Source organism: Porites lutea, chromosome 13, assembly GCF_958299795.1.
Source record: "Porites lutea chromosome 13, jaPorLute2.1, whole genome shotgun sequence".
Classification (NCBI taxonomy): Eukaryota; Metazoa; Cnidaria; class Anthozoa; order Scleractinia; family Poritidae; genus Porites; species Porites lutea.
In genome coordinates this window covers 4819955-4962180 of record NC_133213.1, presented here as the reverse complement: position 1 = coordinate 4962180, position 142226 = coordinate 4819955, and the positions used below count along the sequence as shown (strand labels likewise).

At 38.5% G+C, this 142226-nt stretch overlaps 11 protein-coding genes and 1 long non-coding RNA gene across 14 annotated transcripts in view; 3 read left to right on the top strand and 9 right to left on the bottom strand.

Annotated features, from left to right (window-relative positions):
- Positions 1 to 27600, bottom strand: part of LOC140923631 (coadhesin-like) — a 30225-nt gene extending 2625 nt beyond the window's left edge. Inside the window, exons 1-21 of the mRNA XM_073373702.1 lie at positions 27443 to 27600; positions 21928 to 22061; positions 21384 to 21540; positions 20625 to 20801; positions 19083 to 19253; positions 18469 to 18639; positions 16058 to 16084; positions 15688 to 15714; positions 15138 to 15164; positions 13344 to 13370; positions 10594 to 11163; positions 8728 to 9288; positions 7552 to 8103; positions 6864 to 7028; positions 5661 to 5822; positions 4631 to 4773; positions 4203 to 4347; positions 3022 to 3078; positions 1822 to 1912; positions 591 to 763; positions 69 to 357 (exon numbers count right to left, since the gene is read on the bottom strand). Of these exons, the coding sequence (XP_073229803.1) occupies positions 69 to 357; positions 591 to 763; positions 1822 to 1912; positions 3022 to 3078; positions 4203 to 4347; positions 4631 to 4773; positions 5661 to 5822; positions 6864 to 7028; positions 7552 to 8103; positions 8728 to 9288; positions 10594 to 11163; positions 13344 to 13370; positions 15138 to 15164; positions 15688 to 15714; positions 16058 to 16084; positions 18469 to 18639; positions 19083 to 19253; positions 20625 to 20801; positions 21384 to 21540; positions 21928 to 22061; positions 27443 to 27533 (3917 nt within the window). The 5' untranslated portion in view covers positions 27534 to 27600. The remainder of the gene's footprint in view (positions 1 to 68; positions 358 to 590; positions 764 to 1821; positions 1913 to 3021; positions 3079 to 4202; positions 4348 to 4630; positions 4774 to 5660; positions 5823 to 6863; positions 7029 to 7551; positions 8104 to 8727; positions 9289 to 10593; positions 11164 to 13343; positions 13371 to 15137; positions 15165 to 15687; positions 15715 to 16057; positions 16085 to 18468; positions 18640 to 19082; positions 19254 to 20624; positions 20802 to 21383; positions 21541 to 21927; positions 22062 to 27442) is intronic.
- Positions 27601 to 34710: 7110 nt separating this feature from the next.
- Positions 34711 to 42535, bottom strand: LOC140923048 (uncharacterized). Its single transcript, XM_073373108.1, has 8 exons — positions 42228 to 42535; positions 41002 to 41187; positions 40428 to 40588; positions 37769 to 37916; positions 37146 to 37196; positions 36858 to 36939; positions 35471 to 35651; positions 34711 to 35214 (listed from the first exon to the last, which is right to left on the bottom strand). The coding sequence occupies exons 1-8, from the start codon at positions 42325 to 42327 to the stop codon at positions 34948 to 34950; spliced, it is 1176 nt and encodes a 391-aa protein (XP_073229209.1). The 5' UTR covers positions 42328 to 42535; the 3' UTR covers positions 34711 to 34947.
- A 1975-nt stretch (positions 42536 to 44510) lies between these two features.
- On the bottom strand, positions 44511 to 54888 carry LOC140923047 (angiopoietin-1 receptor-like). The gene is made up of 14 exons (XM_073373107.1): positions 54640 to 54888; positions 53751 to 53863; positions 53248 to 53306; positions 51681 to 51853; positions 50748 to 51050; positions 49940 to 50106; positions 49209 to 49428; positions 48726 to 48836; positions 47978 to 48156; positions 47544 to 47666; positions 46876 to 46946; positions 46529 to 46569; positions 46134 to 46230; positions 44511 to 45828 (listed from the first exon to the last, which is right to left on the bottom strand). Exons 2-14 carry the CDS (start codon positions 53844 to 53846, stop codon positions 45729 to 45731), a joined length of 1740 nt encoding a protein of 579 aa, XP_073229208.1. The 5' UTR covers positions 53847 to 53863; positions 54640 to 54888; the 3' UTR covers positions 44511 to 45728.
- A 6349-nt stretch (positions 54889 to 61237) lies between these two features.
- On the bottom strand, positions 61238 to 62230 carry LOC140923049 (uncharacterized). Its single transcript, XR_012164123.1, has 2 exons — positions 62107 to 62230; positions 61238 to 61394 (listed from the first exon to the last, which is right to left on the bottom strand). It is a non-coding gene; the product is annotated as an uncharacterized lncRNA (long non-coding RNA).
- A 1727-nt stretch (positions 62231 to 63957) lies between these two features.
- On the bottom strand, positions 63958 to 68577 carry LOC140923629 (ectin-like). Its single transcript, XM_073373701.1, has 4 exons — positions 68425 to 68577; positions 67723 to 67893; positions 65995 to 66168; positions 63958 to 64025 (listed from the first exon to the last, which is right to left on the bottom strand). Exons 1-4 carry the CDS (start codon positions 68555 to 68557, stop codon positions 63958 to 63960), a joined length of 546 nt encoding a protein of 181 aa, XP_073229802.1. The 5' UTR covers positions 68558 to 68577.
- An 8687-nt stretch (positions 68578 to 77264) lies between these two features.
- Positions 77265 to 113933, top strand: LOC140923425 (transcription factor HES-1-A-like). 2 transcript variants are annotated; one of them, XM_073373520.1, is made up of 5 exons: positions 77265 to 77637; positions 94684 to 94776; positions 112533 to 112628; positions 112796 to 112889; positions 113270 to 113933. In XM_073373520.1, exons 3-5 carry the CDS (start codon positions 112548 to 112550, stop codon positions 113689 to 113691), a joined length of 597 nt encoding a protein of 198 aa, XP_073229621.1. In that variant the 5' UTR covers positions 77265 to 77637; positions 94684 to 94776; positions 112533 to 112547; the 3' UTR covers positions 113692 to 113933. The 2 variants fall into 2 exon arrangements, with proteins under 2 accessions (XP_073229621.1, XP_073229620.1); XM_073373519.1 differs by lacking the exons at positions 77265 to 77637; positions 94684 to 94776 and adding an exon at positions 111044 to 112410.
- On the bottom strand, positions 81493 to 82553 carry LOC140923247 (beta-2 adrenergic receptor-like). The gene has a single exon (XM_073373331.1). The coding sequence runs from the start codon at positions 82414 to 82416 to the stop codon at positions 81541 to 81543; it is 876 nt and encodes a 291-aa protein (XP_073229432.1). The 5' UTR covers positions 82417 to 82553; the 3' UTR covers positions 81493 to 81540.
- Positions 87020 to 90541, bottom strand: LOC140923360 (alpha-1A adrenergic receptor-like). Its single transcript, XM_073373453.1, has one exon. It carries the CDS (start codon positions 89705 to 89707, stop codon positions 88709 to 88711), a length of 999 nt encoding a protein of 332 aa, XP_073229554.1. The 5' UTR covers positions 89708 to 90541; the 3' UTR covers positions 87020 to 88708.
- LOC140923102 (uncharacterized) lies at positions 99326 to 102641 on the bottom strand. The gene is made up of 4 exons (XM_073373166.1): positions 102432 to 102641; positions 101876 to 101971; positions 100748 to 100841; positions 99326 to 99991 (listed from the first exon to the last, which is right to left on the bottom strand). Exons 1-4 carry the CDS (start codon positions 102492 to 102494, stop codon positions 99630 to 99632), a joined length of 615 nt encoding a protein of 204 aa, XP_073229267.1. The 5' UTR covers positions 102495 to 102641; the 3' UTR covers positions 99326 to 99629.
- A 1187-nt stretch (positions 113934 to 115120) lies between the features above and the next one.
- Positions 115121 to 119582, bottom strand: LOC140923426 (uncharacterized). Of its 2 annotated transcripts, XM_073373522.1 has the most exons (4): positions 118700 to 119582; positions 117284 to 117379; positions 115895 to 115961; positions 115121 to 115650 (listed from the first exon to the last, which is right to left on the bottom strand). In XM_073373522.1, exons 1-4 carry the CDS (start codon positions 118733 to 118735, stop codon positions 115265 to 115267), a joined length of 585 nt encoding a protein of 194 aa, XP_073229623.1. In that variant the 5' UTR covers positions 118736 to 119582; the 3' UTR covers positions 115121 to 115264. The 2 variants fall into 2 exon arrangements, with proteins under 2 accessions (XP_073229623.1, XP_073229624.1); XM_073373523.1 differs by lacking the exon at positions 117284 to 117379.
- Positions 119583 to 125209: 5627 nt separating this feature from the next.
- LOC140922952 (transcription factor HES-1-B-like) lies at positions 125210 to 128668 on the top strand. The gene is made up of 4 exons (XM_073373000.1): positions 125210 to 126037; positions 126371 to 126466; positions 126875 to 126980; positions 127942 to 128668. Exons 1-4 carry the CDS (start codon positions 125783 to 125785, stop codon positions 128439 to 128441), a joined length of 957 nt encoding a protein of 318 aa, XP_073229101.1. The 5' UTR covers positions 125210 to 125782; the 3' UTR covers positions 128442 to 128668.
- A 6137-nt stretch (positions 128669 to 134805) lies between these two features.
- LOC140923141 (transcription factor HES-4-B-like) lies at positions 134806 to 137024 on the top strand. Its single transcript, XM_073373214.1, has 4 exons — positions 134806 to 135049; positions 135179 to 135274; positions 135393 to 135480; positions 135912 to 137024. Exons 1-4 carry the CDS (start codon positions 134981 to 134983, stop codon positions 136316 to 136318), a joined length of 660 nt encoding a protein of 219 aa, XP_073229315.1. The 5' UTR covers positions 134806 to 134980; the 3' UTR covers positions 136319 to 137024.
- The last annotated feature ends 5202 nt before the right edge of the window (positions 137025 to 142226 follow it).

Below are 142226 nucleotides of genomic sequence, written 5' to 3'. Positions count from 1 at the left end.
ACGTGGGTATGAAAATAAAAACCGACGGAGATTTATTGACCGCAAGCGCAAGTTGACAGGTTACAAACCTCATATATCCTTGATTAGTAAAATTTGATCCTTGTACATTTTCCTCCTTGTACGACAACTCCGCTCCTCTGGAGCCACCAGCGGAGGCAGCTGAGTCACTCTTGGTTCGCTTTCTCCTCTCCGTTGATGCGTATCCGGCATCGGATGCGCTGCTCATTGTCATCATACTAGCTCCACTCTTTATTGTACCGATTTCTTCCGAATATTTTGGCGTCTCTGATTTTACATCCTCCGCGGTCACGTGTCTTTCTTGTGTCTCGTCGGCTTCAATACCGAACTGGATTACTCCTAAAACAAAGTGGTAAAAATTATTAACTGAAAGTTAGCTAAGGAAATGTAGATGTCATGGTGACAATACCCTTTGCATGTCTTAAACAGCGGCTTGCAGAGCACTTGCCCTTGCTGGGGTGTTCAAAGGGGGGGATTGTATGTGGGATTTGCCAAGTTTAAGACTGGAAAATTGAGGTTAGTTCAATGGCACAGTAGAAAAAAAAAAAGAAGAAGAAGTTCTGTCAGCGTACCAAATGGTTTGTTCTCCTCTTTCATCTCTATGGTTATCTCCTGAACTTCATCTTCCGCAGGTCTTGTGACAATGGCTGTTGGAGGAACCTTCCATCTTTGATCTTGTTCAATAAGATATCCGCCTTCGTCAGAGACCGTTTCTTTAAAGGCAAAACCTCTCCTCTTTTTGCCCCTATGCAGTGAGTAAACATGTAATTCGTCACTATAGGTTGCATCCTAACCTTCGGATGTACACGCAGAATGAGTCTTGGGCCAAATTTCGAACTTTTCATGAGAGGAACCTAACTTAGTGAGTTCAGTTCATGAAAATTCGACGTCTAGCTCAGTTAAGTTCGTCTGAACGAGTCTGGATCGTCCAACACGTTCTATCCGTTCCGTTCTGCTTCAGACGGACGGAACGTCTGAAGATCGTCTACGCGAGAAACGCCAATCTTCACATGTGACGAACTAAAATAATAAGTTAAAAATTTGTATGATCCTCCTTCAGTTGCAAATTTTCGGATCAATCAATTTAGGTTTCTGGGAAACTGCCCACCTACCCTTCCCCTAAGCCATCATTTTGCCCTAAGTGACAAATAAGTGTTAATGTGAGCTTAGGGGAGGGGTAAGTGGGCAGTTTCCCAGAAACCTAGATTGATCTGATAATTTACTACTGATCTGATTCAGTTGATTGGTTGGACTTGTCCTCAGTTCGAAGTCTGACCCAACAGACGATCTTAACTTAATTTAGGTCGACTCAAATTAGAGTTTCGTCTCATGGAAAGTTCGACGTTTGGCCTAGGCCTGAGCGGGTGAAACCCTTTTTGTTGATCTGAGTGGGAAAGATATCGGGGGGGGGGGGGGGGGGGATACTCAACAAAGTTTTCTACAGAGAACTCCGCCCCGAAGTTAAACTTCTTAACACCCCTCCCGGGGGGGGGGGGAGGGGTTGAGAAAACTTGAGAAAATTTTGATTTGACTTTCGCATTTGATGGTGTCACTGGAAGTGGAAATTGAGGGAAATGTTTAATCGGAACCTGTTCGGACAAGGTTTGTGCAAAGAAATTTTCCCCTTCTTTCCTCCACCCATGATACATTTTCTGGATCAGTTGAGGTTTCTGGGAAACTACCCACCTCTCCCCTAAGTCACAATTTCGCCCTAAGTGAGAAGAATTCGTTCATGATGACTTAAGGGAGGGGTAGGTGGTTAGATACCCAGAAACCTCATTTGATCGCATTTTCTTTACATACCTTCCACAGCATACGTGCCAGCAGCAATAATAACAACAGGCCATAAGAAGAAGGAAAGTCAAAATTCCAGCTAATATCCACAGCGCAATTACTGAAAAAGCAAAATAACTGTCATGATTATTATATGGAAAGCAATTCTCAAGGCTGAATGGAGAACTCTGATTGGCTGTTTTATGGTCAGGATTTCAAGGTATGGACCGTAACCACGGAAACGGTCCTTTCGCATATTTTTCTTTCCCTTCACGAACCGTCGAAACGTAAAAACAGAAATTATGATTTTACTTAACAATTATTCCTCAAGCGCGAGTGGGCTCTGAGTCAATAGGCCATGAGGCCGCGGGCCGAATGGGCTATTGACTCAGAGGCCATGAGGGCGAGAGGAATAATTGTTTTAGTAAAATCTAACTAGTTGGTCAAAAATGTCAAACCTTTTAGCTAGTTAAAGCTAGACTTTAATCCTTTTTTGTCGCCAAAAAGCTCGCGCTTTTCGCTATTAGTGGGCTATAACATATAGCCTAGTAGCAGCTCAACCAATCAAAACGCAGCATTGGAAATAGACCACTAGTTGGATTTTAGTAACATAAAGATAGATCCGGGTTTAGAAGATGATAGTTGGGCTCCTGTAGTTTTTCATCAAACGCCTTGGGAGACAAAAAGTGAAGTAAAACACTTTATTTTCACAACCATTTAAGATGGCCGACGATGAAATGACTGCTATGCTCAACTGCTTCATGGGGAGGCAACTTAATCGATTTCAAGTAACAACAAGATGAATTCGAGGCAGCGTGGCCGAGCGGTTAGAGCGCTGGACTTGTAATCCGGAGGTCCCGAGTTCAAGTCCCGCCCTGAGCGCTAGCCGGAATTTTTCTTGGTGGTCCAGTGTTCAAATAATCGCCCACGCTTGTAAATAGCCAACTGGTTCGCCTCCTGCCAATTGGGATTCTTAACCACATTATGTACCACTTGAATGAAATGGTCCATTATCCCTGACAAGTCCCATAAGGGGATAGGATAATTAAGTATTATTTCATTTTTATTTTCATTTTCATTTTTTTATTTTTAACAAGATGTACATCAGAATATGCCGTTAGTTGCTTAACCTATATGCAGCACTCGTTGAAAAATTTATTTTGTTTTCAAATGTGATAATTTGGTTTACTGAAGAAACAAAAAATTGAAATCGCAGCTAATTTTACTTACGCACTCCACGGCCCGCATCACCTCCAACGGCCTCTTGAACTGCTGGTGGTACTATTACTGGAAATAATAGATGGAAAATAATTATTATTGTTATTAATACTATCATCATCATTATCATCATCATCATCATCATCATCATCATCATCATCATCACCATCACCATCATCATCATCATCATCATCATCATCATCACCATCACCATCACCATCACCATCACCATCACCATCACCATCACCATCACCATCACCATCACCATCATCATCATCATCATCATCATCATCATCATCATCATCATCATCATCTTCATCACCATCATCATCATCATCATCATCATCATCATCATCATCATCATCATCATCATCATCATCATCATCATCATCATCATCATCACCATCATCATCATCATTATTACTATTCTTATCTTCTACAAGAATTCACATCTCTTTTAGCATGCTGTCGCCCCTTATCTTGGGTAGCTGTTTGGAAAGAGTAGAACTTCTAGTGCTGTTTTGAGTAATATGATTTATCGGTTAATTTTTTAATTGCCGTTCATCTAGACCAACACTTTAGATAATGGCATAGATTTCCAGAAACGCAAAGTTGCGACACACACCACAGGTGTAAGTATATAACATGACACGCAAGGGAGGTGGGGGTGAGGGATAAGGTATGGCCTGTAAAAGAAGCGAGGGAATGGACTCATACAATGCATTTACGTCCAATACCTCTTTAGCGAGCCAGCGAGCTCTCCGGAGCGCTCTGGCGGCGAGGCGGGAAAAGGGAGAAAAGCTTGCAACTACGTTTCTGAAATTTGAATATCTGCATTCGAAACGCTGATTAGCGAAGATGACATTAGTAATGAGGTTACTTGGTACGTTATTATAACACTGCAGGTCAGCCAAGGATTGGCCTCATGTAAGAAATTTCTGGTCCTTTTCAGGGGAACTTGGATTCGGATTCCATGAGCTGAATTCCGGATTTCAAAGCTCAGGATTCCGGTTTCCATGAGCAAAAACTTCCCGGATTTCCCCTTAATTGGGGCGAAAGTATACTACAGATTTCAGTGCTCCTGTTACTGTTTTTCTTTGAATTCGTTTTTTTACGTATGGGGGCCTTTTACGATGCGCTTGATCATATATGAGCGCCAGAATAAAAAAACAAAATGTATGTTGATTACTCACGTGCGGCGTTACATCCGAATACTGCGGCCTGCATGCAGGGACGTCCTTGAGACGATACCGGAAAGAATCGAACATATTGGACTGGATCTGTCGCGTTGAGGTTGTTAAAGGCAACAGAAGTTGGACCGTTGTTACCAGTTAATAACTGAAAAATGAAAACTGAGCCTCAAAATTAAGAAAAACAAAACAAAACAAGAAAAAATAAGTTTTGAACTCTGTTTCCTAAAAAAGTTAGTTAGCTATAGTCAGATGGTCAATAGGCCTTTTTAAAAGACACCATAAAATTCATTTGTTTTTTCAGTTCACATTGTCATTTACCAGTCGAAATTCTAATACTAATAAAACATTTCCTTTATAACCCAGTACTTTTTTCTTCAGCACAGTAAACAAGTATGTCATAATGCCATTGTGTTGAGTATAACACTTACCCTAGCTCTGTTTTGCCCTTGCGTGTAGTTAGAATAAGATAAACCATCTGAGCTAAACGCCAGGTAGTAGCTAGTGACCCAGTTACGACCTCCTTCTTCCTCTTGACCTTTTGTGGCGACACGATAGACCCTCATCGTTTCCCCTGTCACGTTTAAAAAACAACTTGGGTAAATCAATGTGGCAGAAAACAGCTTAAAAACTTAAACATCGTCTCTACCCCCGAACAAACGATGCAAAGCTTTCATGGTTGTAGATAAGTTAGTTACATGTCGTATTTCTCCTCAATTCTCGAGCCTATAAACAAATGTCAAGTGCCTGGATGGGGCAGGAAAAAGTATTTAAGACGGAATCCATCAGGAAATTGAGTAATTTTAATTGTCAGTGGACAAAAACCTTGTACCTGAATATTTTAGGCCACATCGCATTCTTTTTTACACCGTTGAAGGGCTATAGATGTAATTATTCATCTGTAATAACATCAAAGACAATTTCTTATGGGAGTCCGAGAAAATAAATTTCAAATTTCACAGGAATTGAGAAACCCAGGTAAAATCGTCATGTGTAAGATTCCATTTAGTGAAGCTTGAAGCCTTTGAATTTTTTTTTCCTAGGGCTCCCATAAGAGCTTTTTCTTTGGATTTATTTCATATAACTTATTACATTTATAGCCCTCACAAAGAACGAATGCGTTGTGCTTGAAATTCTGGTACAAGGTTTTTGTCCACTGAAAATTAAAATTACTCAATTTTCTTAATTCCGTCTTAAGCTCTAATTTATCTTACCCTCGTGAAATAGTAACATCCTATGTAAACTGAAAATGTCGTTCATTAAATTTTTGCACGGCAAAGAATGGCCGTCAACTAGAGGACGACGATAGTGCTTATTGGTCATACTCCGCTTAAAACGAGGCTTAGTTTATTAATTGCAACACCTAAGCATAGGTAAGTTCAAGTCCTTGATATAAACATTGGCAATATAATGTGTACTAAACCTGTCATACAACTGTGCGGTAACGTAAATACATTGTACCTAAATTAAGTTCCAGATAACCACCGACATCGTCTTGTCGTAGACACCAGGCTACCCGAGAAGCACCAGGGTTAGAAGTGTCGAGTGCAGCGTTTTGGGCAGGTGCAAAGGCGCTGGAGGTCCGGTAATTGGAATCATTTAGTGGGCCTTTCTCTCCACAGCCTGTAAACAAAACAGAGATGATTTTAGCTGAGCTGCAAATTCCTCCCGCAAACACATTTTTTTGGAAACTGAGAGCAAGATTTTCTAATTTAGACAAGTGCCCTTATTTTTATCATTCCCGTGATACAAAATTGCCATGCTGGAAATTTCAAAGGGAAATTAAGAAAGGAAGCAATAGCGTTTTTATAAGAGTTTAGTCTCGCTTGCTTGGAGATTAGATAAGAAATGAGGAGGCGATTAATTCTGCACGAAACAGGATTTCCTCACTAAAAGTTTTTCAGGTCCTTCTTTATCGACGGTAGAGTATTTTCCAGGTTATTTACTTTTTAATATGATATCGTATTGGACGATTTGTTTCTGAATTGTTCAGTCCGCGCGTATAAATACACCAAAATCAAGGGCCTCGATTCGAGAGAAATTACAGAGCAAAAACGTGATGAATATAGCTTGTCATTTCAGTCATAGCCGGAAATAAACCGCATGACCATCACAAGACTCATTTGCATACAATGAAAGTTTCCAACACCTCACCATCGAAGGTTTGCTCATAAAGATTCTTCTTTTTCTCGACCACTGAACTATTCACTTGTTCCAAAGTAATCAACGCTTTCTAGCGATAAAATTCGTGGACCGACCATTTCCGGAAAACTCGACATCTTTCGCATTAATCTGTCTTAAGGTTTCTTCACAAAACATACGTATGGCACTTTGACACATCGCGATTCTTATTCCCAGTTTCCACGGTCTCCACTAGGAACACACAGGACCATGATTCCCCTTTTGGAGAGCACACACACGCACACACACACGGAAAAAATGCTTGCATTTTAGAGTATCGTTACTAAAGTGAACTCGTCTGACTGACAATTTAAATGCTGCAAGCTCTTTGTTTGTCTTGTCTCAGTGCCTCCCTTGCTCTCCTTCCTATTTGTTTTGTACCACGTGAATGACTAGCAGCAAAGGGCCTATTTCGTTGACCGAAAAAAACGCCGAATGGAACCCAATGACACAGTTAACAAATGATTATATTGTGAAACTTGCCTTCACACTGCCTAATGTTGCATTCTTTCGTTTCACTTTCACGGCCAACACATCCTAATTCTGGAATTCTACAGAATCGCGTGCGTTTTCTTGTTCCATCCACACCAAGATATCGGCATGTTCTTGAGCATGCGCTCCATGAGGTCCATTCCGAGAAACCAGAAGCTAAACAGGAAAATATCTCGTGAGGAGAGATACATGTCCGGGGGAGGGGGGAGGAGGGGTACTTTAGGAATTTCTGGGTGGGGATGTGCCGCTGGGAACCTGGAACCCTTAACCTATACTAGAGCTAGTTCAGCTGAATTTTGCTACCCTATACAAGAGTAAATTCCCCAAATCCCCCCTATCCTTGAGTAGCAGTTTCCCTGGTCTAGATAAAATCTTCAACCAACTGATCAGTTTCCTGAAAAAATGATACCCTATTCTAGACCCAAACGCTCTGATTTATATACCCTATCCTAGAGTAAACTGCTTGAAAACCATACCCTTCACAGCGGCACATACCCATATAGCCCATATATGGCAGTCCCCCCCCCCCCCCCCCCCCCGGGATACATGTATCTCAAAAGATGTAAAAAAAACATCAACGAATGGATAAATTGACGAGTAAATGAATGAATAACGATGAATGAAGGGAATTGGGAAGGGTCAGGAAGGAAGGAGGGAATGAATACGACAAGAAACTTACTTCTTAAAATTATTGCCATGATTTCTTTTGCCAGCTCATCTGGGTTTTTGTCTGTTCCAACTCTGATTACGTTCCTAATCTCTTCAGTGATAATTTCTAACTGCTCTGGGTCAACGGCTGATCCTACTCCGACACCGATTATTAAAACACTCTTGTTAACCAGCACATGTACCGCTTTCTTCAGCTCTTTTTTGTTGCTGGTGGATGCGTTGTCCAGAATCACAACAAGAACCTTTTTGGCGTTTGGTCGTACTTCTTGTAATTCAAACACTTGTTTTGCTTTTTCAAGCGCTTTCACCAGGTCTGGGCTGTCCGTACTCTTTGGCAGTCGAACCACTTTACGGATTAATTCTTGTCGGTCCGGAATAGATGTGGAGAAGTCTATGTGACTTATGGCAACCGATCCAAAGACGATGACACTATAATGGATTCTGTTAACACCGTATTTCTCGACGATACTCTGCACTGTTCGCTTCATCAAAATGTAAGAGCTTTCGGCTGAAACTGAGGTAGCGCTAAGAGCAAAGGTCAGGTCGATCAGGGGAACATTAGCTGCAAAAAATAAGAAACTCTAGATAGTTTAACAACTAAAGGTAATCATTAATTACGGATCCTCGTTCGTCACGACTTACGGAAACAAAATCGAGTCGAAAGGAGTCCAGTTTCCCGGCCGAGATGCCCTGATAAAATTAATAGGGGCGGCTAATTTGCAGTCGCCCGTGATAACTCGAAAATTTCTGTCTTAGTGCCACAGGAACACCAGATTAGGATGCGTTCTGACAAACACGAAAAGGTAAAACTATTTCATAGTTGTTCAATTACTCCCTTCAACGGTAAATAGGGAACAGTAGAGTCCAGCTGTTCGCTCACGCGCTTGTCATGGCCAGTTGCAGCCTTCGTGGTGCCAAGTGGGAGTTCGAAACTTTGGGAGTACTAAGTGGCGTTTTTAACTGATATAATGTGATGTCATATCGTATACATGTATACATATAATGTCATATTATGTCATGCCGTAAATTTTCAATGCATTAGGAGGGGGCTTATATTCGGGGGGGCTTAGTTTGTTATTGTTTACAAGTAGGTGGGCCTATGTAACTCGGGGGTTTATAGTTGGGGGGGGGGGGGTGGTGCCTCATAAGCATCAGTTTACGGTACGTGTTTAAGTAGTAAACATACCTTGCAGTGCCTTAAACATTATGGTCTCAGCTATAGCAACTCTTCTTGCTGCGAAGTACTTAGGCACGCTTATGTAATCATCTGGACTGAAAAGTACCGTATTCATCTGTCCTCCTATTCGATCAGATTGAGTACCAAATCCAACGGACAAAATAAGAACGCCTTCTCTTCTTAATCGAGCTGTTTCGACTAAGAGAGCTCGGTCTCCGTTTCTGGCAACAGCATCGGTAAGTACAACAAACACCTTCTTAGCTCCAGGTCTTGCTTTAGCGTCAAACAGACTTCTAGCTTCCTTCAGGGCTTTTTCAAGGTCAACAGGTCCCCCAACTCGGCGGAGATTTTTCACTGCTTTAATAAGGTCATCCTGGGTGAATTTTAAATTGAACTCGGACAGCCTTGTGGTGGTAACGTTTCCGTAAACTATGACGCTGAATCCCACTTTGTCTACACCATAGCGGTCGATAATTGTGTTTATTACACTTTTCATCAGCATGAAAATCACGTTGGAATCGGCGGAGGTGGCGCTTAAGGCGAATCCAAGGTCGACAATGGGAGTGCTCACTGTAATATAAGAGGGGAATAATGTCATGAATAGTAATTTGGATATGTGTTCAACCGGCACTTCTCACAAATTTTCAGTCATCGTTGGTTTTCCATTCTGGGTGCGTTGTGATTGGATCGGATTTGAATAATGTCAAAGTGGCGTTTGTTACGCTGAAAATTAAAAAGATCTGTTTCAGCCCCAAAGTGTCAATTCAGCCCTGCAGGCCAAAGTCTGATTCAGCCTTTCCTGGAGCCCTTGGAGCACAATTTAGGCCAAAAAGGCTCAATCAAAAGGCTATTCCAGCCCACGGTAGGGCCTATTTCCACCCTAGGACCAAATCAGCCCTAGCTAATTGGACTGTATTGGCCCTTATTTAAGGGAGCCAAATTAGACTCAAAATAGGAGATGGTAGAATTTATCGCCTTGCCGTTCCCGTCCTCAAAAAACTTAAAATTTTGTCATTTCACGTCGTGGTCGTGCAGGGAAGGCCAAGAAATGTACAAAAAAGCGTGCACGTGCAAAGTTGTTGTTTGGCTGATTAAACCTATTACTTTTTGACGTTTCCGTTGCCGTCACCGTCTTGGTTTCGTAAGGTCCCTGATATTTGTTTTGAGGATCCGCGTGACTCGTGGCAAAAAATAAAGAAACAAAACAAACAACAACAAAATCGAACCCAATTGGAAAGTGGAAGCAAACTCAATCCATTTTGATCTACAAAAGGATTAAGGGAATCACAAGTGCAGTAATGCTCACAAGAATTAGACCAATAGGACAGTTCCGCGATGGCGTCATTTTACTAACACTACCAGAATCCTTCGTGTTGTTGTTTTCTTGTGCAAATTGGGGCTATTGTTTTTCAAATCCTCAGAGGGATTGACAAATTTGAACAAGAAAGCGAAAACGAAATGAATTCTGGTAGTTGTAGTCAAATGTCGTCATCGTGAAAGTGGCCAATTTCGATATTTTAAAATTCATACTTGGCTACGAGGTTTGGGGGGATAAAACAGAAGAAGTGTTTTACCCAAGATGATTTCTTTCGTTTTATTCCCCTGAGCCTTGAGTATGAAATTGTTATTCTTGGGAGTTTTATAGGTCTAACGCCACCTCAGAGACGAGGAGGAAACTAGAGCGGAAATGCGAGAAGGAAATTGGGCTGAGATAATAGATGAATTTAGGTTTCTGGGAAACTGCCCACCTACCCCTCCCTAAGTCAACATTAACACTAACTTCTGGGTTAGGGGAGGGGTAGGTGGGCAGTTTCCCAGAAACCTAATTTCATCCGCTATCTCAACCCAATTTCCTGCTCGTGTTTGATATCTTACGTCTTAGAATCCTCTCCATAATACGTTCAGCCAAAATTCCAGCATTTATGCTTGTACCAACGGATAAAACATCCAGAGGATTAGGTGATATAACAAGAAGTTCGCTCCTATTCACAGCTCCTAATGCAACCGAGATCACCAGCACTCCTTTAGGATAAATCTGCTCCTCCAAACGCTTTACAGCCGAGCTCAAAGACTCCTTCTTGTCTTCAGAATTCTTATCTGTTATAACAACCAGAACTTTCAGAGCCTTGGGACGGCCAATTGTTTCATTAAAGATTCTGAACGTTTCGTCCAGTGCGTCTTTTAAAACAGGGCCTCCAGACGGCGATCGTTGACTATTACTTATGGCAGTCTTCAGCTCATTTGCGCTAGGAGGGAAGGTGTGATTAAAATTCACCACCCTTAAGACCTGCCCACCGTAGACGATGATGCTGTAATGTATCGCAGTTGCTCCATATTTATCGATGAACTGTTTCACTGTCTCTTTCATTTTATCGTATGTTTGAAATGAATTTCTTGAAGTCGCGCTTAATGCAAAGACTAGGTCGATCAGTGTTGCGTTGGGATCTGGAGGAAAAAATATAAATCAAAATTACAATCACATAAAATTACTTCAACGAATCTCGGAACAGGTGGAAAGCTGATCACTCGAATAGATCGCTTCGTTTTCTTTCTAACTACACATTGAAGAAGAACCCGGAAAAAGAAAACCAGCACATTAAACCACGAATTACTCGTAAACTGGTTTAATCCGTACAACTGTCGACCGAGACTGCCGCTAGAAAACACATGGTCAATAATAACACTTGATCAATAAAAGGTCTTACATTTCCTTACGATTACAACGCCGAGTGATGCTTCAAGTTGCAATCCGAATTTTTAGGATATTTTGGTACTACATTAACTCTCAAAGACGCAACACCTAATTTGAACAGAATGTTCAAAAAGGTGGAAAAACTTCTTATGAGCCCTAAAATAACTCAACTGGAGTTGAAATCAGTAGGCCCCAACTGCCGAGTTAAGTCCCGCCCTGACTGCCAACTGTAATAGTTCATGGTAGTGCGAGTTCAACCCCTCGACCAAGCTTGTAAAGCCAACTTATTAACTCATTATTATTACCTGGAGTTGGACTCGGCGTGAGCGTGGTGGTATCTGTAAGGAAAGTGAAAACGTACGTAAATATATAAACTGGGCCCAGTTGTTCGAACGCCGGTTAACCCGGGGTTAAAATTTTAACCCGGCTTTCTTTTTCTTGTTATCAAAAGCATTCTCTCGGATAATTTTCTGTATTCTTTTTAGAGTATCCAATCATCAAATTGTAGGCAAAAAGAATTAAACTGAAATTGAATTTTAAGCTCTAATATCTGAGTTCAAAGTCCGCACTAACCCTGGGTTATCTTAACCCAGCTTCGAACAACCCAGCCCTGATGTATAGAGGATATTACACGGTGGCGCGAAGATATGAATTTTATTTTCGAGTGGCAAAACAATATTTTACGAAAGACCGCAGAGAGTGAGTAAAATATTGTTTTTGCCACGAGGAAGTAAAATTCATATCTTCAAGCCGCCGTACATAGACATCGATAAAATAATAGAGGGAAATTACCGAAATTACGTCATCGATAAACTCACGTGTGAGATTATGGAAAATAAACCACTCTGGTCCCGGATGTAGTTTTTATGAATTTTACGAGTGGTATATTTTCCAGTAAAACACTCGTGTCTATATAATAAAAACGGGTATTATATAAAGGCCTCAGGACAGTTACCGCCAACTGTAATAGTTCATGGCAGTGCGAGTTCAACCCCTCGACCAAGCTTGTAAAGCCAAATAATTTGCCTCCACCATTATCACAACTATTATCACTGCTATTATCTCATCATCATCATTATTATTATTACCTGGAGTTGGACTCGGCGTGGTGGCATCTGTAAGGAAAGTGAAATAGTACGTAAATATATAAACTGATGTAAACGGGTATTATATATTCTCGGTTTTCACTCACGTGAGAAAGCAGAAATAAAAATGGAAACCTTTTTGTACAGAAAGTCTAGAATCTGGGAAATGAAAGAAGATAAATACACAAAAAGCCTTGCCAAGAATCAGGTCTATGCAATAGTTCATATGCGAGATATTCGGAAAAACGTTTTACCCAAATTTATAAAGCTTTGTATGGAGACGCCATGTTTGTGTCCCTTTCAGGGGCACAAATATGGCCGCCGGAAACCAACAGAAACATCTGTTTTTTGAGTTTTCTTAGTTATTCGCGAATTCTTCGCTTGAGGAACTCATAAAGATTAAAGTAATGTTCATTCTAAGACAAGGAATGTTTAGATAGCAAAATCTCCAAAACCCCGTAATGTTTTTAACCCACATAAGAGCTTTCCCGGACGCCAGCTAAATGCCGCGTCACGTAAAAGCCTGGAGATTCAAGCGTCCTGTATCGCAAAACAAAGAACCCTTTTGAACCGACATTTTTTATGTATAAAGGTTTTAATGTGCTCTAATATCACATGAAAGTAGAAACTCAGAAGAAGCGATAGTTTCTTAGTTTGAATTTTGGTGACGTCATGTGAAAACCAAGAATAGGTCTCAGGACAGTTACAGCAGCTGTAATAGTTCATGGTAGTGCGAGTTCAACCCCTCGACCAAGCTTGTAAAGCCAACTTATTTGCCTCCACCATTATCACTACTATTATCACTACTATTATCATTACTATTATCTCATCATCATCATTATTATTACCTGGAGTTGGACTCGGCGTGGTGGTATCTGTAAGGAAAGTGAAAAAGTACGTAAATATATAAACTGATGTATAGAGGATATTACACTGTGACGCGAATCGAGTGGCAAAACAATATTTTACAAACGAGCGCAGCGAATGAGTAAAATATTGGTTTGGCCATGAGAAAATAAAATTCGTATCTTCAAGCCGCCGTCTAATGTTCTTTTTATCATATAGACAAAAAGACATCGATAAAATAATAGAGGGAAATTACCGAAATTACGTCATCGATAAACTCACGTGTGAGATTATGGAAAATAAACCACTCAGGTCCCGGATGTAGTTTTTATGAATTTTACGAGTGGTATATTTTCCAGTAAAACAATCGTGTCTATACAATAAAAACGGGTATTATATACAGGTCTCAGGACAGTTACAGCAGCTGTAATAGTTCATGGTAGTGCGAGTTCAACCCCTCGACCAAGCCTGTAAAGCCAACTTATTTGCCTCCACCATTACAGGGACCGCGCAGAGGGAGGGGCTGGGGGGCTTTAGCCCCCCCACTTTTTTGCAAGAATAAAAATAAATTAAACAAAAAATAATTTAACAAAAGTAACGGAGTGAAAAATAGCAAAAAATCGTTAATTCGAAAGTGACCACAGTTACTGGCAAAGACAAACGCGCAGATAAATAGACAGAATGAAGCATAAGTCGTTACAATTGTAAAATATTTTTTCGATTCTAACCTAGCAGAGGTAAACGTCTTTTAAATGGCCTCTTTTTCCTGGAAAAACTGTACAACGATGATGTTAATATTTCAGTGTTAACCGCCCAGATGGAAATTTTGCAAGTGCTGCTGAAGGATGGTGATTATTTTTGTTTTGACGACATCATAGTAAAAATTAACGAGCTGCCCAACCCAGAACGGGAAATGATAAAAGAAGTTATCACGTTATGTAAGCTGATTGTCGTAAATCCAGCAACCAGTGCAGCCGGTGAAAGATCCTTTTCGACTACCCGGAGGCTAAAAACATGGCTCCGTTCAAGAATGAACCAGGAACGATTTAGTAACCTGACAGTTTTAAACATACACAAAGAAAGAACGGACAGGTTTTCCACCACTGACATAGCAAACGAATTTACCGACCGCAACACAAACAGAAAGCGTAATTTTGGCACTTTTCGAGTAAATGATGTACAGTAACTTTAATATCATTAACTAAACTATTTTTAGTTACCGTTTTGTTTCGCCGTGTAAATATTTTGAGTGAATAATTAAACAATTATGGAACTCGGCTTTCGTATGATATGAAGATATACAGATCTCGGAGGGTGTTATCCACCGGGCTCAAGCCTTCGGCTTTGGCGGATAACCCCCTCGATCTGCATAACTCTTCATATCATACTCAGCCTCGTGCAATAATTGCTCAGTAATTATACAGCCTTGAGTTCAAGGCAGCTCAAGCAAAATCGTTGGATTTTTGGCTTATTTATAGTAATTAAAGGTTGATATCAGTAGTATAACATAACAATCTATGATATTTCAATTTAGTGATGGTGAATTTTCAGACCCGATAGCAACATCACTAAAGATGTGGAAAAAAATCAATAGTTTTATCGTTATTCGCATTTTCCGTCACTTTAGAGAAATTGAATAGAAATCCACAAGCATGCCCCCCCCCGCCCCCCCCCCCCCCCAAATTTTTCCTTCACGCATTCTTCTTTAGCCCCCCCACTCGAAAACTTGCTGCGCGGTCCCTGCATTATCACTACTATTATCATTACTATTATCTCATCATCATCATTATTATTACCTGGAGTTGGACTCGGCGTGGTGGTATCTGTAAGGAAAGTGAAATAGTACGTAAATATATAAACTGATGTATAGAGGATATTACACGGTGACGCGAATCGAGTGGCAAAACAATATTTTACGAACGAGTGCAGCGAATGAGTAAAATATTGTTTTGGCCATGAGAAAATAAAATTCATATCTTCAAGCCGCAGTGTAATGTTCTTTTTATCATATAGACAAAAAGACATCGATAACATAATAGAGGGAAATTACCGAAATTACGTCATCGATAAACTCACGTGTGAGATTATGGAAAATAAACCACTCGGGTCCCGGGTGTAGTTTTTATGAATTTTACGAGTGGTATATTTTTTAGTAAAACAATCGTGTCTATATAATAAAAACGAGTATTATATAAAGGTCTCAGGACAGTTACCGCCAGCTGTAATAGTTCATGGTAGTGCGAGTTCAACCCCTCGACCAAGCTTGTAAAGCCGACTTATTTGCCTCCACCATTATCACTACTATTGTCATTACTGTTATCTCCTCCTCGTCATCATTATTATTACCTGGAGTTGGACTCGGCGTGGTGGTATCTGTAAGGAAAGTGAAAAAGTACGTAAATATATAAACTGATGCAAACGGGTATTACATATAGGTCTCAGGAGAAAGACAGTTCGCGTCTTATAGTGAGGAAATGGTGGAAGCTCCTTGCCGTTTTACCAACCGGAGGCAGTGTGGTGGAGCGGATAAAGGACTGGAGTTGAAATCAGAAGGCCCCAACTGCCGAGTTAAGTTCCGCCCTGACTGCCAGCTGTAATAGTTCATGGTAGTACAAGTTCAACCCCTCCACCACGCTTGTAAAGCCAAATAATTTGCCTCCACCATTATCACTACTATTATCACTACTATTATCATCATCATCATTATTATTATTACCTGGAGTTGGACTCGGCGTGGTGGTAGCTGTAAGGAAAGTGAAAAAGTACGTAAATATATAAAATGATGTAAACGGGTATTATATAAAAGTCTCAGGAGAAAGACAGTTCGCGTCTTATAGTGTGAAAATGGTGGAAGGCGCGTTTTTGTGATCCGATAAGCTTAAGACTTGTCAGCAACATTATACATAGACAGGAGCACAAATTAATTTTTAGTGCGTCAACCGAAAAAAAAAAGATCCTTGAAAAGAAAAAAAAACATTCAATAATGTACCTGGTGTACCGGCTGTCGTCGGTGGTAGGGCTGAAGAGGAAATGAAATGAAAAAGGCATTCTTAATATACACTAACATAGCAACTAACATAACATAACATAACAACTTCATTTGAGTGTCGATGTGTTTAGCTCATACAAACTAATTGGGGAAACTAAGGAAATAGAAAAATATCAAAACACTTCGGCACGGGAATTACAACAAATAGATAAAGAAAGAAACAATAAAAAAGGAAGAAATAAATAAAAGAAATTACAAAGTTAATCACGTTAATTGATAGGTACTTTTGCGTTGTAAAATATTCGTGAAATCTAATTTCAAATTTTCATGACGAGCTCGTCTTAAATCCCATGAAATTTCACAAATCGCTCATGATATCGAATCATTAATCAGCAAATGCGATATACTATAAGTTAGTGATTCGCTTTGGTTATTAGTTTCTACAAAACAAAAAAAAATTGATGAATGAAGATGGTGCCCTTGGTGCAATATTTCCAATTACATCACCTTCAATAATGTAAATGTTAAACTTACATCACAGGGGCGGATCCAGGATTTTTTTTAGGAGGGGGTGCAGTCGTCTCTTGCTCTACTTCAACACCAATAAACCACATAGTTTTTTTTTTTTTTTTTGCAGAATACCAGTTGTATTAGAAAACCGCAAGTCATATGGGGGGGGGGGGGGGTGGGGGGTGCGCACCCCCTGCACCCTCCCCCTAGATCCGCCTCTGCATCGTATAACCCTACAGCGCAGTTAGCCTTATGTGGCTCGAGCGGCAAAAGAAACTGTGACTAATATCAGAGTTTGTTTCACATAACATACCGTAAGCTGTCGCTTATTAGCCCTGGGTTTATGCACCTTCGTTTATAAACGGAGGGGCTTATATTCGAGGGGGTTTGTAACTGGAAAGGAAAAAGTTCTTGGAAACAAGCTATAGCAGTGTTTATCACAATACCTTTTGCATTTACTGGTTTTTATGAAGTTTTGAAGCTTAAGACAATTTCCTGACTTTGTACTGCGCATCACCTAGTACGCATAATATTGCAACTTCAAAGGGAGCGGTGATTTTCACCGATCGCCTAAAAAGAGTTAATTATGGCTCCTTTTTTAGTCCTAACGCTTTTTATAGCGATTTTGATAATTCTGCTAAAAAGGTGTTTGTCTTGAAACTCGCTCCAGTTCCCTCGCGCAAAATTATCATTTGAAGTCAAAATCGTCGTTTTACGATAACACGAGAACGTTGGTGACCGTATTAACGGGGTTCCACTGTATTTAGAGCCACAAAGACGTACGAGATAACCTTAAAACCGTCCATTTTTCCACATGTTTTCTAGATCGGGTAATTTGAGGTTACTTGACTGAAAAAATAATGTCCACACAAAAAAACGGGCTTAAGGTTTTACTAAGATTGAGAGTTTTTGCTACAAAGTAAGAATTCTTTTAGAATGTTTAAGTTTGGAACAAAAACGTAACATACTCGGGCAGGGTCCACTGTTGCAGTCCAACGTTTCCCAGGCATCACCTTTACAATCAGCTCCACCTGATGAGGGGGGTGGGTTCGAACATGAACGCGTTCGATTTTGTTTTCCCCGTCCACATGAAACACTGCATTTCTCATAACGCCACGAAGACCAATTTCCATCAACTGTACAAACATATTAAAACTCTGTTAATAAATAGTATTTATTTATTGATTTCAAAATGCTAAATAGCATAACTTAAAAATTGGACAGCAATTTTCCATGGTCTTTACCCTTATCGACCATAGAAATGACGTCAAGATGTTCAAACGCAACTGGAAATACGAGCCGCAGGCGATCGAGTGGTTTTACGGGAAAGTTTTGAACGTTTCGACGTCATTTTTATGGACGATAAGAATACAGACCATAGAAAATTGTTGTCGATTTGCCATGGTGTTCACTCTTATTGACCATAGCTCTCGACCAATCAGCGCGCGAGAAATCGCTCAGTTATTGTAAAATGTGCAATCTTGTTAAATTGCCGCCACTATAGGAAATTCCAAGAACCTCAAAATTTTGGCATGAAATTCGGGGTGCCTTGTTTTAGAATTTGTTTTTTTCTTTCTATCTTTCTCACCATCCCCTCTGTAATAAACTGCACTGGTTGATTCTCCCACCTGGGCATTTTTTATCATTACACTGTCGGGTTTCCCTGTCATCCCCACTACAAGGTTGACCGTTGTGCTGCGGCTTGGGACTGTCACAACGACGGCTTCTGTGTTGTGAACCGCCTCCACAAGAGCGAGAACAGGGAGTCCAATTTGTCCAGGATGACCAATCACCATCAACTGGAGGGAAAGAAAAGATGCATCACATAATTATGTCACATGCCATTCTGTTCTTACGTTCTTTTCACTAGAACTTCATGACAAGGAATTTGAGGCTGCTACAACTTTTTGAAAGTATATGAATGCTCGACTAATATGAGACGAAGAGTTTCGGAAGCGTATTATACAAATGGGGATGAATCGCGACTAGTGCCCTTTGAAAGCGGCTTTTCTTTCCTTGTCTTTTCTACAATTCGCATCATTTGTTGTTAAAAGAAGTGCTATTCATTTATTTACTGTGAAAAAATTCAGTCTTGGATGAGATTATTAACTCATTGGTTAGCTCACTTGGTGGCTGACCGCCGACTAGGCATCGATGTTTTGATAGATGTTTCGACCGAAAGAAGTGCACTTCCAAAATTGAAAATTATTTAAATGCAACCCTTTAAAGCATGGTGACTCACCTGGGCACGGTTGGGTGTTACAATTTTCGTTTTCGTAGCTTGCTCCTGAACAGGGTTGCCCATTATTGGAGGGTGGTGGATTAGTGCAAACGCGATCTCTGACCCGTGTGCCACCCCCGCAGGACTTGCTGCAAGATGTCCAAGGGGTCCAATTCGTGTATCCACCATCAACTAAATGGAAAAAACAAAGGGTAGATTTTCAAATATTACCACGACACAAGGGTCTCAAAAAAAGCTGTCACAAAATCGATCGAAATTCAAACGGTGGAAACTGCCATCAAATTGAGAGGACCTTGAAAACGACCACTCAAAACGTTAACCCATTCACTGCCAGAGTGCTTGATGGAGTTTTGAAAGGTGACTGTAACTTTTGCGTTTGTGGACGAAATCCTACGATGTGACCATTCAAATGAAAGCTCCCTTCCTGTACTTTCACATGGTACTTTTTGTTTTCACAATGTTAAAAAATGAACTTTGGAAATCTGGTCGAAATTTGCCTTTAACTACATTTGGCAGTGAAAGGATTAAAAGAAGGTATAAATAGCCAAGCATATATGAACGAAGGCGCGGATGGACGAACTTGAAGAAGATTAGAACGGATTGCAATTGTGCTTTTTCAAAACCTGTTTGGCTAACAGTTTTTCAAAGTTCATTTATGTTGTTTGTGATGATTGATCTAATGATTGGGAGACATAATTGTTTAACATAAAGCTGTGATTTCGACATTTGCCAGTAATTTCTCTGCTAACGTTACGTTCCATTGCGAATAAGGACGTGTAATAGAGAGGAGAAGTGTGACGTCACGTTACCATGGTAGCACAATTTTTGCATCACAACAACAGGAAACTTAAGCAACGAAGATGGCGACAGCAACGAGAACGGCGAAAAAAAAAGTTTAAATAGCAAAACAACAACTTTGCACGTGCATCACGCTTTTTTGTACATTTCTTGGCCATCGTTGGAGGACTACGAAGTGAAACTTCCTAATTTCATGCGCCCGCTTTATAAAGTAGGTGAACACAACACAAAAATTTTCTTTTTCTTTTTCTTAACTGAAATACGGTCCTTTCGGATTTAATCCCAGAAAATTTCGGCAGCATTCGATAAATTAATTCAAATCGAATAAGATCGAGGGAGTCTGAAACAGTGTAAATTCACTTTTTAAGTGACGTTTTCGGTTTGTTGTCATCCAGAAATTTTGCTACCATGGCAACATGACGAAACGACTTCTCGTCTCTGTTGACAATACAAGACAAAACTGAACTACACAGCAGTGACACAACCCTTTTGACGTAGTAAAGTAACATGTAAATATCAATCCCTGGAATGACCATCAAAGGTGCATTAATAGGTTTCAGTGAGATGTCCATAGTTGCAATAAACTACGTTGTGTGTCCACCTTCTAGCTTTTCTCGCTTTTCTCTAATTTGATGTTCAGTTTGATTTTCCATGCAGAAAATGTTAAATTCAAAACAATATGAAAAAGAAAGAAAAAAAAGAAGAAAAAGAAAAGAAAGAAAACTGAATGATAATTGCACTGACCACTACAATTATTGCGACATTTAACGTCCTCACTGGAGTGACCAAGGCACCGTGTCCCATTAAATGCAGGTGCGGGATTTGTGCAATTTCTTGATCGAGTCTTGAACCCACCGCAAGCTTCAGAGCACCCAGTGTATGGAGTCCACTCTGACCAGTTACCGTGCACTGGATCAGGTTCTGCGAAAGAAAGAGACTTAAGCCTAAGTATCATTCTTCTTTGGTGGTGGTGGTGTGGTGGTGGTGGGGGGCGGGGGGGGGGGGGGGAGGTTGGGTTAGGAGAGAGAAGATTTGAGATTTGAGATTTGAGATTTGAGATTTGCTTTTCCCTCGCTCTCTTCCCTCCCCAAACAACTTCGGCGCTATACACACGCCTTTTACTCACTCAGGCTAACGAGAGTTAAGTTTGTATATAGCTGATTCAATAAAGTTTGCTCTGGGAAGCTATTGGTTGGCGGGTCACTCAACCAAATCATTGCATTGTTCCATATACCCAATGCCCAATTACCAATGATCAATTTATTACCAAAGCAACCTTTTTTGATTTAGCTGTAACCAAAACATACGAAATGGGCGCGGGAATACAGGTCAAAGCCTCATCATGGGATGTGATTTACACTGTGCTCTAATCTTTGAAGCTTAAATTGCGGTTTGCAAGATTCTAGACGTTCGTGTTGCTCGATAGGCATTCCGAGATAACTTAATATGTGCATGTGTAAAGAGCACAAGAGGGCAAGATAGAATAACGTTTTTCTTACGTACCGATTTGGCAGCTTTGTACATCCACCCGCATACAAAGGTGATTATTGTGCTGTATCATGGGCTCGACTGGTATAAATTTCACATAACGAGCTTGCACCGGATTTGAAAGGTCTGTGCTTTCAACTGCATCTCCATCAAACCAAGGTCCCCAGAAGTACTGTAAGAAACAGAGAGGAAGACAAAATGTATCTGATGATCTTCTATCGTTAAATAGAGTGGTTTTCGTTTGAGTGTCGTAAAACCAAAACCAAAGTAATTACTCTGGCCAATCACATAGGACACAGACAATACATTGAACCAATCAAAACTTGAAGTAATTACATGTGGCTGACGCAAAGCGCGGGAAAATGCATGCGAGCGCGTCACAATTGGCTTTGGTCTTACTTCTGATTGGATGAAAAGGTGGCGCGAATCTTTTAAGCCAATCGCATCGTGTAGAAAGTGCAAAACCAATTACTTTTCGACAGTCAAATGAAAACCGCTCTAAATTTTGCTCTAAACAAAAACAAACAACTAAACCACAACGATTAACGAAAACCCTTACCTGCGGACGTCCACCTTCTTGGATAAACTGATAGTTGACACCATTTGTACTTATTTTAATGTGATACTGAGTGACTGATTTCTGAGTATTTGGTTTTCCTTGAACTAGAATGCGGTCCATAGACAAAACAAAACCTAAAAGTGGAAAGGAAGCGTATAAACGAAAAGATGACCGAAGGAAAAAAAAACAACGATTAAAAGATGAGAAAAAAAATATAAAATATGATAAACCGCGCTTGGAGATAGGATTAGACTTATGAGATGAGATAAGCCAGATGAAATGATTACTTGAGATCACATGAAATAAGAAAATATAGAATTAAAATAGAATAAGATAATATGAGGAAGAAGGTGGACGTAGAAATGATAGAAGAAAAAGATACAATTGTTGCTCTGAGAGACGTTGTTAATTATACTCTCGACTGTTATACACCTGCCTCAGTTTTAGTGCTAATTTATTCAAATTTGATTTGTGTTACAAAGAAGGAAATCTGTCTAAAAGCTAGCCTTTCGCCCCCGATAAAAATGGTTTAGACGAGTGCGCGAGGTCAGCTGCAACGCAGGCTACATGTTAGGGAATCCGGGATATTTTTTCTTGTGGAATCCGGGAAATTTTGCTTATAGAATCCGGAAACCCGGGTTTTGGAATCTGGAATACAGCTCAAGGAATCCGGAATCCCACTGCCGATTGGAATCCAGAATCCAAGTTCTACTGACAAATACTGGAATATAGTACCTGGAATCCGGAATACATGGGGTGAAGCCTTAGAACAGGCCTTTTCCGAGATGCCTCAAACCTCTGTTTTAAAAGAGGCTAAGTGGGAAGCCATTGATGAGAAAATGATTCCTTCTTCTCATGCAAATAAAACTCATTTTCCCAAGAAAGGTTTTGTGCCTAACCTCGCTTTGAAAGGGAAACTTTCTGGGGCGGCTCGGAAATGGCCTAATAGCTCTGCGACGAGCAAGCAAATCCACAACCACATCATGGCACCGAGGGGAATTGTTTTTTAGTCCACTACCCCTGCCCCCTTCGGGATATTTCTTACAGTGTACCGTTTGCGCCACAAATGGGTTCTACAAGCTAAAGTGACTTAAAAATTATGGGATATTCGCTTTAAACACTTCTCTGTCACATGACTGACACCACATTTACCTAAATCGACTGTAAGGTATTGGTTGAGATTTATGTCTCGAGAGCACCACACGTCATTTCCACCAACCACAGGGATTCCAGGTCCTTCACTGCTCGATGATGCAGAAAAATCTGAATTGGCATTGATCAGGGAGGAGCAAACGGGTGCAGATGTTGGGGATCCTGTGGAATAGACGCAGAGGTTCAGTGCCAGAAGCAGTGGTAATAGAAAGTACAGTCTTTTTCTTTTATTCTAGCTTACAAGTTGAGGATTTATTGTAAGGTATAAGTATACCTTATGAACTTGATAAACGTGGTTTAATTCAAGAATAGGAGTGATTTATCAAACATACATAACATAAACAGCGCTGAAAACTGGGCCTTGATAGTTTCCACAAGCTAACGCGGTACCAAAAAACTCAACTTTGGTTTTTCAGATGAAAAACACAATCTAGGCATTAATTTCCATTGCATCTTTTATTAGAATCACTATTTATTATCATTAATATTATTAGCATTGTTACTCTTATTATTTATTTATTTTTATCCTCATAACCTATTTTTGAAAACCCTCGAAAACACTTCCGTTCAAGCGTAATTCATTTTGTTCACCTCAGTTTCTAGTGCCCAATAGAAGGTAATTATTGTTAAAGTATATATCCGCGTTGAGACGTGCAACTTCCTAGGCATTTCATATCTTTTTCGTTGGATTTGTGCAAGTATTAAATCTCTGGTTTGCTCGTGTAATTGACTATTCATTCAAAAAGCACTCTAAGTAAATGAGTAAATTTTTGGCGATAAGAAGCATAAATTAACCCACTGGCGTGTCGACACCAGTCGATGTGTTTATCAATGATAAGCTCGTTTGGACTTCTACATGTAGCAGAGGAGTTATTTGTGACCGTGATTGCAGTTAAAATTTTCAGGTATAAATATAGCGCGATTGGCCTTTGCTTACTTTAGAATCGAATATCATGAACATGACCGATCAAACCGTCATGCGATCTTGTTACAAACCTGATAAGACATTATCCAATGCTCGGTGGGAACGAACGGGCGACGCATTCCCCCGGGGGGGGGGGGGCACTTGGGTATTTTTTGGGTGGGTATGTGCCGCCCGAGACTCCAAATTGGCACCCCGTTCTAGAAAAGATTTCCCCTAAAATTGATACCCCTTTCTAAAAATGGGCCAATTTTTTATACCCCTTTCTAGAATTCGCCCTAAAACTGATACCCCTTTCTAGAAATGGGCCAATTTTTATACTCCTTTTTAGGGTGCGGCAAGAGTACAACAGTTTGCTTGTTAACGCATTGAACCGTATTTTTAAAAGCAATCTGTCCTTGAATACTTTCAAATGGCTGCTTACAAAAGTGGAGCTTTCGTGCGTTCGAAATATTATACCCCGTTCTAGAAAACGCCTCTGAAATGGATACCCCGTTCTAAATCAGGAGCTTCAAAATCACGACCCCTTTGGGCGGCACATACCCGTATAGGTTATGTATGGGAGTGCCCCCCCCCCCCCTCGGGCGCATTCCGAACCGAGCGAAGCACCAAGCGCTGTCTGCGTTAAATATGTTGCGTAACAGAAATGCTGACCAGGTTTGTAACAGGATCGAAAGACGGTTTGATCGTTCATTTTAAGTAACAAAGGCGAACTGTGCTTTGAACTGCAATCAACGTTACAAATAACTCCTATGCTCCCTGTGGTTGTACAAGTTGGTTTACGGTTCAATTCACGGGACGTGACGCGACTGCTGGGGCCAATGACGTCATTCCGAATAGCAGCTAGTGTGGATTTTATCAAAACTTGGACTTAAAAAAGCATATAGGTACTGTAATAAAACTTAGGGTTTTCCTTGTCTTTTGTCGTTACGATTTCAAAAAAAAAAAATGCTTTTATTGCTGTTCCCCAGACATTTGTTCCACAAAAGACCTCGTATTTTTGACTTACAAAAGGATGGAACCACACGTTGCTTATGATCTGATGTGGCAAAAATTGCCACCCATTGTCACTTAAGTGCGCCAAAATATATCTGATAAATACAGTAAACCAGTGCTTAAGGGGTGGCCTTTTACATCAGTCATTCGAGGTTTAAAACCTTAACAGTCTAGTAAAGGACGTTAACTCATGAACTTCGCTTGATAGAAGGCGTGCCTTCTACTTACTTTACTTTGTTTTTGTTTTTTTCTTTTTCGCACTGAATTTATTTCTTTGTATCTATGTTACTTTCTAAAGACCCGACTTCAGCTGCAAATACATTGCGACAGTTATTTAAACGGAGTTTAGCCCCTGTTTAACAAAATCGCGTTCCAGCGCATCAGTTTGCCCAAGACTGTTATCTAAACTCCATTTGTCGTGAACAATTTCAATAAAGCCTACAGCGTCGACTGGAAAAGCATTTGTTTTCTTAAAGTTAACCCACTAAGAAAAAGATCTGGAGGTCCAATGATTTCTTAAAACGCGGCCTAAGTTAGACTTCGTTTAAATAACTGACCCTTCTTGTGTTGGCCAAACTTTTACAATAGTGTTAGGTTAAGGGGGCATTTCGGTCGTTTTTGGGGGGGAAATAAGGTTAATTTCAGAAGGAAGTATAGTAAGGTAGAAAAAGCGCACGCGAAAACCAGTCAGTGGCTAATGAGCTCAGAGGCACCTTGTGGTGGTGGTGGTGGTGGACTATCTGTTATTTATCTAGTACTTATTCCATTCATCCCCCAAATGCAATATTAACCCTTTTCCCGTAATTTCTAACACCCCTCCCCCAATTTTTATTCTTTAAAATTGTCCAAAAATTCTCAAATATTTATTGTATTAATGACTACGACCTTATGATACCATTTTTTGACTGAATGAAGTCTTGGCTACATTAGGAAGGAAAGTGGGCAGAAATAAACGAAAAACAGACAAGAATCCCCCTTAACCCTTTCACTGCCAATTGTGGCCAAAGGCAACATTGAACAAAAATTCCCAAACTTCATTTTGTAAAATTTTGAAAAACAAATAGTACCAAGTGAAAGTACAGGTAGAGAGGTTTCATCTGAATGGTCACAACATAGGATTTCGTCCACAGACTCAAAAGTTAAAGCCACCTTACAAAACTCCTCTATTCACTCTGGCAATGAAAGGGTTAAATCAGCTTTTATCGGAGTGCTCTATAGAGAACACTTTAAATCCTTTTTGTATCAACAAACAAAATATTGCTCGTCTCCCAAGTGTAAATAATATGTCAATCAATAAGAAGTTTTAAACTGCACTTCGCGAAAAGAATAATGCTTATAGAAATAATGCTTGAAGAAAAGACCGAAATTTATTGCTAAAAATATACATTTTTTGTTTCGTTTTGTTTTCTTCCTTTTTGCAAATTAAATGATTATATCTTTTCTCTCTTCCTTTTTTATTTGAAAAAAAAAAAAAAGAAATGTGTACTGTAACAAATGGTCTGGGAAGTTAACCTCATAGCTTTGCAATATTGCTAAGTAACTCTTACAGAGGATATTTCTCTATCCCTTTCGTTTTAAAAGCGCTCTCAAGAGAAGCAATATCAATGCAAGAGACCAACACGACGACTGAGGAAAATTGTTGAGGTAAAATCAAGGTTTCCTTTATTTTAAGTTGGCAACATACAGGAAAAGTTCAAGGAAAAAAAACAAATCGAGCAATCAACTACAAACTTTCAAACCTTCAGGCAGTTTCTTCGATCAAAAAACGAGACGAGTATTTTGAGCTACGATAATGATTGCAGTGGTTTAATGGAGTGATAATATCGCGGCAAGAGTGTGATTAAAACGTTTAGGTATTTCTTATGTTCTATTTAATCAAATAATTAATGACTCCTAGAATCAAACTTACAAATTAGCACAGGAAATGTACTCATGGTTTGGAGACTGAATGTAAGTTTCTTTCTCATATCCTTCGAAAGTTCCTTAGGATTCGCGTCGAATGTTTTAGTCTGATGGAATCTAAACGAATAATAGAAACTGTCTGGAGAGCTACTTTCAAGGTTATTTGGATAATTTGCAAAAACTATCATAGAAAACAGTTCCTCAATTTCCAATGTGTTTCATTTCACAAAGAATACGAGATTGATTTGAGCACCTTGAGAATTACTTTGGCAAAAATTCACATCAAACGAAAAGGCGTTACGTTCCTTCAAGAATGATGTGCTCAAATTAACGTCCTTGGGATAAACACTGTTGTAAAAGTTAATTCTTGGAAAAAGCTAATTTCGATACTAGTTTGCATCTTAGATGGTGTAAGTCGTTTTAAAGGAAAATCCGTTTGGTCAATAATTTACTTTACCCTTAAATGAAGTAGGATAGTCAAAAAATTAAAATAAAATGGATATGAAAAAAATAAATTATGGAATAAAAAGCAGATGACTATACCTCCTCCATACGGGTAATACGTCCCTGTTGCCTCCAATGCTAAAATTGAAAACATAAAGACTAACAACCATTCCCTGGTGTTAAGAGACATCTTCAGTGGAATGTAGTTCAATCCAAGATAAAAAGAACGCTCTTCCACAGAGGTCCTCAATCTCTCCTTTTTGATAGTGCTAATACTGGAATCCTTAAATGGACAGTATTAGAACATCCTTTGTTTTGGGGGAAAAAATGTAATGCCCTAAATTGAGTGGAAATTGAGTGACGTTCATAACGTGACGTCATATCCTTTAGGGGGACTTAAATCGATACTTTATTACTTACTTTAAGGCCGAATGGCTAACGAATTTCGTTTTTCCGAAAAACTGCGAAGAAAAAAAAAAAGAGGCAAAGCATATTTTTCAGAAGAAGGAAGCATGCAGAAGCCTTTTTGGATTCAAGTTACGTCTATGTCCTCCAAAGCTAATATGCCCTTAATTGCTTTTAATTCATTGATTGGTGATACCTTTTGTCTATTAAGAATGACCCGTCAACGACAATTAGCCATTAACTTAAACAATGCTTTCTACAAATTCGATGTTTTATTCAAGAAGAATGGCCCTTGATATAGTAAAAACTAACATTAGATGTAGAAATATACGAGCTCCGACGCTTGGAAGCTGATAAAATCTGATAAAGATGTACCCGTTCCGTTTCTAAAACAACAGATCAGATTTCAAACGTCGTGTGCCGTGAGGGTGCATGGACATAAATCGTTGCGTGAAGGTTATGAAATACCGTCCAATATCGTGCATAAGTTTCTCGTGGGAAAGATCTCGAGACGCTTTGTTAAAGTTTTCTAGATTCTACAATTAAAAACGTTTCGTCTTAAGCTTTTTGTTCACAAAAACGTTTTTGCTCAGCTCCATGACGTTTCGTGGGAAAAATCAGACAGAACGTGCTGCGACCAGTGTCGTTATCGTTCACGCAAGATTGATCACGAGTGCTTTGAAAGCTAACGCATGCCTTATATCATTCTAAGCTCTACCAAGAGCCTACTAGGAGCGTCTCATTAGGGTTGTAGCTTTGACGGTTGACGGTTATTTTTTTCCACTTTTGACGGTTAAGGGTTAAATTTTACAGATTTGGACGGCCGACGGTTATTTGGTACTTTTAGTGGAAATTTAGTCCAAGAGTTTAAGTACATATTAACTTCTGTATAAATTAGCATTTACTGTTGTAATAAGATTTTCAGATACATTGTGTATAAGTAAGGTGTATGGTCTTGTAATGTCTGGAGAGATTATGTTTGAGAACTGGGAACAGTTTTTCCAGTTTAGAGATTCTTCAGGAGCCGAAAGTCCGTGAAGATCGGCTGAAATAGGGAAATTTGAAGTGAATTGAGACTTTTCGACCAATAATATTAATCTACATTTTTGACGGTTGACGGTAAAAAATAAACTTTTTTGACGGTTAACGGTTGAATTGTGGGTCGTTTGACGACATGCTGTTAACCACACAACTTTTTTTAGGTCTTTTCCTTCTAATTATGGGTTCAATCACTTCGTTAAAATTCTCAGATATGAGCCAGTTGGCATGACATTTTTTTTTTTTTCTTTTCACGTGAATCCTCGTCAATACAACATGTCTAACTATTAAGTAGATTAAACTACAAGCATTATATCTCTGATAACTATGCATCGTTAGCCCCTTGTTCTCGGCTTTGAGAAAATCTACGTTTTGGTATGTACAATTTTTTTCCTCTTCGTTGTTTTAGAGCACCTAACTGTTACTAACATTTGCTGCTTCGTCATGGACTAAATAGCTGATCTAAAAGCAATATTTCTAAATCTTACAGTGACAAATATATTCTCTTTTAGATTTTTCTCATGTTAATTCTCGTCCTTCATTTTTCACCTGACTACTTTTCCTTTAACTGAAACGCAAAGGTTTTGTTGTTGTTGTTTAAATTTTCAACAGTAACACTAAATAAAACCGTTTAAAGACAAGGCCCACATGAACAGATCATTTTCTTTGTGTGTCCCTATAAAATGGTTAAAAAAAAGACTTATGCAATACTAGTAGAGCTCGAGTACACCAATTTCATTCGCTAATTTTGGTTTAAGGCCCCTCGCGTTAAATTACATTAAGACGGGTGGGGACAGTGGCGGATCCAGGGGAGGGGTTCGCGAGGCCCGGGCCCCCCACCTTAATTTTTCACGAGCCTTTATCTTAGGGCTGGATCCGGCACTGGGGAACAACCATTGGGTTACGAATTTTTCGGAGAGTAACGCTGGATCCCGTGGCTGAAACACAAGGTTTACAATATCTTTTATTCAACATTTACAAATTCTATAATCCAGTCGCATTTACACTTATCTTTCCTGAGTAAGAAACTTGTACTAATGCGAGATATTCTTTCACTGACTAGAGGAACGTGTTTGTGTTTGAGTTCATCAAGAAAACGTATGTCTTATTCTCCAATTTCTTCGACCAGGTCTGTTATTTGGAACGTTTTCCGTGTCAACGGAATGAAGACTTACTTTAATAATCAACTGAATGCAACGTCTGAACAAAAAAAAAAAGTCGTTGGCGTTTCGCTTTAAATTGCTTCGCTTTCCTTTGCAATTATTCTAGCATTTCCTTATCTCGATATCCCCATTGAAATAAATGTTATAAACACTCCTCATATATCGAGGTTCTAAAGTCTGTCTAAACAGTCGCCCAATATTTAATTAATGGTTGAAAACTCTTGCCCTCAAATTATCCTGTGTCTTTTATTTAATAAACGCAGCAAACGAAAGCATTGGAAACTCAAGAGGTCGTTCGTATATGTAGACTCTGCCGGGTTGTATAGACACGGCAAGATACAACTAACTCTGACAAAAACTTTCAAGAAACAACAACGGAAGAAACTCCAATTAGAGTAGCGGGGGTCTTTTAGTTTGCCTGGTTTACACAATTCTTACTTCCTCTCGGCAAGATTTTGGCCGCCGAGATCTCGATCAAAATTTTGTACGGCTGGAAGACAGAGACCTTTAACTCGAAGCTGTGATTTTATCATTTACAAGCCAGTAATTTCTTAAATTTTCTAGCGAATAAAGATGCATCATAACTGGCATTTTAAAAAGCAGTGACACAGTCCCTTTAATTGACCCATATCAAAAGCCATATGTGATCTCTTGACCCATATCCAAATTTTTTGTGCAAATATATTCCTTCTATATCCGTTTGAGTTCTAAAGCCAATGCAATCACGGAAACGCGCTAGGCTATGTACCAGAGATTTTTCGCGGATTTTTATCTTTATTTAATTATTTAATTTTTACTAAACACCTAGATCAGCCAGAATTCATAGTTTTCCACTAGCTATTCAATGATTCTTGAGTTTTAGCCCCTGAGCCAGTTGCACTGGTCCCTAGTTTTGACGCCATAACTAAAGTGGGGTTGGTCATTTAAAGCAAAAATGCTAGTTTTTTTGGTAACTTTGTGCATAAAAACCTTATGAAAACAGAGCAAGGGAAAAATTAATCAAGGTACATTTTAAACCGATATAATAAGCCTAAAAAATAATAAATTTTCGTGGGATATGTGATCGAAACAGAACTTTAAAAAAAGCTGAGATGGCGGCTAATATGGCGTACTGCCATCGCTTTGCAAAAAATAATGACATAGCAGAAACCCAACCCTCCCCCTACCTCAAGACCCTTTAACTTGACTTGATATACATGTACACGCAATCCCCCCCCCCCACCCCCATGAAAGGATCAGCAGGAAATGTGGCAAATATTGCATCTATTTCATATATACATGTATCCCAGCTTAGTGCTGTGATTGTTCAGCGAAACAAACTTTCTTTTCTCGATCTTAAATTAAGCGTTGAAGAAATTTGTACTTCGCGTGTATTTTTGGCAACAATATTCTTCAATCAACTAGAGTGAATTTGTAATAAATACACCCCTTCCGGTGTCTGTTCTGTATGCATAATTAAGGACGTGGAAACCTTCTTTTATCTGGCCAGAAAAGGAAAAAAAATTGTGTCAATTTTATTGCTTCTAAAAAAATATTGGAAGCAAGTGAGCGTGATCAGAGATATCAGATTTTAGTTTCATACCCAGTGGGTGTTTGGTCTAGCTAACAGTTCATTTTGTTTCTCAATAATCTCAATCTCTGATGTCGATGAGATTCATGCAAAACAACTATGACTAACTACAGTAGCAGTATAAACATTATCACTACCTACAATACACATGAAATGTACAATGAGATATGGAGGGGTGGTTGTGGGGAAAATGGTCACTGTCCACAGGTGTGGACAGTGATACATTCATGTGTTGTAAAGACAGAGCACCGTATTATGCATGGGGGCTGGGAGGGTGTGTTAATGAATGCCCTCTGAGATGTTGTGGGATATCTATTGTTATGAAAATATTCGCTTTATTTACAGTACTGAGAATAGTTTCAGAGACGATGTTATGTGATACAGTGTATACTAAGCCACGAAGAACAAAAATTTGACGTCGGAAACCTCATCCCAATCAAAGCTGGTTCCTTTGATTAACTACACTGTATTTGGCCTTATTATCATTGTTACTACTATCTGAGAAGCTATAAGACACAATCTGTGACATCGCAGACACAGATACATTAAACTCAAATTTGGGTCAAAAATGAGCTGAAATTATAACTCAAGCATCCTCATTCACATGTCTCTAAAAGAAGGATTTATTTAATGGCAAACTGGTTGGCTCAGTTGGGAAAGCGCAGGTCTGCTGAGTGGGAGATGACAGGTAACCAGGGCCGGATTAACGCTCAGGGTCTTTAATTTTAAAACTGAAAAGAAAGTGCTCACCACGGTTTGAAAAGAGTGGGGGACGTAGACCCCGGTGGTGTAGCAAACCTTTCCTGGGCTAGGTGGCTTATCAGTAAAGATCGGAGATCTTAATATAGGCCAGGATAACCTCCTTTAGGTGTAGTAATGGTGATATATGTATAGGTGAACTCCTTCTTAAAGAAAGTCAACCATATCAATACCAGGTTTTGAAAAATTATTCCAGAGCACATCAGGTTTACACAAAAAGTCTTTTCTTTTTTCATACTGCAGTCCTGGTTTACACATTGATTTTTCCCATCATATTTGAAGGAAAAAAATTCTCCTGAGGCCATCCTAATTTTTTTTCTCTGTTTAGCGTCATCCATCCAACACATATTTTTGGCATTTTCAAAAGAAAAAAAAAAGAACAACGCAGTTAAACTATTTTTCAATTTAAATAATTCTTTTAATCTGGAAAATGAGCATGGCAACAGTTGCTGAAAAGTGAGGGATGCTGGTATGTCGCAAAGGAGTTTTGGTGGTTGATCCATTTTTCCCACATTGTCTTAATTTTATTAAAATAACATCAATTTCCGCCATATTGATTTTGAGTCCATGTCTAGTTGTTTCTAGGCTCTACAGCAATGAATCTAGGGTACCACGCCTCCTATTTCGAGACTTCTTGTGATTTATTTTAGGGTTTTTTTTTTTTTGATCCGACCGACCGACACACCCAATATCAGGAAATGCATTTGACGCTAAACAAAAAAGGGGATGGCCTAAAAGTAAAAGTGGTGGGAAAAAAAGGGATGGCCTAAAAGTAAAAGTGGTGCCAGTAACAGTACTGACCTTCTGGTCAAGCTGTGCCTATCGATAAATGAATAGGTAATTTTAACAATTAAAAGAATAAATAAAAGAACAACTAATAAAGATCCAAGCATGTGTCTAGTGGCCACTGACAACAGATTAAAACTAAAGAAGAACTATAAAATCAACACCCCAAAATGTTGAGAGGGTCAGTTATGGAAGGTGTTGTTCACAAGACACTTTTACCGTAGGGTTTAAAAACTGGGACAATCTATTGTGGTGTTTTGGGTAGGTGGTCGCTCCACAGCTGTATGTCATATCAATGTCTCTTCCCACAGTGGCAGACATTTGTTTTTCTACTGCTTAGGCCCACGCGATTGACTAATTTAAGTCAGCCAGTGGTTTTCAATTAACTTTGTTCACTAAATGACTTAAAATACACCTGATCACGCTAGATTTACAACTTTAAAACCGGTCCCAGTGTCAAAACTCTATCCACAATGGCAGAAAGCGCACCTTGGAGTTAAGAGGATAGCCGAATTCTAATACCATACCTCTTTAAATTACGTAAATACGAAAGACTAAAGACAGGATATTTCATAGACAAGAATTAAGGTTAGAAATTTGACCTCTATCGAAACTGTCTGTTATTATTTCTCGAATATGCGTACGTATTGTAGCTGTCTTTGTCGTTAGAAGCAACTCTCAAACTGCCTTCTTCCTGCTTCTTAACATGAAGGCTCGTTGAATTTTAAAATCGTTAGGCTTATTTCAACGTGACAATGTCTGCACACTCAAGACTAAATTAAACTTACTTGTTTATTTCGAAGGCACAGCTCCACAAGCGCTTCCATCGCCTCTCTCCGATTTCACCAAACACACATAAGACAGTATGGCTAAAAATCATGAGTGCCGACTTTGAAAAGCCATTTCTCGAGCCAAAATACGGTCCAACCTAGGAAAACTTTTTACCATTTTTGAATCATGGCGGTGCATTTTATACTACGTGCATGCGCAGACGTGATTTTTGTCCCAGATCCCGCGCGTGGTCGTCTGTCTCTGATAAAATACCCGAATAGCTAAAATTGAAGCCGAACTAACCTGAGATCAGGCCCAATTTTAGCGGTTCTCATACATTCTCTCTAACGGCTACCGCTAACCTCGCCCGCCGGAATGTTATTTTCAAAGCGAAACAAAGAGAGAGCCTGATCTCAAGTTAAAGCTGAACCGACCAGTTCGAAAAAAAAAATGTCTACACTCCTTTGAAGTTTGGCTTAGCCTCGAAATATTCTGGAGGTGGGTTTGGGTTTTCTGCAACAGTGTGCGGAGGAGACAGAGTAAAGTATCAAAACTGCTTTCCATTCGAGTCAGGCATGTTTTTAGGCGTGGTTGTGAAATTCAAAATAAGACTTTTTTGAGTTAGTTTTTGATATGTTTCAGCAATGACAAATAATTCATGTATGTGAAGACTATTAATTTCATTTATCTGTTTTATCTAATTTTATTATTTTATACGCGAAGGTCTGGAAGTCTCGACTTGTAAACGGTATTTTAGGAATTTTGGGGTTTTTATGGCCTGTGACCAGAAAAAGATTGGACTCGCTTAAAAATGCGTTTGAGAAGATATTGCCAGGGGCAATTAGTAAAAGGTATTGCTAACATCAAATAAGCCACTTCTGAGTTCCAAAAACCCCCATTTTCGAAATGAGACTAAGTGCACAACCTTTCTTGCGAAACTGAGTTTTATTTGCATAAGAATGAAAAATAATTTCCATATCAAAGGCTGAGAACTTAACCTTGTTTTGGCCTATTATGACCAGTTCTCATTCCTTTAGGTTCACGTACGAAAGAAAGTCGTTTTAAAGGCCCTCAAGTGAAGGCCCGCGGTGAGTGACCAAACGTCTATGTACCTAGTTAACAGTCTCGTATATATGTTGAGACGGTCCCCTGCGAGGTTTTCCCCGCGCACCAACTGAATCTTCTCTGTTAGGCTCGGTCTCGTAGACTCTTATGGGGGCCAGCTGGGGCTGAGAGTTCTCCGGAACTTCCTGACTTTGCCGTTTTCGATCTTTATCCGGCTGGGCCGCAGGAGATTCATCTTCGTCCTCATCTGCCACAGAAAAGTGAGTGACGCCATGTTTGTTGGAGAAACCGTCACCGGTAAAGTGGGCGACGACCTGAAATACGATAGAAAATTGCGCAATTTCGTAAAAATCATGGTGTTCACCTTGTGCAATAGGTAAAAACCTAAATGCAATAACGTTGTTATAGAAAAAATAAAACAAAAAGAAAAGAAGCAAAGACGATTTGCCCAAGAATTTGTTCTGCAAAATCGCGGCCCGGCGAGGAGTGAGAAAAATCCACATCCGGTTGACGTTCGTCGCTCGCTGAAACGTCGTTGCTTAAATTCCCTACCGATAATTCACCACCTACCTCCTGTACTTCGTCTTCAGGTTCTTCATAGTTCCCTTCTGGTACAGCACCGTCCTGTAACTCCTCCAAAGCAATTATAACTTGCCCACTCCGTATCGAGGAGTGTGGTGCGATTGGGTTTGTATAAAACGACGGTCTCTTCTTCTCGCTTTTCCTACTTGGTCTCGGGTGTAAAGATCGCCTACAAAACAGCATAAGGAGCTAGGCTAAGAAAGGAAACCAAATACAGAAAATACGGACATTCGCCTCTTCAGAAATGAGAAGGGAATTGGAGCTAAAATGCGTGCCATAATTGTTTTTGAGATCGTCACTGGGGATGCACTGGTCTGCTATACTATTATCGGTTTTCACATCACGTCACTTAAATTCAAGCTAAGAAAAATTAAACTATCAGCCAAGGAGCCAATGGCCCATGGGCTCCTGAAACTATAGGTTCTTCTGAGTTTCTACCTTCATGAGGTATTACAGCTCTTAATATTTTCCGCTCGGAATTAAAGGCTCTTCGTTTTGCGGTAGAGGACGCTTGAATTTCCGGGCTTTTGCGAGACGTGGCACTTTAGCTGAGAAAGGCCGGGAAACTTCTTAAGTGGGTTAAAAACATTACCGATTTTTTGAGATTTTGCTATCTAAACATTCCTTGTTTCAGAGCAAATGGTACTTTAATCTTCATGAATTCCTTAAGTGATGAATTCACGCATTAGTAGGAAAACTCAACACCAGATGTTTCTGTTGGTTTCCGGTGGCCGGTGCCCCTCAAAGGGACACCAACATGGCGTCTCCAAACAAAGCTTTATAAAATTTGGCAAAACGTTTTTCCGAATATCTCGCATATGAAATATCGCACAGACCTGATTCTTGAAGAGGCGTTTTGTATATTTATCTTCTTCCGAGTGCTAGATTCTGGACTTTCTGTATTGATTGGTTTTGCATTTTTATTTTTGACGGCGTGACAGTGAAAACAAAGAATAGACCGACTTTTTCCCTCTCCACAGTAACAGTTCCAGAAGTCTTTGCAAAAGTTAACTTGGTCCAGCTTCCTTCTCATTCATAAAAGGGGCTAATTGATTATTTACGTTTTTATTTACTTATTTATTTATTTATTCATTTTTTAATGCATTTGTTTTTGTATGTATTTTTGTATTTGGCAAAAGACATGTCTCAGATCGGAAATGCATATCACAAACGGAGACCGTGAGTCGGATATAAATGGGCCATTATTCATGTCATGACATTTGTGATTTTTACACATAAACTGCTTTATTGGCTTAAATAGTAGTGCTTGGGCGATAGAATTAATGTACGTATCTCGAAAATGTCCATAGTTGGAGAATATATACCCCGTTGTTTATTGAAATAAAAAATAGCTACAGAAAGCAACTGATCTTACTTCTTTTTAATTCGAGGATAACAGCAGCAGACCATTATGACAATAATAAGCAGAACGATAATAAGAACCCACATCAGAGGCCCTGCAACAAAAAAACAAACTAATTATTAACCAACAAGAACAACAGCAACAACAGCAACAACAGATTGGGCGGCTGTGTAAGTGGAGAGGGTCTTTCGTATAACGATTAACCAAAGGCATACAATGAATTTTATCCCTGGGGAATTCATACCACTGAAAAAGCTGTGATGACAGTTAATTCAACAGAAAATAAATAAATCTACTTACACCACCAGTAGTGGCGAATAGCTATTTCATCTTCAGTTATTTCGGCATGGGCTATCGGAAAAAAGCAAAAGTAAGATATAAGTATGAGATGATTATATTACAGTGGTTTAAGAGATAAAACGGCGCGTAAATAAATAGATTTTGGTGTTCTGTAAAGTTAATGATATATTGAAATAATAAAAAAAAAGGATGTTTGTCTGTAAGGGCTGATCTGAAAGCATGAAAAGACTTGACTTACTTACTCGAGTTACAATTAAGTAGGAGGAGCATGATCGTTCGGCTGATCATAGTCCTGAATTGGACTGTTTTTGTTGACAGTGACTGACGTTCGATAACCTGTGCGGTAGTCACCTTCACTGGAGTCAAAGTGAGTTGTATCACGTCAGTTCAATGCTCCTCCTACTTACAAAATGACTCCTTGGTCGAAACCTTTCACAATTTTTCCCGAGTTACTTATGTAACTTTGGTCTTTTTGACATATTTTTATCGGTCCATTCATTAGCCTTTTTTGACTGTGATCAAGATCCTTAGTTTTGATCCGAGGTTAAACAGAGTTGATCGAACACTGCACCGTCTTTGGCGGTGATTTTTAGCCTTTTTTTCATATATTGAGATAACCTCACCCGTGACATTCCCAATTCCATATATTCCAACTCTTAAGCAGATGTTGTCTACCCAAGAGATAGGCTTGAATCGTACATATCTAACCACCATTGGGTAAGGGAGTTCGCAGCATGAAATGGAGCCACCATCTTTGTTGCCATCGAATACCTAAGAAAAACGAACAGTGAAGAAAAGGTAATCTTAATTTAAAAAAAGGTTATTACAATTAATGACATGACTGCAGTGATAATAAAGTAAAGTTTGATAATAAACTAGCAAGAGTGTTTTATGAAGTTTCAAACACGAGGAGCAGCCCAGATGTTTTGATCATGACAAACAAGACTGAACTACACTGAGGCTCATCGGCCTAATTCTTTCCTCTAGCTCTTTCATTTTCTTAAAAATCTTTGGGCTTTAGATCACCTCTGTCAAACGACATTGGAGCTGAATACTCAGCATTGGTTTATTAGGTTTTAACAGCACCCTTGACTTTCAACCGCAACGACTTAAGTATTTTATTCACCAGTTATAAAAAAATATGTTAACAAAACATGAGTTAAAATACAACAACAACATAGTAATAGCGGAGCTCTGGCGCGCGAAGCGCGCCTGCGGAGCACCATGGGTAAGTAAATCTACCCATCCCAGAAAATTTGGTAATCACGTGACCGTACACCGCCCTCAGCCCGCCCGTCCGTCCGCACCACAGGGCAACCAATGTTCAATCACACTTTCTAGTTTGGGAGCACAGGAAGACTGATATTGCAGACATATTGCACATCAATCTTGTGATCAATTGACAGCTGTCAAAACAGGGTATCCGCTGACCAGTATCACCTGATCATATCGCGGGCTCAGGTGTCGACCCATCGAGGTCGAGTATCTTTTTAAAGTTATCCGCTGACAAGTTACTAGTTTTCAAATGATTGCAGGCTCAAGTTTAATTTTTCAATTCATATGAATTATGTTGTGTTTTATATGTGCCGCACAATTAAAATTTTGATTTCAAACTGACCTCGGAAGCTAAGAATTAAGCCAGTTTTTATAGGCAGGGAGGACATGCTAGTTGCTTTTGACTTTTCCCACCAAGGTCACGCGTTGGTCACGCTCTACGTCCAATTTTTATACTCTGATTGGTCAAAATTTGACAGGTGAGTTCACGCGGAAAATTTATGCAGCATCTTGAAACTTGTTTACTTTGACAGCTGAAGCTGACAGAGTTTTGTGTCAACTTTGTGATGTTTTTAACTGTCTTTTTCCACTAAATGTACAAAGTGAAATTCAGCTGCTATCAAGAGTCTTCTGTTATTCATGGCTAGTTTGTTTATTGGGTTTTTGGTTGAGAAACACGTCGCTTTGCAAAGTCGGAAATCCGATTCGGATGGCATCGTTTTCGTTTTTCACCTTGCTTGATGCGTAAGACGGTTGAAAAGTCTGAAGCGGTTCTGGCCTTACTTGATAGTTTTCAGTGCATCTCAAAAGGTAAGCCTGAGTAATTATTGTATTTGTTTGTTTTTTATATCTAATTTAATGAAGTCGAACGTAGTTTACGCGGCTATTGGGTTTATGCACGTTTGTAAGATTTGAGACAATGATCTGACCGAGAGTGACCGAGTATCAGGTTTGATTATCAGCTTATGGAACTTTAAAAAGCCTTTAGACATTTTCTCACCGCAAATAGAAAGAAAACGTTCCAAAGAATATTTGGTTACAATTCTGGCTGTAAAAGAAAGCTTTGAGCGATTTTCTTGCCGCGAGTTCGTCTTTGAAAAAAGCAAACACTGGGAAGCCGGCTTAAAACGTAAACAAGGATTTTCAGAAACACTTTACATGTGTAATACTTGTCTTCGTGAATGAAAATTGTTGTCTCTGTATATGTTTCCCCGAATTATTTTCCCTTTCTTTATTGATTGTAAGTAGTCTCTTTTGCAATTTTAATCGCTGTGCCGTTTGTTTTCAGTCGCTCATGAACATTGCTTGCAAGAGTAGTCAAAATGCCGCGCCTATCAAACGCTTTTGAAGATTACAGATCTTTATAATAAATTCTTTATTGTGTTGAAGCGTATAACTATATTAATCTTAATTTAAACAGTCGACTTGTCAAAAGTGAGAACTGGCTAGCCGTATAGGTGATTTTGGAAATTTTTTTGACGATTTCGCTAAAAGCCCACACGTGCTTTGATCGTCCTGAATATTGAATGAGTGCAATTTGTATTGCAAAATTGTGAAACACTGCATTCTGTCCGAGGTCTGTATGATGAAAACGGCGCAGGTGTTTTCCAGGCTTAATCTACTGTGATCAAGAGCCATTATGGCTCTTAAATGTGATCGAAGATGATTGCTATTTTTTGGGTGTACATATAAAGGCTATCAACTCGATGTAAGATGAAGTTCACTCTTATGTGCTCTAAAGTTAACTGATTTGTGGAATACAAGTTTATTGTTTGATTTGAATTATAAATTCGAGTTAATAGGAGCTTCGCTTTTAGCCCTGGCTAAATCTATATATTAATAATAATAATAATAATGATAACAACTTTTATCATTGGAAGGTTTGATTGATTATAAACCATCTAGCCATTCCACCATCCATCTATCCATCATTTGACTTATTAGTTTCCCAACCTGTCCGTCTTGGACAATAGCTCAGTGCCATTTGTGTGTTGAATATTATCTCACCTTTAAGTCCTTATCGAAATAGTATCCATTGTATGTTTTCCCGTCAGAACTATATTCGAGGGAATATTCTTTAACCCAGCTGTTAATGTTGCTTCCATTTACTTCCTTTGGTGGGTCATTCAGACCTTGTGTGGCAACGTGAGTCACTCGCGAGGTATATACTAGGAGATATCGAAAGTGTAATTGAAAATGTTGTTTCTTAGCTCTTGCGGCGAAACATGTTGCATTAAAGATTTTCTAACTCAGAGCGATATATGATTCTCTTATCCTTTAAAATTATAAGAGATAAAAAGCGAGGTCTCATTTATAACTTGAATGTAATCGCGCGTGGAGTTATTTTCTCATGGACGAAATATACGAACTTAAAACTTAGAGTCCTACATTTGATATGGATTTCATCAATTGAAGGAGACGAATTCATTCACTTTCTAGCAGTTTGGTTTCACTGAAAGGTTTGTAAAATAAATCGTTCATTTTCCATGTAATTTCTCATTTTATAACGAATTATGTTCCTGCAGTGCCAGTTTTGCTTTGTGATGGTAAGTGTCAACATTGTGGCGGTGATTGTACTCACTGAGATCTATCTGCAGATACTGAACATTGTCAGTTTCCCCAGCACACCAAGCAGTGCCCTGAGAACCGGTAGGTCCCTGGTTAAGCCTTCCTCGTCCAGCTCCGTGATTATTATCCAATCTTGAAGAAGCTGTCATAGACTGATCAGGAATGTGGCCATCCTCAATCCCAAGCTCATTCAAAGATGCTATAAGAATGACACAAATGCATTGAACAGTTAGTAAATGTGATAAATTCCATTTGTACGTTAGGAGTCACTCCGTAGCCAGTCAACCACATTCTGGGCCTTTGGTATAAGAGATCTTGGATTTGGCTGCGATAGCGAAGTCGTCAAACTCAGCTCGAGCAAGTGATGTCCTCAGAACTCTTGCTTACATTTTAGTTCCTATTGGTCATCAGCAGAAGGTAGATAAGGAATTTATAAAAGACAGTTTAGACAGAGAAATAAACTAAACCATCTTCTTGCTACTTTTTTCTTTAAAAAATCTTCATCGCCAAATCAGTTCTCTGATTAACATCGTGTACCTACAGATAACTTTTTTTGGTAAATAAACTATTGTAATTTTCCGCTTAATCTCAGTCTAATTTACATTAATTTTGCAGTCAGACCAACCACGGAGTCCCACTAATCATTTTCGACTTATCACTCTCAATATAATCTCGGTTGTCCCTTTTATCAATATCTCGAACGTCAATTTCAACATAAACATTTGTGATGTAAAAAAAAAAACATTGATTGAAACGAATGATTCAGTAAACAGAAATTTCCAAAGGTGTTTTGAAACTATCGATTTCACAAACACTCAGAAGTATTCGTGCGCCTACTGGAGCGCGAAAACGATCCAAAAGTTATAATCATTTCAGAATGCAAACTACAGTGTATATTGTTGTCGCCTAGTTAATGCCAGAAGAGTAAAAGCAGCATTCAGTTACCCTTAAAACTTACAGAGCTGCACTGAAACCCTGGGATACAATATGACTCCTCTTCGATCGGAAAAAAACTCTTTTTAATGTTAGTGAAAGTGATCGTCTAATGACAGGATTTACATATCACTCAATCTGTGACCAAAATGAAAAATATATATATACATAATAATATTTTAACGAAGAAAGCAGGTCAAGGAAGTAGAGAGTCTGATTGTGTTTGCACTCAAAATAAATAGCGTAAGATATAACAGCTCGCCATATCGATGTCAACATCGGGATAAAGAATCAGTGTAAACTTACCGACATTGCAACTGCACGACAGAGTAGACTTGTTCCACATACTACAAATCACTATCAAAGCTAACGGCATGGATCTTTTTGTGAATATCCGCCGGGTCATCTTAGGTGAAGCGAGATTACCAGAAACGACTAATAACTCGCAGAGAAAACTAAATTTTTGCTTTTTGACAGAACCATGGAAAGCAACATCGAAGAATGTTTGATATTGAAAGAATGATACTAAACGCTCTTGGTTTCCAATCAAGCTAATATCTAGACAGATCGCTGAATAACAATTAGGCACACGGCAAGTTTTCTTAGTTCATTTCACAGTTCATTTCATACATATGTTTACTTAAAAGGTCATTAGTAAATATAGCGATCAGCGACTCAATAAGTATTCAATTGATTCTCCCTTCAAAATCGCGTGATGCCGTCTCCCAGCTTGATATATTTCACAGATCGGATCACTACTTCTATTACGGCGAATAATGGAGAAGGGTTGATCGACATCTCAAAATCTATATGTGAAGCCAATATGTTAATCTTTTGTTTACAATTTCAAGAGCAATCGTCTGGGCCCAGTTGTTCGAAGGCCGATTAGCGCTTAACCTAGGCTTAAATTTAACCCGTGTTTCTTTTTCTTCTGTTCAAAAGCATTTTCTCGGACAATTTTCTCCGTTATTTTTCTGTCATCAACTTGGTGACAGAAAGAATTAACCTGAATTTAATTTTTAAGCTTTCAAATCTGAATTCAAGTTTGGCACTAACCCTGGGTCACTTCAAACCCAGCTTTGAATAACCCGGCCCTGAATATAACTGAATTCTATAACTGAATGTAAACCGTCCGTCGTGTGAGGATGTTATGAGAATTTATACTTACACTAGTTATTTCAATTCAAATGAATAGTTAACCGTTGAATGAACGGACGATAAAGAAAAGCAATAGCCACACTGTACATGCTAAAGGACGTGGATTCAATACCTGCCTTCCTACCCATTGTATTTCAGTCTCTGTATGGTCTTGCTTTGGAATGTCATCAATTAATTGTAACACGAATAGTCAACACTACAAAGCCGGGGTCTTTGTTGCTTTGGGAAATAAAATATAATTCTTTAGGTGGATCATGGTCCCCCATTTCATGACAAACGAGATCATCAATGGGCCTACAATGTAGGTTCCTGTCAGAGGGTCTCAATAGAGTGGTAGCCTAGACAGTTAATTTTTTTTTTTTTCAATTTTTGACTGCTGCCGGTTATATTTTAGAACTTTTGACGCTTGACGGTTATTAAGTGGAAATTTAGTAAATATTAACTTCTGTCGGATTTAATATTTACTGTTGTGTTTTGGAGGTTGTCTTGGCCTTTCACTTATAAATTTTCAAAATATTTTCAGATATAACTGAACAGGTCAGTAAGGTATTGTGATGTCTAGAAAGTGTGTTTTTGAGAAAACGGGAATTGGTTTTTCCATTTTAGAAATTCTTCAGGAGCCCGAATGCCGTGAAGATCAGCTGGAACACTAGTGAGGTTTAAAAAACCTTGAAACTTCTTCACGGTTAATCTAAACCTATATTTTTGACGGCTGATGGTTAAATAAACGGTTGACGGTTAATTCTTAGGCCATTTGACGGCTGAAGGTAAACCCCATTGAAATCCTCTTATCACGGTCATGTTTTCGTTCGAGAATACCCGTAATGATTCGATTTAGCGCCCTCTTTCCAATAACCGCACCCTTTCCAATAAGCCCCCCTCTTCGAATATGTTTTTGTTAATAAGCACCCGTATTCCATTAAGCGCCCCATTCCAAAAAGCACTCCTATTCTAAAATTATAATATTAGAGTACGGGTACGTATAAACTGAGGTTCATCTTCCTTTAATTGCTCACAAACGAACGGTAATGCCACATTACAAAAACAATGGTTTTCGTCTGAGTTTCTCAACTATTATGTCCATATGAGTTCATAAATTCTTGAAAGGAATGATCGCTTCTTCAAATTTGGTGGCGACTGCTCGGCTAGTAATTGATGAGAGTGACACTCACGCTATCGACGTCGAATAGATGAACTCATTAGTAAATATTAAAGTTTTGTTTTGAACATTCGCTTACTTCTCAAAAAAGAAATTAGCACCTTGTCCCGAATAAGCGCCCTACCTTGAGATGCCAAAAGCAAATGAGCGCCCGGGCGCTAAATCGAATCATTACGGTACCTCTCACACTTACCTGAGGATCAAATGAGTCTAGAGAAAATAAATAAACACAAATAAATAAACATAGATTAAAAAACAAACAAACGAACAAATCCAAAAACATACATTTTTAATGTTCTAAAGTTTTCTGTTGTATACCCTAATTTTCCGGTTAATTACTGAACATCAGTTATGACTGGCTCAGCGTTCTTTTCTTTTAAGACTTCGCTTCCTTTGTTTTCTTTCTTTCTATCCTGTCTCTCTGTCTTGCTGTGTCTTTACCCATTCTCTATAATGCCTACAATGTACTAAAAACCTATCGGCTTACATGGTTTAGTAGCGGTCTTCTTCTTTTTTTTTTAATCGCTCAGCTTTGGACAAAATAACTGAATTTTCCAAATATACACAGTTTAAGGGGTTTAAATAGAATAAATTAGCCATTAAAGGTGAAGCTCAAACCAAAAACCGTAACGAAGGTTTGCATTTCGTAAGCGGGACCCAGTGGCGATGAGACAAACTTTAGTTTTGGCTAAATAAGAAAGAGCTAATAATCATTTGAGATACTATCAAACACTCGAAACCTTGTTTTATGCAGAGTATTTCTTTATGGCGAGGTCTAATAAAAATCGGCGCCTGTGCATCGTTTTTCTTTTCCTTTTTTTTCCAAGCCCACTTCATGTATTCTGGACAACAGATAACGTAACATTATAATACACGTATCAGGTTTTTCTCTCTTGATTGTTCCTCACCTTTGCCGTTTCCTTTTTGAAGGAAATTCATTTTAATTTCTTTTTCGCCAAAGGAAACACTAGTGTCGAAGTTTTTGATGCTTCTCAAACTAAAACTTGAGCGCCGAAAGTTTAAAGCAAACGCTATTTAAATGGTGATCGGTAAATGGGTTTCTAGCTACTTTTTTAGATTTTGTTTTCTCTCTTGTCTTAAAAACAAATTTGCAAGATACTCTTTATATATAGTAAATTTCATGAGATAGGAAAAAAATTCTTAGCAACTTTAAAAACATAAGCCGGTAGCGATGACATGGACAAAGAATCACTTAACCTAAATGTGAACGGATGTGCAAAAGCACCCCAAGAATTATGTCCACTTTTTTAAAAAGCAATATATGTCGTTCCGGAAGTAGCCGTTTCTCACATTCGCGTATAATAAAACAACGGCAGCCACCAGTATCCCTTTTGATCAACACGATACATTAGGAAATGTTATTCGTCTTTCCTAGCCGGGAAATAATCGATCATTACAAATCAGCCTTGCCACTAGAGTTGGATTACAATATGGTCTAAAATCATTTGGTATCTAAACCAAAAATAATATTAGGAAGAGACAGCCATATTCTCAAGTCGGGTCACCAGATCATCAAAAGTCGGTCTTGCTTTAGGATTAGGATTCCAACAGTCTCTCATGATTTGGTATCTAAAACAACAATATTACAAATTTCAATTCAAAACAAGAATATTTTCATACCAATAGATATCCCACAATTCATACCGTTGTATAAATTACCACCATTCTTCGTATTGTGTGCATTTGTCTAAAAATTTCTCAAAGGGCGGTCAGCGACTCAACATCCCAGCCCCCTGGCATGAAACAGTGCACTGCTCCCAATGCATGTAAATGTGCCGCGGTCAAAACTTCTTGTCAGTGACCATTTTCACCCCTCCATATGTCAAACGAATTTAATGAAAAGGAAATTGTACTGAAAAAAATGTGAATCTTACACTGCATCTGAGCATCCATCAGGCTTCTCTAGTCTGTATCCTTTTTTCAGTTGGTCAATCAGTTCTGTGGCACTTAAGCCAGCGTACGGTTTGAGTCCTAGTGAAAGGAAGATTTTGTAATGACTATAATGGTAGCAATGATTATAATAATAATGAAAATAAAATAATCATAATCATCATTATGTCCATTATTATCATTAATAATGATGATAATAATAATAACAACAACAATAATAATAATAATAATAATAATAATAAGAAGAAGAAGAAGAAGAAGAATGATAAATGTAACCGGGTAACTGAACTTAAAAGAATCATACAATCAACGCCTTTCGCCTTTTTGTCTGTAAAAAATATAAACAATTCAACAAACTAACGGGAAAATGCACTTATACCTCCAGACTCCATCTCCCACAAAAGAACTCCGTAAGACCACCTGTGAGATGAAAATATATAACATTCAACACCGTGACAAATTTAAGGCTTCTCCGATTTTTTACTTTTACTTTAAATCATTAACAAGCCAAAAACAACAACAGAAATAATTAGGATGAGGACGATGACAATGTGCTAACGATAACGATGATGATGACGACGATGACGGTGACGATGATGGTGGTGGTGAAGATGATGATGATGATGATGATGATGATGATGATGATGATGATGATGATGATGATGATGAACATGATGAACAGTTCAAAATGACTCGTAAAATTCCAAATACATTTCAGTAACTTACACATCTGACTCTGTCGTAAAAATGTACGTTTCTAATGACTCGATAGCCATCCATTTTACTGGTAGTTTTCCCTGAAAGGTACATTAAATGTGTGTGTTATAACTCTGAAAATTACCGGTAGATAAACCAGCTTACGATCACACATTTCTGAAGAAGCAGTAAGTGTCGTTTTGTTTTATAAAGCCTTTGATTGAGAGTTGATTGACAGTAGTTCTTTCATCTTCAGCTACTTTTTAAGGCGAAACAGATCATAAAAAAAAACTTAAACACAGTAACAGGAATAATTTAAACCTTATTCCAACCTGGTGGAAAATTTTCAATTCACCATGTTTCCAATTTCTCCTGGGTATTACAGTCGTGCCCAGTGAAATCAAAGGCAATGGCTATCAATTTTTCTTTTTTTTTTGGGGGGGGGGGGGGGGGAGGGAGGCAAACGACGTGCATTGTGGTCTCGGTGAAAATGGTAAATGCAGTCATTTCATTATCTTCGTGATAATTGGCCCTCATGCCTCGTTTCAAGGTAAAAGGTCTTTTGAATTCTATAGACGCAATCAGGGTACAAAGCACTTATTTGCATGACATCAGATGAAATATGCAAAACGACACTGCCATTGCTTTGGAATGAGGTGTTAGCTGTCGCATAATCGAAAGAGTGGACGTAAAAATACCTGCGTTTCCTTTTTATACATCAGCTGTTCATATATGTCACGTGCCATTCCATAATCAGCCACTTTAGCGACGTAATTTTTAGCAAGCAAAACGTTCCGTGCCGCAAGATCCCGATGAATCCACTGTGGAAAGGAAACGTACACATTTTAGAAAAGAAAAAAAACCTCCCCAATTTCCTTTCATATTTAAATTTGCAATCACGACGAGATTAAAATAACAAAAGCCCTAATGTACCGAGACTGTTCACAGTCCTCTACTTTTCCGTAACATGGTCGAGATCGAGGGCTTTGCGTTACGGGCAGCCATCTTGGAAAGCATGAGACTGCCTCTGAGTAGTTTTAACACTCATCCAAGATGGCTGCCCGTAACGCAAAGCGCCCTATCTTGGCGATCGTACAGGAAAACGGGGCACTGTGAACAGTCCATATCATACCCTGCCATTTGCCAAATGTGCCATTCCTTTTGCAACGTCAGTAGCAATCCTTAACCTCGTATCAGACGTCAGCACGGTTCCTTGGATATTCCCATAGTTTTGATTAGTTTCTCGCGATTTTATCAAGAGTTCTAACAAGCTGCCATTTTCAGCGATCTCTATGACCACAAGTAAATGACCTGACGGAAGACAAAAAAGAAACATCGCCAGTGAGTAACAGATCTCCATTTAGTTGAAATGGAAAGGAGAGTCATCATAAGTTGCCTTATTTTGAAAACTGAATATGACCAAAGCAGTATAAATCACGTTCAGAAGACTTTTTAAAATCTTTCGCGGATTACAGCGGCTTCTGTCCCTCTCTCCTTAACGTCTTAATGACTCTGTCCTTTGGTTTACAGCTGGTGACGTCACATAACATGGAATTACGTAACAACCCCTCATGACCAATATTTAGAAACCGCTATTTTGGATTTTCTTCATTTTAACCCTTTCACTGCCAGAGTGTTTGATGGGGTTTTGTAAGGTGACTCTAACGTTTGAGTCTGTGGACGAAATCCCATGATGTGACCATTCAAATGAAAGCTCTCTGCATGTACTTTCACATGATGCTATTTGTTTCGCACAAATTTTGCAAATTTGGTGGAAACTTGCCTTTGACCACAATTGGCAGTGAAAGGGTTAAAAAAAAGAGTACAAAGGTAAATTAGGGCAAAAGTAAACGAATTCAATCAAGAGAGATGGTACAAACCGTCTTGTGTACAGGCTCCAAGCAAGTTCACAAGATTTGGGTGGTACCCCACATTTGTCATTATTTCCAGCTCGTTGTACAGATCACGGATTTCCTCTGTTGTAGCAGATTCTGCAGATTAATAAAAAATTAGGTTTACTATAAAACAGCCTGTACCTTGACGGTAAATTCGTTTTTTTATTTTTTTTTATTTTTAAACATAAAATTGATACATAGGTACTTGCTGCTGTAATGTGTGTTAATTATTAACCTATTTATTCATTTTTTTCTGGACATTTTTTTTTTTCGGGGATGGGGGTGGGGCGAAGAGGCGCGTGTCACTGGCCAAAAGTAATTGGTTTCGTGTTTTTGCAGCCAAGAATTGCAATAAACGTTTAGATTTAAAAAATCAAAAAAGTTACATTACCTTCACTTTTATTTTTACAAACGTTACGTCTACTTGGACTGTTGTGTACAATTAAACATTTCCTTATTGTCTCCTACCTTTTAGTGTCTTAACGGCACAAGGCGTGACATTGCCATTATCTTGTTTTAGTTCTCCTTTGTAAACCACTCCAAAAGCTCCCGATCCGAGCTCATTCATCAATGTGATTTTCTCGTATGGAATTTCCTTCCAGTTTGCCTCAGACGGCATAAATGATTTGTTGGCGAAAGAGAATTTGATACCCTTCACATTCCTTGTTTCGTAATTTGGTACCGAAGCCTATCAAGTGAAAAAACGCGATAAAAAGTAAAAGTCATCATCAGAGAATTGACCTCCTGGGCCTTTTAAGGTGATTTTACACCAGACGATTCACAACGACGAATTTAGCGCAACACAGCGTTGTAACATTGTTGCGACATTGTTTCGAATGGTTACAACATTGTTCCAGATTTGCAACGCTGTGTTACGCTAAAAATCGGGCTCCTAAGAGCGAGCGTCTATTAGATCATTTATTAATAACGTATTTTCAAATGAGAATTACGTAGCTCTTCGAGCAGCACCTTTCTCCTCCTGGTCGTTACCAAGTTAGATTTTATGATTATATACAAACAGGAACCCAAAATTTAAAAACGGTTTAATTATTATTAATCCGGTAACAAAGTTAAGTACCATAACGTGCTTTGTTATAATTGTTGGAAATTTCTACTATAGCGCAAAATTGACAAAAATAACGGTATAATTATATTTAACTCATTGTTAAATTCTATTGATGCCATTGGTTTTAACTTACCAAGCGAACGTCGCCGCTAAGTCCACCGAATCTACCGTCTTCTTCCTCTTTTAATTTTTTTCTTTTTTGCTCAGCTCTTCGACGTTTGAAAACAATCAAGCCAACAATTATTCCAATGACAAGAAGAATTCCTAACACGATGAGGACAATGATCCACTCGGCAAACGCTAATTATGATAAAAAAAAGGGGGGAGATTGTCAAAAAAGCAGACTTTTTAGTACCAGTTTTGAATTGAATCATAACTAAACATTATAAAAATGATAATGATAATGATGATGATGATGATGATGATGATGATGATGATTATTATTATGATGACGATGATGATGATGATGATGATAGATGAGTATGTGGTTAAACTCTAGACTGCCGTCGCGTGCATTATTTGATGTCCTTTATAATATGATTTGTTTACCACTAACAATCCCCAATCAAACATGAATGGTTCCCGCTTGCGCTTTCTTTCATGTTAACTAGCCTAAAAGGTCACTTCCACATCTTCAAAATGAGGCCAAGTGTACACCCTTCCTGGTGAAAATGAGTTTTATTAGCATGAGAATGAAAAATCCTTAATTCTGTATCAAAGGCTGAGCACTTAACCTCGTTTTGATACAGAGGCCCGGCCTATTGGTGTAAAGCATCGTTTCAGGTTTAATAAGCAATACATGCTTTTTTTTTCGAGGCGAGTGCTTTTGCATTGAAACGAAAATAATTCACCAAAAAGAGTTAACAAGACATGTTTGGAAAAAAAAATGGTGGCTGTCACGTGTAACGTTTGGATAATGATTAAGTAATCAAGCAGCTTACGGGGGTCGAGTGTTTCATACGCCGTTTCCTCGTTAAAATTGATACCATGTCTGTTTTCAGCACCGACACGTATCATGTACGTGGTTTTCGGCTCCAAGTCTTTAATTAAGTAACTGTAAGTATCCTTCTTTTCTGTTGACGGAACGGACGCGTTTTTGGAAATCTTCTTCAGTAATTCTCTGTATTGCACGTGGTAGGACGCAACTTTGAAGGCGTCTGCATCTTCTGAAGGCTGCCAACGAACACCAAGTTTATCTGACTTCTGGTCGAAGATCTCTATTCCTCTTGGTTCTAAAGGGGGGCCTATAATGAAAAGAAAAGGTGTAAAATCTATATCCTTTGGCTATAGACCTTGAGTTTGTTGTTGCTTTACATCGTCCAATTATCTTGTTTCACTGACTGAAAAACATCACTCTTATCACTCCATGAAAAGGGAATCTAAGTCTGGGTCCCACGCTGTGGATTCCGGGGCCGAGTTGTTCAAAACTAGGTTAAGATAACCCAGGGTTAGTGCGAGATTTGAATTCAGATTTGAAAACCTGAAAAGCATATCAGTTTTAATTCTTTTTGTCTACAAGTTAATGATTGGAAGCTCTAAAAATAACAGAGGAAGTTATCCGAGAAAATACTTTTGAACACAAGAAAAAGAAACCCGGGTTAAGCGCCAATCGGCCTTCGAACAACTGAGCCCAGATTCCAGGTGCTGGTTTCCAGTTTTGGTCAGAAGAACTTAAATTATGGATTCCAATCGTTAGTGGGATTCCAGATTCCTTGAGCTGTATCCCGGATTCCAAAATCCAGGATTTCGGATTCCACAAGCAAAAATTTCACGGATTCCGGAATCCGTATTCCCATAAATGAGGCGAACTCTTAAGTTGAAGTAGAACACAACACCTTACGAGTTTCTGGTTGAAGTTACTAATTGGTACTCACTGAACACTTCCACAACTGGGGAGACCTGGAGTTGCTTAACAAATCCGGTCTTTGCCTCACGAACGACTTGATGAGTAGTTTCAGCCTTAGCATCTGGTATTGCTGATGCATTCTTGGGATCGGTAGCGTTAATAATAATGATAACACGGAAATCCACGTTGACACTACCTTTACTAAAAACAAAAAAAACATACGAAACTAAATAACTGAATAACAAAATAGCATGCTGATATTATTTCTGATGTTCACATGTTTGAATGCCGACAGGCTTTCAGAATCCAAAGTAAAATCAACAGTAGCTGAGAAAAGAGCCGCAATTTCGTGACCCAACCCTTGTTTCTCTGCGAAATGAAATATCTGATTTTAATACCCAGACTCTGGGTATTGACAAGTCAACAGTATAGAATTTCTGCAGTCTAGTCGTATTAATTCACGCGTCATTTCGCGGGGAAAACAGAGTGGCGTATTGTAAGTATTTTAAATCAATTTCCAATTTTTTTTACTTTTATTTTATATTTACCTACTATTTACTTATTATTAATTTATTTGGTCATCTGTAAGCCCAATTCAATTTTCTTTTTTTTTTTTAATTTTATCAATGTATTTATTCCTTAGTTTAGTTTCAAAGGTCTTACAGTGACGGACACCCCCCTTAATAGGACCTAAAATTTTATTGAAATGTAGAAGTATATGTAGATGTAGCGAACTGTCGGCTTTTTTTATTTTATTTATTTATTTAATTTTTTTTTTCATGCTACGGCGCAGTGTCTTATCTATTATTTAAATTATGTATCCATTTATAACTTATCTACTTTTATATGTATAACAGTACTCTAGGGAACGAACAGAAGTCTCCTTTGCTTTCCTTTTTGCTCGCGGGAAGGGAACGTCCGCGCAACGGAATGTAAGGAAAGCACAGACAGTCTGGGATCCTTCCACGCTGTGGATCCAGGTTTCCAGGTAACTGAATTCACATTCCTTGTCAGTGGAACTTGGATTCAAGCATTCCAATCGTTCGCGGGATTCCGGATTCCTTGAGCTGAACTCCGGATTCCACAAGCAAATTTTTTTTCAGATTCCGGAATCAGGATCACCTGACATTGGGCGAACCATACAGATTTGCTTCTAAAACGTCACATGCACAGTCATCTCCCCTGCACCCCATATCAGATGTTCAACACGTGTACCTACAAAATTTCCTTTTCGTCCCACAGAAAAAACTGCAGTTTGCAAGAAATGTAGCTAATAAATGAGGTAGAGAATGGTCGACCAAAAATTTCGTAAGACGTCGAGACAAGTCTTGATTTTGTTCGTGTCAAGAAAAGCGACCTGAATTCGAGAACAATAGGTATTGTTCTGTATTGTTATTTTTGATCGTTTCTTGCCTTGTAAGGACAAAAACGATCACTGTGAAACAATAGCTTTCACGCGCGGTAAATTTCATTAGTTCCGATAACTTCTTGTTTTTTATAGTTTCGTTAGCTCATTAAGCTTTTTTAAATCATAAAAGGCTTACAAAAGAACTCCTGTTCTCCATATCTAAGTCATGAGAGATAAAACAACTTACGTGAAGTTTAGAACCTCTGTTCTCACATAACCAGGCGTGTTCTTATACAACTTGTCCATCTAAAAAATAAACGCGATTTAGTATCACACGAAATTTTAACTCTTGCGCTCATAGATACTGGCAATGTGGTATTAATGGACTTTTTGATGGGCTGGGTCATTTTATTAGGGTCCTATGCACTCGTGTCTGGCTGTATACAGTAGACAAGCCAAAGAAGTAATTTTAAGTCTCGTTTTAAAGTTTAGCGAAATAAGATCATAACTTAACAAGAATGGTAGGACGGTAGATTGAATTAACAAATAAACAACAAAAGATGGACAAAAATAGTAATTGACAGAGAAATAAAAAAAGAATACGATGCAGCAAGGTGACGGTAATTGAAAAGATCATTATCATCGTTATCATCATCATCATCATCATCATCATCATCATCATCACTATCATTGTCACCAAGTAAATAAGGAAGTTGAGGGAAAAACACGTTTATCAGGTCTTTATTTTACCTCAGCTGTAAAATTCTGTTCCGTAGCCTTGTACGCTGGCGATGATTTGTTCTGTAGTTCAGGCGTGTACTCGTAGTTTAGTACCTTAACAATCATTTGCACTTTAACAAAAACTAGAAGAGAAAAGAAAAGAAACAAACGAAACCAAAAAAAGAATTAGTAGCAACAAGAAGGATGGATAGCGGGTAGCGGGTAGCGAGTAGCGGGTAGTGGTATTGGTACTGGTACTGGTAATGAAACTAGTAACGGGTAACGGGTATCAGTAGTGGCAGTGGTAGTAGAAATAGGGACCTTAAGATCCGATCAACGACGGCGGCAACGAGTACGTCAAAAGAGCAACACACTTATTTGTACATTTTGTTGCCGTCATCACACGACCACGACAGGGAAATGCCTGATTTTCATTTTATGGAGGACGTAAATAAGCCACGACGAATTTTTCTTTCTTTGTGAATTTGGACATTGTTCTTAGGAATTCAGCTCCGGGAGAGTTCGCCTGCACGTGACAAAGTAAGAGTTCGAATAATCGCCACGGGAAAAAGCAATAGGTTTTGATTGGTAAAACAACAACTTGGCCCTCGCATCATGCTTTTTTGTACATTTCCTTGCCGTCGCTGCACGACTACAACGTGAAAGTGCCTAATTTCACGATTTATCGAGGACGTGAACACATGAGACAACAACTTTCGTCTTCTTTTCCTGAACTTTGATACAGTCTTTAGAATTCAACTTCAGAAACATTTGCTAACATTCGACGAACTGAATGAGTTGGAATAAGCGTGATAAAGTTTGAGGTAGAGCCAATTCACTTTTTAAGTGACGTTTTTTTAACCGGTCAACGTCGTTGTTGTTTAAGCTCCCTAATATCTTATCTTAGTTTCCCGCCTACCTTCAACTGTAATAACAAATCTATGTGTCACTGTCGGTCCATTTCGACATATATACTCCCCAGCATCTTCTACCGAGGCGTCAGTTATGTTAAGTCTTGTGTCTTCTGTCAGTATCCTTGTAGTAGTTACCGCTGGTTCACCGTCCTTGCGAGACCATTCGTGTTTACCATCAAAGCGATCCTTCGTGCAGTTGAGAACGAGTTCTTTGTTCTCAGCGATAGTTAGATAAGTATAGATATCAATGGCTAACAATACAAAAACAAGAACACAACTTTAGGTATAGAAAAATCACGTTTATCTTTATTCATATTCTCCAAGATTCCCGTTAAGGGATATTAAGCCCAAGTTGTTAGCTTAATGCGGTTAAATAAATGAGAGAAAAGTCATAAGAAAAAAAATATATAAAAAAATAAACAAGCAAACTGAAATAAAGGAGAACTATAAAACGCAATAATAGAGATAACTTGAAAGCCTTTTAATTATATATAGCTAATAGCTTTCAAGAGTTACATATTAAAAGTAAAAATGACTTGAAAGTGCGAAATCTTTCAAGAGCCTCCGTATGTTGAGCTCAATGTATAGCATTGCTTAGAAATAAAAATTATCGTCTTGAAAGTGAATCTTTCAAGAGCTTGGATAAGGCCCGAAGCGGTAACAAAGATCTTAAAAGCACAGAGTCTTTCAAGAGCATACGTAGGGAAACAACAATTACAAACAACACCTACGAATAGTTAAAAAATTGTTTCATTCATGAAATAGTAATTCAACGTTACTAATGTTCTTACCTTCGCGTCTTGGATTAGTTTAAACTGTCTCAAGTCTATAAGGACTTAAAAACCATGTAGATGGAGTAGCAAACAAAGTTATCAACATCACAAAATACAGAAAATAAAAATGATGATACTTATCTGAATTAGGCCTGTATTCATCTTTTTTAAAAAAGCTCGAATTTGCAGAATCTATAAAAGGAGAGAAACGATAATTCAGGACACATCAGCCTGTGCAATGGCGGCAGGCACAAAAAGGAATAGCATAAGGACATTTAAATGGAGGCTATTTGTTTCGAGCCAAATACTCGTCAAGACCCTAAATTAGTCTGGAAAAGCGAGCGCAAGAAAGAAAGGCGAGGACTGGAGACTAGGTTATAGCGCTAAACCGCTATCGTAGCGATCAAGGGATCGAATTCCGCAGTTGACTACAAGCCTGAATTTTTCCAGGCTTTTTTTAGGATTTATGATTTTGATGTATTCGTTAATTCAAGGTAGCGTTAATAGACAAAAAATTGCAAGTCAGAGATCTGAAAGCATGTAGGGTAACAGCATTTCGACAATCTTCTGAAGGCTTGTAACGCATTCCTAGGGAAGAAACTAACTTCACGTTCAAGAAGCCTGAAAAACGCCATGTCTCTCGACGACCTCGACCTCTCTCGACACTTTGGATGAATAATTTATGCTTTGTTACAAAGATGGATAATTTTGGCGTTCAAAAGTCTACGAGTATAACAATTCGTTAAATTTTGGAGACTCCCCCCCTCCCCCCCCCCCTTATCTAAGGGTCTGGATAATTTTGGCGTTCAAAAGTCTGCGAGTATAACAATTCGTTAAATTTTGGAGACCCCCCATCTAAGGGTCTGGATGACCCCCCCCCCCCCCCCTCCACCACCTTACTGTAAGGTCTGGATCCGGCCCTGAATATAAAGGATTAAATTAGCTGCAAAAACCGTGGACGAAGATCCTGCTAGTTGTAAACGTTGGATCTCTAGAAAAGAGATCAAATCAGCCAAAATATAAAGAACCAAGAACGAGAAGTCCAAAGACTACTGCAAAGCTGATTTAAAACAATGTGTATTGTTTTTTATAACAATATTTCGGCTGGCCATATAATGAGTATAAATAAAGCCCTTTTAAAAGCTAGTTCACTCATGTTGCACCATTGCATTTCATTTAATATGTAATTGTTTTTTAAAATTTAAAGTTCTTTCGTTTTGGGTTGAGTTTTAGCAGTCTTAAGGGCGCATTAATCGATTAGACTTCAGAATAACTCTTGCCACCTTTTGCCCGATTTAACCGGAAATCCGGAAACCGAATTTTTGCTTGTGTGTTTTGGAAACCCTTAGTACAGCTCAAGGAATCCGGACTCCTTCCGGAAACCAAGTTCCACTGACAAGGAATCCGGATTCCTGAATTTATTAATACCTGGAATCCGGAATCCACAAGGTTGAATCCAGAATCCAAAACTTTCTTGGATTCCCTCACATGGGGTGACACGTCTTTTCTTAGTGACGTCACAGGTGACCCTTTTTTTTTAATTGAGGCCGAGAACGCCTGGGGACTAGGCTATCATCATCAGGCGTTTTACACACTGAATATTCATGTATGGGCGGTGAATTGATTGTTTTCTTTGAGGTGAATAATAATAACTTTTCATATGCCATTTAGGCCTACAACGTAGATGATGCGATAAGTGACGAAACATTATTAATATGACTTTATACATTTTCTGGTGCAGTCATGATAGATGATAGAACATATCAAATCGATGCGAGTTACTTGTGTTCCATGAATCCACAACATTTCTAGCTGGCTGGCAGTTGCTTGTAGTCAGTTAATTTCCGGGTTGGGCGCCGATTAAGAGATACTGTTTCACGAAAAAGATCGTAAGCCATGGAAGCTACCAAATCCCTCGACAAATTGTAATATTAGTCGTATCTTCACATTATTATTTATTAGTATTTTTAAGTTATAATGTGACGATGAATCTCGTCTGAGACCGCTGTATTATCTTTTTGTTTACTGGAGCTCCTATGAAATATTAAGAGATCGGGAACGAATCTGTGAGGAAGTCAATGGGGCAGTTGGGAAATATTATATTACGTCCGCTTCTGTTAGAAGTTTATTAAGTTCAAGATCTTTCTGGATGCTTCATTTCAACAACAAGTTTTAAAAAACAGTTATTACCGTCTCTTACGCAATGGTTACTGTGTCACAAGCTCACTAAATCGTAATTACATTAATTTCTAATTGCGGAAGAAAACTTTGCATCAATTAGACGTCTGATTCAGAAGATTCCTCCAAGCAATTCCTTGGCCTTTCCAACAGCGCGAAGCAACTTACAAATTTTCAGACATCATAGCTGATACAATATGCAATGCAAAACATGAGAAGCTAAACCATTTCCTCATGGCTTGTTTGTGCTTAACCATGTCAAATAACGCTCCCCAAGACACACGCTCACCGACCTTACTTTGAAGGCAGGCGTCAGATGGAAAAGATGCCCCGTAATCCAATGCACAATGTCTTTTATTTACGAAATAACAACGTAATACTTACCTTTGACTGGTCTTCTTATCCTCGCAGCGAAAGCACAGAGCTGAATAGCTGTTGACCGTGCTTCAGGGCATTCTATACTAATAAAGGTATGTCTGTCATTAACCTGTGCATGTCTGTCATCTGCGTTGTTGACATTTCAGATGTGAGAAAATTCCTTTGGATCAAATGACTCTATTTGACGCCACGCTTTTGTTAATCACATGCTATTCCATTACTGTCATGATAAACTAATTACCTTCCGTAGGGTCTTCCAAAATCTTATGTAAAGTTTTCAAACCTACGTCATAATACCTGCTTGTACTTTTCATCCGATTCTTTTCTTCCTGTTACGTTATTCATGGTCCAAAAGCATATTCTCCCTCTGTAAATATCGGACACCCAGCGGAGACCACTGAACCATGCAATAAAATGCAATACTAAATCAGGCAGGAAGTCGAACTTGAAAATAGTCTGAGTGAGCACATTTCTTGAAAGAAACCTATACATATCTGCAGTTTAACTCAAACTTTTATGATGGGTCGCGTTAACCAGGCATATACTTCACAACCTAGCCTGCGTAGCAAGCGTTTCCGTTTGGTTTCGGAGCACAGAAAGACAGACGAACAGGATTCTCGGTTTTGGCCGCGCGAGAAATGAAACGAGAGCAAAAAAATGAAAGAGGGGGGAGAGGGAGGGAAAGAAGGAAAAAAAGGCCAAACAATTTATTGGTCAATTATCACAGCTGATGACAGTATCAAATGTCGGTGTACAAACTAAGACATGACAGACCCAAGTGGGCGGTTTTCAAAATCTCGAGGTTTGTATGCCAGCGTTTCCTTCCTTTCTTCCCCACCCCCTCCCCGCTGTTTTACTTACACCATTTTTCGCACGGTCTTTGACTCTCGTCCCTCGTTCTTTGCTCCTAAACTGCACGGAAACGCTTGCTACGTAGGCTATTCATGATAACAACCAGTGATTACTCGCAGTCCCAACACTGAGGTAGACATCAACTCTCCACTCCTCCTTTCCACTTCCCCACCCCCCACCCCCCACCCAGCTCGGACTCATCAAGCATGGATAATGCTAGTGGTGATCATATCAGGTGACATATGTTAAAAACATTGAATCATAACTAACTAACTATGATTGAATGCTGTTTTCTTTAATACCGTGTGGCACTATATTGGGGCACGAAATTTTTGCGGGTTCTTATTTATGCGATTTTTCCAGCCATCCGCAAAAATTATTTCCGGCAAAAAATAAAAATATAAAATTACCGCAAACATTCTTCTCCCAAAAATCTACTCCGAGTAAATGACTTAAATTCGCTATACAAAAAAACAGTACTGATCAGAGAACCCGGGGGGGGCACTTTAGGATTTCTGGGTGGGGATGTGCCGCTGGGAGCCTGGAACCCTTAACCTTTACCAGAGCTAGTTCAGCTGAATTTTGCTACCCTATACTAGAGTAAACTCCCCAAATCCCCCTATCCTAGAGTAGCTGTGTACCTAGTCTAGATAAAATCTTCAACCAACTGATCAGTTTCCTGAAAAATGATACCCTATACTAGAGTAAACTCCCCAAATCCCCCTATCCTAGAGTAGCTGTGTACCTAGTCTAGATCAAATCTTCAACCAACTGATCAGTTTCCTGAAAAATGATACCCTATTCTAGAGCCAAACGTTCTGATTTATATACCCTATCCTAGAGTAAACTGCTTGAAAACCATACCCTTCACAGCGGCACATACCTATATAGCCCATAAATGGCAGTACCCCTCCCGGGTCAGAGAAATCGTGTCTGTTCGGGGCGATTGTAGTCAAATGACAGTTTTATTGGTTTCACATAGGTAAGAGGTATTGTTTGAAAATATGTATTTTCATTGCACGTACTCAATAAGAACGGAAATACTGTAAAGGATTTGTCTTTCTTTTCCCAGCACGAAAAAATAATCTGTCCTATTCGCAAGAATTAATTCCCGCAGAACACAAAAAATCGCTAATCCGCAAAAACTTCGTGCCACACGATAGACATTTCTTCACACCCGGGAGAGAGGGGCGCTACCTAACATTAACCCCAGGGGACGTCTCAACAAAGGGGATTTTTTGGCAACCCTGAGTGATACCCGGCAAAAAAAAAAAAAAAAAGTATTGGCTTTCCTTGCCCTGCACGCATTTTATTTACTTTATTTATTTTTTTAATGGTAGTCCTGGCCCCGCAACGCAGGCACAAATAAGTAGCGTTTTAGGAAGCCAACCCCCGCGCGCGACCCTCGTGAAAAAAAAAACCGCTACGCTATTGAGCACAATCTCTTGAGTATTGTGAGCCTCGTGGTTTCCTTAAGTATATATGGCGTCAGGAATCCTGGTTTGTATTGCGCCTGTGAGCCTAATCTTCCTTGTTTTGTCAACCTCGAATTTTCCTTATGTATTACAGGAAAATCCGCAATCCGCTAAAAAAAAATTGCTTCTGGGATCAGGAATCTTGGTCTTTGGAATCAGAAATACAACTCAAAGAATCTTGGGAATCCTACGAAACAATTGGAAACCGGAATCCAAGTTGCACTAACATATATATAGAAACGGAATCCACGGCGGGTAGTCCAAAACTCCAAGACTTCCTTGGATTCCCTAACATGGGGCGATAAAATTCATGCTATATTTTTATGTCTTGTCTATGCAGCAGGTCTTCTTCCCAGTAGTTCTTATTCGAGGGGCTTTCCTGGGAGCGAGTTAACGAAAGCAATGACTTTCATGTAAATTGAGGTGGGGGCTTTAAGATCATTTTACCCCTGACAGACAATCTGGGTGGGAATCAGAGTGAGTTTAGAATCACGTTTACGGTAGAAAGGTAATCTCGAGATTCAACATGAAAATTTCTCAAATTAGCTGCTGACTCCTCCCTGCAATGGACATTTCGTTCCTCTCCTGCTCAAATGACGTCCTTAACGATCGATGGCGACGTTTAGACCGCTTTTTTCTGCTCTCTATCGGGCGATGGTTTTGATAAACAGTGCAGAGAATAAAAGCGACACCCTGGTTACTGGTAATTGGTGCTTTACCAACCTCACTGATGTTTGATTAATTGGTTTCGATCCAACGCATTGTTAGGGTAAGAAACTGTTCCCTTCAGTAAAGGTTATCTCTCCTGATCAGCTGCTTATGTTGTATGACTTATTGCTAATGATTCTAATATGAAACCGGAAAGGATTGTCTGGCTATATTTTAGCATGCACTTGACCAAAATCTCAGCGAAGAAATCTGGCAACTTTTTAATAATAGGTAAAACATAAGGTGAACAAAGTTTTATTATTTTATTTAAACCATCACATGAAAGTGTGCGTTGTTCAAGAATTTAAGTTTCCCTTCTCTGCCTGCAGAATTTGGGGGAGTTGACATCAACGGTCAGCAACGGTATCGTCAACTCATGCTGATACTCATTTGGATCTGAGAAAAAAGCAGAGAAAGAGAGAAAATTTGCACAACTACAGGCTACCTTACAAGCTTTCACAATGAGTATTAAGCTGCGATCAGGGGGTACTTCTTCTCATTTTCTTTGGCATTTTTGTACATTCCAGCAAACGTATGATAAGGTGTCTGCAAAATGTACTGTATCATTAAGTAGAGAGACGCATAAAAACTTTTAATGAGTCAAAAATGTTAAACAACGTTAAAAACCGTCTGTCGACTTAGAATTCCTGATCACCACTTGCCATGCTTGCATTGGCATCCATGTCCTCTCTTCATTTACAAACAGCTTACTGCCAAGAATTTAATTACTCAAAAAACAATGTATACAATGGAGGGAAAAACATTAAAAAAAACACCTGTGACCAGGCTCTCTCGATGAATACCAGAAAGAAAGCCAAAAATCCCCAAGCAGATCACTGGCGGAAGGAGTAGGAGTAGAATCGGAATCTGTTTATTGAGTATAAAAAAATTGAGAGAAAGGTCGTTGCGAGGCTTTTTTAAGAGTCGGTCATTCTTAATTAAAGGAGCAGTCATTTGTTTCCTTCCCTGCATGATGACAACATGCTAAAGGAGATTATCCACCCTCTTTATAGCATTACAACATTATTGAATCCTTTTTTACGCATATAAACTTTGCCACTTAATGACTGACGCCCAAGAAGATTTCTCGCAGCTCTTTCAGACTTACCTTAAATAACGTACTAATTTACAATGAACTTCTAGGGTACAGTTCACTTGTGAAACGTCCAAAAAGAAACAGCAAAAATGACAAACAATGCAAGAGCGACAGCTAATACTACCATTGGAACAACTGCAACAAACATGTAATTGAAAAACGAACCATGATTAATGAATAATGAACAATAATAATAATGGTGATGATGATGTTGATGATAAAAGTAATGATGATGATGATGATGATTGTACATCCTCGAGAGAGTGCTGCTCCCTATTTCAAACTCCTAATAATCCTTAAATTAGATAATATATATAAATTAAAAATATGTTGCTTTATACATAGAATGAGAAATGAGACTGATAGCATTCCAGATATTTTCCTTGATGTCCTGACTCCAGCATCGCGTATACACAACCATAATACAAGATTTGTCAGTAATCTGAACTATTTTAGGCCAAGAGTATCCACCAACTTAGGTAAGACGTCCTTTAAATTCTCCGCTCCAAAAATCTGGGAGACTGTACCGCCTGGTCTCAAGTGTCTGCCATATCGTAAGTTTAAGAAAGAATGGAAGTCCTGTCTTCTAACCAACCAAATCTGACCTTGCTTATATGTTTTATCACTGATATTATTTGAGATTTTATTCCTCTCTTTACTGCTGCCGATTATTTCAACATGACGGTGTCCAACAAGAAAGCTCTTGCTACTTTGGACACCGTACACAAATGAACTTAATATCTTTTAGTTAATTATTATTTGTAGCTACTTTATTTTCCTACCATGTACACTTATGTAAATATCTTGTATAGAGTGGTTTTCGTTTGAGTGTCGTAAAACCAAAACCAAAGTAATTACTCTAGCCAATCACATAGGACACAGACAATACATTGAACCAATCAAAACTCGAACTAATTACATGTGGCTGACGCAAAGCGCGGGAAAATGCATGCGAGCGCGTCACATTTGGCTTTGTTTTTACTTCTGATTGGATGAAAAGGTGGCGCGAATCTTTTAAGCCAATCGCATCGTGTAGAAAGTGCAAAACCAATTACTTTTCGACACTCAAATGAAAACCGCTCTAGTGTGAATAAAGAATTGAATTGAATTGAATTGATAATGATGATGAGGATGATGAATAGAAGTGATTCTAGAGACCTGTTGGATACAAAACACTCTCCACAATTAACTGGTCCCATTTTATTATAACTGTGTCCAGTATCTCGACTCGACTCAGTGAACTCTCTCAGACAGAGGAAGTAGAACTGTATATGTACTTAGGTGAATGTTTGACATTTCCATGGGAAGGAAATAACCGAAAGTGTAATTCTAATTTCTTCTCTCCATAGCTGAGATACTATTATTTTCTTTACAGGTCTTCCGATTTCCTTGTTCCTTATCTTTATCGAAACTTTTGGTTGGATTTCGTGTAGGATCAACATTAAGATTGTATTGTATTAGGCGACCAAATGTGACCCTAGACAGGATTTTGATATGCTAAAAATGAAAGCACGCTCACGACACGCTCGCACAACTACGCTTAGCGTGTGTACGATCACGGATACGCGCATATTAAATTACTAAAATAAAGAAGATCACACTTGGCTTTGTTTAGGTAAACGAAGGCACACCAAATCTTTTGTTTCTTGTAGTGTGCTATATGTCACGATAAACGTGCGTTTTATAGCACTTAGCGAATGTGAGTATTGGACACGCTAAAGGACTGATCATACCGACCCGACACAAATTATGCACCAAGAACAAACATTTAAAAAGATGACCTCCACAGCAGCTTTTCAACCGCCTGGGGGCAAATACAGTATTCCTCGCGGGCAGGTATAAGGTAATTGAGTGAAACGATTACTACTTACAATATTTATTATCAATCTCCTCGTTGTCCGCTTTCGAAGAACCAACGTCGACGCTATTTCCTATAAATTGTTGGTGAATCATACATGCAAATCAATAATTACAAACTAACAAACATTGCACTACACACACTTATTTGCTTTGATGATTCATTTATGATGTATTCACAAGTATCGTCAACAGCCAAAGCACACACACAGAACAAACATCAAAAGTATCGCCCCAAGTAAAGGAATTCGGATTCCGGAATCCGGGAAAATTTGCGTGTGGAATCCTTAATCCTGGGCTTTGGAATCCGAAATATAGCTCAAAGAATCCGGAATTCCACTAACGATTGAAATCCTGGAATTCAAGTCTCACTGACAAAAAAAATATCGGAATCCCCCCACCTGGTTGGCTCAGTTGGGAAAGCGCCGGTCTGCTGAGCGGGAGGTCACGGGTTCGAACCTCGGCCGGATCAACAGTAAGGGTCTTTAAATAACTGAGAAGAAAGTGCTGCCTTTGTAATGACATCTGCAAACGGTTAGACTTTCTAGTCTTCTCGCATAAGGACAAAAAACCGTAGGTGCCGTCTCACAACACTTACACCTATCTGGTTCTTGTGGGACGTAAAGAACCCACACCACTGTTCGAAAAGAGTAGGGGACGTATACCCCGGTGTTGTGGTCAACCTTCACTCATCACATCATTCACATCATGGGCTGGTTGGGTACAGTAAGCTCATAAATAGACTGAGAGCGGCTGCCAGTGGCGCTTTTGTTTGCCGACGTCCGAGCTTACTGTTCACATGTTAAAATATATTGTAAGAGGGCACGTCTGTTGTCCTCTCATCCACGACACTTCATTCACTCATTTCATTCAATCCAGCATCCGAAATCCAAGACTCTCTTGGATTCACTTAAAAGTAACTCCAAAATAGCAGCTTGTGAACTCGTTCGTCATGATGTCGAAGGCTGAACCTAGTATAAAGCCGAGTATCTTCTTGGTTTTCGTACAGGCTTCCAGGACTTAGTAGTTTAATTTCACTTTGGATGTTTTGTGGCTAACCCTAACCCGAAAACCAAAAATCCGTCTGCGCTAGCCTGCCTAGCAGGCGCTTGGAAGTAGTGAGCACAAGAAAAAACGGGCGCGCGAGAAGGAGACACGAGAGGGAAGAGGGAGCTCACACCGTTGCATGTCTCCAACGCGTGCGCCCGTTCTCTCTTTCGCCCTCTACTTCCAAGCGCCTGCTACGTAGGCTAGTCTGGGCTTCATCGTCTTATCTGAACATCGGATATTTTATCGGGGAAGTGAAAAGGGGTTATCATTTTGGTAACTCGAACTGAAGTCAAGTCGTGTCCAGTATTTTCACATTTTATCCATTCGAATAACCTTGACATATATAACCCATACCTTCCTATTTTGTACTTTTCTTCATTTCTTTTCTTCTTTTCCCCGTACTAAAAACCTACAGCTGTAGCTAGCAGGTAACACACTCAACAACAACCAACTGCCTGACCATCAATTACACATGCGCCAAGCTATATCACTGCGCCGGTGGCATCCATGGACAGCTGCTTTGCCCTAATTAGGCTTATCAACATACCTTTGCGGTCAGCTACCTGTACGACCATTTGGGGCGCTAGCAGCAAAGGGTACCTACACACGCCCTTTTTTCATATAGGCGCCAATTAAGTCATGCCATGCTGATGACCATTAATGAGGGAAAAACAGTTGTCCATGGCGCTGAGCCACTTTTCAGTTGATATGGTCGAGCGCAAGGCGTGAGCTGGAGGCCAGGCCGGCTATGTCATAATGATGAGACTTATTGCGGGCAAAACAGATATCCATGGTAACCACTGCCACGTGATATAGATGTGCGCAAGGCAGGAGGTGAAGACCAGGACGGCTATTTCATAATGATGAGACTTAATGAGGGCAAAACAGATATCCATCCGTGTTATATAGCTGTGCGCAAGGCCTGACTTGAAGGCAAGACCTTGGGTTGATTTCTGAGTGTGTCACTAACTGGCTTAAGACAAGTAAGTTTACCTCCGCATGGTTGTAAGGTGCAATTTCGGCCTTCTGCGGAGGAGCGCTCCGCGCATAATTTCCCTCCATGTTCTGGGAGCGGATTTGTACAAGATCGCGTACGTAATTGGAAGCCAGTTCCACAAGTGACGCTACACTTCGTCCAGTTTGACCAATTGGAGAAGCCCCCCTCAACTACAAATAAGATAAAACATACGGCTTATTCGATGATTATTTTATTTTATTTTATTAGCTTCGCCAAAAAACAAACAAACAAACAAACGGAAAGAGCGTTGGTAGGGACACCGCAACAGCTGTGGCCAATTACAGCGGGCCCGGATACTAAAAAAAAAAAATAAAGACAAGAAATATTAAAAAGCACAGCGATACAAGAAAAACTACAGCTACATACAACAAGTTATTAGACGAGACAAGGGACGAGCACTATTACATTTTAAACAAATAGACTTGAACGAACGTGGGTCTTCACAATCGTAGGAAGCAGCTAACGCGGACTTATAATAATTAAAAATAACCAATTTAAAGGAAGCTAAGGTCGACGAGTTTAAATCTAGTTCATCCACTAAACAATTTCAAATTCTACTAGTTCTAAAGAAAGGATTTGTGGTACGTACTTGCTTTACATTTCTTAATTATGTATTTATTAACATTGCTGGTTGAGGATCTAGTGCGTCTAGTGCGTCTAGGAGTTCACGTTAACAAGACTGTGTGTCAGTTTGAAAAAAAAAGGTTACATCTAAAAGTTCATGCCAGTAACAAAAAGTTATTAAGTTTAGAGTTTGTCAACGAGACTTATAACTTATATTAAAAGAATAAGGCAGTTTTAAGATAAACTTAGTCGCGCGTCTTTGGATACGCTCAAGCTTGACAATGAGTTCGATGCACTGTGGGGCCAAATTAAATTGGGGTGACATATCCCAAATGTGGCCTAACTAGGGCTAGGTATGGCGTTCGTCTTACTTCGGTTCTAAGTATGAAACTCGTGTTCCTCTTTATATATCCAAGCATTAGCTCGCGAAGATTAAATAATGCATTTCTGGGATGTCATGAAACGAAAATTTTAAATTTAAATACTTATTCGCCTCCACTTGTGGGGCTTTTCAGGATAAGGAAACAAAAACTTCAAATGGAACATAACATGGTTAAGAATATCAACTGGTTGGAGGCAAAACAATTTGCTATTTTACAAGCGTGACCGAGGATTTGAACTCGCGGGAGTACTGAGAGCAAAGCTAGCTGGCTGTCAGGAGGAAAGGGGGGCGGGGTTGGGTGCTTGAACTTTAGACTCGGGATTAAATTCAGCAGTCTAACCGCTCAGCCACGCTGCTTTCCACTGCCTCCGCGCTGTTAGGCACCCTAAATTCATAAGGCTAGAAATTTCAGATATCTATTCTAGTGTTCGTAAAGTATAGCCCTTGTAAGGAAAGTATACGTATGATAACGAACACTCCTACCATGAACAGGGATGAGGGAGCATACCAGCTATCTCCTATATGCACGCGAGTGGTTTCCACCCCCAACCAGGGGGGAAGGAGTGGCCTCGACAGAGTGACTTTGCGCGTTTTGTCGCAATTAACACCTTCAGAAGCCTATGTAGGGCTACTGATACCTTAACGTTTTCAGTTTTGATAAAGATGGCTGTCAGTCATCGAAACTGTCAGCATCATTAGAGTTTTTCTTCGGGGCTATGCTTTAAAAACATTTGAATAGACGCTGTTAGGCAGTTACCTGGGCAAGACGTTCCCAAACATCTCTCTGTCTGATTCCGGTCACCAGTGCATTCTAACCCACCGTTAGCGGGAGCTGGGTTCGTGCAACTTCTGTAACGAACTTTGGTTCCATCATCGCATGACCTGCTGCAATGACTCCATTCTGACCAGGACGTAAAACCTCCGTCCACTGTCAAAAATTGAATGAAAATATTATGGCATCCTTAATTAACCGCTAACACTGTTCTGTTTTTACTGAACATAATCATTCTGAATTCAATTTCATATTTTGGTTTTACTTGCGACGAAGTCGAAATCGGTGTCGTAAATCGAGTCGTGGTAGGCAGCTATGAATCTAGTCATCTTAAAGTCTAAGTAGTTAGGGATAATTAGCTGGACCGAATCATTGACGCAAGAAACAGAATGTGTTCATCCTTCTTCCGATACCACTTTCGATTTCGTCGCTTAAGGCAGAACAACCAGAAGGAAGACGATGTGGAAGAATTAATAAACCAACGACAATATAAGTCGTTTCGGTACGTCGTTCTTGGTTTTCCTTCAGTTCCTGCTTTTGATTCCTACAATCTTGTTTTTACTGGATCGTAAGTGATGAAGTCGTAAGCAAAATCAGACTCGTCAGGTTCTGATTACGAATCCGCCGAGAGGAAAAAGTGAATCCGTGTCGCTAGTGAAAACCATGAAGCCTTCACCGCAAACATACCTGGAACACAGCCGTATAGTTCTATTCGAATGCAAATGTGTTTATTCCATTGAGAAGGATAAATTAATAACGATTTCATGACGGTGTTGTTTAACGAGAAGTGTATGATTTCATCTCCAGACACAGGCGCCATTTGGAATACCTAACAAAATAGCAAAGACAGCGGTGGGAATATTTCAAATTATTTCAAAACAACAACTAAGTGACACAAATGTATTCTCATTGTTTTGATTTTGTCGTGGTAAAAAACTAAAAAAAATAAAAGTTTATAACGAAAGAAAATGCCACGTTGCGTGAAAAACTCAATTACGCACCGTAAGTTAATTCTGCTGATAGAGCTATCTAGATTGTACTGTACTATAGTGAATTAAGAAGATTTGCGCTTCATCTGCGGGGATTAAGCTTGCTAGCAGTCTATTAAAATAATATAGAACTCAAGTGTTCTAAGGCCTGGATCAATGGCTTAACTGAGGTAAGTGGTTTTTGTTGCCTAACCTGCAAAGAGGATAGAACTGTAACGAGATTTGGTGTAGACAAAGCCTCACAATGCCTTAGTAAGTCACATGATGTATCAGGTGAATACTATCCCTGAAAATTGATAAATGATGGACGAAGGAAGCCGAGATATTACCAGCCAGTCTTATTTTCTACACAGGTTTTTTGACCCAGGCTTTAATGTCAAAAAACAGAACACTTATAGTACATGTAGTCTATATTTCAACAGCTGAGGTCCACGAACCTTGGGGTTGCTATCCGACGGGTAGTACTGGGGAAACTGTTGTGTATCATCAGTCTTGTAAGCAACTTTGAATTGAGTGATAGAATCGTTACTAAAACGTTTCCCTTGAATATCAAGGCCTGTGATGTGAGCTTGTTTACCTGTAAAACATAAAACACGCTACCCTTAATCCTTTATTTAGCGTGTCCTCTCAAATAAGCCCCCTCTCTAATAAGCCCCGCCCCTTTTTCAGGGAAAGAAAGTTAATAAGCACCCCTCTCTTTTAAGCCCCGCCTCCCCTCCCCTAATTATTCTTTACTTATAAATGATAGACTGTATTAATCAATCACGACTGCAAAACTTCGTGTGTACTGATCCGGAATGGTCTATTCACAAACAGGAAGTTTGAATTTGTTTTTGATCTTCGGCTGCATGACCTCCAGCGTCTTGTACTAGAACTTTTCCACTTTGAATTCCAGTTCTTTATGGAGAACTGATACCATCGTCTTTTCTAAATTGAATAAGCCCCCCCCCCCCCCCCGTGAAATAAGGCCCCCGTGGGGCGTAATAGAGGATTTACAGTGTGTCATCCTGCAAGCAGTAGGCGTCCATGGAAACTTGGGGTGAAGAGGGGAGAGACGAGGGATTTTCTTACCTCCCCCTTGTCTCCCAGCCCCCCCCCCCCCTCTCCTAGCTCTTTCTTGACTTCTCTTCATAATATCTGCTGCTAGAGGGCTAATTAGAAAGGGGAGGAGGGATCAGGGGTAGAGGCCTCCCATCTTCGGTACTTTAAATTCCCGGCTTTCCTTTTTTTCTTGGCTTCCTCCTCTTAGCCCCTTTTCGATTGCCAAATATTTAGCATTTTTGGGTAAATTCCCCCTATTTCTCCCTTTTCCCATCATATTAGAACTCCCACCTCCCGCCCTTTCTTTTCCGCCTCCCGTAACCCTATTCTCCCGGGATATCACCTCACTGTTCTCCCCCACTGTTCACAGGCATTACCTTAGGCTAAAGAGGGTAACATAGGCCTTTTTCAAAAATACCTTAAAACACAAGTTTGCATCAGCATGGTTTTCAGTTTCTCTTGGGGTGATTGTTAGTCCCAGGAGAAATTGAAAACAATGCTTATTGCGCAATGCAAATTTTGGAGGGACAAAAAAGACTATTATGGTATTTTTGAAAGAGGCCTATTTTAAAAACGCAAATCAGACGCCTCAGAAAATGTTAAAACAGGCTGGCTGTGCGAGGTTACTCTTACCAATATTGATACGTAGGTATTGAAATGTATCCAGGACACTCGAACACCAAGCACTGGAACTGTTTAGAATGGCGTAGTTTTCATCAACACTGGAGTTAAAGGCCGTTGTAGTTTGAATGGTTCTGTTCACTATGTCTCTGGTAAGAAGGGCTCCACACCCAGGACCTGTTGATAAAAAGCAACGATACTGAATACTGTCAAGAGAGGATAAAGCTCTCTTGATACTGTCTATGTTGGGTCGAATTGCACTATACATGCACTGGACGAAAAAATGGATTTGCACAAATTTGTTCCTTGCAAATATGTCGCGAAAATGTAAACACCGAGGAGTAAATAAGACCAAATAAGGGACAAAGATGGTGAATGCCACATTAATTTTGCACGCATACCAAAAATAAGGGAGTGTAAATATCTAGGCAAATGTGGCATTTACCATCTTTGCAACAGATACCCTCAATTTTTACAATTTTGCTACGTACTTGCCGGGAGCAAATTTGTGCAAGTCCATTTTTTCGTCCAGTGGTACACTTACTGTATATGGAGCTCTTTCGAGACTTAAGAAATTTTATTAACCAAATTTTCTGGGCCACGTCGTAATGGTCAAGGAAAAAGTGAAAGTGAAAGTGAAACTTCGCTGAAACTTAAAGTCGCAGTTGATCGTCAGCCGCATATCAATCTCGTCTTTTAATAACAAGTACATGTACGTGAACAAAATAAAACATCGTAGTCTTTATACTAGAGCCTAAATAAGCTAAGAAATATTTCAAGATAAGACAAGCAAATTTTAAATTCTTCAAGTAAAAGGAAGCTTCACACACAACCTATCTTTTTTTTAATTCAGGTTAACTTAAGGCTATTTTCCCACGCAACATGATTAAAGATTGACTGGCATGCTTCGCCCTTCTTAAAGCTCAAGAAACCGCAAGTTCGCAAAGTCGGTTTTAAAGATGGTTTACAAGTTACTTGAAATTTTTCTTGAATCGTTTCAACTTTCCGACTTAAATGAGATGCAAAGTGAAATAAATTGAGATTTTACTAAGGCTTTCACACACGTATCTTTGGTTAAGTAAGACTTAACAGCTCTTAAGTCTTACTTAACAGCCTAGTGTAAAGACTACCATTGAATTCAACGAATCTAATGGAACGCAGTACCACGACATTGTTGACATTATAATTAGTGTTAACCACAAAACAATACACTATATAAACACGAGATGATTAGCTTGCTTAATCTTATCAGTGTTTATACTAATTATACTTCTTCTACCTTGTTGACATTGAGTATGAGATACCTTTATGTAATACTATGCTTGTGGCGCCAGACCTCTTAACACATTAGAGAGCTTTAGGTTCTAAGACGAGGACGACCACAAGAACGAGATTTTCCCAATACTAAGAAATACACACGAGCGAACCAGACGGGAAAATGTGGTAGCCGTCGTCAGTCTTCTACCAGTTTTAGCGAGGTTGTCGTACTGGCGAAAACAAGTTAACAAATGTTAGAAGTTTTATCATTTAGCGATCGGAAATGCCTTCAACGAAAATGAACGTGCTAACTTTGGTGGTGAAGAAAAAAGGGAGAATGAAGCTTTCCGGGGTGTCTATTTTAAAATTAAAAAATTAAATGCTGTCCTCGTAGTAATCCTCACCCTCGAATCTAAAGCCCTCTATTCTCGAACTCAGGGAATAATTTTCTACCTTTTGAATATGACAAGACTTCACTGCTGATGATCAGGGAAATGACCACAATCTCTGGAATGCCCAACTGTGGCTGCATTACGTTTCTGCGTCTCAGGGTGTTGGGTTTGTTTTACATCCTTAAGACACGAATTATTATTTCACCAACATGCGAAGAATGTGTAGAAAGTTCAAGAGCAAGCGGACGGGAGGAGTAAGGATGTCAAATGACGACGCAAAAAGCTTTTGACACTTGATGTTAGTGGCAGCTGGGATAGATTCTTCCACATTTCCTGTTATTATTAGAAACATTACGACCTAAAAGTGTTTTTATAGCCCAAAAACTCACTGCCTTATTATTTTATATTTGGTCTCTAGAGTCTCACGTGCTATTTCATCAATATGCCGCATTAATTGTAAGGAGGACCGTACTCTTTTCCGTTGCCGTTCGCTTTATGCTCGATCGCTAATGACAAGCAGAAAAGGAACCATCCCTATAGCAAATGCTTCTCGAAAAGAAGACAGTAAAACAAAACACAAAAAAAACACAAAAACAATTACAAAACAACAACAAGAACCACTAAAAATAAGCCTAATGTGTAACAGTTTGGCATTTTAAGCAAAATTTCAATGAGCCAAGAAAGATTGGGTTGTCTAATTTTGAGCTAGTTTTGTCTATATTGCTCATCAATACATTTTATAACCAGGCATGCGACATTCACCGCCAAAATCCCGTCTGAAAATGTATTTCCGCGGTTTGTGATGTTAACTACAGCCGGACTCGCGGTAACTCGAACCCTCTATTACTCGAACCTCCCGCTCATTCGAAGCAATTTTCATTTCCCATCAGATAGTTTTCTACATAATTTTACCCTCGATAACTCGAACTCCCGGCAAATCGAACTTTTTTCTATTTCCCTTAAAGTTTCGAATTATCGAGAGTCGACTGTATATTTATAGAGGAGTGCGATCTCGAACTTTGACCTTGCATGAATGGGGTTAGAAGAACAATGAATTTCCTTCCCTCAATAATGTAGAGATAATCAGGACGGAAGAACAGAAATGGTAGTGTCGTTCGCAACAGTAATAATAATACAAATAATAATAATAATATTAGCGATAATGCGTGATAATGGTAATGATAATGACATTTATAATAGACAAGTATCCAGCAATGACAAATTGAATCTCAGTACATGTGTAAATAGTCAATTGAACACGTAAAAAATTAAGTTCCCACGAAAATGCACAAACTATATTTCCACAGCAAAAATGCATCTCGAAGGCTGTTCTTCAGCCTTGGTGGGATAACATTCTACATTACAGTAGAATTCCCAAAATAAGCCCCTTTTTGAAACGCAAATTTCCCTCCGTAGATAAGCCCCTCTGAATATAAGCCTCTCCAAAAATAAGCCCTTCAAAAAAAGCCTTTGAAAAATATAAGCCCCGGGGTTTATTTTCGGAATTTTACTGTAATTCTTCCTTCATACTCGGCCGCATTAAACAATTGTTATTTATTCTATCACGAGCCTGTTACCCTATTATTAGGCTGAAAGGCTCATGATACAACTTTCTATTCATTTATTTATTTATTCATCTATTAAATTTATAAATTCATTTCTTTAATACAGTGCTATTTGCGATCCTCCGGCTAATGACAGCACACGCCGATAGACACGATCAACAGCTGTGAGAGATGATGAAAGTCAGTATATGATATGTTGTGTTTCTCTTCGCTAAGTGTAATTGCGATGCTTTCTCTTAAAACGAACAAAAGACAAACTTAAAAACAAAACCACCGACTAATAGCGGATCAAATACCCCCACTTTCGTCGATCAAGGTAAACATATGTTCAGGAAACACGAATACTCCAAACTGACGTATAAAATAAATTGTTTTTATCCGAGTGATGTTTTTGTTTTGTTTTTGCTTTCTTCTTTGCTTTGTTTTCTTTATTTACTACAGTGTACATATCCGTTTTGATTGCTCTGATTGGAGTTGCTCACTTAATCTGTGATTTGTTTATATTACACTGAAGAGCACTATTTGTGGCGGTATAATACAATATTCCTTCGATTTACAAAAACAAACCACTTCAGTTTTCACCGTTTTTAAGAATGCAGTGAAAAGAAGTAAAAACAAAAAACACTGCAACACACTTACCTTCCTTATTAGAAAGACTCTGAGCTGACGTTCGCAAAAGTAATATTGAAAACAATCCCCACAACATCCTAACTTACTGTCTTGGGTTCATTCACTACCGGTGAAGACGATTTGGTGGCTTTTAAACGATTACTGCCTTGCTAGTTTCTATCGCATTTCCGAGTGGTGGCAACATTCCGGGTGACGTCACAAAACCGCAAGGAAATTAATTGATGAAAAAGCGCGTGCTAAACGCCATGAGGGTTAATAATAGCCGTTCTCAAATCCCGCCTTCCCGCTTATTTTTTCTTCGTAATATATCGCTATCCCGCTTGTTTTAACATCCAAATTCCGATCCCGCCTTATCATTATTATTTTTTTGGCGAGTTTCTTGCTTTCATTATTGAAATATTAAAACGTTACACAATATAGAAGACTAACCTTCTTGCAATGGGCAGTTGATGTTTAAGGTTCGTGACTTAACCATTAACAACCGTAACTTTATTTTCTATTTTGCTTATTATCATTATTTTTTTTCTCGTGAGCGCATCAGTACCAAAAAAGGGTCACTATGATCTAAGTTCTGGCCATTTGGAAACAGCCAGTTGAGTTTGGTAGATAGATATTTCGATTGCTTGACAGCTAAATTCCATTAGGGGTGAAGCCAATTGTCTACGCTGACTACGGGTCATGGAAAATGTGTATGAACAAACTGGTTGCACAGATTGATAAAATGTTCTCTTTTATATATATGGAAACACAAACCTGCTACGGAACCAAACAGCACAACCAACTGCAGACAACCCCCATGCAGAAAGTTTACTTTTCCACCCTTCTTCGACTAGGTCCTCGATTTCATCCTCATTTGTACTGCTATTTGTAGTCATTCCTGTATTTCCTTTCATTCTTAAATCCGCAAAAAAAAAAATAGGTGGGTGAGACCTGCAGTCGTTTGCAAAATAGTCCTTTTTTTCTCACAATCGGTTTAAAAAGGTGCTAAGCTCGGGCGAAGACTGAGTGTATAAAACTAACCGCGTATTTTTTGCATCTCTCCCTAGTCTAATTCGTTTTTGGCTTCACCCCAGACCTCTCTCTCTCGCACGCCATCTTTACCAAGTACCGGAATATTCGTCTGCGCGCAGGTTAGAATAAGACGTGAAGTGGGAGTAATTTGCAAGCGATATCTTTTTTACGCCCAAATTTCGAGTGAGCGCGAGCTAAAAGAACCCTTGAAACGTCTTTGACGTAGCAAGTCCAGCCGCAAAGAAGAATAGAATTATAACCTCTTATACCACTGCGCCTGCGACAAAATCTCGAAGTCAAGCTTTCCTTCAAAAAACCCGCTCGCGGCTCGACTTCTTAACCTTGGCATAAAATTTGGCCTTTCAAAATCAACGCTTAAACGATCGACAATTTTTTGAATGTAAGGGTCAAAACTGGGGAAGAAGAGGCCAGTTGGAACGAGTTTAAAGCCTATTAGGGAGACAAATTTACCGGAAACAAATGCAAATTCTTCCGGTAGATCCACTTTCGTCGTCGGTTGAGTACTTTGTCTCTCAACCTGCTGTATTCGCAGTAGCCAAAGAAAACAGCCGGAATTTCTCGACGCCACCCCACTGGCTTCACCCAAAAAGACGTGGTGGCGTCTCGAAATGTCGGCTATATTCGCAGGCTATGCATGTTCCAGTTGTACTTTTTTTTTACAATAGTTTTACCTTTTTTTCTACCACTTCCCCTTTCACCTTTCTAAAGGTTCGTCTATTACGGGATTTTGACTGCACCGATCGATTCTCGGCACCCAGCTTGCTCATCCCCGCACCCCTTGCCCTTACATTGCCCAGCTCTCCTCTTGATCTTGAGAGATCCTAAGAGTTAAATATTTTTGCGTCAAAGCAAGCAGTTGACTAAGCTCCTCCTCGAATCAGCATTACCGTAGTGATTCGTTTTAGAACCCCCCTTCCAATAAGCGCCCCACTTCGAATGTGTTTTTGTTAATAGGCGCCCCTATTCTATTAATTAAGCGCCCCCTTTCCAATAAGTGCCCCGATAATACGCGCCCCCATTCTGCTCAGCGCCCCCACTAACGAACGGTAATGTTACATTACATTGGCTGAGTTTATCAACTATTATGTCCATTCTTCAAATTTCGTGTCGATTGCTCGGCTGGTCGTTCTGGCGAGGAAGGATCCAGGGACAAAAAGAACGTTTTCCAATCTCCTTGATCCAGTCACCTTGACTTGCACCTTGACTGCAGAGCGGGAGGTCGCGGGTTCGATTCCCGGGTCGGGACCAATACTCAGGGTCTTAAAATAACTGAGAAATGAACGTACTTCCTTTGCCCTGCAGGCGGCTGGACCTTCGCGGGGCTCGAATAACCACGTAAAATGGCGGTCCCGTCGGTCCCGTCTCCATTAGGAGACGTAAAATATAGTGTCCCCAATTGGCACTTTCGTGCTAAATACATTGACACTCAAATAAAGTGTATTTTTTTGGTTCTCACTGCCAGCTTTAGGAAAGGTGAATATAAGGAAGGAAATTTCCATCAGCACATGCCCAACAAGTTTGTTATCAGCTTCAAGGTAAGTTCCAACTGCGTATTGATGTAAGTGACACTGTACTGTCAAAGCTATCGGCGTAGAAATAAATTACAATCCCTCACGTTAAATGAACATTCACCGTACATTTGTTTCTGTTACAGTTTCTGTTATTGTTCCTTTTCAAATAAATATTAAAATTTTCTCTATAACATTCGGTTTTTTCTCAAAAAAGAAATAATCGCCCTGTCCCGAAAAAGCGCCCTGTCTCGAATAAGCGCCCTCCCTTGAAGTACTAAAATAGGCACCTCTGGCGCTAAATCGAATCATTGTCTTTGTTGAACGCATTCGGAAATGGGACGCATGAATTCGTCAACAAAACGTACTCTTTGTTCCACCGAGAAGCCGCTGACCGTAATGCTTAGTGACAAGGGTTCTCAAGTCAGTAGTAAAGAATAGTGAAGGCATTGCTAAGTGAAATATTTGAATATTTTTGGTAATAGATCGCTCTTCAAAGCCATCGGATTTTACAGAAGCATGGAACCGATCAAAGCAACGCATATTGTAGTTGGCAAAATAAAAAACAACAGAACATCAAGACACGAACTGATAGAATTTGCGGCTTCTTTTTAATTGCCACTCAACGATCGCATCCTTCCAAACTCGTCTCAGTTTTTCCGGTTTTGAGGCTTCAGATCTGGCTTTGAGAGAAAGATTGGCCGGCAAGACGTTTGACGTAAGGAGTAAGTCAATGAATCAAAATGGATGCAAATGTAACTAAACTTGACCCTGCGAGCTAGGAACACTTTAACGGAGAATATAACAGAAATAAGCAGAATATAACAGCATCAGAATGGCACAAATCCCGGCAAAAATGTTACAGGTAAGCTTCAATTTATTGTGTTGCATTTCATGTATAACTTAAGTTAAGCAGTCATATCATATGAGCGCAAAGCTTAATAAGTGAAACTCGAGCGCGGGAAGACGAGATAACATTGACATAAGCAATATCTATCAATTAGTTGTAATGTGATAACTAATAGGTAACTAGTTAGTAAACAATGAATCATGACCAAAGTTAATGGAGAACAATAGGTTATCAGTGAGTAATTATTTGATTATTTATTGACCATTGGCCACACTCAGTGGAATATATTGATGACTAATTCAATAATAATTCCTCACAAAATCCAGTCTCTTAAATCATCAGTGTTAGTTTTGCACTTTATTGGATAAATTACGTTTTAGAGACCATGATAAAATTTCCCTTTTCTCTCTTCTTAATAAAACAAGAATGGTTATGGAATTAGATTGAGGTGCTAGCAGTTCTGGGCCCATCCTCCGAGCCTCCCCACTGACATTGACAAGGGACTATAATAATTGTAGTTCTAATTATTGGAACTACAAAGTATGTAGTGAGTCCAGTTCACATTGAAAGGTCCTGGGGTTCAAGTCCAGCTCTGGCCTATAGCTGGATTTGTTTCTCCAAAGTTCTGAGTTGAATTTATCACCCTTGGTTGTATTTGTATTTGCCTGCTGGTTATGCCTCCTGCCAGTTGGAGGTAAAATCTGGCTATGTTCACACCATAACTTCACCTCCATTATAAACAAACTATTTTTTTGTTTTTAACCCATCAGGAGCTATTGCATTATGCTCCTGTATTTGTCTGTTGTACCATTAGTGATTTTTTTTTTTTAACATGTGGAAAAAGAGTAATCAATGTGAAAACAATGCAGAATCAATTTTAAAATAAAAAAAAAATACCAATCAACTTGTGTCAATGACATCTAATAGTATATAAGTAGCCATCGGCCAACTCACAATTTGATCGCAGTATTTCATTAATAGTTGACTGCCCACTGAGTGTTGGCTGCAATATTACATGAGCTAATGTTTTGAATACAGTTTGATTGCTAAAGGATATCATTGATGAGTTGAATCATTGCATGACTCAACTCAAAATTCTATCTTGCTTTAACTAAGGTCATTCCTTCCCTTAGGGGATGAAGTGGACCCTCCCAAATACTTCTCCCATACCACTTACCTCTACTTACTTCCTTTCCCTCCCTTACTTTACTTTATCAATCCGTTTGTACCAGGGTACTGCGGAGAGTTGAACCTTTCGATCAGCTGAGAGTCATAAGGTCTATCAAGGGGGATGTTGTTTGACCACAGGCTGTCTTTGACGAATTTTATCCAGGACTTTTCGTGGATGTCCTACATTGGGTTTACTCTCTTCCGGTGCCCAAACCATTTAATTTTCTGTCTGTCAATATGTTCTACTGGTGGCAAACTTAATCCATATCTCTGATCTTCTCACTTCTGATATATTGGCCTGCCTGATTTTGCTGGTGGCCCTGTGTAAACATCCCATTTCACAGGTGGTAATTTTGAGCTTTTGTCTTTTAGTTATTGCCAATGTTTGACTCTGGTATATCAGTGTCATGTCAGTGTGTCTGTGTGGCAGTGAGAATGGAGTTAATAAGCTTCGAGTTTCGCTTTGATTTCCATGGAGATGCTGTTATGCTTCAGGAGTGAGGCTTGTTTGTATCTTACCACATTAGCTTTCTGTGTCCTCTTTTCTATTTCACTCTTACCCATCCTCTGTAAAAGTTGACCACATCAACTTAAGACTCGCAAGAGTTTATAGTTGACATTCAAAGTGGGCTAAAATTAACATTTTACGAACACTTTACCAACGTATCGCCAAAACGGGTTTTATTTCGATGGAGATGCCACAAAATTTCGTAAAGTTTCCCCAAGTTAGAAACGACATTGTATGTTTTCATAATTGTGATCAGCGGATATTAATAAATAAATAAATAAATTTATTTATTTAGTGTTCTAATTTCGTTCAAATTTGCTGGATTCCTAGACATTTTTTAATGTACAAAATCTGCCTTTTAATTCAAATAATCTATTTCAAACAGTAGACTTTGGATATTCTTTTACAGCTGCACCGCTACAGTCCGAAATGTTATTGAGACTCCTGAAAGCAATTTTCTAATTAAAAACTCTTTTACTGCACCGCCAAAATAAAAATGCATCTACAGTTCGCTTTTGCATCCACGTGAAAGATGATGCAAATGACTTTTGGTGGGCATAGTTTATTTGTGGCATCATTTGCCACACATCATTTGCACCCGAGCCGATCAATACACAAGGCCAAATCGTTCAAATTTATTTCAAAAGGAAAGACTTTTTAACATGAAATCATGTTGCGGGCTGCAAATTCCATTTACAGCCCACACGTTGCCGTTTGGCCCGCGAAAAGAAGCGTTTTAGAGAGGGCAGTTTGTCATTTGGCTGCGTGGGTGTAGTGATAATGTTTAACGTTTAAAGTAGAACGGGCCAAGCGGGCCAAGTGCCTAGTGTGTCTTATTTCTTATGTCATGAGCGATTATTGTTAAGTTGTAGCCCATTTATTAGTGACTTTTAAGACCAACGACGCGACGGCAACGAGAACCTCGCTTAAAAAGCAAATTTGTGTTCTTTCAGTCTTTAAAATGATTATTCCTACCCACTTACTTTGTCAATTGTAGACGAACCCTCCTGAAGTTGAATTCCAAGGGACCATATCGAAGTTCAGAAAGAGAAATAACATTTCGTCGTTGCTTGTTTGTGTTCTCCATAAAACGCGAATGCAATTACGTCGCAGTAGTGCGAAAACCGCAAAGAAATGTACCAAAAATGTGATGCACGTGCAAAGTTGTTGTTTTGGCTATTAAGACGGCATCCACTAGGACATTCAGTAATTTTGATTTTCAGTGGACAAAAATCTTGTACCAGAATAATTTGAAGCATATTGCATTCTTTCTTACATTTTTTGAGGGCTAAAGATGTAATAAATCATCTGTACTGAACACCAAAAAAATTTCTCCTGGGAGCCCGAAAAAATGAATGTCAAATTTTACAAAATTACAGCTTACACATGAAATTTTTAGAATTTTACCTGTATAATCACAAATCTTGTGAAATTTGACGTTTATTTTCTCGGACTTCCAGGATGAATTTTCTTTGGTTTGTACTTGAGATGAGGGACTATTACCGGACAAAAAAGGCGTTTCAAAACAAGCTACGTAGCAGTGCTGATCAAAGCACTTTTTGAATTTAATCGCTTTTTAAGTTTCAAAACGTCGTAACAAAGCGAATCATGTTCAATTCCATAAAAGCTAAAGGGAGGCTCATATCCGGGGGTAATTATAACCGGATGTTTTTTTTTTTGGTTACAGTTACAGGTAAATGAGCCTATAACCCATTTACATGTAAACAACAAAAAAAATACGTCCGGTTATTAGCCAGCCCCCCTCCCTCTCCCCGAATATAAGCCCCCGGCTACGACGTTTTGAAGCTTAAAACAGCGATTAAATTCAAAAAGTATTTTTATCAGCTCTGGTATGTAGCTTGTTTTGAAACACATTTTTATTCCAGTTAATAGCCACCCCCCGAAGATATACAAACATATATTGCTCTTCAGTGAAATACGTTCTACCCAGAATACAAGTATTTACGTACATACATGCATGTTTTATTTATTTGGAGTCTTATACGATAACTAGTATATCAACTATTTGCAAATAACTAAAATTACAAACAGCAAAAAATTCCTAACCGTATATGGCAAATAAGGTATTAATTAATTAAGTCCTAGAGTATTTACTTTTTGCCGTCTTCCCCTTTCCTTTTTATTCCAGTTATGAGCCCCCCTCCCCCCCCCCCCCCCCCGAATATGAGCCCTCTTAAAACCCCTTACGCAGTTGTTGTATAAGTTTACGGTATTTGGATTTAACTAAAACACTTGCAGAGTCTTCGACGTAAGTCTCTGGTGACAAGGATGTAAACTATTGGGTCAATGGCCGCTACAGCATGGGGTAATAGTCCAACTGTCACGCTAAATGCCTGAGGAAAGATAAAACACGTTGGACAGTGAGCTTCCAGAACTGTTATCATGTAGAACACACCCCAGGCCATTACTATAGGAACTAAGATGACTAGGGTATTAAACGAAAGTTTGATTCCTTTGGCGATATCTTTACTCCGTCTTCGCGACAAGCCGTGGATGTCACGTGACCTTTTCTTAGCATTCCAAGCACATCTGCAGATACTCAGATGGGCGAAGATCATCGCTAACGCGGGGATTCCGAAGCTCATGATAGTCAAAGTTGTCATAAAAACTGTGTCAAAGACTCTTTTATACATAAGGTAGCGGGCCACACTAAGTCCGAACATAATCAAGGAGTATACCCATATAAAAAGAGTTGCTTTTCGAGCACGTGATCTCGTGATCAGCTGTTCGTATCTAAGAGGGCGAGTCACCGCAAGGTACCTATCAACGCTTGCAGCAGTCAGGCTAAGCATCGAGGCCGAGCAGCACAACACATCAATGTTAACCACCACGATCTCGAGAAGTCTATCACTTGGATAAAGATCTATCATAACCCATGAGGCTAGGCCCGCAACCAATAGCAGATCTGTCACTGCGAGATTGAAAATAAAGTAGTTCGTTATTGTTTGTAGCTGGCGAAAACGGATATACGCGTACACGATTAATCCATTTCCGACCAATCCGATGATGACTATCAAGAGGGAAGTCGTAATAACTGCCATTGATGCGGTTGCTGTAGTATTGGTGTTGGTAGAGGTGGTTCTTGTGATGTTCATTGCGCTTCTGTGGAAATAGAATCAATGAGCTGGTGTTGAGGAAGTGTATGTCAGTCTTTTAGTACCCTAAACACCCTTCATTGATTGAACTTAGAAAAAGCGGGCTGTTATGAGATAGCAGCGGTATGCATATAAAGTGGGCAAAAGAGACAATGTGCAATCTTGGCGCAAGTGAAGTGAATTCCTCACAACCGATATCTTCTTGAGAATGCCCTGGTAGTGGGAGAGTGGGACTGCTTGAATTAAATGACTTTAACTTAAAAAAATAAATAGATAAATAATAATAATAATAATAATAATAATGATAATGATAATAGTAATAATAATAGTAATGATAATAATAATAATAATAATAATAATAATAAAAGGGAAGAAGAGAAAAAAGAAAAAAGTAAGTAAGTGAGAAACAAAGAAGAAACAAAGACAGAAAGAGGAAGAGAGAAAGAAACAAGGAAGAAAGGAAGCAAGACAGACAGACACGCAGACAAAAGGATAGACAGACAGACTGACAGACTGACAGACAAAAGAAGATTAGAGGAAAGGGAGTGAAAACTAAGGAAAGAAAAGAAAGAGAGAGAAATTAATCAATTGCAACCTCTCACTGTAGTTTAGATATTTAGTTTAGTTTTTGCCTTAGCGGCACACTCCATTGTTTTTTTTTTTTAGTAGCAACGTAGCGGGAAACCATTAGCCAACATGGCACAAATCGTGACTGGAATTAATCTGACTCGTTTTACGGAAGTAAATACGGATACATTTAATTAAGAAAGATGGCAGATCCCACTGAGATAAAATTTCGTTCTGAATCCAGAATCGATATTTACATTATTTATCTTAAAGTGAAAATCTGTATTATCTTCATATCCTTCATACCCTAGACCCTTCATAGGTGCAACTAATTTAAAGGTCAATAATGCTTAGCTTCAATTTTCTAAAGAATAGCATTTGTGCGATAAACAGAAATGCTACAAGATGACTGAAAAGTTAACACCACTTGAACATGTTATCCGAGCATGTTATGAGTAATAATAAAAATGTTGGGTAAGTTTGAAAATAAATGAAAGTCCAATGTTTAAAAATATCGTGAGGCAAAATAACATATTAAAAAAAAAAATTGCCGTCTTTAAGATTTCCTACCTTTTCGTTAAGGGTCTAACTGAACTGAACAAACGAGAAACTGAAAAGCTGCTTACGCTTAGCTTCCTTCGTTTATAACTCAACTGTATAATTAATGTTAATGCACGGGCAATGAGCAATTATTGCTTTACCGCGATATGATTGGGTATCGTCGAGAGTTGACAAGTGCGCACATCTCGATGGGTACACAGTATGTCATTAACGCGACGTTTGTTTGTAAAAGGTTTCAATTTGCTGTTTCGAGTAGATAAAACATCTTGATATTACTTGCATTAGAATTGTTAGCTTCTGTAATTAAATCGATAGGCGCCTATTAGGTACTGGAAAACTGGTGTTAGTATTTTAAAACTGTGTTAGAATCCATTAGGCTCGATTTCCACCCTTCTCTCTGCTTTGGTCCTGTTCCTCCTGAGAAGAGCGGGGCTCATTTCCCAAACAGCAGCTGGTAATCGAGTCGATGATAGGACCTCAAGATTCGAGAACGGAGACGGCGGAGCGGCGAAAACGTCGCTCTAAAAATGAATTCGCGTTCTTTCAATCTTCATCGCGATTATTCCTCTTCACTTATTACTCGCTCTCTTGGAGTGTGATCCTTTCTCGGGGTGCGTTAATTAAGCTCTGAGGCTTCTGAGTCACGATATTCATGCGAGAGCTGTGTCATTTCTTTTTTTTTCGGGATTACTTAAAAAATAATAATAAAAAATAATAATAATAAAAATATAAAAAATTATTCCACAATAGTATGAAACCTCAACTATAAGTGTATGTCTTTGGCTTTCTATAGACACTTAGTTACTCAGAATCTTTGTTTAAACTAACTTGAAATGATATTGTTTAAGGGACATAAACCTACCAAAGCTAAATACTAAATACAAATGCCGAAATTACTTAGCTCTTAATAGAAAGAAAGGAAAATATCGAGCACCATAAAGCTAGGGATATGATTATGACTGTATACCAGCAAGGTCCATTATGAATATTATATTAGGTTTTTAAAAGATCTAAGATCCTGAGGCCAGTAATCCGTAACATTATCTTTTAGAGAACTCCATAAGTTAGGCCCTTAAATGTCTACTCGATTTTAGTCCATATTGTATCACATTTGGGAGGAGATAAAATATTAGACCTCCCAAGGTCATATGGTGTGACACGTAAAAAGAAGAAGTGCTTAATATATGATGAAGCTAGATTATTTAATTCTGTTTACACTGTCTTGTTAAGTTAAAGGCAATATTTTGAAGTATTCTATTATACATTGTGGTCTTGTTGGCCATCGTTAATTGAGACTGATAGTCCTTATGGATCCTTATCTTGAAAAACGGGATCCATAAAGCTCGTTCATTTAATTTTTCAGGCTTATTGAAACGGATTCCAAATTGAAAAACTTGAATCATTGTTTCCAAGTTGAACCACCTGTGTTGTCGAAAAATCAACAAAAGGCGACCTGCTGCGATTTCCCTTCGCAATAATCATTGACATATTTTTTTATAGTTCTAAGTATGACAAAAGAGAATGCTTAGTTAGTTATGATTTTAAGTCACATTTTAGGTTTTAATATGCTCAGGGAAACGATTTGGTGGAGTCTTTTTGTTTTCTTGAGTAATGGATAATTACGACCATAGCCGATGAATAATATATCGATTAATTACGGTTCGGTTCTTGGCTGGTAATGGACTGTCATACAATGTTTGAATGAATTAGCGACAACCTGAAACTCATCTAAAACGCAAATCATGTAACAGATATTTCAAGAAAAATAGTGTAATTAAAGTGGAAAGCTCCCACCACCCCCAACTAAGATTCCATCGGTTTCTCAAAGAGCCGGCAAGTCTCACAAATTGCTAAGGTCATTCCTTACAGTTTTTCGGAGATCATGCCATTATTTTTGCTCGTCCGATCACCATTAATTTTTCACCTCTAATTGACTTTGTCTTGAATTTTGTCAAACAACGCTCAAATAAACAAGAAAGCGCTTAATTCACCAAAATTTCCTATCATGGAAATATGATTATTAAACAGCATTGTGATACTACTTCGGAGTAATTTGAATTTTTTTTAAAAATTTGAATTCAAATTCATACAGAATTTTTCTCTGTCACAGTAGATTTTGCTTTGTTGAAACTATTTTTTTTTGTCGTCGCCATGGTAATATCGATACCTCCAGGGTCCTTTCATTCTCGTCCCCCGGAGTGACGAGTAGGAGAGGACCCTGGAAACGAGAATGATTTATCAGGATTAAGACGCTTCACCTCTCCCCCAATGGAAAAACTCACAAGGCTTTGTGGGGTGGGGAGTAGTCCTGTTGGGTTGTATTGTAGGTTTATCTTAAACTTAATGCCTTCAATGACTGCCAGTTATGTTGGATAAAATCTCCATGCTGATTGCAAAAAATCTAATAGGCAACTAGCAATCAAATCTATTCGAAAGTGAATGATTGTGTTATAATTTTAATGTGCGACTGACTTGGATGGATTACAGCAGCGACAGCGATAGATCGCCTTGTTTGGCGATAGACAACTTAAGGATCGTAAATTTACGAAAAAAAGAATCACTACTTCTCTGGTACCTCGGTGGAGACTATGAATTAGCGCGAGTTAATAAATTAAAGATTGCGTGAATTGTGAATTATGATTCCATGGTCAACGTATAAAATAGCAAAATACACCTTTGCGATTTAGGCAAAGCTTATTCATGATGGAAAAGATAAGAATTTTAAAAAAAGTCCTGAAGAAGCCCGCTTAACATTATATTTTCTTTTGGTTCACCGTGTCGCCTGAAAGCCTTTTTGCGGTTTTCCATTTATTTAGTGCTTTCACTTCAGACTAGACAAGTATTGAACTGGAAATACAATATGGGTAAAATCGTTACATAACCATATTCAATTTTTTCTTTCCCGATTTAGACCCTGATATATTTGTTTATCTACATGAAATTGGCACTATGGCCTGAATTGGGAAAATAAAATGTCTTAAAAACATTCGGTGCTATTCCCGGATCTTCTAAAGGCTCTTGTGTATGTATATAATTTTCAGTGCGGTATACTGTTTGAGTGATTCCTTTTACCTGATAATTTAAAATTACACTATGACTTAAGAGCTGTTACTCTCTTCATTTGAATTTGATTGACAATCATCTTGATTTTGAGACATTTGTGCTCGCGTACGTAAAGGTAAAATTTGCTTCGTTGCACTGAAGTTTTTGTCATCGTAAATTAATGTTGATTGCTTTTTTGACTCAAAGAGACGGCTCAGCTTATCTTTAAGTTGAAACTGTTTATACAGCTAGTAGGAGTATTCCGCTGTAGTGTCACACCCAAAGCAAAAATAGTCCAGCCCATAATTATGTATGATTCAATTTAGAGCTTCTAATTAAACAATCATGTTGTTTTGAATGCACCCAAGAATGTATATAGTATATCCAATGTCATTAACCTGAGCGCTCCAAAATAAATTCAACAAAGTTCTTTCAATTATTTTATTTGCATATATGTGTCAAACTATTTTGCAATAAAAAACGAAATTGAAATCCTAATGGTACAACGGCTGGCAAATATTTAGAGCTGTTGCGAAACTACAAGTTATTCAATTGGACTTTCTTTCGTGACCGAAGTAATCATAAATTTAGGGAGTATTAATTAACGAAAAAATACATAAATATAAAAAACAACGTTATTACAGCAAATAACACACCGACGCATTCTCTACTGTTATTGATTGAAGGAAACGTCACAACTGAAGTTAGCACTTCATAAAAACTGTTTCGCAATCGTTGTCCTTTGTTAGCACAGTTTCTGACATCTGACACTTGAGTGATATCTAATTTAACGTGCTTCTACCAATCCTGGCATTAGATTACGAAGCCTGATTGGTTCAAAATGGGACTGTTCTCCTGAGCTCTCATTGAATCCTTTTGATACATTTCAGTTTTTGTCCTCGCTTTAAATTCTGCTTCTCGAGATATTATGTTGTATAGTGACTCCCTAAGCTCCTCATCATTTGCTCAGTCGAATCCAGAATATTTTGTGAAATTGCTCGACGATCAGTAGTTTTCATACTGAGAGATTATTATCTACCTTTTCATTTCTTAATTTTCAACGTCCCGGGCATTAAGATGTCAAATTTTGTACGTATCGACCAAAAGCAATTTTTTTTAACGAAAGAGAACAGGGAGTTCATTGTTTAAAATAAGAATTTGCTCCTCACGTGGAGACTTCCACGACCTCTACCTTTGTAAGATTTTTAGTATTGCTTTCTAAGCTTTGTGTTTCTTGGCTCGTTAATTTAGCAAAGAAAATTACTTGCAGTGCACGAAGCTGACAGATTGATGATTAAGCAGGAGCTACCTGATGGAAGCAATTCTCGAAGTTAACTTTTCGTGCTAGTCACTCCAAAATGCAATGAAATTGAACACGTTTTACTAAATATATTTCCACTTAAGCTAAATTAGAAAAACGTATTGGTAATAATAAAATAAAATGAAATGGAGTAAAATAAAGTTAAACCAAGAAAATCAGCCTTCTTTTGTTTACCATCTCATACCGTTTACACTCGTCCTGCCAAAATGGAAGATAAATAATCTTGGGTCAATTCTCCATCAGCGAAACAATAGAAAACATCGAGTTCTGTTTTTTTAGAGCTTAGTGTAAGTTAAAATTGTCTTACAAAAACCTTTTTCCTTTCCCCATTCTTAATCCATACCCTCGTAAATATTAAAGCCGATTAAAACAGTTGGACCCGAATATTATTACTGCCGAATCTAATTTACAATTGTAGCTCATTGACTTAGTAACAGAACTTTTCACTTCCTCTTGTTCCATGAAACCTGACCCTTTTGGATTCTTTTAGAAATTGACCCTTTAATTGTCTTGCTCCTTCTACAAAAGCAAGTGAAAATTTGAAGTTCGTTTGAAAATAAGAATATTGTACACGATGTCTCCTGTTACACCTGCTCTGTTAAGAAGTCAAATCATTGTTTGCTGTACATCTTGAATAATGCCTTGCCGTTTTATTGTCATTTTCGAAGACATTATTTAGTTTTTCAATATTCGGGTGATAGTTCTACTTCCACATTTAGTTTTGCTGTCTTGTTTTGTAACTCGAACGAACGCTGCCCGTTAATCCGTGCCTTCTACTCTATAGCAAACTTCGAATCAGCATCACATCTCAGGAAAGCGTCTTTCTGGATAAGAAACAGGTGAAGCTTGAGTCGTTGTCGCTTTTGTCGTTGAAAGGTGGAATGTCTCGCTCACGAAAAGCGGGCGATTGTTTCGCCCGAACCAGCTAAAAATGATCTTCCTGTAGTCTTTTGTGAGGAAAATGTATATGATCGGGTCCACAGACCCCAAAATGCTCCCCATGTTACTTATAATCCAGTCCGGTAATATTGTTATGCAATTTTGGCAATATGTTTCGACTACGCTGATGGTATAGAAAGCAGTCCAGAACATCAGGAGTGGTGCAACAAGAACAAGGATATGAAAGCCTATTTTAAGGTTCTTGGTGAGAATATTCGTCGTCTCGTTCGCACCCTGGTTTTGGTGTGGGTTGTGCCGCAGGTGTCTAGAAGCGATAAGGAAGATTTTGATATAACAGTACAAAGTGATAGCCAAAGGGAGTAGCAAATTGCAAAAAGCCAGTAAAGCCGTATAACCAAATTTGAAGACCTCCTTATTTGGCAATTCGCTGGTCAGCCCTAAAAGCGCAATCACCGCTGAATGAAACCAAATGTAGGCGATGACGAGAAGAGCTTTTCGCCCGGTGATAAAAGTGGTATAGTGCAAAGGCTTAGTGACGGACAAAAAGCGGTCATAGCTGAGCACAGTCAAGGAAACGATGCTTGCCGTGGCGCAGAAAACCTCAAAGATGGTTAAAAACAACATATATTCCGTTACCTCTCTTAAGGTTTTTAGGTTGGCTTGCGTTGCTTTCCAAATGCAAAGGAGCAACAGCAACATCATATCACTGATGGCAAGGTTCACTACATAATAGTTATTCACTGTGCGTATTCTTCGGTAGAAGGCAAAGGCGAAGCATATAAACGAATTTGAACTAAATCCCAAGATTATTATCACATACTCTGCAATTCTATATCCGAGAGCGTGCGTGCTTTCCCCAGGATTTGGCAAGGTAGTATCGTTTCCTTCAGACGGGTTCATCCTGAAAATAAGGTCCACTGGTTGACGAAGTTGCCGTTGCTTTCTTTCTTCTTAAAAATATATCTTTTTTCTTTTTCCTTTTCAAACAGAGACTATCGTGTGATGACAGAAGGAGTCCTTCATCAAAATCGCTCCTGGAAAGTCATTAGTATTCCTGCTACCAGCTCTATTACCAGAAATTTAAAAGGTTTCACAATTCTTGCTTCGTTCTACCGCGCCTTCCAGTAAATACGTCTAGTTTCGAACCGATTTGATTCAGGCGAAATCCGTTTAGCCAGGGTTTTGGTCTTTTTCGGTTTTCATCGCCAACATCATTTGTTTATATAGCCTCAAAATGTCAATCCCAACTGTCCTCGGTGCCCTGCTGTCATTCGCAGCGGTCATACTTCTTAAGTATATTTGTATTTATGGTAATACCGTTCACTCTCAGTGCTTCCGATATCCCATTACAATCTATGGGTTTATCTGCAAAGAGGTGCCGGTTAAGCGACTTGAAATTCTACAAACTTTCGCGGACGTCAATCAAATGATCGATACGAACAAGTGATAAAGAACTCTTCATCCACTTACGGCTCTCTGTCTCAATGCTTGGTAATCTTTGAGATCTGAGGCTCATGAATTTAGCAGGGGCGTTTTGACGATGTGTTTTAATTGACTAGAAATGACGTCTATTGTTCATGAACTTATTTCTTGCGACGCTCACAGGTGAAACGGATCGAAACTCCCCCCACTAAATTAACATTCACGCAAATATCCTGATGCTAGGTAAACATTGCTTTGTCGAATCTATCTTCGAAGAAAAACAACATGCATTAACAGTTTTGTTCCGAGGACACGATGTTCTCTTTGACGTTGGTCACTTGCGCCACAGACTTTGCCATTTTAATATTTTTTGTTTGACTTCTTGTCATAAACTGTCAGTTTTTTTTTTCATAAGTTAAAACAAAATTCATTTCCAGCTGCTTAACAGAAGAATTCGACACTAATAACTATCTTGTTTCGAAAGTCTCGTGAATATCTCCTTTCTGTCAGCTCCCAAATCACTTTAGTGTTACTAATGTAAGATTTTTCCTTCCAAGTATGTGTGAGAGAGGTGATCTTATAAATGTGTGTCTACCGGTTTGCTATCTACTGCGTGTAAATGAAATTTGTTGGAAAAGTTTCATAATTTCTCTTGAGTGACAAAGTTCAGAGTCCAAATTAAAATTTCATTTAAGCGAAATACATTTGGTCTATAAACGTTTTATGCGTCTCTGACAGACATCGGTATACGTTAATTGAACTCTTGGCATACCTAAGTATTGCACCCAGAGGCAAGCGGGATTGAATATAACTTGTTAGAAATCTTCCCGTAAAATGTGCCTGCGGTATAATATTGCGTTTACGCTGATATTTTTTGGCTTGTTGGCAATGATGATAAGGGGAATGAGCCAATAAATTTTTCATAAATCGTCATTTGTTGATATTCGTTTAAACGAAAGTCATCTGAGGAAGGATGCTGTCATCTATAAACAAAGAACTTGAAATTAAGATGGCCTTTTATTACCCCCAACATGTTTTGGGTTAATAACGGCATTTGAATATTCAGTTTAAAAAAATAAGTTTACCTGTACTCTCAATAGAATAGAGTTAATCAAACGTCTAGTTATTTACAACGCTTTTCTTAGGCGTTCTTATTTCTTGCGGTAAGGCATATAATGTGTTTTTAGCGTTTTTTTTTCTTTCGATATAATGCTATACATGACCACTCAGAGACGCTTGAGAAAGGTTCAATTTTATCCGTGGTTTGAATTTTGTTTCTGTTTGTTTTTGGGAATGATAACGTATGCTCAGGGGCGGATCCAGGGTTTTTCTTAGGAGGGGGTGCACTCGTCTCTTGCTCTACTTCAACACCAATAAACCACATAGTTTTTTTTTTTGCAAAATACCAGTTGTATTAGAAAACCGCAGGTCATCTCGGGGGGGGGGGGGGTGCGCACCCCCTGCACCCTCCCCCTAGATCCGCCCCTGATGCTAATGAGTTTGAGACTGCGAGCGTGAATACGATTCTACAGAGACCATTCATATGATCCAACTTAAAATAGATCTTCCCTCTTGGAGCTACGTTTTTGAATTTTGTTGTCAGATGAAGCACCGATGATATATGAAATTTCAAGTTTCACAATTCAAAAAGGAAAAGCTGACGAGCAATGCTTAATCCTGTGTCAGTGTTTTTTTAATTAATACACGGGAAAATTAAATACTGAAAATGTATTATATCTTCTTTGGGTCACTTCCTGTTGTCTCGTCCATCACCATTGCCATGTTGATAAATATCTGGGTAAATTACATGTTCATGAAGATTTAGAGTTGAAATTCGGTCCATCAATTTTTTCGATAAGGTTAATATGAAATACCGCAATAACATAAAATTTAAGGGAAAAAGCAAACGCAGAAACAGACAGACTAAAAAAATAAAACAAAAAGTAAAGAAACAAAACAAAAGCAAAAGAACCAAAAAACATGCTTAAGCACTCAGAACCTGGTCACAGAAATGTTACCCAAGATCTACGCTAAGCAAATAACGCTAATTCTATGTGCGTTCGACGCCTTACGGCTTTAGGTGCTATGAACACAAACGCTGATATGTGACTTTGCCCTTGCTTAGTTTACCACCTGCAAAATCAATCGCCAAAGTATGCCACTTCGTCTGCATTGACCGAAGCTAAGGTGAAGGATCTATTGAAAAGTTGTTGGCTTCAAAAAATAAAATAAAAAACCTTCTGACGGTTTTCACTCGTATTATTTTGGTTATTACTGCAATAAGTTATCATTAAAACCCCAGTCAGTCACACAGTTAAAACTACAGACATTAAGGCAATCATATTCGAAGAATACATAACGTTTGTGGTCTATTAAAACTTTTGTCAAGATTTCATCTAACATTACTGGCAGTTATTGTCACAAGCCATTTGCTACAAGGTTAGCCCACAATATAAAACAACATGACCACTCCCCACGCGACAAACCCTTTTGAATTTTTTTGCAGTTGTGGGCAGGGGATCTTTATCACATCGACCTGACAATTAAGCATTAATATTTGTATTCTAAAGCGTCTGGTTTTTGTATCTATAGTGCAAGTGCAATAATGCTCAGTGGAAGACAAAGGAAAACGAAAATAATGATGACGATAATAATAATATTAATAATAATAATAATGATAACGATATTAATATTCATAATATTAATAATATCAATGACAATAATAATAATAATAATAATAATAATAATAATAATAAAATAACATTCGCCTTGTCATCAAGTAAGGAAACAGAGAAATGAATTTTGACCGAACTTACTCTTTATGCGCTCTCTTTTGGATAGAAAATTATCCTTCAAAGATAATGTGCAAACAAAAGACCAATACATCTTTGCTCTTTACTGGCTTCTACTTTGGTCATAATGAACTTGCGTTTCTCAGGTTTAGTTTTTCTTTTGTCACGTAACCTTCCGCACCTGTATTTTTGCAATTTTAGTACCTTTTGGCATGTTGGACATTCAATCCAAATTTTCGGACAGTTACAAGGGTGGGGAAGTCGCGCCATACTACGAACAATTCAGCGGCTTTAAAACCTAATAATCGCAAGTTTTTTTGAGATTATTTTGCTTTTAAAAGAGTTCAATTCACTCTTTGAATTTTATTTCAATAATGAACTATTTTTAAAGTTAAGTTTTAGAGACGTCATACCGCCATCTGGCATTATTAGTATTATTAATATTATTATTATTATTATTATTATTATTACTATTATTATTGCTATTGATACTATTATTATTCATAATATTAATGATATTAATGAAAATGATAATAATAATAATAATAATAATAATAATAATAATAATAATACTAATAATAATAATTATCGCGTTCGTCGGAGCGCATCCCAATACGGAAAGTAACAAGCTTCCATAAGACAATTTCAAAGTAATTTTATCTAAAATTTACAAGGTAGTTCTGTTACCATTGGTGTCGAAGTTGTTTATCATGCATTATGTTTTGTTGTTGTTGTTTCTGATCACTAGCACACTGTTATTATTCTTATTTTCCTCCATCTACACCAAATAATATCCCAGTTAATTACGTGGCAGTTTATGCGTAGACAATCTCCTTTCAATTTTATGTCGGTATCGTTGTGCTTTATATTAAGAAAAATGTCACCTATTCAGTCCTTTCACCTTATGACCTAATGCAAAAGATAAAGACAAAGATCCTTAAAACATTCTTACCCTTAATACGTGATTTGGCGCGTGAAAAGTGCCATCCATGTGTTTTTCTAGCCAACTTTAGATCATCCCATCACTTCTGCTTTGAAATGTGTTGGTTTCAAATGATTGTTTCGTCACCGAATAGTCAATACAACTTAGTCAACTTACTAGATATTAAACTGATAACCGAGAAGATAAAGGAAAGGAAGGAAGATATGTTTTACCTCGAGGGCAGTTGAAATTAAAATAAAAGGCGCCAAGTTAATGTAATATGGGAATCTCTTTCCCTGAGCAAAATATGAACAGTTTTTGAGTTCTATCTATTTTTTTTCCAAAGTAAAAAGGGTTATCCAGATATGAAAAGGTGGACAAATGAATGCATAACACACAATTAGTTTACAAATCAAAACTACTTGTAACTAAAAATAGTTACCTAAAGAAATCTCCAGACTGGGTTTTCAGTCGTGACTCTACTTATCTTTAGGGCGTGAATAGATGGCACAATATTGTAAACATTTTCTTAGTGATTAACGACTCTTTCTACCTCGTTAGTGAATAAACCAAGACATTTTACCTTTTGAAATAACGAATAATGAGAAATTTACGACCCAGGTAATATTTCCTCATTGGCACTCGATGAAGGACTACGTGCTAAAATGTAGAGTTGTTTATTTAAACATAGAATATTGGCCGCAATTATGCTAACTTGAATTCACTTGATTACTGTGTAGGGGAGAGAGTAAGATGTGGTAGACATTGGCTTGACTTCAGTGAAACAAGAATCCTTAGTCTGATCATAGTGATACTGACGACAAGAAAGCCAGGTAAGAATATTAGACTAAAAGTAGCACAATGTACCTCGAAGTATTCTATAAACGGTCATTATCACGTTCTCCTCACGACAATCGCTTCCTTTCCAGTAATTAAAAGTCCATGACAAGTCTCAATTGACCCACGTTTGATATAATAAATTCTAACACGACGCCGAGGCTTTCTGGTCGTATCTCTGCATTTGGTTTGTTCGTTTTTTTCAGGCTCTAGTCTCTGCTAGGAATTGCGAGACAATGGAGGCGTGAAAACGTGAAAACGTGAATTTTAATCTCTTTTTTAATTTGTCAAACGTGGGCAATTGAAACCTTAAAGTTAGCTTCCGGAAAATGGGGAAACATTAACGTCTGAGGGAAACAGAATAGTGCTCATGAGGCTTTTATCAGTATTATTTTTCAAAATTGTGGTTAACTGCGGTCCAAACCTGGCAATGTATATTGTGATTTTTTTTCTCCAAGCCAAGTAGCTTTTTATCGGAATTAGATTGTGCCATTTACTCGGAAAGTAGGAGAATCGTCCAAAAGTGTTTGCAGCCCTCTATGACTGCATTTCACACGTGCACATGAACGTGAACCTGCACCACTCCAGATGTGTGCACATCCCAATTATAAAAATATTACCGAACAAAAACAACAACAACAACAACAAAATGATAAAAACAAGACAAAGAAAAATTTGCGTGCCCCTGAATTGCCTATGGGTCAAATGCGGCAAAATCAGCCAACAAAACGAAAAAAAAAAAACCTGTATTAGCTTAACCAAATGTTCAAGGCTTATGACAGTTCGGCGTAACGGTAAATGTATTCAGTTTACAGCACAGAAGTAATGAGCTACATGTAAACCGCAAAAAGTATCACGATAAACTCTTTTTTTTTTTTTTTAAGAATAATACAAGAATACTTCTAGCCTAAAATCGACAGAAAAATACCAATATTCAGCCTGGCTGAAAAAAAAAACACAAAAAAAAAAACAAAAACAATGTTCTCTTATCTACGTTATATATATATATATAAAAAGAGTGAATCGATTGATTGCCACTTTTCCGTTTAGCAGAGTGATAAGCTCAGTAAAACGTGTTTTAGTTACTCAACTGGAACTCGCACGTGCTAAGATCCGTGAGCAGCGCTTTGAAATTGGGCGTATTACTCACTAATGTAATGAATCTGCAAACATAAGGCACACAGCAGTTTGTCTCTTTGAAATATTTTTGATCTGGTTCAGTTACCAGCTTCGCTAGAAAGTAAAATCTCCTGATCAATTACCAGCATGGCGATGTAGCATCTTATATGACCTTCGATGACAGGAAAACAGTGAAGTCTACACCGGTAACGAAGTTTAAATTGCAATCATAAATACACTTAACGATGCCCTTTTCCTTTAAGGTTTCATACTAAGACAAACTATCACTGCAAAAAAAAAAGACTCGATCATCTTCTCTTACCTCGATATATACAGCCAGTGCCAAAGAACCAAACGCTTCGGTACAAACCTCTGCTGTGCAGTGTGCCAAATGGGGGTAAATCAGGTAAAATGCAAACTCTCGTGCTATATAATGATGATAGTGATTAAAATTATGAAATGTTCCCAAATATTTTGTAATGTTTCTTTTCCGCGCAGCTGTGCGGTGCGACTATAGGTCAAGATTGGTCAATGTCGAGTTCAGATATCTGTAGATTTTGCCAAAACGCGACTTGTTACCACAATAAAATGAGAGGTATGACACTCGGCATTTCATGCGGCTTTGAATTCGTCACCGATTTGTGATCTTGAAGCATGTGAAAGTTCGTTCTTCTTTTATAGTTATGTACATAAGGAAAGTAGCGACCTCCAGCTGCACATTGATACTTTTCGTCACGTCTTCTGCGAAAAGAATTGTTTTGACTGTCTGAAGTGTTAGTGCATGGCGCTCATTTGTTTTTAAAACTCAGTGAGCCGAGAATCACTTGTTTACGCATTCAGGTTACTTTAAGGCACCCAAACAAACTTCCACTGTAACCGTATACACAAAATATTTGTTGTTTTTAAATTGTAAATATAAAACCTTAAAGGATCATTTATTGTTTCAAAAAAAGGCGTTGCAGGTTTTAAGCTAATTTAAGGGCATGGTGGTTCTTGCATGCAGGAAATTGCCTAACAATTGCTGTCGTTGATTATTGCTGAAGAATTTATACTAGAAATGGAGTTATAATTTATCCAGTGCTGAGAGCATTAAAGCAAAAGGAAATGGCAAACTTTAATAAGCGATTATTAAGTTGCCTTTATTTGCCTTTAATTGACTTTATTTGCTGTATACCGAGTTAATGGTGTCTTAACTGTGCGCGTGCAATGCTCAAAATTTAAAAAGTTTTGTGCTCTCACAGTAGTACGCGTCGAGTAACTCGCCAAGTGTTTAGTTGACAGCTAAACTGATTATTGCAGCTGATAACCTTGGCAAATAGACATAAATAATTCAGAAAAAAGTCGGTACCGTTTTCTGCTTGAACAAAAGTAGCAATGAAGGAGAGAATATGAAGGCATTGATTCCTTCAAGAGATTGTGACAGGCATTGCTTATAAATAAGCGTTCAGTGAATAACCCAGCTATTCTATTTTTGCCAAACATGCAACTACTGCCGTCGGGTATTGCGAAAACTTAGACCCTCGAAAATTAAGATCTACTGCCGTGGTGATTCCCGCCGATAAGCATAAAAAAAAGAAATTACTGCCTGTTCCTTCTTCGAATCCAACAACTGGAGAATTAAAAGCCAAGGGAAACAAGAAGTGATAATAGTAAAAAGAACATAAAATTTTCACCCGATTTTAACGCTTTCAGCGCGTTAACAAGGGAATTTAAAAGCCCATAATAACATGTGCCGCCCAAAGTGTGGACACCGGAGCGTGAACGTGACCAGCGCGGGATATCTGATAACGTATAGTCTGAGAAGCGCACGAAAACTACAATACATTATAATAATATTCTAACCATGTTTTCTACGGGGAGACTCAGCTCCGAGGTCCCTTATCCTTTCATATACCATTTTTCACGAAAAAGATACCCCTTTCGGGCGGAGTCTCCACGTAAAGGCCATTATAGGGAGTCCCCCGGGATGGGCACACTCAAGCACACACGTCATTCGTACTTGAATTCGTCTATTAGCCAATGCAAAAATAAAAGGAATAAAAAAATTAAAAAACTGTTCTCACTCAATACCGAGGAGCACCACGGTCATCATTGACAGGCATCTCGAGGCACCTGGTTGCGCACTTCGCAACGATTGTTTTATAGTTGTCGAGGTAGCGAAATACTTGCATTAGTTCTTCCGTGCTTCTACTGAAATCGTATAAAGCTTTGTGTCGTTGCATCTTTTTTACATAAAAAAAATCAACTTTCTAACAAAAATATATTTTTTGTAAAAATGCAGCTTTTTATGTAAAAATATATTTTTGTAAAAAAGCAGTATTTTTACAACCGTTCAATTTGTAAAAATATATTTTTGTAAAAAAGCAGTATTTTTACAACCGGTTAACTTGTAAAACAGCTGCTTTTTTACAAAAATATAATTTTGTAAAAAAGCAGTATTTTTACAACCGTTCAATTCGTAAAAAAGCAGCTTTTTTTACATAAAAATCACGCTCTTTTACAAGGACCGTTTTTTATGCAACATGGGCTCAGATTTATGATCAGAGAGATAAGAGAGGTTAATTCGACCAAGCATTATAGACCATCAAGACCACGCAATAAATAAAATAACACGTTTCACGCATTCTTTCTTGGTTATTGCACTCTCACAGTCTAAAACAAACTAAAACAGACGCTTTTAAAGCTTATTAACGATCTTCAAAATTTGTTAGATTTGTGTTACACCTTGGCTCTATATTCAATTTATCGTGTGGCGCTAAACTTTTCCCGGATTGTGTGTGTGTGTGTGTTTTTCTGTTGTTGTTCAGTTTTTTGTTGTTGTTTTTTTGTTTTTCTTCGACCGGTGTCTTCTTGTATTTGTATGAATTAATCTAATTTTAGCAAGAGATTCTCTCTTGATTTTAGCGTATGGGAGAGAACAGTTATTTGTGCTAAATATCCAATTTTTAATTCGCGGTTTTTAGGAAGTCGTGTTCAAGTGAAGTCGCAACACTTTCGTTCTTTTATTAAACTACCAGTGCAATCGAAATATGGAATAGAAGTGAAAAAGCTCGCTGAGTCCGCAGACTGATGCACTCACACGTAAACGCCACATTCTTCTGGCGGGTGCGGTGTTTATTTGTAATAAATATTTTGCTTCCATTTGTGGCGTTTAATTGAGGAAGTCGTTTAAATGCGTAAATAAGATAATGGTATGCCCTTGTATCGTCAAGACCCGAAAACCTACCCTGTAACGGTACTTGTATCCTACTTGGCGGAGCATACTTCTTCAGGCCATATAAGGTAGTCCCTCTTTCTACCCCGGATCTGTTTTCCCATAACATGTTCATTTTGCAGTTAATACACAACAATGCCGATTTTTTGCCAAAATTCGATTTATTTAAGACCTTTAGAAGCCTTAACATAACGACAAGCAAGGGCGGATTCGCTTTTCGCATTAAACAATTATAACAGTTATGGGCCAACAGTGCTGTTCAATCTTAACCAATTTGTCTGTGATTTTGAGGCAATTCCGGATCCTAACTTTTTTCTGAGCCTTACGTGACATGTGACTATTTCTATTGAAAGTATAGCTTGAAAGCATTTATTTAGCGTAGGCTTGGGTAAAAATTTTTCTTCTTGTAGAACATTTACAATATATTTTCAAAATGTCTTGAAGCAATTGTTGCGCTTGTCTCTTGTTTTCCGTAAAAAAAATAAAATAATAATAATCTGTTGAGTCCCATTGGAATCACCAAGGCCTCCACACTGGCAACATTACACCGTCGTGCGATGTCAATGAAAGGCTTTCCCCAGTTTTGGACATTGAGCGAGATTGATTCCCAGTGTTCGTGATGCTTGGTTTACACACGGAGTCTGCAGTTTGAGAGTCTTGTTCTGTGGGCGAAGAAGGCGGTGAAGGGTAAGGGAGCCATACAATGGTTGGCTGTGTTGCCATAGCAACCATGGGTGAGGTAACGAAAGGTGACATCACTGAGATAGGCTTCACGTCAGTGTTTCTCACTAGAAGCTGGTCGTGGGGAAGTCGAGGGACCTTTTGATTTGAAGACTCAATTCTCATCTCTGGAGTGTGCTGTGCTTGGGTTCTAATTGCTGGATAAGAAAATAAATACCTTTTACTTTCAATGAATCAATGGATCAAACTTTTAAGCACTCAATGACTTTCAACTGGCAATTGATTGTGTTCCTCGTGAAATTTAATTTTGAGGATCAAACTCTAAAATTCGTTAGCACGTAAGATATCGCGCAAGAATTTGGCAAAATAAATGGCCTAAAACTTGGTACTAATCAATGACGTCTACTTTAAAAAGACGCCCTCCCTAGGCATTCCACTTCGCTTTTGGAAAAAAAAAAGAAAAAAAAAAAGCAAGCAAACAAAAACAAAAATGGATACAAAAGTGCTTTCTTTCGCTTTGATCGAAAGAAAAAAAAAAAAAAAACAGATGCTGCGGGAATTTCATTACCACCGAGAGCCATGATTTATGACTCTTGTTACCACTTAACGCGATGGTACACGGGACGATTCGCAACAACGATGTTCAGTGCAACACAGCGTTTAGCGTTGTTGAGACATTTTTACAACGTTGTTCCAACGCTGTTTCCCTCGAGGGTATATTATATGAGGCAGCATAGGTTTTGCCCATCCTGCACGCATGAACAAGATTAGAAGGAGCTTAAGCTTACTCGTTCTCACGTACGAATGCATTCATTAATTAAAATCGAAAACAAGGTACACCCAAATTACGTTTGGCAACCGATATAAGACGAGAAATAGAAATAAGCAAAAATTTCCTCTGACAACAGACCAGCGTACGAAACTGGGAACTGACGTCAGCTTATTCGCCTTACCTTCTTGCATTCTTTTTCTCGTATTAGCTCCCTTCAAAAATTGAACTGTCATCTCGAGTATGTCAGCTTTCTCCATCTTGGAATAGCGTGAAATCTAAATAAAAGGAAAAAAAATGAAATTTTATACGAATTGTTTTCGTTTGTTACGATCCCCGAAGTAGGGAAAATCGGCTCCTTTTGTGATTTTTCATTTTATTGTTCTATTCCCCCTGTTCATATCATAATCAACCTTACTGTGTCAAGATCAGACTACGATATGACAGCTTTTCTTTTCACTGAGTTTTCCAAGAATTTTCCAAATGTTTTTCCTCCGTAGCCTAAAGACGCAAGAGTTGATTTATGAGATCAATCAATCTTCGTTAACTTTTCGCTTGAAACTAAATTTACTTTAAATAGTTTTTTTTTGTCATTTTTACATGGATCCAAAAACGCTTCAAAAGGGCTTCCAATAAGTATGTATACTGTCAGTAAATTACATTTTATTACTGGGGTTTAATTGAAGGGGCTTTTGTATTTACAGTTCGAAATTTATTCAAGTTACATTGAAGCTGCTGTAAAATATGACAGGAATTCCCTGCTGCGTAAATTGTTATTTCGGTTATGAGCCTGAATAAACAGTACCTGTACCAGTTTGAAGGAAAGTTATATTTAGTTTGCAAGTCCTGCTCGCAATTACCAATCTGCTCACGTAATGGGGCAGTCTATGTAATTTACCGTTCGAAAAAAGTCCCGTTCGGTTTTTCTTGCCTTTCAAGTAACTTTTCAAGCTCCCTTGCCCGATTGTTGAGGTGCAGGGAAGTCAAAGGAGTTGCTGGAATTCAAGTATTTTTTTTCCCAGCGCTGTTACAGTAGCTCATATTCAGGTTTCACTCTGGTAATAAAGAAGTTCCCCTTATATACTGAAATACCAAATTTTAAGAGGTCTTGTTTTTTTCCGTTTTTTTCTTTTCCTTCTTTTTTTTAAAGGTGTCTATAGTATGTGTAAGTACTGCATGAAGGGCCACAACATGCGAATTTTAAATTATGCAGTTGAATTAAAAGTGAGAAATACATGCCATGCTATAAACTATAGGAGTAAATTGTCAAAAAGTATTTATAAATTGAACTAAGCTATGGCAAAAAACTCACGTCTTTGTTTAGAGCCTCTAGGACTAAGTGCTTTATCTCGTCCAAGCTTCCGTTAATTCGGTCACGCCTAAGCTTCTCGATCCTCGGCTTCTGTGCCTGAAACAGCCAAACAGTATAAATAGCACTTTATTATATTTTAATTGCGATCGGGAAAAGATAATAAGAGTTTCTTGACAAGTAGCTTGCACAAATTTTCTCTCGCGACAATTCTTTGCAAAAATATAGAGAAAGAACACCAAATAAAATAAAAGAATAGTTGAGATCTTGAATTCCATCTTTTGAAGCTGATCAACTATATTCTTGGACTACTAATTGTTTATGTTTAAAATTGGCGTAAAACTTTGCATGCGTAACTATTTTCTGCATTGAAATGTTTCATTTCGGTCTAGAGGACAAGTTACTTTTACGAGCGCTGGTCTGTAATGTAATGAAACGTTTTTTCTTGGTCTGCAAATTAAATAGCCATAGACCTGTTTTCTACCACGACAGAAAACTCTCGCGCTAAATTAGAGCATTTTGACAAGAAAATATTAAAATATATATATAAAGTAAATACCTTTCTTCGTTCCATTCGAATTTTGGTAACAAGGTCCGTGGTTTCATGTCCTCGGTATTCCATTCTGAATTACAAAACGTTTTAGGAATCCTTTAGCGCGTGCTGACGAACGAACGTTTAAGTCGAATAATATGCTTCTTTCAGCTACGTCTGCATTTTAATGTCACCAGCTCCTCCTCTGGGCTTTCTCAGTGACTTCATTCTCAAATATTTGTAAACACTTTAGTGAGAACATAACGCTAAACAATAACCTTAAATAGTTAAGGACTATCGTATTAAATTGACAATGACTTGTACCGTGGGAACGTCCCTTTATGATTGGTCAAAACAAAAACAGGCACATGCCGACCGTACGCGATAAAACCCGAAGGAGGAAATGGCGCGTGACGAGTGTGAGAAAACTGAGCGTTGATTGGTTGATATCCCGCTTAATTAGTGGAAAAAAAAATTGCAAGTGCCGCAGCTTATGATCAAAAACAATGAAAATCTCGCCGTGAGGACGCTGTCGGAGTGAAATTGACTTTTACTTTAACACTTAAACGCGCATGCTTTTTGGAAAGCTTGAGACGAATTTTCTCACGGAAGTTCTTGCGCGCCAAGACGCGTTATCGCTCCACGTGTGTTTATAAAAGGACATTTGCTCTTCTGGTTGTGATTGTATTGACAAACCTTTGTATTAGTTTTCACACGGGGGTACACACTCCATTTAAATAACAAAAGCACGTTCCATTTTCCCACGGTAAGTTTGCAACGTACGCGTCTCCTCTTGCGCTTTATAACAGTGCTAGTGAATTTAGAACGAGTTCCTTGCATACTTTCGAGGCTGGTGATCAGAGGCATCCAAACAAACGAGTTATGATACTCTTTCACAGTGTCTTTCAGTTGTCGTAATTTCTTCAAAAACAATTCTACAGAAAGGAAATACCTGGGATTACTTTGCAGCGTGTCATAGAAACTAATTGCGTTGAAAACCTTTTTGTGTTTTTATGAATGTATCCTTAGGTTTCGTCTCACCTAAAAAGAAACCATTCGTCCGGGTTCGAAAAAAGGGAAAACAAAATAAAGTAAATAAAATATAGTAGTAAAACAAAAGGCGAAAATTCATTCTGCCTGCATTAGATTTGCATTTTTGTTTTTGTTTTTATTTTTGTTATTTTTGCTTTTTTCCCTAAAAAACTTTTTCATTGAAATAAACGAAAGTAATGCAAGCTCTGATCCCATAAAATTTTTAATGATTTCACTGCTACATTATTTAACCTTATTTTTCACATATTTGTCAAAAGTAAACACCCCTCGCTACGTTCTGTCATTTAATTTTGTTAAAAATTCCCTTATTCAAGACTTTCCGGCCAGCGAAAGTCACGATTCCACCCTGCACTCGGCATTTAGCTTGTAGACAATCATAAAGTTACAACTTGCCAGTTTATCAGCTCGTTCCGTCGCCTTATTTTGCCTTTGCGCTGCCCCGACAAAAAAGGTAAAGTGATAAAAAATAGTAATAAATGAAATAAGAATTTAAAAAAAAAATGATAAAAATAATAATGGATATTTTTAGTGAACACAAATGCCTCAGCTCCTTTTTTTTTCACAGCTAACCTTATCGCTATATATATATATCCTTTTAACTTTGCTGCACAAAAATTATACATTAGTTTCCGGTGAATATAAATGTTTCCTCTCCTTTTCTTTTAGGTTGAAGCTTATCTGAACTAATAATTCAAGCGTGTAACTTTTGCCTTTCCGCAAAAAAACTTGACTAGCACGTGATCGGTAATTTTTATCAGTTTTATTCGATGAGTAAAAAAAAATTGCTCTCTCTTTCTTCGACCCTCCACTGTACTTCACACTAATTACATCTTCTACATGTACGTGACAAAGTCCTCTTTGTTTTCTCCCATTCACAGATCACTAATTAGAGACATTAAAAGAGAGATTACTTTTCTTTTATGTCTTGTGATAGCGCTAATTGCCGCTATAGCAGAGTCCATTCATCACTTTTTTTTACTCTGATAGTGTTGACGTCATCAGCAAAGCGTCCACAAACAAGACAGCCACTTGCTCGCACGTTCCTACAGTGTACAGCAGAACCCCGATATCTCGAACTCGGATAACTCGAACTAAGTCCAATTTCTCTTGGATGTCACTCCACTTTTCAGTCATCGATCAAAAATTCACTGAAATTTACGCCGATACCTCGAATTCTGATTCTTGTTTACTCCACTCGGATGCCATTCCATTAGTTCTTCTCGTTGTGTTATACTTACTAACACTAGTCAACACTACAGCAATTTGATTTTAATTGGTGCAACCAGCAGATCACGTTTTATCACTAAAAATGGTTAATCATTTTACCGTTTCTAATAAAATAAGTTAGAATGTTACTGCACTTACTCTGAAGTGCTGAAAAAATCAGCGGCTATCAATTTAAACATGACAAATCGTGAATTTTGCGATCGACCCGACAACTCGAACCTCGGCTAACTCAAACTGTTTTTCGCGTTTCCCTTCAAAGTTCTAGTTACCGTGGTTCTACTGAATTCTATTATTTTATTTATTTCATTATTATTGTTTTTGTTGTTGTTGTTGTTTTTTTTTTTCTGGCTAACACATTGATTGTTAACAAGGGAAAAGTGTTGATGGAAAACATACGTAGCTACTTTGAGAAAAGTTGTCGGAAAAAAAAGTGAACGCGACTATCCCGAAAGGTAATATGGGATATGATCAATACGCTGTTCCTGATACTGTAGCTGTCGAACCTACTTTTGTTGCTTTCCTTTAGCGCTCGCAAACATACGTCCATGGCCTCTCGTGCCATTCTTTCAAATTTCACTGAAGAACAGTGAACTCAAAACTACCCACAGTACCTTTCCGGATTGTCGCGTGCACTTTTTCCGACAACCTTTCTCGAAATAGCTGTATCTGTGCATACCGTGTCAAAGCGTCGCTTTATCTGCTTTATGGCGCATTTCTTTAAGAATTTGCTTATAAGGTCCATATTGTTTAATGAGAAATTAGAACTACGTTTTGAGGAGTCACATGAAGGATACAGCACTAGAAAGGGATAAGTACCTTTAGATGGTTTCTATTTTATCAGATCAGAATGGACGCAATTTTTCAGGGGTCAGTACAGTGCGAGTACGTTTTCTTTGAAGTCGTTCCATTCCTCGACCGCTTAACTTACTCAAAGACAAAGGATATGGTTTTATTTTGATATTGGAGAAAATAGGTCCTCAAACTTAAATTACTGTAAGCGCAGGCTATTCTCCTAGTCAGATCATGGCATGTAAAATGTGGAACAACAAACAATACTAGATTTTTTCTTTACCTTAAGTAAGCTTCTGGCCAAACTAATTATCAAACCAATTCAGATCGGTGGGCACATTTTTATGGACTCTAGGTTTCATTTGAGGGAGAATTTTGTGAGTGAGTATGTAAACAGATTGCTATTTTTTAAAGTTCTTTTGTTTGAATTTATTTCGACTGAATACACTATCATGTACTTAGTACAGGTGAAGTTCCTGATCTCTATTCATTCCTTATTGCATGAAAATCTGGTGGACTTTTTCATTTCTGATTTCTTTACAAAAATAGCTGACAGACGTGTTCTCGAAACCACACACTGCGCAAGTTGTTTAGCGGTAGGTCGTACTACCTTCAAACAAAGTCGTAGGCTACAAATAGACAGAGGTCACTGTTACGAAAAATTACCGGCGAGATCAAAACGACAAGGTTGAAGTGATCCAGAGACGAGCAGCAAGATTTATCAAGCACAAGATTACTGTTGGGCTTCTAGTTTATCGCGAATGCTGCATTCACTGTACTTATACAGAACCTTTGAAAGAAAGAAGGAAAATTCATCGTCTTCGAACATTTTGTCAAGCACTCAACAATATAATCGCTCTATCAGTGCCACTTTACTACCAGCCGTCGCTGCGTTTGACAAGAAGCCACACATACGACAAAATATGTTTTTTTTAAAAGACAAAAAAAAAGAGAAGAAGAGGCCACGCGACGTATATCCAGCCTAGCGCTCGCCATGCACACTATTATTTGTTTAACTTTTTTTCGAGAACTATAAAGGAATGGAATCTAATCCCCTCTACCATAAGCGCAGAAAGTTATTCAAACTTTTGTAATTACCTGTTTAGCCGTAATTTTAAAGTTTATGCTTCATTTCTTCAGCTTTCTTTTTTTGTTTTGATTGATCTCTAATTGATGCGAAAGCGTCGAAGAGTGCGTAAGTAGAAGTAGAAGAAGTAGAAATTACCCGCCGCAAAAACCTGTTTCTCTTTTTTCGCACAAAAGGCAAAATGAAAAACATGCAAGTAAGTGCTCTAACCATAATGTCTGGCTAATGGAAAGTTTACATTCGCTTTTGAATCATTTCAGTGGACTATTAAACCTCTAGGTGTTTTATTTAAAATTGATTGATTTCATTATTAAAATAAATGAAATTCATTATGAAAATCATTTTATTACTTTTTTGGAATGTATACTTTTGACGTGTGTGTGTAAATATGCATTTCAAACGCGTTCATCGATATACTCCCGACCAATTGAATAGAGGACCATTGTTCATCAAATACTTTGTCGTGAATACACTTATCCCTAATATGAAAATCAGCGATTGAAATTGAATAATGATTAATAAAAAACATTAATATTTACCTTTCTTGATACTTTTGATACGATTTCTTACATTGCAAAATTTCTATCTTGAAGTAATCAACATATTTCGCAAAAAACAAAATCTCTTTCATACCTCGAAGGTCTTGGTATAGTACAAAATGGCTACCCACATGATAAATGTACATATTATTTTTCTTTCCGTTTGTGGTATCCTAACCTTCAAATTAGTTACGACCATTAACCCGTAAAACTGCATGTTACTCCAAGGTACGTAATTCAGTTTAGTATCAACCTTTCTTCGAATGGAAAAATCTGGTGTCAAATGTAAAATAAATCATATTTTTGCAAATGCAATTAACTTCGCAAAAAGCACCCGCACAAGATTCTCATAGGCGTGAAAACTAATCACCTCAACTAAATAATTCAATTATTGCTCGTTTAACTGGAATGGCTTCTTTTAAACTCCATTTAAATGTAAGGACAGTTGGAAATAAAAGTAATAAACAGTTAAAACAAAGCTATGCACAATTGTGGGGTCAGGGTACCTAGAGAGAGGATTAATTGTGCGCTTGGCGCTAGAAAATTCCAAGGACACGAATTCGTGATCCTTCATAATCATAATGCTCAGGATTTTCCTCATTTCTCCTTAAAGATAACCAAAAAGAACTGTCTGGAAAAATATCCGTGTGTAAAAAAAAAAGAAGGCTTCACTTCCAAACGTCACACCTCATTCATGATTATTTGATAACCAGGCGTTTTTCATTGCATGTCTCTATTGTAGGATTGGAAATGAAGAAGATGGGTTTAAGACGGATATCCGATTGTCCTTACTCATCCTTTCGTATTATATATCTCCAATTTTAAACGGGTGGTCCTTTAATTCGCTTACTGTCGATTTCCGTATCTTAATTACACCAGGAAATGTGTTCCCTATCTGATTAGGGTTTCAGACAGTCGTCGCTTCTTCGTTATCCGACTTTATCCAAATGTGTGGCCATTGTAATGTATCGGTGTACCAAGAGTTTTGTTGTGTTGTTGCTGGGTACTTTCTGAAGTAAAATATTGTACTTTAAAAGTCCCATGAATCTCTTTTGAAGAAAGTAATAATAAAAAATAACAATGGTTTCTCCTTTTTCTTATTTCGAAAACATATTTCTTCTAGTTTACTGTATATTGTTGCTAATGCCTGAGTCAGAACCTAATATTAAGACCTCTCCGCATTTTTGTTGCTGTTTTGACTGCCGATCTTGCTCGTCCCCAGTTCAGATTTCAAAGCTGTAAATTATAAATCATCCGTACTCCCGACCAAAGTGACACGAGAGCACCAAGACCGCGCCCTAAAAAACTCAGCTCGAGAGACCAAAATTGTTATCCGACCACAACCACAACATATTGAAGAATCGAAAAAAAATGTCTTCTTAAGACACCCTTATGCTTTGAGATGGAGATCGGTAGAACTGTTTAAAAAAAGAACGATCGTAGTTATTACAGACTATCTAATAGTAGGCGTTTCACTGTTGCCGAGTGTCCTAATACTATTCACTGTTGCGCCAAAAAAGTATCAGTTATCTAAATCTAATAATTGAACTGGTCAACGTTCGATTTAAGACTTACTGATCGATCTCTCGAGATTTCCTTTTTTATTAAATTAAACTTTTTATTGTTTGAAACGGAAAACAGGAAAGGAAAAACTGATAACGCTACTTACAAGTTAGAACAAGCCACACAGGATCAATCATGAAGACATAAAAGGCGGTTTTAAAATCAATGATGGTGAATGAATAATTTCCAATGATTTCAGTTCTTCAGCAGTTAACTTTTGCACAGTGCATGGGCTTTATTGTTTGACAATAAAGGTATAACCTGTACATTTTCTTTGAGATTTTGGCAAGTTTAGATGGTTTAATTTATCTTTTGGCCCCGTCTGCAGATATAATCCTTAGGGTGTGGTCATTCAATTGTGAATTCTTAGGTGTACTTTACGTTGTTGATTTATGTCTCGGTTTTTCTTGATTTACTTATCTCTTGACGGCGAAACTCTGTATGATTTGTACCTGCTCGGAAGAGTTTAATACTCTCACAGGAAACGGTGAACCCTGAACAGCTAAATTTGTACGATCGGCCAGCTTTGGTGGTTACGCGACGCTAGCACGATAATGAACAAAGAAAGCGATGTATTCAATACTTTGTATAATTTCATGTAAATTATTAAATTGTCACATAGGCTTAATATCTTATAACTGTTACAGCAAAAAAAAAAATGGACCGGCAAATGTTCACGTTCCTGTTTGCACAGAAAGGACTCACAACAACTTCCATTTAGTTAGTTGCCACTTAGCGACGAACGGTATTTTAGTACATTTACTGTTGCGTTTTACTATATTTTTCATTTAACTTAGACCACGTATTTGAGACACTCAGTGGCCATAAGCCCCCATATCTATTTATAAGCTGTTTATGTTCAGTCGATAAGTGTTTCTAGCCTGGGCCACAATTCTTCTTGACGACGCTCTTAACAGCATACAATGTTTAGCTAAATCTAAAACGGCGTAGAACTAAACACGATTTTGTTGTAACTTTGTTCTTATAGCCGGCCCAAACTGTTTTAACATCTTTAGAATTTAGGGATTTTTTTTTCTGAAGAATGTAGATGGGAAAGACACGTTAACTCTTTCGTGTACCGTGTTGAGTTGTATCAAACCCTTCTACTAGACCAATAACGCAGAGGCCTTTACTCAACCTTTCACTTGAACTTCAATTTAGAATGCATGAAGTAGTCGTTCACTTGTGTTCGTTTGTGGGAAGTAAAAGTGGTTTAGTTGAGGGAACGGGTCGAGGCTGACTACCCTTCTTGGTGGATTCTCCCTGTATATAGTACAGTGTAGGAAATTGGCCTTAATTATCGTTTAGTCATGGCCAACTGATCACTGAAAACGCACTTCAAGTGTAAAATTAATGTTTGGTTGTTTAGTTCAAACACTAACCCGAGCAATTATCTCAAGACGTGACTTTGATAAGCTATTTTAGCTCCTTTGAGAAGAATGGCTCCAGTGTAAGAAAAAATTAAACATATCTCGTTTTTCCGTTGCAAATTGAAAAATACGATCTGTCAGTGCGTGTTTGTCGGCTTTAGTTTTGTGTTACTGTTTTCTAACTTTTATATATTACTTTATTCAGGTGAAAGACTTCTTTTAAAGACCTAGACGGCCATCAAAATTAGACTATTTATTTTACTTTCGCCTTTCGTTCTAAATGGAAGCGCTGGGAGAAAGGATTCGAATGAAACTCGATAAGCTAGTTTTGTTTTGTTTTGTTTTGTTTTTTAAATCTTGAGATCGTCCCCTTGTAGAGTTTTTAATATTGTCCAGAATATTTGTTATGGTTTACTTCTCTGCGTTAACTCGGGTCATTTAATATTGACGGATCTTTCTTCGATTTGTGTAGGAGCATGTTGTAAAATAGTATATGGTAGACGAGTACAATTAATGGGTTTTAATGGTTATAGGGCAAATTTAGCTTCACAACGACGTTTCGTCCTGAGTTTTAAGCCAGTGGTGCCCAGCGTCCATTTGTAATGGTGGAACGGAATTATTACCCTCTTTAAAACTACAATTAATTTATTCGTTGATATTTGTAAATATTAAATGATGTGATATGACGTGAGACTACTGATATCAAACAATTTGTATTCCCATTTATTTCTCACTGTATAATCGGGGAAAAATACCGAAATACCGAGATAGTTCTTCTTACATTTTAATGTTTTTATACTGACTTATCACCGGGTCTTAGACTGATTACTTATTATTAGTATAGGGAAAAGTTGATGCGAATTGATCGCTGTTATAAAGGACTGCTTTGTTTGAAATAATGCTGATTTCTTGTTTGTACCGTATTTGGTCTGTGTTGTCTTTGAAAAGAAAAAATAATAAAAAGGAAGGAAGGAAAAGAAGAGAAGAGAGAAAAAGAAGAAGAAGAAAAAAATTTAGGACTTCTTTAACTCGAGCAATCACAGTAGAGGACCTTCTTCACTGCCCAACTTATAGCACAAAATATTTAGTTCCCAAGTGGCTTTAAAGAGTTTAGTGTAGTTTTTGCCCTACAGCGTGGCTTAAGGCATATTCAAGTGGGAGAAAATTAGACGCTAGTGGGCTTTGGATTATGGCAAGGTAGAACGAAATTATTAGTTTTTAGAACAAGCGTTATGCTAAAGAACCGAAAACAAAAAAGTCTATTCATTCGCAGTACGTTGACTACTTAGAAACGCTGTCGTCACAATGATCGATTAAAGACATTTATCCTGTAATGTAAAATCTATAAGAATACCGATCTTCAATTCGTCGCTTTTGTAATCATAGCAAATAATAAATTATCATCGAAAAATCAGGCATTTGTTCACGAGTTTTGTATTGTTAAAAATAAAATCCATATCACTATCGCTATTATATCAAAACAAACAAATCTCCACCTGGCTCCATGTCGATTAAGCACCAAGGGAATGTCGTTTATCTCGCATTTAGCTGGCGAATCGTTCTACCGTGGGAAATTTTCACCTCCTTTTGTTATTGAAATAGTGCTTACAAAGCGCGAATGAAGTGTAAAGAAGAATCAACTGAGCACTGAAGCGGGCAAACAATGGGAACAATACCTGTTATGTTTTCTACAGCACGTGGATTACAAGAGAACGACTTAAACTTTCTAAAACGGTCAATATAAAACTGATTAGAGGACTTTAACACTAAAAGGAGAGTTGTGAAACTGACCAAAGCTTAGTGAAATCTATGGAAGTGTCATATCAATGTGCGACACGTGCTTAAATGGCCTTCACGCCCGTTTTCAAGAGCTCCAGATTGTCATTTCCATTTCGTTTTAAAAGTTTGAATGTACAAGAAGAACAGCAACAATTATATGAAGAGAATCGCGCGTGCCTCAGCCAATCAGATTCGTCTGGTCTCACGCTTTTCACGCGCCGCTGAAGGCGGGAAACAATAAAAAAGACGGTTATCGTGCGACTATTAGCGCTCGACCAATCACAAACGACTGTTCCCACGGTTGTGGCTTTGTGTATGAAGCCAGCATTGTTCTCTGCAGCAAGCCGATTGTCAGTGGACAGGTGTTTGTAAATAAGACTCATCTAATGTCGGCACACGACCCCGATATTTTCCCACGACGGTGGAATATATAAATGCGTCTGCATCATGCATGTCGGACAGTTCGAGACACGCTCATCGAGTCAACATCTCTGACAAAGTTCAAAAGAAAAACTCAATTCAAAGCTTGAAAAAACATGGCCGTCGAATGCATTGACAGTTCTGTTTACGTTAGCAAGATTCTTTCTGAGAGGAGAAAGGTAAATTTTTAGTTCATCATTTTTTAATTGCTGAACTGTCATTTTTGAAACTGGCGTCGGAGATGCACTTGTTAAGTTTAAGGAACTCGAAATTAAATTATGGATCTTTTTTTTCTAATTAGGCAAAGAAGCCGTTAATGGAGAAAATGCGTCGAGCAAGAATAAACGACAGCTTAAACGAAATGAAGAACTTAGTCTTGGAGCTTCTGCATAAAGACGTAAGTATTGCTCAGATACATTAATCTAACGTAATGCGCATATGAAGATTTTGACGCAGCGGTCATTAATGGCTTTCACGGTATTAGGTCCAGTAGAACACTTGTTGATCAAAGCAAATTCGGGATTAACTTGATATATTCTAAAATTGTGCCTCTCTTCTTTTCAGGCCTCTCGTTATTCCAAAATGGAGAAAGCCGACGTGTTAGAGATGACCGTTTCTTACCTGAAGGCAATGCAGCGAAAGGGAAGCAGTACTGAAGGTGAGATCCCGTGAAATATTCTCACAAACCAGAAATAATTTAGTCACTTAAATAATCGAGTGCTAATAATGATTTATGACCTTTTTCAAGCCATAAGACCGGAAAACGAAAACTGCTGTCAAGTTTTGATCTTTATTTCCTTCCGGGAAAGCGATGTTTCTTTTCGGGACCGCAACGAACTTCTAAAAGTAACACAGTTTAAATGGCTCAGTTTTCTTCGCACTGCATGTTTGGTAAATGTTCTATTTCCATCATTTGTTTACAATTCATCGACTTTAGTTCAACCAGCGTTTCGGTCAGGTGAAGTAATTTTATCTTACGTGCCTGTGAGCTTCTATTAATGATGCAGAAATCTAATGAAAGGACTCGTTTGTTTACAGATCCCAAATTACTCGCGGATTACAGAGCTGGCTTCAACCAGTGCGCAAACGAAGTCAACCGAAATATCTTGACAAACGAAGAAAGCGACCAGCTCAGGGAAAAACTCTTGAATCACTTGGCTTCATGCTGCCATGGTAACGCCACAAACCGTGTCGCCACGAGCCACGCGCCAGGGATTCCCGCCATGACTGCAGGTTTTCCCGCCGTTGCGCAAAGCGCCGTATGGATACCTTATCCTTCACCGCCACCATCGCCGACAAGCCAATCAGCTTCCATCGTCTGTGTCAGTCCTGTAAAACCTGAACTTCATTGCAAACCTTCTCCAGTCAGTCCATCGGCGGCTTACACACACATATCGACACTTTCGCCGGCGAGTTCGCCGAACGCGACAACAAAAACACCGCTGTGGCGTCCCTGGTAAAAAAGCAGTACCCTATGCGCGGAATGAACAATACTTAAGCAACACTTTTAATGAATTTAATGACAAATGACTCGCCAGTCGCGGATTTTTTAACCTTCCTTTGCGCTGTAAAAAGAAAAATAATTGTACATACATTTTTTGGAGAAATTTTTTTATGAATGAGAGATTGTATGATAACAAATATAAATTTATATGGAAATTCATACTGCAAAGCAGTCTATAAATAAAGTGCTATTATCAAACTTTGCTTTGTCTATTGTCTCTTGGGTAAAGAACCAGGGAAGCTTTTACTTATATTCACAATTTTACGTTCAAGTTCTTTCTTCCCAACCTCGCGCGCCTTTAGAACCTTTCAGGCTTTTGTGCATTATGCTTTTGTTCCCCCACTTAATGCTCCACTTTTATGCTCCATTTTTCTCACTAAAACTCTCGGTCGCCCCCCATAAAGTCGTTAAAATGCTCGAAAAATGCTTATCACAGAGAGGCTTTAATCAATTCTAAACGTTTTAAGAGAGTCTAGTTAAGGCTAACCAGAATGTATAAGTGGTATGACAACAGTGTATACAGCCATACTAGTTAAGAGTTTTACTACAGCCAAAAATTGATCCTCTACATTGCTGTATTGAGGTGAAATTTAGATATATGTTTTGAATTTTAAGTTTAATATCGTCATTTTGTCTTAAAAATGTTTCAACTTTTATTGTCTCTGCGAAAGAAAACAACACTGAATTTTCCAAGAAAATGGCTGCAGTGACATGACTCTCTTATAGAGAGTTTTCTCATGACGTCAAGGCTACCATATTGGTGTTCCAAAACAATGAAATGGCGGCCATGTTGGTGTTCCAAACCAATCCTATGGGAGTTGGACTCTTTTCTTATATAAACGCTTTAATGTTCCAATAAATTTGCATAACCGCTGGCATCGTGAGTGAAAACGCTATATAAGATTAGTTATTGTTATTATTTATTTATTTATTTTTTCACAAATGACTAGTTGAGATTAACGAAACCAAGAAGTTTTATTAAACTTTTATTACATTTCATAGGTTAGAGGGAAATTATCAATTGAAAATACCACTGAGAAAATACAAAACAAAACAAAACAAACAAACAAGTACGTAGAAAGGACAACTTCCAATCAACCGCAAATATAATAAATTAGTAACGATAAATGTAACAAAGTTTTATCAACAGATGTAATAATCTATCTCGACCTAAATGTAATAAACTTTAACCATAAATGTAATAAACTCAATACAACCACAAAAATTGTCTGATTTTTGCCTTTAAATAGTTTTATTTAATTTCATACGAAAAGTAAAATATCATCCAGAGGTTCTCCTGCTTATTTTCAGGCCACTATAGAAAAGATAATATGGTCAAAGGCAGTAGGGTTCTGATGGAGGTTTAGAAATATGATAATTTTGTCGAGAATATGGTATTGTCTAGCAATTCGTATAAGTAGAGAATTTTATTTAAAATACTCGGATAAAACGGTAGTAATTTTAGTGTGTACACGTAGCTGAATACTGTCTGAAAAATAGTGAGGAATTTTGTCTTTCGATAAACTATATCACCACGGTCTCCATATCGTTTGTTTGCAAGTCGCCTGTTTACTGTTGCAGTCTATAACTCGGAAAGGCACCCTCTTGTGAGTAATGCTGTTTGAATGAATCATGCTCGGTGTATCTCGTTCCATGAGAGGCTGAAATACACCCTCATGTGTTTGAATGAGAGACATTTCTAAGGAATTGACGTTCTCGTGGTAACGCGCCTTGGTCTTATCTGATCCACCTTCTGTTGTGGTTACAGCGTTGCATTCAGCTGTTTCAATACGCTCTTCAGTCCAACATGCGTTTTGTCTTGTTTTAAATTCGTTGCCTGCTTTCTTAAGATCGGTGTTTCTGTTGTTTTCCGTTTCCTCTGACGTTTTGTTTTCGGTAGCAATTCCCATGAGTTCTGTTAAAAGGATAGAAAAAAAAAATGACATGATTAAAGAAAAGAAAAAGGGCAATGCAAAAGAAAGATACCTATCAAGAAAACCATTTTTACTACTGAAGCCAGTTTGATTTCTAAACAAAGCTTATGCCAAGAAGCTGTCACAATTATCATCATCATCATCATCCTCATTATTATTATTATTATTATTATTATTAATATTCAGTATTTTTTGATACTTGCCGCACTAAATGCTAAATCTTACCTTTTCGCCTCACGTTCCTTATATACTGCACTGTGAGCTTTAGAATATCCTCTTTACCTATTTTTGCCTGAAAAAGGTAGGAATTAGGAATCAATTTAATATTGAGAATATCTGCGTAAGCTTTTCGGACGAAATTATTTTTTTTACAGGCTTTTTCGCTTTGGAATACGTTACCTGGTGAAACAAGAACAAGCCTTTATCATCAATCAATTTATGAAGTAACCGAGCCATGGGGTTTCTAGCATAAGCCGGCATTCGTACTATTGTTGATTCCGGGGCTAGCGCCATCCAGATGTCACCTTTTTAACTCAGTACGATGGCTTCCTTGAAGGGGCTGTGTCACGGCAGTCCAGTTCATTTTGTTTTATTTTGCCAATTACTCGCTCTCAATTGCTATGGAACTTACAGTAAGCAAAGAAATTAGATGCAAATGACAAAATCAGCGTCAGAGATCTTAGACAAACAAATGTCTCCTGAGCATTATTTTTGAAGTGGCAAGCAGCAGGGATCAACTTTGAAAAACTGTTAGGCTGAACAGTTTTCAAAAACCCCAATTTCAATCCGTTTCAATCTTCTTCAGTTTTACCTAACCGTGGCATCTGTTGCTTCTGTTTTGTTATTTGAACCTTCCTTTAAAGTTTTAAGCGGTTATTTTTATGTTTCTCTTAATTTAACGGGCGTTTTGTAATTTCCTTATTTGGCTGAATTTCGTGACACATCTCCTTTAAGTTATAATCTCAATTGATCACCTAATTTGTATGAACATGAGTAAGGTGGACGGTCAAGGGACACATCAACAGTGATCGGGGACCTCCTTTCCGTACCGCGTAGAGATCTAACATGCAATAATCGTGCCGGTCACTGGTATCAAAGAAAAGACGAATGAAAAAAGCGAAATAGGAATTAGCAGGCAAAGTAACCTTTGGTTGTTTGTTTAAAAGTCTTTCTTGTTCCTGTAGTGAGGCATGCTCTTCCAAGGGAAATTAATGGTTAGTGGTGGAAGATGGTTCAGAAACTAGAGACGATGCTTATAGGGATTCGGAATGAGGTCCACTACAGAGCTAATTGATGCCTTGTAAGTCTCCTTGAGTATTTAATTTCATAGAATGTTTCTTCCTTTCTTTTTTTATCTCTTTCTTTTTTTGCCCTATATTTCACGCTTTTCATGCCACCCATCACAGTACCCCTTTATTTTATTACACCCCCATAAGTCTCATTGAATAGTTAACTATATAAAGGCCCCACTTTTTATTATTATTATTATTATTATTATTATTATTATTATTATTATTATTATTATTATTATTATTATTATTATTATTATTATTATTTTTATTTATTTTTTTTTTATTCTACTCATTTCAAGAATGCGCAGCCATTAGCACTCACGTGCACTCCTGAGGACCCGAGTACCAAATCTCTCAGCTCTTCCACGCTTCTGCTGATTCTGTCTCGGCGCAGACGATCTTGTAAAGATTTATTTACCTGAAGTAAGAAAGAACCTAACATGTAGCGAAACAACGTGACTATTCAACATCTAGAGTAGTTTCTGAGACATTCGTGAGAATCTGTAGATAGCATGATAAACTAAGTGGGCTCTTTTTGTGTCTCACGTGATCACATGTTTCGCTTTCTGCAGCCGACGTTTTCGTTGAAGTGGCAATCTCGATTAATTTCTGTGGGGACAAACTCGTTAAACACCCTAACTGACGAAGTTTTTTGCACCATTCAATAAACCTTTAGGTTGCTTTAATATTTTAACATTTGGGAACAAATTTCAATTCCTAGTTTGTAAAATCCTTTACTCTACAAAAGATCTGCCCGAGTGTAACAATCGTATCAGACTCCCCCGTCGCGAGCGTATAAAATATGGAGTTAGATGGCATTTCCATTACCCACCCTATCGGAAAGGCAGTTCAAACAAATGGCAACCGGAGAAACGGGGCGCAATCTCTTATTGTTATTAAAGACATAAAAGAGCGACAGAATACGCGGGAACTAGAAATATCTCTGTGGGCAAGAGGACACGATTTTCCGCTTGTTAGGGTGTATAACTCTTACTACTATCTCTATTAAGTTTTGGTCTACGTTCAATGTTGAGATTTTAGATGATCTTTTATACTGTAAGTTACGACGCGACTTGCGCTCTGTCTCACCCTAGTTAAGAAAAAGAGTGTAGCTGACTCAGCTATCGCCTTAAGGTGACATTGCTGAAAGCGCTTTATAGGAAACTACATGTGATGTATAACTGTGTGATTAGTGCTGGATTTATTGCAATTTTACAAAGTCTTTTCTGTTGAATCGGATTGTCGAAGAAGCTTTAGCTGGTGGTAATAGATTGTGTCTTCGGTGAATCAGAGGACAATATTAACGAGTAAAAACCACTTACAAAGTGATAGATTTGCGATTTGCACACTTAAAAGAAATGGAAAGAGCGGCTTTAAATTATGCACTCCTTGAAGTTAAGATGTGCTTAACAGATTAAGGCACCCGTGATATTGCCAAAATGCATTCAACTACTTTTGTTTCTGAAATCACGAAGGAAAGATCAAGTGCACGGGTACTACATCGCATTTCACTGAAAACATTTAAAAAGTGATCTCAGTCCTAGTAAAATTTCGCGGACATCATTCGGGAAATCTATTCTACTCAATGATCACCCAGATTTGAATGTGATTAGAAAGGCATTTTATTTGGCCGAAACGGGTTAGACTAATCGAAAAAGAAGTGTATTCGAGAAAGCTGAACAATTTATTTATGATGTTTTACCATTGTAAAGAGAAGAAAAGCTTTCTTCAAACTCACCTTTTTATCATTTCTGTCTGTTGCTGGAGATTTCATGCTGTTTCCGTCCAATTTTTCCTCTCGTTTCACTTATACTTCGTTTCCTGCAACAAAACTCCGAACCGTTTTTCCTTCTTGCTAAGAAAACGAGTTGTTCCGCACAAGTCGACGATGGCTTAAAAATGTGTTTAACAATTCTAAAAGCCTTGTGAAAGAAGGAATAAATTGCACAATACGCCCGTCATATCGTACAAACGGAAGGATATTAACACCTGTTTAGAACAATACACTATTTTGCCAAGGCTGTAACAATCCGTACGAAGCATGTAATCGGTCCGGTTGAAATTGTTTATAAAGAAGAGCAAGGTATAGTGCGCTAGGGTTTTCAAATAGCAGAATGAAATTGAAAGCACTTTGGTAAAGCTGAGTATTTAAATGATGGACTCCGGGTTTTTTTAGCAGTAGTGTTTGAATGAAAGAAAGAACCTGCCGCATGGAATATTAAATTTCCCGCCAAATTTCCCGCGAAAACTAAAGGCGTGGTAATACCGTAGCAATGATGTAACAGGCCAATTGTTCACCAAATACTTAACTTCAAAGCAGCACGTTTTCGGCAGCAGGTTGATCGCGTGCGACCTCTTGGTCAGTAACATTTAAGCACTATCGGTTGTCTTTTTATGAATTAAAGTGACAAGAGAACAAGGGGCTAATTTAATTTTGCTGTCTTACTTTGGACATAAGACAGCAATTTTCAAATTACCCGCCAAGGGTTTTCCCTATTCAAACAACCACGTGTTCAACGTTGGTCTAAATAATTGCCAGTGCTTCTGTAACACACATGTGTGAATTTTGAAAGCCTTTTGGTTTTAAATTTGCCTGATATTTCACTCGAAAAGACCGCCAACTCACCTCTTTTGTTTTCTGCGAGCATTAAAAACATCTGCTTAATTAAAGAAGGCGAAATTAAAGTAATGGTCTTCACCTTTCAATTTTAAGCACGCGTGCCATCAAAGACAGAACAGGAAGTAATAATGCCGGAAGAATCAACTAGTGAAAGGGCGACTTTTGAATCCTTTTGAGACTTTCTTAGGAGATACTCGTATATTCTGTGATAACTTACCAGCCAACATATCAGGGTACGGGAAAAAAAAATAGAGCTTATGTTCATGATTTTCGGAAGCTGGTAACACATACGAGCGGTTTATCCAAACATTAAAAGAAAGAAAGATCGAGCGGCTGGGCGGCCTCTTTAAATCGCCGTCGCAGGTTCCCCCTGGGGAAATCAAAGTTACCGTTGAATAGCTCTACCAAAAAATGAAGTACACGCGAATTTCTTAAAAGGAAAAGAATAATAATAAGTCTTCTCGGATCAAGACACTTCTTTATTTATAATTCATCGGCGGTAACTGACCGCAGTCTATTTACAGCAAAATTAATTAACAGGTTCCATTACTGTGTTTGCCCAAATGGTTAATTAAGCAATGGTATGACGCGTGCCTAGGTGAGAACACGTGGAATACTAATTTCCCGCCAAATTTTAAAAGTTCTTAATCCCGCTGCTGCTCATTAGCACGAAAAAAAGCACAAAAAACACGGTAAACCTGTGAAAGAAATCGCGGGAGGTAATTTACTTATTAAGAAAGCCCCCAAAATATTTTTATTGAACTGTTCTCTTTTACTTATGAGGATTAACGCAGATAAAAAAGTCGGATATATAGTATTTAGACAATGCCTTTTTCGCTTTTTAGTACTGCCAAGAGAGAATGACCTTGGTACTGCTGCATAGTGCCATAAAATTTACATCCCCACTTGTTTTATCTGGAGAAACTTATTTTATATCAGATTGTTTTGAATTGGAATTCGAAAGAAAGAATCGTCAGAGTACTGTATTGGTATTCACAGACTAAATGGATAATTTTTGAAAAAAAAGAAAAGAAAAAGAATGTTATGTCCTTTTAGAGTTATATTAAAGGAGTTTCAAAGATCATTGGATCGTTAAAAATATTCCTCGGATCAGTTTGGTAAAGTTTGTCATATCTATAATTTCTGTTATTTTTTAGCAAAAAGAGAAAATACTTCTCAGGTCGCTACTTTAAGGAGGGTCTTTATTTCCGGGGGTCGCTACTTTCGGGATTTGTTATAAACCTGTGAAATTGTATCGCTACTTGTCGCTACGTTCAGAACTTTACGGTAACTAACTCCTGTAGAGGTCTAAAGAAGACGAGGTTCCTTTTTGCATTTCAGTTCGCAAAATGTTCATAAAGTAACAAATTTGAATGAAGGACAAATTCTCCTCATAGAGTGGTTTTCGTTTGACTGTCGTAAAACCAAAACCAAAGTAATTACTCTGGCCAATCACATAGGACACAGACAATACATTGAACCAATCAAAACTCGAAGTAATTACATGTGGCTGACGCAAAGCGCGGGAAAATGCATGCGAGCGCGTCACAATTGGCTTTGGTTTTACTTCTGATTGGATGAAAAGGTGCCGCGAATCTTTTAAGCCAATCGCATCGTGTAGAAAGTGCAAAACCAATTACTTTTCGACACTCAAATGAAAACCGCTCTAAACACAACGAAAAATGTATGTGCACTATGTTCCGCTTGAGGGGGGGGGAGGGGGGGGAGGGGTTGCTCAAAAACGTTTTGTACGGGGAGACCCCACTCCGAGGTCCAAGCCCTCACCCTTTTATATACCATTTTCGACAGAAAAGGTATCCTTTCGTATACCTTCTATTGACAAATGGAAGCCCGTTCAAATACGTTGGATTTTTAACTGCTGTAAAAGCACTATAAAACTAGAAAGTTTTATCGGCTTTTTCACAGCATGAAATGCATCTGTTAGCCCTTTTGGGCCTTTTTACGCCCGAAATGATAGACTTTCCTACCATTTCATTCAATTTAACAAGTGAAATCCCCGCCCTTTTGTGTCCCTGAAGTCTGAAAAGGTACCCCTTTCGGACGAGACCTCCCCACATAGGCCATTGTAGGGAGTACCCCCGAGACCATGTACAGAGCTGTCAATAAGGGCCGGTAGCCGGCCAAAACCGCCGGCTAGTTAGCCATCCTTAGCCGGCTACTTTCATCTCCTTCTACCATAACCGGTAACAAAAAATAAGTACCATCGAATAATGATGATCAATGACATTGAACGTATATTGAACTAGTCTAGATCTGTGAAACGTTCGAACCATGCCATGTTGTGAAACGCCCGGGACACTTTGACGGCATCGTTCCCAGTCTTGCGTGTATTCTGACGAAGCAACATGGCGTCCGCGATGGAAAAATACCTCTTGAAAACCCCTGGAAATAGGGTTTCCGAGACTCTAAATTCCAAAATGTCCTTAGATGCCTCGGTCCTCAAGAACTTGTGCATTTGGTGCGAGTTCCAAAGCCGCCTACTATTCGTTATCAGCCTGCCACTTAAAAACTTTTTGACAGCCCTGCATCATGTAGAGGTGCTCAATGTCCGCTTTTCTTTCGTTGTCCTTAAATGAGTGTGCCTAATGTGTCTACTTACTTTGGATCATTTACAGGACCAAGATGTGTTGTTCAGATATATATAATAACAATAGCCGTTATAACAACCGCTGTTTGACATGAAAATATCAGATATATAAACAGGCCATAAACAGGAGCCCTGTCATAAATTATTCTTGACTTTGTACATGATTATGGCTATCTCATGCCTCCGGTTCTCAGGGGCACCCAACGGCAATTTTCGGGAAAATATCTGTTCGGAAGACGATTTGAGATCTAGAATTCTCGGAGCTTTTGTTGTAAAAATTCTTGCTTGCCTGCCTCTCCTAGGGTTTTCGAACATCTACAAAATGGTATCATTACCCATTTTTAACGGACTTTGACCCTAAAAAAGGCCACCTAGAACTTTCGGGAGCCTTTTCCTGGCTGAAATTTTCGAGAAGGTAAGTTTTTATCCCTACAATTTTCGGATCACTAGACTTTCAGCTAGAAAATCCGAACAGATGAAAAGTTTTTAGGGGATAAAAATGTGCGTATATCTACCGTTTGAATACTAAAATACGTTCAATAATGCTATGTTAAGTGGTTTTGAACTATATCCTCGTTGGGTGCCCCTGGGTTCTGCAAAGAAGGGTGTTTAATAGATGGCAATAGACTGTTCTCATCGCCCTCTCTTGGATCCTCTCGGTCGTTCTACTATCAGATACATGTATTAGCCTGTGTACAGACGTCCTCCCTCCCTCCCTCAGAAAAAATCGGGAGAAGAGACTCTTCTCCCGATTTTTTCTGAGGGAGGGGGGACGTCTGTACACAGGCTAATACATGTATTCCCAGTTGCTTCAACTAGCACTTAGATTCTAACACTTAGCCAATATTTCAGGCGCGCCGCCCATTTTTTTCAAGGGCTTAACCACAAAATTCCTTCATCATTTTTTTTCAATCAAATGATTGCGCTGACCAAAAAAGAAAATAAATAAATAAATTATAATTATAATTAAAAGAATAAATTAAAAATAAATTAAAGAAAGTAGCATTGATAAAAGAGTAAAGAAGAACTCCAAAAAAAAAAAAAAAAAGGGGGGGGGGGGGGTGGAGGGGAAAGAAAGAAGGAACCTTCCCTTTCCCTGTAAACACTTAAAAGTTGTAAGTGTGAAAACGTCAGAGCTACAAATCATGAACTTCATGACATACCGTTCGATTATTTCACGCATCGAGATCTGTCTGTGAAAAGGTTTCGCAGACTACACATCTGAACTCGATATCCAAGCTCGAAATCTATTTTCGAATTTCGTTAACGACTGACAACTCGGACAATCTGGATTTCAAAATCCAAATCCAGATTGATGCGTGACTGTCGGTAATCCCCGAGAGCTCTAGCTGGTGTATACGTTTTTTTTTTTTTTTTTGAGTAGTGCCACAGGAATGTACTAACAAAGCAACTAGTAGATCAGAATGATTGTTGGGCTCTATAATATCTTAAGAGAAAAGAGGATCCATAACCCGGAGGAGTGGGGGGCACTCCATTATTTGGCCAAGGCATGTATGTGCCGTTGAACAGTGTATGGTTTTCAGGGTATACAATTTTACTATTTAATATGTTGAACAGGCTGTCTTTTTGGACCGCTAAACCTTACAAAGAGTTAAAAGTTGGCGATGCGTGGTCTAGATGTACCAACAATGTAATATCCAAAAAATCTAATTCCTCTTTATGTTAGTTCAGCACTTTTTTTTTCCCCAGCAAAACAAAACGAATCAGAGTTGGGAAAGTAGGTCTCTTATCTTAAACAGGGTAGCGAAACGAACTCTTTTTATCGTAAACAGGGTGAGGGCCCGGGGGGACTCTCATATGAAAGGGGCGGGGATGCTCGTCGTAAATTTTGAATAAACCCCTAAAAGAGACCAATCTGGGCGTGGCCCAACCTTTTTTTCACCCCTAAAAGCGATCATTTCAAACTTTGATTACATCAATCGAGTAAATAAAACGAACTGATAATATATAATTTTTTAATATTTCTAAAAGACACCTTTACGGCTAAATATAATGGTGTTTTGCCCAGAACACCCTAAGCGAGACCATTATCTGAAATTTACACCCCTAAGCAAGACGACGAGCATCCCCGTCCGTTTCATATGGGACTCCCCCCCGGGGGGGGGGGGGGGGTGAGGGTTTGAAGGACTCAGCGGCACACTTATACCTAAACTTCCCTTGAGTACCCCTGCCCCGGGAATCCATAACTCAATGCTAATTAACGGCGTATGCATGGCACGCGGCAATACCACAAGAATTCCGGTTATCTCAGCCACCATCAAAAGCCGATTAAAGTATTTAACTTAAAGAACATTACCGGTATTGATAGTTCTGGTCGGTTCTGGGAACGTGTTGTCCAATTTCACGCGAAGATTCCAGACTTTAAGCCCTGTTTATCGATGGGAGAAATATTTAACGCTAGGAATCTAGACATCAGGTTTTTGAACGATGGAGGGACAGGAGAGAGGCCCTCTCCTACCCCAAAAGCGCAAACAAATACAGTATATGTAATTGTTTTCGGGTGTACATAGAGGGGGTGGGATAGACTAAGTGGGTGATCGGATCGTGTTCACAAAACTGTTTTTCGGACCACCCACAAGTCCACTCAATTCATGGAGACTAGTCTTGCGCAAATCATGCTTTACAGAAATTTATAAAACAGTGGTATTAAAATTAGAACAGATTTTTATGTAGGATATGTAAATACATGCGAGGTGGGAATATAAGTGTCTTAGTGGCGGCAGTGGTGCCATATGTTGGGCAATATGGGCCAGTATTGTCTAATATGTTGACCAATATCAGGCTCTAATACGCCTAGATTTCTCGTGGTTTCACACCAAACAGGAAGAAGTCATTTGCTGATGAAAACTATATATTCTCCGCGTTCCTATAAGCAAACGCGGTGAGTATATATATTAGCCATTGTGCCGGCTTTACTGAGACACACACTATAACACTACATCCGGTTTCTGTTACATAGCTTAAAAGAACAAACCGTTTGTGAAAGAGCTAAAATTCCATCGTGGGAAAATTCCGACGCTTTATTTTGTACTCCTGTTCTTTTGTGTCTCGACCAAACAATCTCACAATGGCAACTAAAATCTTATGAAAACAACTCTCATAATAGGATTCTTAACCTACGCAGCACGTGGAGGCAGGTTCGAATTAACGACAATGTTTACAGTATCATTCAAGAGCAAAATGCGGCTACTGTGTTAAAGAAACAACACGTTTGAAGCCGAGCACAAAAAGAAAACGCACACTTTCAGAAGAATATCAAAACCACTTGTGTGAAAAGCGTCGTTGGCGGTCGGTGAAGACGAGAACCTGCGAACGTGTCGCGCGCGTTGTCGTCGCGAGCTTTGCCTAAAGCCTCACAAAGTTAGTCGTGCGACTTGTTAATTGCAGGAAACCATTGAAACGCTCAAACCAATCGCGCAGCAACGTTCTCACGCCCTGAACGCACCAGTAAAGCTCAAGTGCCTGTCATACAACTTAACCCCATCGACCTCTCGAGCCGTTAGCCAATCATTGCGGAGCATTCCCACGGTCCGAAATCAGTGCTTCTTTGTTTACCGTTCCGGCGACTGCGTATGAATAGATGTTTGCAAATAAGTGCGAGGGTCGACACACGACCAAGAATTTTTCCCACGGTGCGAACTATAAAAAGAATATTAGCAGACGCGCGCCGTTTCCCGGTATTATGGCCCAAGGTCGGATTGAAGCGTGCCAAAGTGTTCTACTCTTACACATATGAACGCACAGCACGCGTACACTTGGCAACGATCATGGACGTTTTGAAAACTTCTCTTGCATCTCAAAGAAACTCGAAAAAGGAGATGAAAAAGGTATTTGGGCTACATTATGTTTTTTAAAAAATGAGACTTTCTTTCCTTTCGACAGAAGATTTATCATTATTAGACATGTTTTATGTTCTTTTAAAACATAGTTTCGAGATAATTCCAGGGAGATAAAACGTTAAAGCTGTTGATAAAACTGGATTTTTTTTTCTCGCTTTGTTATTATTATTTTTTGCTTAGAGGGAAATAAACGTTATCGAAGGAGGGAAATACTTTTGAACGGGTTACATGGAAGAATGAAAACAATTACTTTATAATAAAACTTTATTTTTTTATTGATAATATTAATTTTATTATTTTTCCTTCTCTTTCTCTCTCTAGTCCAAGAAACCATTAATGGAGAAGATGCGACGGGCTAGAATTAACGACAGTTTAAATGAGCTAAAATGTCTGGTGTTGGAGGCAATGAAAAAGGACGTAAGTGACAATTGCTGTGTAGTGTGAAGGGTTGTAAACCATTGGTTTAGAGAAAAGTTGGATATTTACATATTTGCTTTACTGGTAAATGTGCCTTAAATTCGATAACGCGGGAATTCGGGTCCAAAGAGGCTAGCTAATTAGATATTTATCTCAAATGGTAACAAGGAGAACACCGTCTATGGTGATATTATTACAGTGTATTTTCTTCTTTTATCATTCCACTATGGGAATTTCATTTTAAACCTCCTGTCGAGTCGGGCTTTAGTTGTCGTGTAGGAGAGGAGGTTTCAGGGTACATACCATAGAAATGACCCGTTCAAGGGGTCGTGGAACTTCCAATTCAAGGAAGAAATATTTTTCCTCTCGTTTGGGCAATTTGATTCAGGATTATGTCTGCTTTTTTAGGCTTCTAGGTACTCCAAGATGGAGAAGGCTGACATATTGGAGATGACTGTAAAATACTTGCGTTCTCTCAACACAGAGAGGCCCCCGTTTCTCATGCAACAACAAGGTATAGAAAAATAAATATATTGATTCACAGTCACTCTATCACCTTCACGATCCAATGGTCAGGATAGCGTTGTCAGTGATCCGTTTGGCGTAAATTGCCTTGTTTTTACTCGCAGTATGTGGTAATATTGTATTCTTTTTTTTTCTGTTATAAACATACAACATAAAGAAATGTAGATTTGCGCTGAGAGAATTTTCGCACTCTAGAACTGACTTCTTATTTTTACAAACCACCTTCTTATTAATGAAGTTCTAATGGCCTTTCAACGCCAAACGGATAAGACAGTAGCGTGTTGTAAATTGTCTTGGCCTTTGTTTGGCGATGATAACAATCTTTAAATTATACCTTTCAGCTCCAAATAAAGTGTGAAGATCAAAAGCTAAATGGAAGAATGTTTTACAGGCAACAAATCATTAACAAAACCAACATCGCCGCAAAAAGTGTTTTAAAATCTTGCATTGTTGTTTTTCTATCCACAGAAAAGGAAATTACCGGCAGCTTTTTTCAGTTTTTACTCGTGAAATGAAAGACGTTTTTATGACACGTTTTACATGTTGCATTTTTCATTTTGTTAGGAGCACAAATTAATAATTATGTTTTGACTACAGCGATTTATCTAAATATCCCTTACTTAACCTTTAACTTGACTTCCTATAGTTTCCAAACTTAAGAATATACATGAAGTCCTTATTGTTATTTTGTTTTGTGGCATGGCTGATAGTGTAAATATATAGCACGAAGAGCTGCCAAGAAGAACCGTTCATATAGCTGCAACGACATTCCATAGACTTCGAATTCAGTAATGCGAAGACCATCTCGCGGAACGGTTGTTGTCTGGGCCGGCGTGGAATGAATAGCTTAGTCCCCTGGATGTCAAGAGCATTGATGTGTCAAGACCGTGAAATATTATACCTATCACATCATCATTTAATCAATTGATTTCTTTTCTCTTCCGTTACAGATGAGGCTGCTATGGCAAAATATCGTGCTGGATTCAACGAATGTGCCACCAAAGTGTCTCAATTTCTTATAACAGCCGACAGTATCAGTGTTCCAGTTCGCACTCAGCTTTTATCACACTTGGCATCCTCCTGCCAGAATCCCAAAGAACATCATCACCAACCCCCCAGCGAGGTGCTTCTCACTCGTCAACCGCAAAACCACACACCGCTGTCGAGTTTTCCCGCCATTTCCCCAGCAGCCGGCGCGGCGAACGTAGCGCTGACAGACAACAATTTATGCGCCACGAGTAAGTTCCCATCGCCGCCGTCATCGCCTCTTCATAACCAAGAAAGAAAACTCCTGCCTTTTCCACCCACGATGCCGTCCTCGATGCCTCCGTTTGTTCTTAGCAATGGAATCCCAGCGCTTATCCTTTCAAATGATGCCGTACAACTTGTGCCCTTCACACTACCAAACACCTCGACAAACTTCGACTCATCGGTGTGGAGACCATGGTAACGGAGGAAAAAACCCAAACAGAGTTATAGTTAACAGATTATGTATAATTTTCTAAATGCACAATTTGTGTCTTCCCTTTTAATTTGAAGTTTCGCAGAATATTTATTATATAAATACTAAAAAGGTATATATTTTCTTCAGAGAAGTGCTTTGTTTATAGCGATTGAAAGAAAGTAATAAAAATTAAATAAAGATAATAAATAAATGAAGTGTTGGGTGACACATGATGTACTCGTTGTCTTGTTCATTTTTCTTAAACGATTCATTCTTCCACGACCGACTAGCCTCACTTTGTTCCCTAGAGCGGCCGAAACAAGATTTGAAAAAAAAAAAAAGTTAACATATAGTTTTGAGTTAGGAATTGTTGGTTATGTCTCCTTACTTAGATTGGGAATCTGTAGAGCCTAGCTTTCTTCTTTTGTGTTGAACTGAAACTAAGTTGCTCCAATCCTGCAGTCCTTTTAAATGTAACCAAATCTAGCGTATACAGGATCATTTGAACCGATCTTATTCGCCCAGAGAAATTATTATCCTTATGCCTAGCGCTACGAGTCAATCTTTCGTCAATTTGGTGCGAGTTAATCGGCTTTTTTAAAACTATTCTAATTCTTTTCTTTTTTCTTATTAAAAAAAAATGTTTGGTTTGTCATGTACCCAGTTTTGCTTTTGAACTACCAGCCTTTTTTAACGCAGATTGCTGCAGGAGACGCGTGTAACAGCTAACCCTAGTAAGGGTCGTGTGTTCTTGATCTTGGGCGACAGTTTTGGAGTGATTATTGCCTTTGTTGAGGACCGAATTTAATCAGAACTCTGACAAAAGAAAGAGCCGACCTAAGATCTTAATTAAGCCGATCCGCTCTAAGGGCAATTTTCACGATATGCCTGCTTTACACTGAGTTTCTAGCGCCACGTCATAACAGGAACGTTTACACCTTAATGGAGATGACCACTTCCTAAAACAAGAGATCTTTCTTTTGATACCATTTCATGACTTTCAGTTTTAACCATGATATTTAAGTTTCTTTCATTTACAAGCCACACCTAGGTAGTCGGCAAATTGACTTTAATGCCAATCCTTTATTTGGTGTTTGCACGTATCGCTAGACCGCGAGCGTGAATCGATCGTCCTTCTTTCCTGTGACTCAAAAGAAAAATAAAAGACTGCTTGCAGTTTAACGGGTTGCTGGCTGCTCGCCGCTCTGTGGAACACCTAGTGTGATTCTAACCAATAGCATTAACCCTTATAATAGGGGCGAAACCAAAAGTTTAAACGAAAAAATCAAAAACAGCAACGAAATCCTAGTCTGAAACTAGTTTACTAAATCACTATCGATGATAAAAGTTCTGCAAATGAGGAACGAAGTTGACATGTTGCTAGAAACAAAATGAGATGTCGTTCACGTTAAATAATCTCGTCTTAACGTGTCTAAGAGTAAAGGCTTAATCCTGTCTGAATAACGACAACAAATCCCTGTTTATTGAGCAGCTTGCCCAATACTTGATTGCATTCACAGGGATTAGTAGTTAGACATGAAAAGGGAGTTTGCGTCCCAAAACATCTAATACCGTGACCGCATTATGCGAAACGAAATGGATATACAAGGGTTATAAAATAAGGTTTCCTGTCTAAATAGGGTAGAAAAATGAACGATTTTTGTTGTTTAAAAACAGGGTCAGGCCGTAAGAAGGCCTCGGGCACACCTCTACCTAAACTTACCCTTGAGGGTAGGCGGGGGAGGGGGAGGGGGGGGGGGTGGCTAGCGTGGTCCGATTCCATTGGGGCTTTTTCGAGGAAAAAAGTGGAAAGCGGCGAAATATCAAATTGAAATAAGAAAAAAAGGGGTGTAATTTCAGTTTCAGAGAAGCAAAAAGTGCAATGGTAAGAGGAGGTGCTACTGAGGTAGTATTGGCCTGAATATTTCATTTTTTTTTTTACATTTTGAAGAATTTTCCGGAGTGCGGTAGATCGAAGTGACAGAAATGCTCTGAAGTCATGTTTTACTCGATCTGTCGATTAAAATTAAATTCCGTATACTGCCGAAGCCGCGGAACGTCCAGTCAAACTCGAACCTCAAATTATTTCGTCCATGGATCGAGAGTTGAAGGCGAAGGATCCCGAAACTGGATTTGCGTCGCTAGCCTCGTTAGAGAAGAAGCATAAGAAAAGTTATCGGGGGAGGGGTGGGAAATCTTGGAGCTGCATGACTTTGTTTTCTTTTTTTCTTTTATTGCATGAATTATTTTTTTAGGCCAGAGCAAGAATATTCTTTTAGAGCTACTTGGCGTGCATTTTTTTTTTTCATAAGAGTTTTTCTTTCACGAATATACATACACACAAAATGAACAAATTATCTTGTCTAATGGTCCCTCCCTTACTAGGGTCTAACGAGAGTGCGGGGGGGGGGGGATTCCTAATTTTTTTTTTCCTGTCTATCATTTCCGATGATATGAGTGGAATACACGTCAGTTGGTGCAAATTCTCTCTTCTTGAGGATTTTTTTTTCTTTTTGCGAGGAATCCTAAATTCTGGTCGTGTCCCGGCCAACGTTCCAGTCGTTCAGTTCTTAAAAAGTCGAAGTCAGTTGTTGAACAGATTTTATGGTCGTTGAATCGAACTTGCCTTCCTAATTACCCCTGATATTTTTGCAGTAATGGTGGTTTTGTTGTATTAATTTCACCGCAAATTGTGACCACCACCGTCTGCAGGCGTGATACTGGCTCAAGTTGTGTCGAGAGGTCAGTTCTAGAAGTATTGGGCTTTGCGCGTGTTGAAGGAGATTGGCAAAACAAAACTCCGAATCCACTTAGCGAAGGTGTTGGTTTGATATATTTCCAATACTTCGCCTTTGATCAAACTTTGCGAAAAGAATAGAATCAGCTGTAAGCACTTCTGGGCTGAGTTGCTCAAAGCATGGTTAGCTTTAACCATTGGTTAAGCAGTATCAAAACCAATACGTTGTCAAGGTATTAAACGCTGGTTAACGTTAACCATGCTTCGAGCAACTGGGCCCTGGAGAGCGCCACCAGCAATAAAAGGGCACGACTAGAATATACCTTTTATAGGAAGGCGTTGATTCGAGGTTGATGGCCATGGTTCATCATGATGGCCTTTGAGGCTCTTTACTCAAGATTCTGAGACGTCTAAAAATAATTACCGTTCTAACTTTGAAGTCTGTCGGTGATATCATACGGCGTACACAATTTTTTGGCATACATCAAACAACATGTTTTCAGTTGAGGTTTCTTGATTTCAGTATTTCAGAGAAGGTTTCTAACCAACTCTCAAATAGCTAACAAACGACGAAGGAGTCCCTTGTGGTTTATGTTTGGCTTTTAAGGTGTCGAAAGAGCGCTTTTAAAAAGTTTTACACCTTACGTTCAATATTTGACATTTCGGAACCTTGGAGTCATAGTGACCTTTTCAAGCTAAAAAACCTGATACTTAGTTTTTCGGCACTTTTTCTGTCGGTGCTGATTGTCGTAAATGCAAAGGCGGCCAAGTCTGAGGGAGGAGAGAATAGAAAACAATGCGCTACCTCGCGACACCTCAACAAACTTGAGGCAAAAATCACGAAGAGTACTTTAAATCTTATTGTACTCGATTCGCGGATGATAGATGTAATACGGGATCATGGCTGTTTGCCGATGTTTTGTCCTGGGATATTTTTCTGGCAACAGATACTGCATGCTAAAATCACGTTTTTTGAAACCGTCCCATGCATCCGCCAAGTTCATACTGAGCAACGAATGAGACAGCTGGAGAATGGCCTGTGTCCAAGCGTTTAGATAATGAGAGGAAACACTGAACGCCTGGAACAGGCTAGGAAGAAGAGGGAACCTTCGCACGCATTTTTTGGGGGGAGTTTGTTAGGTATCTTGAAACTGGCCCGCTAGCTACCGATTCAGACACATTCTTGGTCACTTGCACAGTTCTGCTCCTTAGCAATGTTTGTAAAATATCGCCTTCATCGAAGCCCCACCTTAAGACTGTTTCCCCATCCCTTCTCGATCCTGCCACTTTCCGGGTACTGAGCGAATTGTTTACTAAACACGCTATGAACTGAGACAGCATCTGATCAGATAGGCAGTCCATTATCAGTTTGATCAGTTTGTATCATAGTTTACTAGACACGTGGACGCGTGTGGTACCTTCACAGAATCAGCACAGTACTACCTAATAAGCTTAGCGGCTATTCTGGTGGTCATTGGACAGTACAAGGCTAATAAGATTATCTAGCCGTCATAAATGCCTTTTGAAGTGAATTTGATTTACTTTGACAGACCCTTGGTGTCCTTAGTTTCTTCCCAGCATGCAGCGGCACGTGCTGCAGGTCAGGTGTAATACCAAACACTCCTTATATCAAATTGGCAAAAAACAAATTTACAAAAATAACGCGTGCGAAATGCTGAAAAACAAATAGTACTATCATGTGATGGTACTGCCAAAGGGGTCTCATTTGAATGGTCACACTGATGGGCTTTTAATTCATCAACAGACTCAAACGTTAGAACTACATGCCATTAGTACCAAGTTAAAGTCACGGCCGGGCGGGGGGGGGGGGGGGGGGGGACGGGTAGCTTGGTGTGGTTGTGCCTTTCAGTTCTCCAAATGCTGACCCTATTTCAGACCAAAGACAAATACGTATCACCCTCTCGTGGTTCCCTTGAAAACCATACCTGATTTTGTTCCCACATGAGCAAAATCTATACCTGTTGTCAGACCAAAACGGGCTCGAAAACTCTACCGCTTTCATGGGAGGCACCCCGGGGAGGCACATACCTTCCTGATGGAGGTCGTGAGTTTTCTAGGCACCATTTGCTTCACAGTGATTCCGTGCGTTGTTAGAGAACAGGTCAACCATAAATAAATTTATCCTTACCGGCCGTTTATTTTGGAAAATACCGTTGGACATACTAAATTATTCATTTAGCGAATTGGTGTCAACTGAATAGCCGGTATCATTGTATCGTACCGTTTATAAACCTCAAGAAGTCTGTAACCACTGTAAACCCACCAGTAAGGGAACAAAAAGGAAGTCTCATTACACAATTAAATGAGCTACATCTATTATTTACTCTGTCGGAACACCGACAGCTTTCACTTTCCGTCGTGGTTTTTTTTTTTCTTTCTTCACTGATTTAGCTCTGATGTGGCCTATCAAAATAAAAATTGTTGAATAAGACTGCTTTTCAAGCAGAAATGTATTTTCCATGTGTCATTTTCACTTGCTTGAATATTGTACTAATTGTTGTAAAACAATCTGTGCGGACTTAAAGGACCCATGTGAAAGCTCTTTTAAATATTCTACCGACAAAGTTTTAGAAAAACGTCTATCCGTGCATAAATTCTTCTACGCGACAATCATTTCAAATGTTAATGCAAGTACATTTCTGCAAGGCATCCGTGAACTTACAGAATAACAATAAATACTGTACTGAAAGAAAAAGAGATGAAACTGGTTATTTTTTTCTTTATTAGCACAAATAGGGTTTTGCAAACAACGGCAAACTATCTTTCTCAGTGGCACTTCAAATCCTTTTATTTTTGTGCTTATCAGCATCCACAGAGGGTCACAGAGCCTTTCATTGCACCATAGAGCTTGCTATAACATGTCATCATTGTATTTTCACTTAAGCCTGTTTTTGCATAACAAAACTCCAACGTCTACAAACAATAATCGGCAGACAGTGAAAAAATGTTCTTTATTCGTCGACCGTGGGAAAGATTTAAGGCTTATTGTAATTGAAATCCGTCGTGAAAACCACGAATTCACTTCTTAAATCGAGACAATCCAAGATCCAATGAAAAGAATGACAAAGGCTTCCGAAGCATTTGAAAGGAGCGGATAAATTTCACACGTGGGATGTTGATTTCTACGCTCGAGCTAGCGCGCGAGCGGAGCGCATAAACCAACTCTTCATTTAAATAGCGTATACTGGTGTAAATTAGACACTAAACACCCGGCAGGAAAACCATTAAAAACCTGTCACAGTATCAACGCCTCAATGCGATAAGCTTCAGCCAAATCACCTTGTGTCAAATTCAAGCGGCAGACGAGACGCCTTTCCGCTGCAAAACTGTTTGGCCTCTCTTGGCTTTTCATCGAGGCACTTCAATTGTAAATCCTTTGTTTAGCTCTTGTGTATGCTGTCGTGTCTTTTTGTGCTTGATTTGGCATAGGCTCTTGCGGTGTCATTAGCCAATCAGGTTTTAGCGGTCTCACGGTCGTCACACGCCGTTGGCGACGAAGTAGCTTTGTTCTTGGGGTTTGTCGCGCGACTTGAGCTTTTGACCAATCAGAGTAGAGCGTTCCCACGACCTATCTATTCACAAGGTCAGCCGCATTGTTCTCAGCTGTTATAGTGATTGTGTTTGTAAATGCGAAGGTAAATATTTGTGATCAATGACACAAGGCCAAAAGAATTTTCCCACGACGGAGGCCATAAAACGTGGATCCTTGGCACACGACCGCCACACGCAGCTCCAGCTCAATCAGTACACAACTCACAAGTTCACTCAAATTTAATCGATATACAATATGGCGACTACGAACTACTGTAACCAACAATCTGACTACGTCAGCAAAATTCTGACCGAAAAACGAAAGGTAAGCCCTGTGCTGTTACGGTTCACTAAGTGAAAACTCTTTTTTAAAATCAAAATATTGCTATTATTTACCTTGATTTATATTCTCCATCGTAGAAGGGTATTAATCGGCAGTTTCATTGTTTTTCAGGCAAAAAAACCACTCATGGAAAAGATGAGACGAGCACGCATTAATGACAGCCTCAATGAACTGAAATCCCTTATATTAGAGGCGCTCAATAAGGATGTACGTAGTATTAACATCAATGTTGTAGGAGAATTTTTGTAATAATGAGGAGAATTAACCAAGGCAGGTTGTGATTTGAGAATATTTATTAACAATTATTTTTCCATGTAACATTTAGGCTTCAAGATATTCCAAGATGGAGAAAGCTGACGTGTTGGAAATGACAGTGCACTATTTGCGAGAATTAAAAAGAAGAGAACATCAAGGTATTATAAGAAAAAACAATGTTATCAGTTTGATGATATTTATTATTTCACTAATCCACACGTATCACAAATGTTTCAAAAATTTATATCAACTAGGCGTTTATAATACATAGGCAATATTTGGCCAAAAGAGAACCACGCCACTCGTTTTTTTTTTTTTTTTTTTTTTTTTTTTTTTACCATAGCGAAGCAGTTAGCTTCCAAACTGTACGACCAATTTATCGCGGAGTTCACAGCACTGAATCAGTTCAACAATCGATAGCTGCAGGACCTTTGCGTGGGGGGTCAAACAATTACACGTTTAATTCCGTCTATTGAGTCAGTCATGAGTATGACAGACTAACAAAGTTTTAAAATCTCGTATTGACCTCAGCAAGTGAATAACGACATTTATTCCACCATAAACTAATTGACACGCTGTTTTATTTCAGACTTTTCCAGTAGCTCAGAATGCAGAGCAAGCTATGTGCAATGTGCCTCTCAACTCACCAGAAAAATGACGTCACCTGAAACTTGCGAGCAGCTTCAGGCAAACTTCTTAGCACAACTCGCATCTCGTTGCCTGGGCAACAAAGCAAGCACAACCGTAACTTCTGTACCTTTGTTCAATCCAGAATCTCTGCAGTACATGACACCTTTACAGCCTGTTATGATTCCGTTTCCGTCTCCTCCTCCTTCACCGCTTCATGCATCACCCATGTTGCCCGCATCGACAAGTCTGACACGAGATATGGTATCCTTATCTCCCAATACGTCAAGAAATAATGTATTTATGTCATCGCACGAAACCAAACTTAGCACACCTGGGTCAAGCTCGGCGCTTTGGAGACCGTGGTAGAAATGAAATATCACTTCGACTCAAACCTCCACGACAAGAATTATCCAATGAGGACTACGTTCGCCTCAAAACGAAATAAATTTTATACTCTTGTACTGATCGGATTGAAATATGTAAATAACAGAGATATTATGGAGTTACCACGAGTTTTTGTACATACGTGTGTCAATAGAAAAGAACACAAAAAAGATATGAAATCATATATTTTTGCAGCTGATAGGGCGCACTTTTAATCCTTAATAAAAAGGATACATAATAAATGAAATAAAGAGACGCATTCATTTACATAAGCGCTTGGTTTCTTTATAAGGGAAAAAATGCCTTTTTGTTTCAAAAAGTGATCTGTTTAATTATAGCAATATTAATGATTATTAACATTATTATTACTATTATTGTTATTATCTCCCGTGTGGCTGGGACTGAGGGAAGGAGATAAGAACTCTTAATTATGAGCTTTTAAAAAGCTCTTAATTAATTTTCCTCTGAACAGACTGCAAAGATAATCATCGGACTATTCAATAGAATAGTTGAAACAAAAGCCAGTGATCAGAACTTGCTTTTTGTTTTAAATAATGAAAGCCGTACAAATTAAGAATCACAAATTCATTTTCTTCTACGCTCGGTAAGGTTATTTCACCCCGAGGAAGTATTGTGAATGCTTCGCATTGGTGTGTTAGAGCTTAAAATTATATTTACAATAGATTCAGTTTTGTTCGTCGTAGTTTCCTGGATTGACATTTATGTTATTCGAAAGTTTGGTAACGCTGAAGTCACAAATCATGTTCACTCCATGAAACCTCGAGGCCGTCGCCAATTTAAGCAAGTGCTCTTACACAGTTCGACCATTTAGCACAGAATTATTACTGCTGTTTACACCAAACTTTAGGGAATCTTGCCTTTAGTCAACTTGGCCAACTAGTAAAATTTCTCTATTAAAGCTTTGCTTGATTCATGACATTATCCTTACTATCCTGGCACACTGTTCTACATCTTGTTCCCAAAACGGAAGGACAAACTGTTTGACTTGTTAAAAAGCAACGTACTTCGCGACAGATTGACACTATTCATGCACGATTGAAACATTTTGTTCAAAGCACGCCATTAGGTAAACGTTTTCTTTTTTAATTATATAACTATTAACCGTGAACTCAAAATCAGTTACAAAAAGAAAGAAAGGCAAATGCAGTTGCCTGACGCTTACAAGTTAATATGCCATGAAAACAATAGTATTTTGTTTGAAGCGATTCCTTTTAAAGCGAAACACAACCGTACTATTTTTTTAAGGGCCCGAACTCACCGCAGTAAACCCGATATTAATTAAATTTCTACTGAGAGAATTAAATTTTACTTAGATAATTGTGTTTGGATTAATTAATTCCTTTAATTTAATTTTCAAATTTTACTAAAAAACTTTCACAACTTTCGAGAAAGTTCGGCTAAATTGAAATCCACTTAAATCTGTTTTCTTTATTTCTTTCAACATGTTGAAAGCACACAAGACACTACTTCAGTTACAGAAGCACTTTAATATCGTTTCATGGTCATAGTTTTTTTGATACCCCACGCGGAACACGAGTTTTTATTAAAGAAACGTTGTCGTTGATATTCGTAGGGTAAAGGGTCATTTGAATTCGGACAATATCAAAGGATTTAAACAATTACCTCTGGGAGAATTTTATATCTCCAAGTGCTGCTAATACCGGGGGTGTACTCCCTTATATAAGCTATATAGGTATGTGCGGCCCCATCGGGTAGGGGTTTTGCGCCGTTTTGGTCTGAAAACGGGTATACACTTTGCCCGTTTTGGTCTGGAATCGGGTATGGTTTTCGGGGGAACTACGGAAGTGTATGAAGGTATTTATCGTTTCAATTCCAAATGAGTAAGAAACAAAGAGAAATGTGCGAATTCGAAATGGATTTGATGAGTTTGTTTGTTTGCGCTCTAATATAAGTAATGATAACATAACTTCTGCCTAAAGCCCAGGTCTGAAAACGGGTATGGATTTTTTGAGGTCTGAATACAGGTACAGAAGATTACATTTTTTGGTCTGAAATAGGGTCAGGATTTGGAGAACCGGGCGGCGCACTCCCACCAAGAATTCCCAGGAGTACATCGCCCCCCCCCCCCCCCCCGCCCGGGCTAATAATGAGAGTTATGGAGATGCCAAATCAGGTACGAATTTTAACCTTTTCTCTCGTCATACTAAACAGCCCGATGTTTCGTTTTACAGAATACAAAAAAACAAACAAATTAAAACCAAATAATAATAATAATAATAATAATAATAATAATAATAATAATAATAATAATAATAATAAAGGAATCATATGATAGAACTGCTGGTGAAGTCAATTAATTTCAATGATTCCCACCATACCACTCAGAGAATTGATCAGTCTACGAACTCAAAAATTAAAGCTTCATTGTACTACAAAAGCAGCAGAGGAAAGTATTGCTAAGTCGTAGCTTTCATTTAATTTCAATGGTCACTCGGCGCCATGCACGATTTCATCCCCAAAAAGCTAGGCGGCTTCAGTGAAGCGTAAGTGATGGGTTTATTCAGGAGCCGAACTTTACCGGCAACAGTAGCCTTGATCCGGCATAAAAATCGATACACTTGTATCTCCACTTAATGGTATAAAAAATAGACATATTTCAGACTAATTGCCTTGGGGGTAAAAAAAGAGACGGCTTTAACCAGATAAGGAAGAGATTGTAGTGAGCTGGGTGGGAAAATTCCGCTTATACTTATGTTTGAGCATTGGAAAAAGAGACGGTGCACGCAGAGCGAGATGGCACGGATTCGATCCCCAGGACCGACCGTAATCCATCCTACCGTAGCGTTTTAAGAAACCTTGTTTAATTTGGTTGACTGTTTAGGCGAGAGGGGGTATCCTCTCTCGTTTATGGCGCATTTCTTTTAATTGAAATGAGCGTCGGCGAAAATTACAAAGTTTTTGTACAAGGTAATGGTAGGAAGCGTCTACTTCATTTTATTTTATTTTTTTACGTTTTGCAACACATTAAACTTTTTAAACGTATTTGCTCAAATGATAAAGTCAATTGCCCAACCCGTATTTAAAACCCTAGATATTTCTCTAAGGCGGAAAGCGCGCATTAAGTTTAGGAACAGTCTTGAAAACCTACCAGAAGTTCAGTTTGAACAAACCCCACCGGAGGCCGGGGTGAGTGATTGCTTTAGGCTTAGAACTGTATTAAAATGATAATAATTTTGTTTAACTTCTTGGTGAAAGTGTCACAGAGAACAAGAGAGCTCCAGGTGAACACGTGCAGTCTGTGCAGGTTGCCTATTGAGGTGCAGGTACCGCGTATGAGTTTATGTATTCAAAACCACCGTTGGCGAATCAAGAAAACTTCAGTTAAAATACACACACAAACAAAATAGATTAAGTGATTAAAAGCAAAAGGATTGTCAGAAATGGCAGGCTATTTAATCCTTTGAAAGTCTTTGAAGTAATCTTCGAAGTGTGTCAGTGAGGAATTCAGCTATTAAAGTCGAATGTGAACTGCCTCTTTTAAACTGATTCCTCGGCGAAGCGGATAAAATATAGGCTGCTTTTTTGTTGTCGGTCATTTTTTTGTTGTGATGAAGAAAAAAAGAAGCTGTTTCTGTAATTGATGTCCTGACTAATAATATTGTATATGTCTTAGTTCCGAATAAGGGTGTATCTAAATCTGATGCATGCTCTCAACAAAGGTACTTGAGATTTTCTTTCCAACTTTATCTTTTTTTTCACGCCAAGGACATGCAGGACAAATATATCAAGTTTATATCATTTTAAAAACGAACAAGTTGTAAGGTAAACAAACACATCGGCACGTGCTCGGGTGAAAGTAACGGGTATTACAGGTTTCATATTGAAATTTGACGTAAAGCTTTCACCTGTTCAAAAGCAAATTGACGCCTTTAACTATATAGCTATGCGTGGGCATCACTGTGGAGTTTGTTTATGGAGTATTCCAATGTAACAATTCAAGGGGAAATAAAATGAAATTATTGTTAGTTCGCACTTTTTCTATAGTTGCATGTGGTTCTATTACTGTAAAAAGTGGCTGTCTTCAAATCCCCCAGTTGTGAACTAAAAAGCATTCAAGAGAGAGCTTGACAAAATTTTCTTCTGGTACCGTTTTGCTATACAATGTGGTTAGTTTTAGTCTGGGAATGACACTCTATAAAATTTCACTCAGCAAAAGAAGGTGTAACCATTGAAAAGTTTTAGTGGATCATTAGTTTTGTTTTATGTTAGTTTTTTCCAGAAAGGTTTTAGGTTTTTTCAAATTCTTTGCACAAGAAGATTCGGGTCCTAAGTCACTCCAGTCTGCCTGGCACGCGCTCGAAGGGGACCGGGGAAATGTGAATGTTAGCGCGCCCGAATTCCCCCCTTAGTCGTCTTTCCCTGGCGTATCTCTGCCTCGCAAGCGAAAGCCAGTCGGGTCAAAAGAGTTTAAACATGTGGATAATAATAATGAAACAAGGCAACCTGTCGTAACAGGTAGAACACGAGAAATTCAATTACCCACGCGTATGGCACGCGTAACGACATATGCCGCACAACGGAGAGAAAGAAAGCGGGGCACGGCTTAATTCTTTGCTGATGCATTTTCACCTCATCCTTTTGGTCAGCACGTTCTATTAAGTCAGTCACCGGAAGTGTTCGTAAAAATATTTACCACTTTAAATGCAGAACCAGCAAGGTTTGTTTGCGCGATGATAAGGTCACGGTCCCTACTTTCTGTTGCCTAGGTGAAAGCTATTTGCCCTCTAGAAAAGCAATTAACAAGAAATTTATTGGAAGATAAAGACCGATGTGTTGTTAGCTTACACTGACAAGCCAGTCTCTTACACGCATACCAGGACGGAAAAAAGCTATTCATTCTCTTTCAAATAGATGGCTGTATAATCTTCTTAAAGCTTTTACACAAAGGGGGCTGTATTGGAATCAATTTGAATGAAACATTTTTTTTTCTTAGAAGAGAGATTACAGTATTACAATTGTATTATGGTAGAACAGACAAAAGGTCAACGGTGTTCGGTTTTGGGTACTTGTTGTTACTTAACCCTTTAAGCGCTAAGAGTGATCAGCATCAAATTTCTCCTTGTAATAGCGATGCTTTGTAAAACAGAGTGGTCATGAGAATTACGGACATGATCACACAATATGAAGTTGCTTGATATTTTATCAACTTCTCCCCACTACTTCTGTAGGAAACGAATAGGGCAACAAATGAGAATTCAAAATTTGATATTAGGGTTTAAAGGGTTAATCCAGCTGGTTTTATAAAATACTAAAATCAAATGGTGCAGTCCGAGTCGGTTTCGTTTGAATGGCCATACCGTAGGAGTTTGCGCATATACTCGTATAATTGCATTACTCTTTGTTTACGGTGTACTGGCAGCGATTCTACAAGAAAAACGTTCTTCACTCAATAAAAGTGCCTCACAACCAAACCATGGCCAATATCTTAAAACGTGAGGGATTTTACGGTTCCTTTCTCTAACCACATAAGTGACCACTTATTAGTTCTTCAAGCATTATCATAGCTCTTTCGATTGCCTGCTTAAGCTTTAGCACAACGCAGTGCCAATATCACTTTCCGTGATCGTCAAGTGGGCGAAAAGCCAACAGGATGTGCAAGCCAATTCTCTTGCGCAAACATTAGTGTAAACTGCACGAAGTTTACAAAACGTCGACTGCGGAGAAACAATGCTCCATCGTTTTTTTTTCGACAAGGTCACATATCAGGAGTTTTTAAACTCCAAGCAAATAAATGACAATGTTCTCTCTTCTAAAGTGAAAATATTTGATTCTGATAAAATAAGAAGTTACTAAAGATAGCTCTATTGATCCTTTCAGTCAGTCCTGTTGCCTTTAAGTCGCGAGATAT

Excerpts from the sequence above, each read along its gene's own strand:
- LOC140923102 (XM_073373166.1), bottom strand. The coding sequence starts at position 102,494 with ATGGAATACCGAGGACATGAAACCACGGACCTTGTTACCAAAATTCGA. Across the intron at positions 101,972-102,431 it reads TTCGAATGGAACGAAGAAAG|GCACAGAAGCCGAGGATCGA; the intron begins GTATTTACTTTA and ends TGGCTGTTTCAG. Across the intron at positions 100,842-101,875 it reads TAGAGGCTCTAAACAAAGAC|ATTTCACGCTATTCCAAGAT; the intron begins GTGAGTTTTTTG and ends CCTTTTATTTAG.
- LOC140923629 (XM_073373701.1), bottom strand. The coding sequence starts at position 68,557 with ATGGCGCCTGTGTCTGGAGATGAAATCATACACTTCTCGTTAAACAAC. Across the intron at positions 66,169-67,722 it reads TTTGGGAACGTCTTGCCCAG|TTGAGGGGGGCTTCTCCAAT; the intron begins GTAACTGCCTAA and ends TCTTATTTGTAG. Across the intron at positions 64,026-65,994 it reads CACCTTACAACCATGCGGAG|GAAATAGCGTCGACGTTGGT; the intron begins GTAAACTTACTT and ends AACAATTTATAG.
- LOC140923360 (XM_073373453.1), bottom strand. The coding sequence starts at position 89,707 with ATGAACCCGTCTGAAGGAAACGATACTACCTTGCCAAATCCTGGGGAA.
- LOC140922952 (XM_073373000.1), top strand. The coding sequence starts at position 125,783 with ATGAATAGATGTTTGCAAATAAGTGCGAGGGTCGACACACGACCAAGA. Across the intron at positions 126,038-126,370 it reads CGAAAAAGGAGATGAAAAAG|TCCAAGAAACCATTAATGGA; the intron begins GTATTTGGGCTA and ends TTCTCTCTCTAG. Across the intron at positions 126,981-127,941 it reads GTTTCTCATGCAACAACAAG|ATGAGGCTGCTATGGCAAAA; the intron begins GTATAGAAAAAT and ends CTTCCGTTACAG.
- LOC140923426 (XM_073373522.1), bottom strand. The coding sequence starts at position 118,735 with ATGAAATCTCCAGCAACAGACAGAAATGATAAAAAG. Across the intron at positions 115,962-117,283 it reads TCGGGTCCTCAGGAGTGCAC|GCAAAAATAGGTAAAGAGGA; the intron begins GTGAGTGCTAAT and ends TACCTTTTTCAG. Across the intron at positions 115,651-115,894 it reads AAGGAACGTGAGGCGAAAAG|AACTCATGGGAATTGCTACC; the intron begins GTAAGATTTAGC and ends TCCTTTTAACAG.
- LOC140923141 (XM_073373214.1), top strand. The coding sequence starts at position 134,981 with ATGGCGACTACGAACTACTGTAACCAACAATCTGACTACGTCAGCAAA. Across the intron at positions 135,275-135,392 it reads TAGAGGCGCTCAATAAGGAT|GCTTCAAGATATTCCAAGAT; the intron begins GTACGTAGTATT and ends TGTAACATTTAG. Across the intron at positions 135,481-135,911 it reads AAAAAGAAGAGAACATCAAG|ACTTTTCCAGTAGCTCAGAA; the intron begins GTATTATAAGAA and ends GTTTTATTTCAG.
- LOC140923247 (XM_073373331.1), bottom strand. The coding sequence starts at position 82,416 with ATGAACATCACAAGAACCACCTCTACCAACACCAATACTACAGCAACC.
- LOC140923047 (XM_073373107.1), bottom strand. The coding sequence starts at position 53,846 with ATGATTGTTAAGGTACTAAACTACGAGTACACGCCTGAACTACAGAAC. Across the intron at positions 51,051-51,680 it reads CCCAGTTGTGGAAGTGTTCA|GCCCCCCTTTAGAACCAAGA; the intron begins GTGAGTACCAAT and ends TTTTCATTATAG. Across the intron at positions 46,231-46,528 it reads GTGGGAGATGGAGTCTGGAG|GACTCAAACCGTACGCTGGC; the intron begins GTATAAGTGCAT and ends TCCTTTCACTAG.
- LOC140923425 (XM_073373519.1), top strand. The coding sequence starts at position 112,348 with ATGGCCGTCGAATGCATTGACAGTTCTGTTTACGTTAGCAAGATTCTT. Across the intron at positions 112,411-112,532 it reads TTCTTTCTGAGAGGAGAAAG|GCAAAGAAGCCGTTAATGGA; the intron begins GTAAATTTTTAG and ends TTTTCTAATTAG. Across the intron at positions 112,629-112,795 it reads TGGAGCTTCTGCATAAAGAC|GCCTCTCGTTATTCCAAAAT; the intron begins GTAAGTATTGCT and ends TCTTCTTTTCAG.
- LOC140923048 (XM_073373108.1), bottom strand. The coding sequence starts at position 42,327 with ATGACCCGGCGGATATTCACAAAAAGATCCATGCCGTTAGCTTTGATA. Across the intron at positions 36,940-37,145 it reads TATTCGCCACTACTGGTGGT|GGCCTCTGATGTGGGTTCTT; the intron begins GTAAGTAGATTT and ends TTTTTGTTGCAG. Across the intron at positions 35,652-36,857 it reads TATCCTCGAATTAAAAAGAA|GCGATCTTTACACCCGAGAC; the intron begins GTAAGATCAGTT and ends GCTGTTTTGTAG.